Source organism: Oryctolagus cuniculus, chromosome 7, assembly GCF_051225735.1.
Source record: "Oryctolagus cuniculus isolate XC-2025 breed Fujian yellow rabbit chromosome 7, ASM5122573v1, whole genome shotgun sequence".
In the NCBI taxonomy this organism is placed as follows: Eukaryota; Metazoa; Chordata; class Mammalia; order Lagomorpha; family Leporidae; genus Oryctolagus; species Oryctolagus cuniculus.
In genome coordinates, this window is record NC_142873.1 from 149,055,249 (window position 1) to 149,197,882 (window position 142,634).

Below are 142,634 nucleotides of genomic sequence, written 5' to 3' on the forward strand. Positions count from 1 at the left end.
CTGCCTGGGGTGCCCGCAGTCTTCACCTGCTGCAGGCCCCGTCCCTTGCCTGGCCCTGGTCATTTGGAGCACCTGCTGCCCGCTTCCTCTCCCGGCTGTGGGCTTCTCCAAGACAGTGGCTCTGGGCTTGGTCGCCGCGGGTCCCAGTGCTAGAACCGCCCTCGCTTACTGCGTGCTCCCGGCTACCTCCCCCGTCCCGCGAGGGCGGGCAGGCTACCCCTGCTCTCCTCCCTAGGCCGAGGTGGCGGTGGGTCTCTGGGGAGCCCTGGTGACTCGGCAGACAACACTGAGCTCCGAGCAGGGTGGTCTTTCACACGGTGACGCCACATGCCCCAGGGGTCCTCCTCTGTGGCGAGCTCCCCATCACAGCACGCAGCCACTCTGTGCTTCACTTTTTTTTTTTAATTAATTAATTTATTTGAAAGTCAGAATTACACACAGAGAGAAGGACAGGTAGAGAGAGGTAGAGAGAGAGAGAGAGAGAGGGAGAGAGAGAGGTCTTCCATCTGCTGGTTCACTCCCCAGTTGGCTGCAACGGCTGGAACTGCTCCAATCCGGAACCAGGAGCCAGGAGCTTTTTCCGCATCTCCCATGCAGGTGCAGGGAGAGCTGCATCTTCCACTGCTTTCCCAGGCCATAGCAGAGAGCTGGATCGGAAGAGGAGCAGCCGGGACTAGAACCGGTGCCCATATGGGATGCCGGCGCTGCAGGCCAGGGCGTTAACCCGCTGTGCCACAGCGCCGGCCCCCTGTGCTTCCACTTTCACAGCCACAGTCCCGGGAGCCTCCCTGAATCCTTCTTCTTAAATCCCTGCCCGATCCATCAGCAAATCCTGTTGGCGCGACACGACGACGCCTCACCACCGCCAGCGTTTTCCCTCTTGGCTAACAAGTGAGCCGATCAGAAATGTCTTCGGTTGCAGGCTCATTTTCCTTTCCATGAGCTTCTGCTGACACAGCCCCTGAATAACCTCTTTATCCTCAAAACGGTGACTGCAGCACCTCTTCTCCAATCCCCCCACCCCGCACCCCGCCCCAGCCACATCCTTAAGCAGCCTAGCAGGTCCTACAGGAGGTGGGCCCTACTGACCTCCCTAACTCTCTCCCACTCTCCTCTCCTTTGTCCACCACCCTGCAGCCACGCTGGCCACCTCAGGAGTCCCCAGCCAGGCCACGCCTCTTCCTGCCTCAGGGCCCTTGCACTGCTGTTCTCCCCTAGCCATCCACAAGGCCACTCCCTCCAGCCCTCAGGTCTTGGCACAAGTCCTTTCCCGGATACCCCACGCCGGCCCCGCCCGATGCTGTCCCTGCAGTGGCCATGAGGCGGCGCTCTGGATGCACTAGCGCCCGTCTCCCCAAAAAAGGAGAGCTCGCCCTTCGTGGCATCCCAGCGCCCAGAACACCGCCTAGCCACGGTAAGGGCTGGCATGAACGAACGTGTTCAGGGACATGCGAGGTGGGTGGTGGAAGCCTTGCACATGACCTTATTGACTATTTATTTGAAAGGCTAGAGAGAGAGAGAGAAAGGTATCTTTTCCATCGGCTGAGTCACTCTCCAAATGCCCACAACAGTCTCCTAGGTGGTGGCAGGGACCTGAGGACCTGGGCCGTCTCCTGTGACCTCCCAGGGTGCATGGGCCAGGGCAGGAATCGATGCCAGTGCCCCAAGTGGCAGAGCCATGGGCCTTGTGCCCCGTTCTCCTGGGCCAGGCGCTCCCCCAGCTCCGGAAAGTCCTCTGTCCCAGCCGGTTCCTCCCCAGGCATAGCCCCCAAGGCCCATGCCCCAGTGGGTAGGGCAGGGCTGCCGCAAGGGACTCTCTCTGGGGCTGCTGTCAGCACCTGCACCAGCCTCTGGGCCCCAAAGGCACCGGGTTCCCCTCCCACTGCAGGATGGGGGTTCTGCCGGTTCCTCGCACGGGGGGCCCTGGGGCATTGTGCGTGTAGCACAGAAGCCCACGGGCCTTCACATACACTGCTCCCCCACCCGCCAGCTCTCACCAGGGGGCGGCCCCCCGCCTAGCTCTCCCACTGCAAGTCCCCCCCAGTCCCACCCTGTGGGCGTGGCATGATGGGCGATGAAGCCACGGAGGCCGAGTAAGTGGCCTGGTCCAGGGCAGTCGCCTGCTTTCCCTGTGACCTGGTGCTCCGGCCAGGGACTATGGAAGCCCTCGAGTCCACTCGCTGGCGTGGGCTGAACACTCCGCCAGGGTCCCGCGGCTTAGCCCGGGGTGACAATGCACCGCGTCTGCCTACACACCGAGTCTGCCGGCATGTCACCACGAATCGTGTCCGCCTTGAGCACCACGTGGTTTTGCCAATGGTCGCTGGAAAGCCACGTGCACAGCGGCCCTGCCGCCCACTCGGTGGGCGGGACCCGCTGGCGCCGGTGAGTGGCTCAGTGTGGCGCTGCCGTCTCACCCGCAGCAGGAGGCACAGGGCGACGGGGCTGCCACCAGGGCACTTCTGGTTTTGGTTCAGCTCCTCTCCGGAGCTGGTGAGAAGAAACAGGAGCGAGAATGAGGCGTCCCCACTTGTGCCGGGGTGACCCTTTCTGCGAAAGCTGGGTGACCCCGGGCAAACGCCAGCACCATTCACTCCTCTGTGAACCAGGTGACCATGCCGTCGCCATCCCCGCAGTCAGTCCCGGGCTCAGTCACTCGGCCTGGGGCGATGGCTGTGTCCTCCGTCCTCAGGCCCGGGCGGCAGGCAAGGAGCAGGGACTGCACGAACCATGGGCGCAGAGCAAGGGGCGGAGACCTGGGTTTGAATTCGGACTCTTCCTAGATGGCCATCATCCCCCTGAGGCGCCATCTAGTTTTTACTTTTTAAAGATTTTTTTTTTTAAAACAAGAAGTGACAAAGAGGGAATGACAGATCTGCCTTTCACTGGTTTATCCCCAAACAGCTGGGGTTGGTCCAGGCTGGAGACAGGAGCCTGGCACTCCATCCAGGTCTCTGCCATGGACGCAGGAACCCAAGTCCTTGGGCCATCTGCCACCTCCCACGGTGCACGTCAGCAGGGAGCTGTACGCGAAGCGGCACAGCAGGACTCGAACGAGGGCTCCAACGTGGGATTCTGGCATCCCAGGCAGCACCGAACCCCGCTGGGCCACGCCATGCAGGTTCATGCTATATGTTAATGCGACTCTCTAAGTGAAAATCTTTGGTTCTTTCGTCATAGGAGCCACACTTCAAGTGCTCAGTGGCCATGTGTGGCCAGAGGCTCCCGTGCCGGCCCACACACGACAGCACACTTGCATCAGGGCAGGCATCCTAGGACAGCGTGGCGGCCCGGCCCAGGCAGCGGTCAGTGCGCGGCGCGCTCGTGCTACCCCTCCCAGGCTGCGCGAGCCCCTCCTCACTTGACCTAAGGTGCACTTGTCCTTGCAACCGGTGCAGCTGCTGGGACTATAGGCCAGCGACTGCCTCCCTCCCCGTGTGGGCAAGCAGCCGACTCCCTGGACCTCGCACTCTGCATGGGCGTGGCTCAAGCCCCCCCCCCCCCCCCCAGCGCTGCAGCCAGGACTGCACGGGCCTGAAACACGGGGCCATCACAGACACACGAGCACGGCGGGCCGGGGAGAGCTGCACGCGGCCTCAGCATAGCCGGCTCCAGTTCCGCTGCTCGCCAACGGGGGAACCTTGTGTAGAGAAGACAGAGGTCTTGTGTGGTCTGATTCTTCACTGCACAGGGCGTAAATTTCCACGTCGCTGGAAGATCAAAAGGAATCGTGTGTGCAAAAGCATCCGCGAGCTGAGGCGCGCTGCCCCCAAGGCAGGCACTATGGGACTGAGGTCCCCCATGAGGGCGGCCCCGGGCGGTCAAGCGTTTGCCACCTCTTTCTCTGCACTGCCCCTGCCTAGGAGCCCTTCTCCAACCAGGCAAGGCTCGCTCCTCCTAGAGGCCACTGTTGGGCACAGAAACGGGGTCACCACACGGGTGACACAACCTGTTCCGCTGAGGCCCCGTGGCGCAGGCGCCCGGGCGGCGTCACATGGACAGCACGCGGGAAGCCCTGCCCTGGTGCTGCAGGATCTGCAGAGCCGGCTCTCCTGTGCGCCAGACACATGATGCCTCCTGGACTCACTGTCCAGCTGAACACCAGAGGCATGCAGTGGGGTCTCTGCGCTGGGCAGGGCCATCCTGGAGCCGCAGTCCGCTCACACCATGAGCAGCATCGTGGCAAAGAGCATTCGCCACGCGCCAGGCGCTGGAGGAGAACCTCCCGTGCCTACCTTTTCATCTTTGCCATCCCCCTAAGAGTTCTACCGTCCCCAAGGTGAAGCAAAGGCAACATGCCTGAAGTGACACACCCGATAAAGGACAGGGCAGTGACCCCAACCCAGACCTGAACCATCCCGGAGCTGGCTCTGCACGAGGCCTTTTGCTGCCGTCTTGTGATCCTCCTCTCCAAGCAAATCTGCGGCTGTGGAAAACATTCCTGCTCTAGGAGCCCGGGGTCAAGGTGGAGCCCGGGAAGGCGAGGAGCGGAGACGCCTCCCAGAGCTGCCGAGGTGAGGGGCCCACCCTTGCACAGGAGCCCAGGCGGGACCTGCATCCCAAGGACAGCCCTGACTTGTGCCCCACGTGGCCTCCTGCTACTAGCGGAGCAGGGCAGGGGGCGTGACTTGCCACCGGTGACTCCTCCAGCGGCTCAGTTTTAGGCTAGGGTGGTCGTCTCAGGCAGGATGGGTGCGAGGGAGCAGGAGAGAAAACAGGTACAGACAAGGTTGTGTGAGGAACGGAAACACGTGGGAGTGACCTTTTTCTGGCCAGTGAGGTACTCAGAAGTGCTCTATGACAGCCTGGTGTTTGAACGGTTCTGGGTTCAAGTCCCAGCTGTGCTGCTCACTGGCTACGCAGTGGTTCTGGTAGTGATGTCCACACCACAGGGTAACAGAGCCAGCAGTAGGGCCCGGGTTGCCCTGATCTTAGGAAAGCAGAATTACATAAAGGTACTAGTGTCCACGTCGTGGAAGCTCTTAATAACAGCAATTATTGTGAGACTAATTTTCTCAACAAAGATTTATCTATTTGAAAGGTGGAGAGAGAGAGAGAGAGAGAGAACGAGAGCGTGAGCGAGCAAGCAAGCCGGGAGCCAGGAGCTTCTTCCAGGTCTCCCATGTGGGTGCAGAGGCCCGAGCACTTGGGCCGTCCTCCACTGCTTTCCCAGGTGCATTACCAGGGAGCTGGATTGGAAGTGGAGCAGCCGGGACTTGAACTGGTACTCAAACAGGATGCTGGCGTCGCAGGCAGGGGTTTAACTTCCTGTGCCACAATGCTGCCTCCTATGAAACTATTTCTAAAATTTATTAATCCTCCCCCTCAAAGAAAACCAACAAAAAACTGCACAGCATTTGCAGGTCCCATGAGCTGCTGGCCCCCGTCCAGCCCGGCACGCGTTTTCGGCACCTGCTCCTCATCTACAGCCAGCGCCCTACGAACCTCAGCCAGGCAGCGCTTCAGGCTGATCGGCCCCAGCCTCCTGTAGCCTAGGGAGCGGGCACATCCCAGGACTCCAGGGACCCAGGTCACTCAGCGTGCAGACCCCCGAGGCGCCAGCCAATGTGCACGCGTGTGCATGTCCGAGTGAGGATACTGCACAGGTTTTGCCCTCGAAGGGGTTGTGGGATAATGAGGGGGAGCTAAGTCACCCTGTGACAATCCAACAATCCACGGGCTCTTCCTTGCCATCTCCCACCCCCACTCGTTCACACACAGCGGCCCTTGCTCTAGGCCCCGTGTGGAGCACACGGACTTCACCCTGAAACGGAGCGAAGGTGTTCGGCCTCAGGCCAGCCCCATGGGCCCTCTTGCCCACCCCTGCCCATTTTTATCAGAGCCTCCTGACGGCAGGGCTGTGAAGTCTCCCCTGGAGGGGACTGTGGGTCCCTGGACTGACCTTGTCCTGATGTGTTTGATCAGCTGCTTCTGGCCTACGCTGGGGGACCCGGGGCAAGAGGAGGCGGCAGGAGTGCTGTTTGATCAGAGAAGCTGGGGAGCTGCAGGGCCGCCAGCCGCTCTCAGCCCTGTGCTAATCTCTTCTCAGAGGACAAAGAAAGGAGGATGCTCTGGTAGACCGGCCCAGGGTAACCTGGGGACAGCCTCCCTGCCACACGCCGGCCTTCACAAGCAGGGGTGTGCCCCGCGTGGGCCAGACTCAGCCTCTGCGCGCCCAGCACAGAGCCCCCTACTCGGAAACCAAACTGGCAGGGGCAGTCCCTGTCCTCCAGCTGTTTAGGATGCAACGCGAGATAAAGCAAGGTGCAACACGCCCCGGCCGTCCAGGGTAGGACACGGGCTGGGAATCTCAGAATGCAGATTCCCAGATGGGGGGAGCTGGACGAGCTCGTCCTCGACCGCGGAGCTCACCGAAGCCAGGCCGAGCGCCGCCCCTCTGCCTAGAGGCGGGCGGAGGAGGACACGGCAGGGTGGTGACTCCGAGGGGAGCGAGGACCCACAGCTGCGGGGCAGGAAGCAGCTCCCCTCTTCCCCACAACACCTGAGTCTGAGATCCGAGTCGTCCTCTGCTTGCGCGAGCAGGCCATGTCCAGGGCACGCCCACACCGCGGCACAGGACACCCTCCTAGCGCCTGCGTGCAGACTTGCAGGCGTTAGTAACAACATTTGAGTCGATTCACCAAAACCAGGCTTTGAATTCACACCACAATTCTGTAAGTGCAATGATTTCCCCTTTACAGCTGGGAGCTGGGAAGGAGCGTGGAGCGGCGAGCACCTTGCCAAGGTCATGGTTATTCAGGGCACAGCTGGGGAGGGCCGGGCCAGACACCACCGCTGCCCACACCTACTCCCGGGAAAGAGGGCTTAGCAAATGAGACTCATGTGACAGGGGAGCGTTTCAGTCCCCAGGCCACGTGGTCACGGTCGGAAGGCACCCAACAGCCCCGAGACCAGGCCCTGCAGCCCGAGCACCTGACACCGCCAGGCCAGAGAGAAAACAGGTCTGTGCACAAAGTGTGATTTTCTTCAAGAATGCATTTTATTTATACACACGAGTACATGTTGAACATCGATAATGGTTTGCAATGCAATGTATACAGCGGCACGTGGGGGGTTGTCTATGCAGCCCCGGGAAGGGCTCCTGTCAGTAATGTGGTCCCCAGGGGGCACCCAGCTTCTGTCTCCCTCGCACGCCCAGCTGCAGGTGCCCCGAGTTTTGGAGTTTCCACTGTGCCTCTGGTCTAAGTCCTACCACCTCCAATGTTTCCATGGCAACAAAACAATTAATAACTCGTCCCCAAAACTCCCTCTAGCCCTAAATCTGTTTTACTTCCCCCTTCCTGGGACACTGGGCCAAGCAGGCCAGGGCTGGGGCTGCTCAGCTCCTCCTCTGGTTATGCCAACTGAAGCCCCCACCACTCCTGAAGCAGCCACTCAGGTCCCACCCAATTCTGCGGCCCCCACTCCCCAGAACACCGCTCAGTCCTTGGAGCTGCCTGCCCGGCTCCCGCTCCTCAGCACAGGAGACCTGTGAAGGCACAGCCCCAGCCCGTCCACTGTGCTGGCCGCCAGGCAGCAGCGCGGGCTCGGAGGACCTCCCAGGACGCCCTCACCGCTCCTGATTCTGCGGTCCACCTGAGCCTGCGGGCAGAGGACAGACTTCGTGTCCCCAGGCACCGCCCACCTCTCAGCCCCTCACCACCAGCGCTCGCCCGGGGGACGAGGCTGGGGCGCCTCCGGAGGCAGTGCAAAGCGGAACGCCCCACACAGCCCGCCCCACTGCGGTCCTCTGGTTCCTGGCCCGGCTCAGGGACCAGGTCAGTAAGGGCCTCACATTCCTGCGGGGCCCCTGTGCTTGAGCCACCTGTTCGCACGTCACCGTGAGGACAGCTCCTGCTGCGCAGCTGACTCACTGCTCCCACAGCAGGGCTCCAGCTACGACGCTGACCACCGTTCCCTCCTCACAGTGGATCCCGGGCTCTGGGAGCCACGAAGGCTGGAGGCCGACGGAACCAATCCACGGGTCCCAAAACGTCGGCAGACTTCTCCACAGCCCTGCAATGCCTCAGCTGGGCTGCACGGGCAGCGCCTCCGGAATGAGGCAATCAGAAGGTCTCTTGGGCAGAAGCGCAAGAAATGAATAAAACGGCCAAGCAGAGTGGAACAAGCGCAATGGAACCCATGCCTGGGCTTCTCCAGGGGGCGACTGTGAACTCAGCCGGCAGAGGCAGAGGCAGGGGCGCAGTGGGGCCAGTAGCTGATTCAGGCGGGCCCTCCCTGCACTCCGACCAGACCCGCACTGGGCCCCGCCCCGCACTGAGGGCCCCTGAGGTCTCAGCAAGTCCCGCCTCTCCACTGGCCCCACCCCGCAAGCTGCCACTCCGGGGAGTCAGGGCCCGGCCCCGCCGTGGATCTCCAGCAGAGCCCTCCGTCCAGCAGCCCTTCAGCCAAGGTCACTGTCCCCTGCAGGCCCTCGGCAGCTGACTTTCTGCTTCCGTTCGTTTTCTGGCTGGAGTCTGAGCCACACTCGCGCCGTGCTGTGCGAGGAGCTGCAGCCTTGTGCGCTGGGCTTGGTGCCAAGGCCTGGACGCATGTGCTCCCCCTGCCTTTCAGCGGGCTTTACCTGCTGCCACTTGCCATGTGAGGGCTTCCGGTGGCTCCCAGGGCTAAGCCCTAAGGAGACGGGCAGCCCTAGTCGCAGCAGCAAGGTCTTTGCAGGGAGGCAAAGTCTTAAAGGCTTGAGCACCATCTTCTGGTCAGTCCCTGGCTTCTGAGGCCGACTCTCTTTAACACTTCACTTACTTCAGAATCGGGAGATTCTGAACTGATAGCCCAAGCGATTTGCCTATCAACACAGGGACAGGCCAGAGGCCAGCGGCTGCCTGGGGAGCGCTGGCTGAGCCCTCTGCGGAAGCTCTGTGGGGGCCAGCTGCCTGTGCACACGGTGGTCAGCGGGAAGGCTCTGCGGCCTGCCCTGGCACAGCGCAGCCCCGCCCACACTGAGCCCTGCCACGAGCCGGGCCTGTCTCTGCCAGTCTCAGGCTCCAGGGCTGGTGGCCAGATCAGAACACCCCTCCCGGGAGTCCAGCCACACTGTGTGGCAGGGAGGCCTGCCTGGTGTAAACACGCCTGCACATTGCAACCTTTGGCTTCGAGGAAAGAAGAAGGCTAGTGATTCTCTCTAAACGGGGAACCATCCATCCAATTGCACTTCGTAATGGCTTCCACGAACCATTAATTATCAGATTATATCTTAGGAACTAAAGATAAGAAAGCTTCATGAAATTCCGACTCCAAAGGCTCGGTGCCCTGTGGCAGCGGCGGCCCGCAGCCAGCACTAACCGCTCCTCACGGCAGGACGCACGGCCTGTGAGGACGCACGGCCTGCAAGGCAGGCGGAGGTGTCGGCCTCTGAGTGCAGGAAGAGGATGAGGCTGAGCATGCAGGGGAGACTGCGGGCGCCGCCTTCAGGAAGGGACACCACGATGGAAATACTGGAAAGGTGGGGACTGTCTCCGGCCCCAGATGGTCTCCATTACAGCCAGGCGGCAGGAACACCCCAAGGGCTCTGTCTGGAAGAGCTGTCCCTCCTGCCAGGGAAAGACCTCCCTGTACCACCACGCTGGGCACAGCTTCTGGGTGCAGGGGAAGCCCGACCCAGGTGGGGGGCAGGGGCACGTGAGCTCAAAGCCGGGGCCCAGGATGGGCTGGCTGGAGGCACTGGCAGCATTTCTAACTGCCATTCTGCCACCAAGCACTGCCGGCACACGGCACGCCCCACTGCTCGTGCCCTGGGTTTTGGAAGCTGTCCTTGGCAGGGGATCTGGCGGTGTCTCAGAGGCCAAAGGCACAGGCTGCCTGCTGTGGCAGATGGTGGTGTCAGACGTGTGGGCTCCACGGGAACAACGATGCTCCGCGTGCTTTCCAAGGGAGCCGCTCTGGTTGGCCGTAGGCTCAGGACAGCCGGGGACGCGGGGCAGATGGCAGCTACCGGGCTGTCTCTGGTGCACACGCAGGAGCCCCTCCCCTGGACGACAGCCACTCACTTGGCTTCTCCACAGATCAGGGTCACGGTGCCGTCCAGCAAGTCCTCCACAGTCACGGCCACGAGCTCAGAGCTGGTCTGAGGTGTCTGAGACTCCGGCAGCGTCACAAACACCTGCGACCCGGCCAGCTGGGCCTCCTCCAGCGTGATCACCTGCTCTGCCGAAGCCGCGGGCTCTGCGGTCTGGATCACCTGAAAGGGAAGGCCGGGAGGCTGCTCTGGCAGTGGCCGTGGCTAGCGCCCCAGAATGTACACGGTCCCATCCCAGGCTGTAATGATGATATTTATGTCTTCACCTGAGGAGAGCAATTACACATGCCTAATGGGAAGAGGCAAGCCCAACACACCAGCGATGCAAAAGAGAAGGCAGGCACACCATTTAAATAACTGCGCACGAAATTGCTGTAATTTTGCTCAGTACGCCGTCGCAGGGCGCCGGGACGCTATGATTACACGCCAGTGAACACAGGCTCCGTTTCTCGCCCTGGGTTTCCCTGTCTCGAGGATTCACTGCAGCCCCAAGTGCCGTGTGAGAGGAATGCTACTGAGGGTGGCTGGTCTCATGCTCGAAGCACGGACACGAGTGGCTACCAGAGGCCTTGGCTTGCCAAGGGTGGCGCCTCCGGGCCTCTGCTCGGCCGAGGCTGTCCGTGGAAGCCAGCAGACGGAGGGCCTGAGAAGGCAGAGAATGTGGACAAACTCTAGCCTCTGACCTGTGCACCCCAGAACAACGAGATGCGGTGAGGTTTACGAGGCAGGTGCCCCCGGAGGGCACGGTGAGGACAACTGCGCTGCTCCTCTGTGAACCGGAGCGGAGGGAGCAAGGGTGATGTCCAACTGATAATTCACCAGGAGGGGAGTTCGCGGACTGTTTTTTTGTTTTTATTTTTAAAGGAACGAAGCCTCCTCCCTTCCTTTTTCTCAGAGGGCATCTTACAAAAAAACAAAGCGGAATGGTGCTGGCTGATGAGCAGCCTGCAGCGCTGCCCCCCTGGCCACATCTCTGCCCCTCCAAGGGCCTGTGAGGACAGGGCTGAAAGCGACTGACCCAGGGCACTGGACAGTGGGACGGCCAGACTCAGACCTCCCTCAGTTTCCGGTTCCTCTCTAACCCACTGCAACCCACAGAACCCAGCCCGCTTCCTTTCCGCCCTGTCTTTGGAGTTGGGAAGAGTAAACGAGGACCTGGGGGCAGAGAGAGGCTGGATTACACGGGCTGCGGAGGCAGGTTTTTCATCAAGAAGAGGTGGGTTATTTTTGCCCAGGTAGAGGGGGCAGCCCAGGGGTGACAATGTGTGCTGTGTCCAGCGCAGGGGAGCTGCCCAAGGGTCTGTGCTGCAGGTGGTCCCTGACCAGCACAGGCTTGACCGCCCTTCCCCACGACTTCCTGCGACCCTCCCCACGACCACCCCCGACTGTCCCCTGCCGTGTTCCTCAGGAGGTGGGAAGGCTGTGGACGGTGAGAAAAAACCTCTACAAGTTCTCCCTGGTGGGGCAATCTCTCAAGGGACCCTGAAAGAGCCCCAGCGCTCCCGCCAGAGAAGCCCCGGGGCCCACGCCAGCTTTCTGTGCAGTTGAGGGCCTTACTCACCTGTACCACCTGGGAGGCAGCTGCCTGGGTTTCGGCGCCCATCACCTTTGGGTGCTCAGACTCCAAGTGACCGTCGCGCTGGGCCTGGGAGGTGAAGAGCTCCCCGCACAGCTCACAGGGGAAGGTGCTCTCCGACTGCTTGAAGTGCTCGGTGGTGACGTGGTGCTGCAGCGCCCCGGGGAAGCGGAAAGTCGCCGAGCAGTACAAGCACCTGAATGGCTGGGACCCTGCAGGGGGAGACGGAAGGGCAGGTCGCGGATGGGATCCTTGGAGAAACAGGAACGGGGAGAGGCGAGACGAAGGCGCAGAGACTGAGGCTACGCAGCAGACCCCGGCTTTGCGGCTCTGAAGCTTGGAATCCTGGAAGGGCCGACGCAGGGGAGCGGCCCCGGCACGGCGTTTCGTTAGCACTGGTCAGGCCGCACCCTCCGAGGCCCGGCACGGCTCCCACTGCCGACGGCGATGCCGACGGTGCTCTGCTTCACCACACCTGACAAGCACACTCCAGCGTCTCTGCAACAGGTGCCTCGCGAGTGCTCTGGGCAAGGTGGCACCTGGCGCAACTCTCAACGGCCACGCATGCCTGAACGCCGGAGCGGCAGACTGCGACCTGCAGGACAGGCGTCCACGGCCTGGGGCAGGCCTTTACCTCAGGGGACACGATGCTTTCGGAGGGAGGAGGTAAGCGATGAAGGCTCAGTTCATTGCCAAAGCAGGAATCCAAAGCCGATTCGTTCGACCTCTCATTCAAGAGACTAAAACCAGCGGCCTTCAGCCCTCACCAAATCTGCTCCCCGCGCTCCACCACCGGCAGTCAGAACTGCACCCACTCTGAGGAGCTGGTTTCTTTCCATAATCAATTTATTTCTTACGTTTTCCTTTAAAAAATTATTTTTATTTATTTGAAAGGCAGAGTTACAGAGGCCTTCCATCTGCTGGTTCACTCCCCAATTGGCCACAACGGCTAGAGCTGCATCAATCCAAAGCCAACAGCCAGGAGCTTCTTCCGAGTCTCCCACACGGGTGCAGGGGCCTAAGCATCTGGGCCATCTTCCACTGCTTTCCCAGGCCATAGCAGAGAGCTGGATCGGAAGCGGAGCAACCGGGACTAGAACTGGAGCCCATATGGGATGCCGGCACTGCAGACAGTGGCTTAACCCGCTGCACCACAGCGCGGGCCCCACGTTTTCCTTTTTATGTGCACACACGAGTAAGTGACATGATAAAAATCTATGTCAAGGGGCTCGTGCTGTGGTGCACCAGGTTAAGCCACTGTCTGCAGGGCCAGCATTCCATATGGGTGCTGGTTCAAGTCCTGGCTGCTCCACTTCTGACCCAGATCGCTGCTAATGCTCCTGGTAAAGCCAGAGGAAGATGGCCCACGTGCTTGGATCCTTGCACCCTTGTGGGAGACCAAGATGAAGCTCGTGGCTCCTGGCTTTGGTCTGGCCCAGCCCCGGTGGTTGCAGCCATTTGGGGATTGAACCAGTGGATGGAAGACCTCTCTCTCTCTGCCTTTGCTTCTCCTTCTCTGTAATGCCACCTTCCAAATAAACAAATAAATAAATACATCTGGAAAAAGAAATCAATATTAAATTAGTCCAAAACATTTAGATAACCTACATGTGCTAAGTGATAAGAAAACATAATTTAATTGACAGCAGTTGTGTTTTCTTCACGGTTCATTAAAAATGTGCACCTGGCCCTGTAGATCCGATGAAATAGGCAATGACAATGACATTCACGGACGAGCTCGGGTTTTCCTGTTACCTTATGAGGTGGGTATTAAAACCGTCCCCATTTTCTAGATGAGAAAACGAAGCATAGAAGTCAGGGGAGTGCCGCAGCCCGGGCCGCACAGCTGTGGGTAGTGGTGGTGATGCGACTCCCGCCCAGGCAGTCTAGTTCAGGAATATGGGAAAGGGGAACCAACCTGAATGCTGGCACTTGACGTGAACCTGCAGCAAAGCTGGCGTGGGGAAGAGCTCCTTACACTGGTCACATTCGTGGAACTTCATATCTGGGAGGTGGAGAAAGAGAAAGAAGTGATGGCAAAGAACAGAGGACGGCTCCGAAGGCTGGGGGTACAGGGCTGTATCCCTAGGGGAGACGCGTGCAGACAGAGCCTGGGGACAGCACTGGGCCTGCCCCGGACTGCCTGGACGTGAAGAGGGTTGTGAGGGGGACACGAGAACACACACCGGGAGTGTTCGGCTAGTGCCTGGCATGTAGGACACACTGAGAGCTTGGGATTATCCCCAGACTCACCTGCCAGGTAGGGATGAATAACGCTATCCTGAAGAGGAGCAAGCAGGTTCGGAAAAGCGAGTCCCTTGCCAAGGCCGAGCACCTAGACCCAGCCGGGCCGGACCGCTGCCAAGCCGACCCCCTTCCCGCGTGCAGGGGCTAGAGGAGCTCCCATGCGCGAGGTTTCCAGGGCTGCCTCCGTCAGCCCCAGCCCAGCACACCGGACCGCGCGAGGGCAGGGCTTCCAGAGAGCCCAGGACGCTACGCTACCTGGCCCTGCGCACTCGGTCGGTGGCACCACACCTCACCTGCGTGCTCTGCTTTGATGTGCTTCTTGTGCTCGATGGTGTTGGGAAAGGCTTTGTCACAGGAGCTGCACTGCAGGGACGAGAACTTGGAAGACCGGTGGTTCTGAGCGGCAAACACGTCAGGGTGGTGGGTCCGATTGTGGTACCACAGACCAGATAATTGCTGCAAGAGATTTGGCAAATGTTAGGTCTTAGAAAAGTTCCAGCAACCTGGAGAGCTCCCCTGGTCCTTGTGAGAGAGAAACGTTCTGAGGTGAGCTCACGCAACTAGAGTCGCACTCTCTTACCCAACATACTGAGTGCCCACGCTTGTGAAAACAAGGCAACCACCCGATCTCAAGAGGCCACCGCAGCGGCCTGGTCCTTCATTAAGCCTCACACCTGGCAGCAAGTCCACAAGGCAAGTGTCAGGGTCCTGCCAGTAGGCGGAAGCTGGGGCACTGTCTGATTAAATGATTCCCCAAGGTCACACGATCAGCGAGCAGCTCCAGGGTTAAACCCTGGCCTTCCAGGGGACACCTGTGTTCTTCACCACTGGGCTGCAGCTCTGACCGGGAGTGCGGCAGGGCAACCTGCAGAAGGAGCACGAGAGGGAGGGCCTCCCTTCCCAGGCTCCCGTGCAGCCCTGGAACAGCCGGCCCACACCCGCCCGGGTCTGATCCAGCTCTGAACAGCCGCCGCGCAGCACGAGGCGTGGCCCAGAGTTAGCGGCCGTTTCTGCTGAGCTGGAGTGAGCAGCAGTCTTATCTGCAGGCAGGTCTCACAGGTGCCAGCAGCGACCGCTCCTCTCTCTCTGACCGTTTCTGGGAGACGTGCTTCCTTTTTAGCCCTCTGGGGGTACTTCAAGAAGTTAGTAGGAAACTAAATGAAAAGATAAGTTTATTTTTCTGCCAAAAAAAAAAAATTGAGGAGGCTGGTGTTGGGGCACAGCAGGTTAAGCTGCAGCTCTGGGTCGAGTCTTGGCTTTTAGCTTTGACCCAGCTCACTGCTAATGCATTTGGAAAAGCAGCAGCAGATGGCCCTAGTGCTTAGGGCCCCCTTGCTATCCACGTGGGAGAACTTGAAGGCATTCTAGGTTCCTGGCTTCAGCCTGGCCCAGGCCTGGCTGTTTTGGCCATTTGGAAGAGCTGTCTGTCACTCTGCCTTCCAAATAAATAGAACAAAATCTTTAAGAAGCTTATGAAAATGTGCATTATGAAAAACTATGCGTGAATTTCAAAATTTCTTTGCACCATAATAAACTTTTTTCCCCAAGGTTTTTTTTTTTTTTTTTTTTTGAAGTATCCTTGTATATGGTTTCCTGTTAATAAGATACCAAATTCCAAGGTAAAAATGTAGACCCCTTCTCAGGAGTTTAAGAAAAAAACCAACCAACCAACCAAACAGAAGTGGTGCTAAACCCAAGGTAATTTCAGGAATCATCCTCTCCTGTACCATGACACAGGGGCCAGCACGTTCTGTGGAATGTGAGATAAACAGCACTCAGTTGACGACAAGGCTGAAACTCAGACCAAGGGGCGTGGAACGCTGTGCTGCTGTGACAGCCCCCACCCTGGCCTCACCTGGCCTCGATCTCCTCTAGACCCTCATGGAACCGGGGGCAGGGGTTGGGGGAGAGCTGCCAGTGGCCCCGGCGGTCACCTGGTAGGCCTTGTTGCAAATGCCACAGCTGAAGGGCTTCCCCCCGACGTGGGTCACCATGTGCCGCTCCAGCATGGAGGGTGCACTGAAGATCTTGCCGCACGTGGGGCAGGGGTGGTACTCCTTGGAGTGCACCTCGTGGATGTGCTTCCGGTGGTCCTGCAGCGTGGGGAAGCTCATCCGGCATTTCTTGCAGTCATAGGGGTCTTCTATGTCTGGTTCCGCGAGGGACATCCATGCAGGGAAGAGGCAGAAGGAAAAAGAACACCACAGATGGCAGTCAGTGCCATGCGACTGCTTTGCCTGGCAACAGGCCTGAGACTGCTTAGATGGCGCCCGGGACCACTGGCTCCCAGGACGAGAAGTCGGTGCAGCACAGTTCGACTCCCCCACCTTCATCCCGGGAGCTGGGCTTCCTCTAAGCACGGATAGGTCACCCCTGTTGCAGTGGGCACTGTTTTTCACCCACCGCCCAGAGCATCACTGTGCCCTTGGTCTGCAGAGTCTGACCAGAGAAACCTCTCCTTGCTCAAGTTAGGCTCCACCATCGAATCGTTTGCACAGATACGGTTTAATGAGTGGTTTGTGACAGGCGTTGTCTAAGTGCTCTGTCACATTACCGCACTGAATCCTTCCAAGGACCCTCTGGCTAGGGTCCATTCTCATCCCTACTTCACAGATTAGGAACCCGGGGTTTGGAGAGGCAAGCGAGTACCTTGCCCAAGGGCACAACTCGGAAATGACTGAACTTGGCAACAGTCCTGGCTTCGCCCTGCAAGTCCCTGCTCTGTGCCACAGCTCACCGGGACCAGCAAGTCCTCAGGGAGCCCTCCCAGAGAGACCTGGCCCAGCGAAAGAACACATTTGCCACCCTCATGACAACCAACTTCAGCCTTTGTTTTGTTTTGTTAAGCAACAGAAACAGAAAGCTAGATGTCCTACTAATAAAACCCTCCATCTACAAGGGCTCAGCCTATGGAGCCAGTCTTGCATATGCGCAGAGTAATTCCGCAATCCTGACACGAACCTCTGGTGTCGTGAGCTAGCTGCCCTGTGGATGCGAGCTCCTGGAATCTGTTTACACTGCTGTTCTCTTTTCAAGGACTTATTTATCTATTTGAAAGGCAGAGGGACAGAGAGGGTGAGACACAGAGAGATCTTCCATTCACTGGTTCCATTCACTGCCCACAGCCGCCAGGGTTAGGCCAAGCCCAAGACTCCCTTCAGGTCCCTCCTATGGGTGGCAGGAACCCAAGGACTTGAGTCCGCGCCCCCCCAGGCAGCCGAGCAGGGAGCTGCATCAGAAGCGCAGGGTACCCAGGACGGGAACAGGCGCTGCTGCATGGGATGCCGACCCCAGCACACGGCGCGGGCCCCTACACTGCCTGTTAAGACTCTGATACAGGTTTCACAAGCAGCGATCTGTCCTGAGGAATGGTGGGGGACCGGGGGGGGGGGCTAGATGCCGGGTCTGCTGCTGCTGATAGATTCTGGGCACAGCCAAGTACTCTGGGCCCTTCTCCATTCTGAAAATGAGTAGTGTCTTCCCCTCTCCTGACCCCACATAGTGGAAGCAGACGTCATTTACAGAGGCTGGAAGACATCAGAATGGCAGTGCTGGATCTCAGTCATCGCAAGTTTACTGTGCCTGGATTTTCTAGGTAGGCTTGCAACCTCCCTGGGGAATAGGGGCCGCACTTTATGTTCCCCCGCAGTGTCTAGCACCCAGCCACGTGCGGGGCACACAGAAGCTGCAGCCAAGTCCCCGCTGGCTGGCTGGTGACGGACTTGGACGGTTCACATAAGCACACGCTGTGAGACGCTGTATCTGCCAACAGCTAGAAAGTGGTGTGTGGGAAGCGGGGTGAGAGACGGGTGTGCGAAACACACAAACGGCACCCGACGGGGCTGCTCTTGTCATCAATAGGCCTGGTGTTTGGTGAGCATTTTCTGTCAGGCAGGGAACTCCATGTTCCACGTAAACTATCTCGTTTAATTCTTACAGCCATCCAAGGGGACAGCACTATTATTTGCTTCGGCTTACAGAAGGACTCTAAGAGGCTTATAAAGGAAAAGTTGTTTAAGGTCTCCAGGAAGTTAAGTAGCAGGGTCAAGATTCAAGCCCACGCCTGTGTGATTTCAGTCTGAGTTCCTAGCACCCTGCTGGGCTGTGCTGATTACACTCGGCTACAGAGAACGCCGCGTGGCCAGACACACAGCGCCCCCACAACGTCCTGAGCGTGAAATAGGAATCACAGAGCTTCTTTTTCCTCCCTGTGTGCTGTGTTTTGAATGAGAGTGTGTTCTTGTCTGTGTGAGTTCTAGCAGGAGGAGTGGAGGATAGGAGCAGGTCACACTATGAGCAAATTCACAAGGGAACACTGGGCAAGCGACCACCTGCGATGGTGGACGCGCCTTGCAGAGTGCCTGGGATTCTTCCGCACGGCAACGGGATGAGCCCAGGACGGAAGCGGGCGGGGGTGGGGAGGACACGGCAGTGTGGCGACTACCAGAGGCATTCCCGTGTCTGCAAGCCCCGCAGCTACAAAGGCAAGAAAGCCTTCACACGTGACTTGTCAGTCAAGGAGGCCCAAGAGGAAGACAAGGAGACCCGCTGCACAGAGCGCGATGCGTGGCGCACGGCGCTGAGGCAGAACAAGCCTCCTCAAAAACAGGATGAGGGACTCTGGGTTCTGCAGGGAAACACGGGAGGGGAAGGACTGAAAGGGACCCGGTGCTGGTGGTGACACCTCCGTCCCAGCTGCCGCTGAGCGCCCGCCAACGCACGATCTCGGGACATACTGTGGAAGGTGTGCAGGTGGATGGAGAGGCCATTGGCTTGCCGGAAGCCCTTGCCACAGTCCCTGCAGACATAGGGCTTGTCCCCGGTGTGCGTCCTCACGTGGCGGGACAGCTCAATGGACTGGGCGAACACGGCATCACAGTACTGGCAGGCGTACATCTTCCCTGCAAATACAAATGAGCGGTTAGAGCAGCATGCACCATTCCCGGCACTCCTACAGAAAAGCAGATTCTACGCCACGCCTCCTGGGAGGGGCCCTGAAACACCAGGTGGTCTGCAGCACACTGGATGAGCAGGCTGAGCTGTCGCACACTCCTCAGACACAGTTCTCACCACACAGGAGGACCCGTCTGGTTCTCAGGCCACTCCTCTCCCAGCCAAGAGATATCCTATGTTCAGAAACGCATGGGCTTGGATTCCCTTGACACACATACAGTGCAGCACCACAGCTGCACACACAGCTAAGGTGTGGATTCCGAGAAGAATGAAAGCTTCCTTCCAGCGACTGCCTGTGCAGTGTCACTCCATTTCTCACGCACGCGATGAGACTGTAACCCAGGCACCCAGTGAGTCTGGAGAAGAGCATCGCAAACAGCGCTGGGTCGAAGGGCGCCCCACTAAGGGTCCCCTTCTCCTGGAGCAGTCAGCCTCATTTTATTTTCGACCTACTAAGCACAGAGATAGGACTGTGTAGAAAAAAGGGGCTCTTGAGTGAAGAGCTGCAATTACTGAAAAGTCTGGGGCTCAGTCCGTGACCTTCCGGGTGGCATCATTTTCTGGGTGTGCTCATCTCACAGCCCCACTGGCCATCCACAACGACAGCTCCCACATTTCCCGACTCCAAACACACATATCCAATCCCTACTGCTTTACTGCTGTATGTGAGGGCTGGCAAGTCTCCCAGATTCATTATATCCCAAACATATTTCCTGATGCCGTATCCCCACCCTCCTATAAGCCTCCCCCCCTCCCCCCAGTTTCTCCCACCTCAGTAAACAGCAGCGTCATACACGTAGTTGCTTATGCCCCAAACTCCAAAGCCATCCTTAATTCCCACCTTCCCTGCGCATCTATTTCCGGAGTCCCGTCACTTCTACTTTCCCAGAGATCCTAAACTTCAATGTCTGGAAACTTCTCCTCACTGGACTTATGCAACAGCCTCTCATCTCCCTGCTGAGCCCATCCTCTTGCCCTAGCCTAACAGTTTACTGTCAGCCAGATTCAACCTGTGAGGAGGTAAATCACATCCCATCAGGACTGTGCTTAGGTTTTCCTATGGCTTCCCATGGAAGACAAAATACTGGCCCCCAAATGATCCCTGAAATCCATGACACACAGCCAAGGCCTTCATGGCGGGGACTGAGCTAGGCGCTCGTGAAGCAGCTGTAGCAGTGATGGGGCCTGCAGCCACGGCATGCAGGCAACCTCTAGAAGACAGAAAGGCAAGGAACCAATCTCTCTTCCGGCGTCCAGGAGGAACACAGCTTTGCTGACACTTTGATTTCAGCCTTGCAAGACCTCCAGAACAGCCAGAGACTGCACTTGCTACAGCAGCAGCAGTAACGGACACGCTTCACAGAAAAACCAAAGGTCCTCACACCTGGGCTTGCTGGGCCCTTCGGGGACCTGGCTCTGGTGATCTCTCTGGCCTAACTTCCACCACTCTGCCTCCCTGCCTCTGCTCTAGCTCCTCCTAGTTTTCCATGGCCTCTCAAGCAAGGCCAGCTCATTTCCTGCAAGGAGAGGGCTCTGCACTCATGATGTGCTTCTAGGTCTTCCCCTGGCTACCCCTCTCACCCCACTTGGGTTTCTGTTCCAAAGCCAGCCCTCTGAGGCCCCCAGAGAGTGCCAGCGCCTCCACCCTGCATCCCACTGGCTTACCCTGCTCTGTGTTCCCCCGCAGCAATGACTCCAGCTGAATTTATATCACACAGCTGTTTGTTTATGGCCAGTCTCATCCCCTGTGAGAGTATCTACATCAGCCCCATGCCTGCAACAGTGCTCAGGAAATGCACTCAGATGCAAGTATTTATCAAGGCCTACTATTACCAAATGTCATTCTAAGTTCACCCAACACAGCAGCAGGGAAAAAGAAAACTAATAGGCCTCCCTTCACAAAGCTTGCCTTTTAGTAGGGGAAGACTGGACCTGAAATAAATGGATACTATGTCACATGATAAGTACTATGGCAAAAATTTAATGCAAGGAAAGGGGCTGGGTGCCGAGATTCCCCTAGGGGTCGAGGAAGGCACGGACGGCGTGAATGCGGACTTGGAGGCAAGGAAGGAAGCACGCACGCAGGCGGCTGCAGGGAGCTGTCCCAGAGAGGGACTGGCAGGAGCAGAGGTCCTGGAGCCAGTGCCTGGCAGGTCTGAGGCCTCGCAAGGAGGTGCAAACGGGCAGCAGAGTGTGGGAACAGCGGTCAGCCCAAGAGAAGCGAGGAGGGAATCGAGGGACAATCAGGGAGGGCCTGGCAGGCAGCTGTAGGGGTTGTGACTTCCACACGGAGATGAGAAGCCAGGCAGGGTTCTGAGCAGAGGCAGCGGGTACTTTTTCAAGTCCTGAGCAAAGGAGACCGGTGAGAAGGCTGCTGTGTCCATCCCTGGACGACAGCACTGTCCCTTATGCTTCCACGCACCGCACCGCCCTTCCTCCAGCTGCACCAGAAATGCCCACTCCACTCTGCCCTGCTGCCCGGGCACCAATCCCATCACCACCTGCCCGTGACTGTCTCAGTACTCCCTGCCCGCTGAGACGCCAGCTGTGAGAGCAGATTCCAGCTGAGGGGCTCAGTACCTGGCATCACCTGATCCACAGCAGGAGCTCAATCAAGGTCTGTCCCATGCTCAAGTTCATCTCAAAGCTCCTAGAATTCCTGGCTGTATGTGAACCCTAGAACAGTAACACGGTAATACCAGGGGAGCCAGTCTTTGTTCAGAAACTCTCACAGTAAGCATTTCACACGCCTGTGCACACACGTGTTCCTAGTTGTCTGTGTGTCTGGAGGCTCAGTTCTGGTTTTGTTTTTAGCCCGATTCCAAATGGGTGCTCGGGCAGCTCAGGAGAGCCACTCCAGGAGCAGCGAGGGGCTCGCCCACGCCTCACCTTCTGAGTGTTTCTTCTTGGTGTGGTAGGCCAGGGCAGAGGCTTGGGTGAAGGTCATGAGGCAGTGTTTGCACATGAACGGGCGGTCCCCGGTGTGAAGGCGCAGGTGGTTCTTCAGGGTAGAATTGGCGGCAAACTTGGCGCCACACTCCTCGCACGAGAAAGGTTTCTCATCAAAGTGCTCCGTCAGCTTGTGGTACTGCATGCCTGGGGTGAGGGGAGGGGGAGGGTTGGGCCAGGGACCAGAAAACACACAGGAATCCACGTCACGGGGCCAGCATGGGGACGCCCAATTCTGTCACAGGCCAGGCCGCAGAAGGAAGCAAACATGAACCTGGGGGCCAGGCCGTGCCAGCTCCTCCCTCACATAGCCACGCTGCTGGTCTGCCTACCACCCAGCCTCCCTCCTAGTGAGATCAGGCAGACAGCGATGCTGGGCTTATCGTCCCCCACCCTGCTGTCCCTCTTAAACAGGACCTAGCCACCCGGAAAGAGGGAAACAAACCTCGTAAATTTCACTACGCTTATCCAACATCTGGGACGTGGCAAATAGTTCTGATGTACAGCCCGTGGTTTCTGTGACTCGTTTATCATGAAGGGACAAGTACATGGAAATGTGCAGGCCAGGCACTGAACAGCTGGTTACAAGCATGACTAATAACAGCCACCAGTTACTGCGGGCTAATCCTACTCTGAGTGCTGTACTGGTGTTCTACTCTAACTCCTGAGAAAGGAAGTGGTGTCAGGGTAGCCGCTTAACAGGCAGGGCGACCGAAGCGCAGGGCTGCTCCCACGGCCATGCTGTCGTGCCGACACTGCCCTGCCGCCAGACGAGCTGGGCGCCTGTGTCTGTGGGGCCCCTCCGTGTTCCTCACTGCACACATTGGAGGCAAGGCCTGGAACCCAAGTACGACATCCAGAGGATGTCAGCCCCGACTGTACCTGACGCGTGGGCGAACTCCCTCCCACAGAGGTCACAGGTCACCGGGAGCCTTTTCTTCTTCTTCTTGGGGACCTCAGCCTCGCCGCTGGCACCATGGACCTCGAGCTGGTGCCGCTCCAGGTCCTTCTTGGACTCCCTGGTCTCGCTGCACTCCTTGCACTGCACCTGCTTGCTCCTGGCCGCCCGGCAGCGCTTCTCATGCACCTTCAGGCGGCAGTAGAAGTGGAAGCTTTTGTCGCAGGCCTTACACACGAAGCTCTTCTTGGCAGCGTCCGGGGAGGCAGAGGTGTCTTTCCCCGCAGGTTCTGGCGAGGAGCCAGCCTCTCCCTGACCGTTCTGTCCCCCAGACCGCCGGGCGTCTGCTGCTGGCTCCGCCGCCCCTGCATCTTCTTTGTTGCTGGCTTCCAGGTGAACTTTGTTGCTCACCTCCCACGCTCCCTTCTCTCCGTCTTCCTTAGTAAGGAAACCTACACAGGAGAGAGATGTTGTGGCTCTGGAAATCTGTTTCTATTTTCCTCTAGAACTTTGCTAATACACTCTTAGAGGACACTGGGGACTGCAGAGTGCATCACTGTCACCTGTACTTTTCCAGTAAACACAAACAGCATCATCTTTCACCTGTGTCTCCGGCGGCTGGGACTGGGAGCACGTGAAACACCAAGTGACTTAAGGCAGTGAGGAGCCCTTACGTGAACCACTGCCTCTTTCCTCATTAAAGAGACAAACAGCCCGGGAGCCTCACAGGCCCCCAGCCCCACTCTGTTCCTTACCCAGCGACGCTAACTCCTGCATGACGGGCTGCAGGCCTGGAGAAGATTTATGGACAGTGCACAGGAGGTGACATATTTCAGTGACGGAGACTGACTTGTCCGTGGCTCTGCTCAGCACCGTTTTCAGGGAGGCTTCAGGGCTGGCTGTCTCAGAGGAAACACTCAGAGTCTAGACGAACACCAAAGACAAAGTGCTGGGTTAATATCAGCAGATTTCTCCATGGTTTTCAACTTAGGAAAAAAAAAAAAAAGCACTAATAGCAGGAAAGCAGGAAGGCACCACTAAATCTCTAAGGAGTTTATATTTCTTATGATAAATGTAGTAGAGAACCTGCTTTCACAAAAAACACCAGGGAAAGTAGCAAACCACAAATGGAGCACAGACCCAGACCAACGCGCGAGCACCTGCAGACACAAGCAGGGGAGCGTGGAGGTGTCCATGAAACACTTCTCAGAGACAGCGCTCCTCAGGGCTCTGCCGGAGCTCAATATGAAACCGGGGAAAATTATGGAACTGGGGTGCTTCCATTTTGAAGCTCAGGATAATTTGTTTTAAAAGATTTATTTATTTATTTGAAAGTCAGAATTACATAGAGAGAGGAGAGGCAGAGAGAGAAGTCTTCCATCTGCTGGTTCACTCCCCAATTGCGCACAACGGCCAGAGCTGCGATGATCCAAAGCCAGGAGCCAGGAGTTTTTCCGGGTCTCCCACACAGGTGCAGGGGCCCAAGGACTTGGGCCATCTTCTACTGCTTTCCCAGGCCACAGCAGAGAGCTGGATCGGATGTGGAGCAGCCAGGTCTCGAACCACCGCTTATATGGGATGCCGGTACTTCAGGCCAGGGTGTTAACCCACTGCACCACAGCACCGGCCCCAGGATAATTTTTCATAATAGACAATTGTCTTCATGTGTGGAAGTGATTCTGTACAATCACTAACTTCAAAATTTTAGATATGTAGAGGGACCTCTCCCCTTTTAAAAAATTTATTGACTGATTGATTAGAAAGGCAGAGTTAGAGAGAAGGAAAGATGATTAGAAAGGCAGAGTTAGAGAGAGGGAAAGAAAGAGAGTGAGAGTGAGAGTGAGAGTGAGAGAGAGACAGAGAAGTATCTTCCATTTGCTGGTTTACTCCCCAAATGGACAAGCAGCCAGAACTGGGCCAGGCTGAAGCTAGGAGCCAGAATTTCATCTGGGTATCCCACGTGGGTACAGACGCCCAAGTACTTGAGCCATCCTCTGCTGCTTTCCCAGGTGCATTAGCAGGGAGCTGGATCAGAAATAGAGCAGTCAGGCTATGAACCAGTGCCATATAGGATGCCAGTACCACAGGTGGTAGCTTAACCTGCTGTGCCATAGCACTGGCCCCAAATACGGACATTATTTTCTTTCATAATGAAACAGTGTTTCAAAGAAGGTTCAAATAGGGGCTTTAAAGAGAGCAAGAATATAATTTCAAAGCCATCCTCTTTCAGAAAGTTAGAGCTATCAGCAAATTCAGTACACTGAGAAAACAAAGCTAGTCCACCCACAGATGGCCAAATGGAATTTTCATTTTGGAAGATACTTTATTTCTGCTCTTTTCAAGTCTGTCTAAATAAACCCAATGTCCCCAAAGGCAGCCATGAAACTAATTAGTGAGGTTAAAACCCCTCAGCCGAGAAGCTCCATCTTCGACGTGTGTGGCATGGGGGAGTCTCGCAGATGACTCTTTCGTCTGATGTCCCGAAGAAACACAAGCCATCTTTGTCAGCTTCAAGAGTCAGACCAAGGTGTGGCTAGGCAAAGAGTCAGAAACCAGCCTTCGGCACTCCCATGCCTGCCTGGGCCAGAAGGGCACCACAGGCGAACTCGCAGTGTAATTCTGTGTTCCTTGCTTCTTCTCTCCTTGAGATGCATGTGATCCTGGTCTGGACATCCCTGGATTCCCCTCCAGCCCCACCTGGCTTTTCTGGTGCTGGCCACATTGTGAGAAGCCTTACAGAAAATGAGTTGGCATTATTTGCTACCCCATATGGGAAAAAGCTTTGTTCTGTGTTTATCTTGGCTCTTTTTAGGAGCCAGAATAGAAGGTGTAATACGATCAATTTCATTTCCCCTTATCTGAGAGAAGACGCTGCTTACAACACGCTGGAGAACACTGTCCTTGTGTACCTTGAGTTTACCTAGGTTTAGACGAACGAAACGAGTCCAGATTTGAGGCACATGGCCCTGGATGAGTCCTGGCTTCAGGTGCAGGCACCGTGACACAGTGGGCTCAGCGGAAGCTTGAACCTACACAGGAGTGCCGGAGACAGCCCTGCCTCCTCCGCTCCCTGCTATGCGCCTGTGGCATAGGTGATGCCCCAAGTACTGGGTCCCTGCACCCGAAGGGAGAGCTCCCGGCTCCAGGTTTTGGCCTTGCCCAGGCCTGCCTCTCTCAGGCATTTGGGAATCAAACCAGCAGACGGAAGATTTCTGTGTCTCCCATTTCATCACCCTGCCTTTCAAATAAATAAATAAATCTTTCTGGGGGACAAAAAGTCCCAGCTTCATCTCTTACCTGCTGGAGCATGCTAGACATGTGAATTACCCTCCTGGAGCCCAGGCTCCCTCGGCTCTTAGATTTGGTAGGTCTAAAGGAGTCAGGCGGTTCTGACACCGGCTGAGCACGAGGCTGAGCACAGAGCCGGGGCTGTGCAAGCACGGTCCCCAAGCAAGCAGGAACGAAGGCAGCCCCAGACACCCACTTGGCCAGCACCCTGGACCGTGACCTGCTTGTCCCCCCTCACACCTCGTTCACAGCCTCCGCCAGGCGCTGCTGCTCCAGGGTGAGGGACTTGAGCTCCAGCCTTTGCTGGATGGCCTCTCTGATCAATCCGCTGTGCCTCACGACTGCTTCTAAGGCAGCACTTTCTGGAGCGGTCACTGCAAGAAAGGGGATTGAGGGATCGTTAAGAGCTCAGCTCCTTCCCTCAGCTCTTCATAAGGAGAACACACTTCACCTGCCTCCCATATAGCAAGGCAATCAGAATACAATAGCGAATGTAAGTTTAGAGTTTACAACGGCTTTTTTGTTCCTTTAAATTTACAAACTACGGTGAGCTGGAACAAAACTGCCAGTCCCTGAATCAGGGCCGAGATGTGGACAACGACCGCGGGGGAGCAGGCGGATGATAATCTCTGGTGGAGGCAACACCACGCAGAGGTCAGGTAACTCACCTGCCCGGAAGAAGGCGTCTGCACCAGGCTCCCTTCGTACTTGTTCCATGAGCAGGTTCAACGGGCAGGACTTGGTTTCCTGAGCCACCAGCAGCAACTGCCAAATGGCTGTCGCAGAGAGGGTCTGCTTTTCTAGAACTGCTGACGTCAGGGAGCTGAATCCCCCTGAACCACGGTCACGTTTCACAAGCTCCTCCATGACCTTCAAGATGCAGCACACACGCACATGAGAGACGCAGTCACACCCGGCCCGCTGCAGGGCTGCCAGCCTGGAGACTGGCCGGCAGTGCAGGTGTTCTGGTGGTGGGGGAGGGCAGTTTCCAACTTCTTTCACCTCCCTCAACCTGAGACCTCCCATGCAGGACGGAGGTCTCCATTCCTGCTTCTCAGTGCCTCTCCTCATCACCACAGGCAAGACAACCACCCTAGTTGCTACCCTACCTTAGAAACTGAGTTAATTTCTATGATTCCTTCTCTACTCAGTATTTCTCAACACAGCTGTGCATGTACATTTATGGGAACAGAAGCATAAGGGTGAAAAGTTTATGGAAGATGGAATTAGAAGATGTTTGTTTTGGTGCAAAGTTTGAAATCCATGCAGTTTCAGGAAACGAACTGTCTGAAGCCCCCGTGTACATTCTTGTTTATTTTTGTTGTTTCCCTCTCATTCCACTTTACATCCCCTCTCCCCAGCCCCGCTCACCTCTCTTTCTCCAGGGGCTAAACCCCTCACATGTGAGATCATCTTTAGTAACATCTGGTTGTCTGTGAAAATCTCAGAGAGGTTTTCCTGATACCGTCTCAACAGCTCTGTCCCATAATCATCAGGGCTCGACTGGCCTGTGAAGATGTGACCAAAACAACGCGTGATGCGACAAAGCCTCCTCAGTGTCTCCTACAGAAGACTCCGGGATGTTACCGACGAGAGAGGAAGAGAAACCTGCCCGCGAGCTGTCTCCTCTGCAGAGCTGAGCCCAACTCCCAGCTGAGGCCTCACACAGCTGGAGCCAGATGCCTCTGCTCTAACTTAATCATAAAACCACTAACACTCTGAAAGTTGGTGCCTGGTGGGAGAAGCTGGGAACTGCCCACAGCGGGGTAGTTAGAAGGCTGCGTTACTGAGATCAGATGGGCGGATTCAAGGAGTGTCACTCACACGGGTGCGGCCCGAGGGAAAGCACCCGTGTGGCACTCCAAAATACAGCAGGCAGAGACGGGGCGTGAGGCTGACCCAAGTTCTGCTCAACGTCCTTGGAGCCAGTCTGGTAGGGATTCCCATTTAAGAGGTCATGTTTATTTCAAAGTGAAGAAAAGCCAAGTTTCCCTTAGGTTTGTAGATATTTTTTTTTTTTTTTGACAGGCAGAGTGGACAGTGAGAGAGAGAGACAGAGAGAAAGGTCTTCCTTTGCCGTTGGTTCACCCTCCAATGGCCGCCGCGGCCAGCGCGCTGCGGCCGGCGCACCGCGCTGATCCGATGGCAGGAGCCAGGAGCCAGGTGCTTTTCCTGGTCTCCCATGGGGTGCAGGGCCCAAGCACCTGGGCCATCCTCCACTGCACTCCCTGGCCACAGCAGAGGGCTGGCCTGGAAGAGGGGCAACCGGGACAGAATCCGGCGCCCCGACCGGGACTAGAACCCGGTGTGCCGGCGCCGCTAGGCGGAGGATTAGCCTAGTGAGCCGCGGCGCCGGCCCGGTTTGTAGATATTTAAAAAATTTTTTCACCTCTTTGTCCCAGCAACTCTACTAGAAACCAAATCTTAAGAAATTATCTGAAGGCATAAACAAAACAAACCACATACAATGACAACTGGAATTGCATATGTCTGTGGTGATGACCAGGATACTAACAGCTAACGCTCATCTCAGTGCCCACTCTGTGCCAGGCACTGGGCCAAATGTTTCCCAAGAACTATCTCATAGCAGGCACATATAGGATGAGTGCGATAGGCACCAACTTATCCCCATTTCACAGAGAAAATGAGGTCCAGAAAGGTTAAGTCACTTGCTCAGGGTCACACAGCTATAAAATGAACCCATATTTTGCATACACATTCTTATGTGTGTCTGCATACACATCCTTATGATGGGAAGTAAACAACTGCCAGAAAAACAGAATTGTATTGTTTAATGAGGGAAATCCTAAGAGTAAAAATATGGTAGAATTTCAATACTATAGAAATAATGCAATAGATCAAACATGTCAAAATGTTGATACTGACATACTTTAATAGGATTTAGGTCATTTGCTTCTTTACTTCTTGAGTTATTCCAATTTGAACGAGTGTAAGTTAGAAGAAAGTTCTTTCCCTTCCCGAATAGCCTTCTCCTGAAATCCACCTCGGTCCTAACTGTTCTAGGGTAGGACAGAATGGCTCAACCGGCAGTCTATCTAAGGGATGGGATGTGGGTTCCTTTCCCCCAGCTGAATGGACACAGACAGAAGTCAGTTCTGGGACTGCTGCAACCAGGCAGCTGTCAAGTGGGTATGGGGCAACCAAGCTTTTGAGTCTCTGCTGCTCACATCTGTCTACCCGGCTCCTCCAAACGCTCAGCCTGTGAGACTGCTCCTTTGCCTTTCACAGGTGATCCTGGAAGATCCTGGGGAAGCTGTATGTTAGTCAACAGAACCAGAGAAGCACCATGAGGGAGAAAAGTCATCCTCAATTTCAGCTCTTAATTTTGGCAATATTGAGAATTGCTGATTTTGATAGCTAGCTTCTGTTTTGCAATGACATTTCTGAATATTATCTTATCTCCCCCAGCACGGAGCCAAAAGGGTGCTGTGAGCCATAATTTTCTGCAGCAGTAGTTCCAGCCCAGAGAGTCAACAATTAACGAGTACCTGTGGCACTGGGCAGAGCAGCTAACCTCTGCAAATTCTCCAGCAGAAGGCCCAAGTTTGGGAACGTCATCCTCACGGCCTGGAGGAGTTTTACCACGCTCTCAGCAGTCAGGGTCTTCTCTTCAGACATTCTGTGCAACAAATTTTCTATCGTCTCCTTGGGTGTTCCGCCCTCACAGCAATTCAGAATCACCTGCAGTGGCAAGCAATCATCCAGACACCAGTGATGGCAATTGGAAATGTATCTGACACTCCACTGGAAACCCCAGCAAGCTGGCATTATGGGACACTCTGTCTCCACCATCCTCCCCCCATGGCCTATAGCATTATTTTTTTCCAGTCTCTTCCTTATTCCATTTCAACAACAATCGAAAAAATTCTCCAAATCGCACTACGGAAACCTTTCTCAATGGCAGATCAGTGCAGATGCTTTTTTACTTGCTTGCGTTTTGTGGAAATATTCTTACACGCAGCCTGCAGGACCCTGCAGGGAGCTTTACATCCAACCTGGTTCTTCAGAAGAAACAGAGACTGGCAATTAATTAATATACTTACAACGCTTTTCAGTCTCTGCTCAGTAAAGTTCAAGATACTGGTGTAGGGCCGGCGCCGTGGCTCAATAGGCTAATCCTCCGCCTTGCGGTGCCGGCACACGGGGTTCTAGTCCCGGTTGCCCCTCTTCCAGGCCAGCTCTCTGCTGTGGCCAGGGAGTGCAGTGGAGGATGGCCCAAGTGCTTGGGCCCTGCACCCGCATGGGAGACCAGCAAAAGCACCTGGCTCCTGCCATCAGATCAGCGTGGTGCGCCAGACGCAGCGCGCCGGCCGCGGCGGCCATTGGAGGGTGAACCAACGGCAAAAGGAAGACCTCTCTCTCTGTCTCTCTCTCACTGTCCACCTCTCACTGTCCACTCTGCCTGTCAAAAAATCTAAAACAAAACAAAACAAAACAAAAAAAAACAAAAAAGATACTGGTGTAGGTTATAATCACAGCAATTCTATTATTTTATTTCCTTTTACCGTATCAGAGTGGTAATTTGAATTCCCAGATAATCTGCGTACTGCATTAACAGACGGCCTTTCTGGATTATTTTCCTTGTGAGCTGTTTATTGCCCACTCCTTGCGTTCTCAATGGCCACATGCATCAGTCTTAATTCAACAATGCTACCCCCTGCTCTCCTCTGGTATGCAAGGGGATTTTCTCAGTCCAAAGGGCATAGGGCTCTAGCAAAAGGTAAAAAATAACACATACACACACACACACAAACCCACGAGATATTTCACAGATGTTTTCCTATTATAAGAGGACTATTTCTTATCAGACTACAATGGGCTATGTATGGCTTGGCTCTCTCTAACTCTCATGGATTCGATAAAGCAGGGGACTATTTTCATACTTATACTCCACAGATCCAAAGCAACTGAACTATGAGCTTGCCCTTGGGATGTGAGCTCTCAGGAGAACAAGTCAAGCCAATCAGTCATGGCAGCATGCTAGAGGCTGCCATTATCAAATTAACTCTCACTATAAGATAATGCATTTACCTCTTAAAACTAAATTGGTTTTCCATACATACGCGTGTGCACACACACAATATATCTAGTTGTTATATTCCTTGTCAGTACAGAAAATCATGCTCTTTAAGGTCTAAATATACAGTAGATTAACTAAATGAATCATAATTTAACAGCTTATATCTAAAAATTATACCAATTTCAGTGCGAAATCTTAGTTCCTAAGCCATAACCTGATATACATGAGGCAGCCAGTAAGCATTTATGGGCCTTACAGTCAGATCCAGTTGAAACCCTAGTTCTATTATTTATTGTTTGTGTGACCTTGGGCAAGTTATTTAATTCTTTGAGCCTTACTTTCCTCATTTGCAAAAGAAGTAGCAATACCAACTCTTGCACAGCTGTTATGGGGGTTCCGTAACACGAAGCTGCTGTGGCACAGGCTAGAGCAACGCCATGGACATGTGTGATCTTCAAGAGGTAACAGCAGCGTTGATACCACTGGGAGTCGAAACGCAGGGGTTAAGAAGCTGTGCTCTGATGAGAAGCCCAGGTCCCTGCTGAACTCGGGTGAGTTCCTTAACCTCCCTACGCTTCTGTCTCCTCATATTTCAGGTGAAAATAAAATCCATGACTTAATGTGCATGGGAAGCAGCAGAAGATGGACCAAGTACTTGGGTCCCTGCCACCCACAAGGGAGACCTGGATGGAGTTCCTGGCTCCTGGCTTCAAACTAGCCCTTCTCAGATTTGCAGCCATTTGGAGAGTGAATCAGTAGATGAAGATACTTCTCTCTCTCTCTCTGAAACTTTGCTTTCCAAATAAATAAATAAATTCTAAGAAAAAAAATAATAACAACAAAAGGTCCTCAATAGGGGCTGGCATTTGGCACGGAATGAAGTTACCTGAATTGAGTTCAAGGTGCCTGCTTTGGCCAGGCCTAGTCCCTGGCTTACGTAGGCACTTGGGGAGTGAAGCCGAAGATGGAAGATTTCTTTCAGGTAAAATTAAAAGAAATACGAATTTTTAAATGTCCTCAATATATTGCTTGGCACACAGTCAGCAATAAACAGAAACTATAGTAATTCCTATTTTTTTTATGTCTGTTTCCAGTCCTGACATAAAAACATTTCTATTTACTGTTTCTTACAAAAAGAAACCAAAGCATTTAAGGATAAGAGACAGGGCACCCATAAGCAGCATAATTTCATCATGGAATTAAGTTCTAGAAAGCCCAGTTATACTTTCAGATGATGTAAAGTACTCTGGCTATTCAATCAACATTCACCTCTACACTCCCATTTTATCAGTTTGCTTCAATTTTCACGAGAAGGAATAGCTTAATGAAGATCTGGTGGAACCCCAATCTTAAGAAGTGTTTTTGTGATTTATAACTAAATCAAGTTCTTCTCTTTCAGCTTTTTGTGTCAAGTAAACTGAAAGTGACAGAGAAAATGACAGTGTGGTCTCTCTCGCTCAGACAACAAGGCTAAGTTTGGGCTCTATCTATGAATGCCATTTCACCAAGATAATGAAACAGTTCAAAGGACACATTCAATCTAGCTAATAAGGAAAGGGTTTGAATGAGTAATTGAATGAACTCACTAAACAGGGAATCAGGTACCACGACAGCTATAAGCAACTTACATAAACTGAGTGCCTGAAAGGGCAATCTGAAGCAAAGGAGAAAAGAGGAGTGCAATCTCTTCTCTGTATCATTTTTCTCTAAGACATTCAAATAACATAGAGAGTTCAAAACATAATTTGAAAAACAGTTTTGAGATTAAATGTTTCCATTTACACACACACACACACGCAATAGAAGATCAGAGAAAAATAAAATCTGGGATCCAGTCCTATGAATCCAGCACTCAGCTATATTAGTGTTTTCTCAACTTCTTCGCTGCTAAATATTTAAGTCACCCCCCTCCCCAGTTTTAAGAATTGATGCCACAACAGTCCTCTATCCCTATTCTTCCCTTCCAGATATAAAAATATTTTTAGCACAAAGTTGAAATCAATAGCACCAACAACTACAGTTATCTAGTTGCACTGTGCAGTCCCGCCAGCAGTTTTATGAGGATTTCAGATGCTAGCTGGGGGGAGAGCAAATCGGTCCAACCTTCCTGAAGGGCAGTCTGGCAGCAGGCACCCAGCAGCGGGAAATGTTATCCTCTCTTTCCAAAATGCTACTTCTGGGAAATTATTCTAAGGAACTAAGTTGAGAAGCTTGCACACAAAGATATGTTTGCAATGATGTTTTGTGGAGTACCAAGTATAATGGCAAAGAAATTAAAAAACAAAAGCCCAACGATAAGGAATTAGTGAATTACGGTATACCCATTAGAATATGACACAGCTACAAAAATCCACATTGTACATATTGAAATAGAAACGTACTAACATACTAAATTCAAAACCCAGTTAGGAAGCCCTGTGTTCTGTATAAACTCGTCCCAAGATGACTCAAACAAGGAAGAGTGGGGACACTCGCTCCAAATGGTGGCAGTGATTATCTCTGAGTAGTGAAATTTGAATTTTTCTTATTTGCTTGTTTCCCAATTTTCTACATAGGGTCATTTCTGTAAAGAGGAAGCGTGTCATCATAATGACAAATGTGCCTCACACTTTAACTCTTGTGTGCCTGTTTATAACAAAACTTCCCCGAGTGTGAGCAGGAGAATCGCGTACTGGTCTGCCTGCATCCAGCGAAGTGTTAACCACTGCTGCAACGTGCACAGCTCTCGAGGCTGCTGCAAGGGACACGAAGGGTCTGGATTCCGAGGTATTGACTATATACCAGGCACAAAATACCAAGGTCAAAAGTGCTATGTGCGGCAGACCTGGTGTTCACTTGTTTATTTTTTGAAGTGCTGTATGAGTGAGGAAGGGGGAGGAGCTACTTGACAGTTACCCTTTTCTCAGTGCAGGGCAGGAATCCCTCCTTGGCTGTTTCCAGGAACTCCATAATGGGCCTCAGCTGTGTCACACACTGTATCAGGCCCTCTTTGTGTTCTAGTAATAGGACAGACAAGGTCTTTCCCTGCTCCGTGCTCCCTGGGGGAGAAAGAATTAGAGACACACAAGAGAAGCTAGTCAATTTGAAGAAAATGACAGCATGGTTTGTCAAGAGATCTAACAGAATAGTAAAGTGATTCTCAGCCTATTCTGAGCACCTGAATGCAGAATTGCTTTTAGAGAGGAAAACACTTTATTATTCTGTTTAAACTCTATGAAAGGAAAAATGTTTCATTTATCTGTCGAAGCACAAAGCTGGAGAGGCAGCCAGAGGTTAACTTTTGGTTGGCAAGGCCACTGCTTTGTACCTAACCCAAATGAGAGAAGCACCCGCCGTTAAGTGCTGTCAGTGAACCAGCTCACCCTGGACACTCAAGCCACGGATTTGGCTATGTGGCTTCTGAAAGGCAGAACACGGCTGGTATTCTCCAATGTTAAGGTAAGAGACTAGTTAACCAGGGGCTATAAATGGAGACTCAAATTTAGTTTGTAGATATTTAACATGCAGCTTCTAGAACTGGGCCCAGAATGCATATGGAAGCCACTTAGTGACTAAGCCACTGGAGGCAGGCACCTTTGGAAGGAATGAACATTACAGCACCCACCTGTGGGAAGCCCTGTTTCTGCATCTTTGGGTGTTCTGTGTAACAGAGCTGTCTTGACTGCAGGATTAGAATCCTGGCACAGCCTCAACAGGGCCACAACAGTCGAAGCATCCAGGCTCTCCTCTCTTACTTTATTCAGGATTCTCTGAAATGCTGAATGTCCTTCACCCCTAAGACATTCCACTAGGGTCTGTGGAACAAAGGAGAGAGACATTAGCCAGGAATAAGAACCCCACAGGCACTTTCTCCCCCACTCCTGCTGTCTCAGGCTCCCACTCTGTCCTCAGGGAGACCCTGACTCGCGGCATGGACCTTGCTCAGGGTCACCTCGGCCGGGGAGCCTTTCCCACACACAGGCTTCCCCTCTTTGTCGCTGCTCCTGATTCCGATTTGTCATGCGCTAGGACAGTAACTTGCCTATTGTTCCCTCCTCCTAGAGTTCTTCATGACAGGGCTTGTATATTCCAGAGCTCTGTATGCTCAGCCACTAGCACAGCCTGCCGCCTAATAGAAGTTTGGTGAATTTTTAACAAACTTCATGCATGTCTTTCCTAATTATACCTCTGTGGATCTTATGACATTTTGAGTATTTCTTGGACAAAGATATCTGAATTTCAAATTTGATAAGCTGTCATTTTATTATTTGAGAATGCAATTAAAATCTCACAATTTATGAAAAAAGCACACTTAAATCATTTATAATATGAATGACAATTTAGAAAGACATGGGTCTTACTACTTTCAGATAAATTCTGTAATAATTAAGGCTAACAACATGTGGGCTTGTAGCTGTCAGTTCTAAGCACATACAACTCACATATTAAGTACCCCATGTTAATCACTTCCAATCTGAAGGGGCTTCAGAATTTCTTAAGCAACAGTCTACACAGCAGGCCTTGCCTCTGGCCTGGACCGCTTGATCTTTCTGCGGCACGTGGCATTCCTATTGCCTCTAGCACCGTTCTGCTCTGCCCTCGTGGGCGTCCTGGGTAAGCCCGCTCACTCCTCTGCAGCCATCCTCGCTGGTTCTTCCAAACGCATAACCACAGGCAGCTCCTGTGATTCATCTGGATCCTTCATTGTTTCTCCCTTTGTACTTCTCTCTTAAAAATCTCTAACATGTACAGCTTTTTTTTTTTTTTAAAGATTTACTTATTTATTTGAAAGTCAGAATTACACAGAGAAAGGAGAGGCAGAGAGAGAAAGAGGTCTTCCATCTGCTGGTTCACTCCCCAATTGGCCGCAACAGCCGGAGCTGCGCCGATCCGAAGCCAGGAGCCAGGAGCTTCTTCTGGGTCCCCCACACAGGTGCAGGGCCCAAGGACTTGGGCCATCCTCCACTGTTTCCCAGGCCACAGCAGAGAGTTGGATCGGAAAAGGAGCAGCCGGATCTCAAACCGGCACCCATATGGTATGCCGGCGCTTCAGGCCAGGGCGTTAACCCACTGCGCCACAGCGCCAGCCCCACAGGCACAGCTGTAACTTTTACCTTCTGCAGGTGACCTTCAAAACAGGCTCCAACACCCACCCCCATTTCAATCTGCACAAACTGGTTCCTGCAGGCCATGCCTCGTGCTCCAGAGGTCTCAGGGCCACATGTAAAACCCAGCTCCCCGTCTGGATGCTTCTGCCTGGTACTACAATATCAACTAGCCTAGTGGCAAAAACATTCCAGTCAGCATTCCTCTCTTTGGTCTGACAGACTCTCTCTCACACAAATGGGAAGGAGGCCACCCCACCCGGAAGGGAGATGCTGATGGAGCTCCTGGTTCTTGGACTTGGCCTGGCCCAGCCCTGGCTGTCCAGGGCATTTGGGGAGTGAACCAGCAAATGAAGATGGATCTCTCTTTTTCTCTCTCTACTTTCTGGATAAACACATAAATAATAAAGTTTTTTATGTTTGTGGTCATCTCCAAAAGTTAGCTTAGATAAAATATAGTTTAATGGTCCACATTAAGATTTCATTGGGGTAACTTACATGAACCTAAGTTAACTCATTTTTCTCTATCAAAAAGAAAAAAAAAAAAAGAAACGAGGATATCATTAAAAAATGTATTTATTTGTTTGAAAGTCAGAGAGAGGGGAAAGACAGAAATCTTCATCTGCTGATCACTTCCCAGATGGCCACAACGGCCAGGACTGGGCCAGGCCAAAGCTAGAGGTCAGGAGCTTCATCCCAGTCTCCCACATGAGTGGCAGGAGCCCAGATACTTGGGTCATCATCTGCTGCTTTCCCAGGCCATCAGCAGGGATCTGAATCGGAAGTGGAACATCTGGGACTCGAACCTACGTCCACATGGGATGCAGGTGTCACGGGTGTTGGCTATACCTGCTATGCCACAAAGTCAGGGTCTCCCACATTTGGTAGCAGGGGCCCAAACTTTTGCACCACCTTCCACTGCTTTTCCCAGGCCATTAGCAGGGAGCTGGATCAGAAGTGGAGCAGCTGGGACACAAATCAAACCAGTGCCCATATGGGATGCCAGTATTGCAGGAGGTGGCTTACTCGCTGTGCCATAACACCAGCCCCACGAATATCATTTAAATGGTTAATCCCCTTTAGTCAAATTAATTCAATGTTCATGCTTTTATCAGCTGATCTATTGTCTCCTTAGAGCACCTTTTTGTTGCTCATGTGGTGCGGCCCTGAGATAGCAGACTCCAAAATGGCTCTGGGGGACTTCCACCTCCGTATTCATCCATGCCTACGGGCTGACTGGCAAGACTGCACGAGTAATGGGATACTATTTTTTTTTTAAAGATTTATTTGAAAGAGTTACAGAGAGAGAGAAGGACAGTCAAGGGGAGAAAGAGAGATCTTCTATCCATTGGTTCATTCCCCAAATGATCACAATGGCAGGGGCTGGGTCAGGCTGCAGCCAGGAGCCTGGAACCCTATTCTGGTCTCTCACATGGGTGACAGGGGCTCAAAGACTTGGGCCATCTTCTGCTGCTTTCCCAGGTGCATCAGCAGGGAGCGAGATCAGAAGTGGAGCAGCCGGGACTTGAACCAGTGCCATATGGGATGCCAGTGTCACGGGTGGTACCTTAGCCTGCTGTATCGCTATGCCAACCCCAGGATGCCACTTGTGAGGTCAGGCCATCATGACTTCCATCTTGCACATCTCCATGCACGTGCTTCTCTGCCCATGCTCTTGGAGAAGCCAAGCGGCCATACTGTGAGCTGACTGAGGTAGAGGCCCACATGGCAGGGGACTGTGTGTTCAGCCAACAGCCTTGAGAATGGAAAAGGAAGAGATACTCCCCAGCTGAGCCTTGGCAGGCAAGCTGCCATCCTGGAAGGCAGCCCTACAGGGGCTGAGTCAGAGCACTCAGCCAGGCTTCACCCGTATCCCGACCCTCAGGAACTGTGAGGTACGAAACGCGCTGTTTTCGGAGTAATTGATGAATTACAGTTACAGATCGTAAGGCGGACCCACCCCGTGTAACAGCCCTAGTACACACGCTTCCTCCTCTGTTTCCCCCTCACTTCCTGCGTCTGCTTGTGCACCTGAACAGGTCCAGCACATGGCTTTCTCAGCCTGCCCTAGGCTGCTTTCTTTTTACTTGAAGTTCTCTGAGTAATCCAAGCCCAGCTCTCTCCTTATCCAATTTGTCTGGCGTTATTATTCGAGCTAGTGGGGAAGAGCCGCCTTCATCAATGGTGGCATCTGATGTGCTTCTTATTATCCCTTCTGCAGAACTACTCAGCAGTGAAATTAAAACATTTGTTAACTTCACTGCACAGCAGTGATGCGAGGGTGACCATCTGGGAAGAGAAGCAGGAGTGGGCCGATGAAAGGGCCAGGAGGGAGCAGTCAGCTGCTGGCACAGTTCTGCTCTCCAGTCTTTGTTCCAGAACCTTCTGGGCACCCACACCAGACCCAGCATTACCGTTATTACTCCACTGGCCGCCCATGCTGACTGGGGCTCCACGATGGAGTAAGCCCTTTTCAGAAAGAGTATCTCTGCCTAAACAGAAGGGCGTCACACACTGTGACAGGCTGAATCATGTTAACGAACTCCAGGAGCGGAACCAAAATGGAGTCTGCCAAAGTGGCTCAGTTCTTTCCCCACACATTTGGAACTCCTCTGACTCTCTGGACTTACAGGGACTTTCATAAATTCAAGTTAATGTATGGTCACACAAATAAAATACTCATGTATAAATACAGGGGTAAATCTGGGAGGAACCACTTGGTGTCCCCTCAACTCGAGGCTTCTGGGTGATGTACCTGCTTCCCCCAAACGTGCGCTTCCTGCCCTGGCAGCTGCGTGAGTTCCAGTCTCTGCCTGCTGACCCAGGCTCCCAGAATGCGGAGGGTCAGGCAATGGCGAGAAGCACCTGAGCACGGTCACTCAGCACCGTCCGACACTGCAGTGGTGTCACTCCACTTCAGACACACAGAGAGCTTGAGTCACTTGCCGAAGGTTTCAAGGACAGTGTAGAGCAGTCTGGATGAAACTGCACACTCCCTAGACCTGAACCCCCTTTCACTCAGTCCTAGCTCCCAGATGTGGAGTGGAATCAAATCCTTTTAGACTGCATTCTTTTGGACTTATAGATTCAGCATTGACTTTGAACACTGGGAAATATCTAGATAATCTGTACCACTGCTCAATGATTAGTTATGGAGACTGGGACACAGTAGGTATCCAATGAATGTTTAATTGAATGGAATCCCTTGGCCATAAAACCATTAGCTCTTCTATCTATGGCTGCATATCTCCAGACTTAATAACTGACAGAGAGGAGGTTGAGAAAAACCACAACTTATTTTCACCTCTCATAGACTTGCATAACCAATCCCATTAGCTCACTCTTAAGAGGGTTACCCAACTCTGCCAGTGAATACAGTCCTCAAAAGAGAGGCCTATAACACTGGACAAACCTCCCAAGCAGTGAAATGGTTGAAAACACCAGATTTACCTAGAAGACACTTGTTTGCTTTTGAAATAAAGTTGAAGGAGAAAAAAATATCACTAGGTCTTCAGCCCTGGGAGTTTTTCTAGAACTTTAGGTAAAAAGTGAGTTAAACAGCACAGAAACCAATAGTAGGAAAAGTTACCCCCTTATTCTAGTCCAAGATCCACTTTGCTTTATATGCAATTCATTACAAGCAAGGATACGGTTAGGAGGAAAGAAGGACGACAATGCAAAGTCCCAGCACAAAGACGGAAGGAGATCTGAGCTTGGCTTCACATCAGCTTCACTCGGCTTAGTCAGAGCCTCCCAGTTCACTCCTCGCTTTTTCTAATGGGCAGGGGATGTTATGCCAAGATGGACAAGGCAGAGGCATTTCCCATGAGCCCTTTCCTTCATCAGTTCTGGCTTTGCTTTCACATGATCCACACAGCTCAGCCTCTTCTCGTGCTGCTGCAGTCACTGCTCAGGGAGTGGCTTTGCCACCTTTCATCACTTATCTCAGGACATAAAGTAATCACGACACTGGTTCACATCTCCCTAAACTCAATCCAGGCCACCAGCCCCTGCCCATCTACTGTTCAGAAAAGAAACTGGCTATTTGACCCACCTCAGCCACAGCCCCCGTCACTCCGAGCCTTCACAAGCTCCAAAATGCTGTATCCCTTGGGAGGCTCCTTTACTGACTCTCAAGTTACGTTCTCATGACGACCCTGACAACCGCCACCAACTGCTGCCAACCACCAACAAATCATTCAAAGCCATTTGGGAGCTAAAACTGTATAATTAGAAAAACAAACAAAAATCTTCAAACAACCTTTAAAATTGTACTGACTCAAAATTAGGCTGCTCCCAGTGCACAGTCCTTACTACTGTCGTCACCGAGGTCTCCTACGACTGCTGCACACGCATCCCCACAAAGAATCGCAGGACTTCCTTGCCATCAAGACACCGTAAGGACAGGGATTGAGTCTTACATTTACTTTCCTGGTACAGAGCAATTGCTCAGTAAACATCAGCAGGGTCAAGGGGAAGCAACACTTGTGAAAACATGAGTATTCCATGGCCTCCCACAACACCAGGAAGTACCAGAAGATGCACACTAAGAGCTCTGTTAAGCTGTTAACCTCTCCAGCACTGCTTCTCAAAGAGTGGTCTGCAGATGACACCACAACCAGCAACCCAGGGAAATTTGTTAAAGATTTGTTAGATTCCCGGGCAGGCGCTGTGGTGTAGCGGGTAAAGCTGCTGCCTGCAGTGCTGGCATCCCACATGGGTACCGGTTTGTGTCCCGGCTGCTCCACTTCCGATCCAGCTCTCTGCTATGGCCTGGAAAAGCAGTACAAGATGGCCCAGGTCCTTGGGCCCCTGCACCCACATGGGAGACCTGGAAGAAGCTCCCGGCTTCGGATCGGCGCAGCTCTGGGTGTTGTGGCCATCTGGGGAGTGAACCAGCGGATGGAAGTCCTCTCTCTGCTTCTGCCTCTCTAGCTCTGCCTTTCAAATAAATCAATAAATCTCAAATTTTTAGATTCCCAAACTCCACCACAAGGTAAAGACTGGGTTCTGGAAATCAGGCCATGGAGACTCACATTTTAACAAGCACACCAGGCAATACTGAACATCACTGCACCACTGTGCTACAGACTCACAGCTTCACCTCATACCAGACAATGTCCCTGCAGCACAGAGAGCTGCTTCCGAGTGCGTGGTGGCGCCTATTTGAAGTACGCCTTACAAATTAAGCTTGAAGTAGCAGCAGATCATCTCCTGTGTCAGAAAAGATGACCATGGAATAAGATATTAAAAGGCATTGGGGAAAATGGGCATTTTGAGGTCTATTAGGTCCAAAAGTACAGAGCTACTAAATCAACAACAGTTGCTACTTAGCTGCTACTGTGTGCCTGGAATTTTACTGTGAGTGTTGTATAAATAATCTTTTTTTTTTTTTTTAAGATTTATTTATTTAAAAGACAGAATGACAGAGAAAGAGGGAGAGATGTAGAGATCTTCCATTTGCTGGTTCACTCCCAAAATGGCCGCAATGGCTGGTGCTGGTTCAGATTGAAGCCAGGAGCCAGAACTCCATTTGGGTCTCCCACGTGAGTGGCAGGTGTCCGAACACCTGCATCATCTTCCTCTACTATCCCAGGCACGTTAGCAAGAGTCAGATTGGCAGCAGAGCGCTCTGGTATGGGATGCCAGCATTGCAAGCTGTGGCTTTACCTGCTGCGCCACCATGCTGACCCATTAAGTAATCTTGATTAATTTACTGTGATCCTCTATGCAGGATTTTTATAAATTAGGAAGTAAGGCCTATAAAGACTCAGTTGTTCAAGGTCACAATGCCAGTAATTGGTAGAGCCGGGTAAGAATGCTATGTCCTCACAATGGAACACTGCCCAGCAATAAGAAGGAATGAACACACAACAGCTTGGATGGATCTCAAAGTAACTATGCTGCATTAGAGAAGTCAATGAAGACATATTCCATGATCCCATCTATGTAACACCCCAGAAAACACAAACTAGTCTAGTCTACAGTGACAGAAAGATCAGTGGTTACTGGGAAGATGGCTAACTGAAAGGCGGCAGGAGGGGCATGACGAAGAAACTCTTCGCGGTGCTGCTTCATTGTGGAGATGGTTCCAGGGCATATATCACAACTTCTCAGGCTACGTACTTCACGGAGGCCCCGACTCCTGCATGGCAAGCAAGCTGCTATGAAGCTAAAAGTGCCAGAGAAGTGGAGTGCCTAAGTGCAAAGTGGCACCTCCCCAACTCCATACTTAATGTAATCTGATGTTCTTAAAGCATCTTTTCCCTTTTTTCTTTCTGGAGTTGAAAGATTTATTATGGACTCTAACAGAATCAATTTTAAACACAGCAGCCAAGTAGTCTGTAGAGCTCTTACTCTGACCTCTAAAACCGGAGAAGAAACAGCATAAGCCTATAATGATCACCAACAGAGAATCTCTGCTCTTTCAAAGTACTATTAATGTCATTGCCATCAAAAGATTAGAACAAGAACTGGGAAAAAAGAAAGAAATGTTGAATGAGTCCATCCATGTATAACAGACATTTCTTGAGCGCCTATTATATGTCAGGCACTTTTAGGTACTAGTGTTAGGAAAAAATTTCCAAGACACAGTTCAAGTAAGTATAGAGGTGATGTTAATAATTCGATCCTGCTAATCTAGGGAATAATGTTGCTTCTCTGTAGCCAAAGGAAAGCGAGAGGAAACCTTAAGAGAGAAAATGAGGAGATAAGGCTGTAACCTATCAAGGAAAACAACAATAATAACAAAGCAACAAAAATGATGAACAGTTAGGAGGACAAGCAAGTGCAAAATATAAAAAAAACTTAATGTCCTTCAGCATAACAGGTACAGTGTCTCAACTGAGTCACTAAAAACCGAAAGGTCAGCTAAGAAACACAGCCTGATAACCAGCGGGCAGTTCTGTCAGGCAATTCTGAAACCTTCTTGCCACATGTACCATCTCTGCCCTGCTGGGATGCAGTACAACTCAGAAGGGAACAGCTCTGAAGGCAGACGCTTAGGTCTGAATTCTGGCTCAGAGTCTCAGGAGCTCTGCCTGTGATATCTGCCAAGTTACATCACTGCTTTTTTTTTGTTTTTGTTTTTTTGTTTTTAATTTTAAATTTTATTTGAGAAGCAGGGAGACAGAGAGAACTCCCATCTGCTGGTTCACTTGCCTAAATGCCCACAACACCAAAGGCTAAGCCAGGGCCAAAGCTGGGAATGTAATCTAGGTCTCCCATATGGCTGTCAGGAACTCAACTACTTGAACCATCACCACTGCCTCCCAGGGTGCACTGTAACAGGAAGCTGGAGTCAGGAGCTGGGAATTAAACCCAGGGACTCCAACGTGGCACAAGAGTGTCTTAACCACTAGGATAAATGTCTGTTCCTGTGTCAACTCTTTGAGAAAGTTTTCTCATCCATAAAACAGAACTAAAAAATAGTGCCCACTTAATTATGAAAGAATGGTATCATCAAAGAAGAATTCCGGAACAAAACTAACTGCCAGCTGGGGTTTGCATGGTGAGCAAAACGGGTAGAATACCCCTTATCCAGAATGCTCAGGAACAGCATCATTTCAAATTTTGGACTTTGGAATATCTGTACAAGCTTTACTCCTTCAGTAACTCTGTCTGAAAATCCAAACCCAGGGGCTGGCACTGTGGCTCTGCCCGTGGCACCATGTGGGCGCTGGTTCGTGTCTCGGCTGCTCTCTTCCAATCCAGCTCTCGGCTGTGGCTTGGGAAAGCAGTGGAAGATGGCCTAAGTTCTCGGGCCCCTGCATCCGCTGGGAGGCCTGGAAGAAGATCCTGGCTCCTGGTGTCGGATTGGCTCAGCTCCAGCTGTTGTGGCCATTTGGGAAGTGAACCAGCAGATGGAAGACCTCTCTCTCCCTGTCTCTCTAATTCTGCCTCTCAAATAAAAAAAGAAATAAATCTTAAAAAAAAAAAAAAAAACAACCAAACCCAAACCCTCTGCAAGGCGCCCACAGGACACTCAGCAAGTTTCCGGCTTTAGAGCTTTCCAGACTGCGGGTCTCTGGATTAGAGATGTTCATGCCCTGCACTTCACTGGGCGAGTATTCTGCCTTGTACTTTGCAAGACTGCCCTTGAAGGAGGTCAGAAAATTTAAAGCTTACAACACCTGCAGCCCCACAGTAGTGTGCATTTCCTCCAATAGCAAACTAAAATAATATCCTGAGAACATGAAACCAGCAAACAAATAAAGCTCAGAGATGCCTACCTCCTTCTGCGGGCCTTTAATTTCTGAACATTCTTCTAGTCTTTTTAAAACATCCTGAGTAACCAAGACTGCGTCTGAGAAGACACTTTCATTTTCCAGAAGGAAATCCAGGTGGCAGCGCTGCCTCTCACATTCTGAGGTAGAACACAATAAAATAAGTCAGTCACTAATCCCGTGAAGCAGCTGAAAAGCTGAAGCTGTCTGAGGACGCTCAGGTCGCAGCTGTGTCCCAGCCCCTCTCCCAGCTCCCTCCTCTGTCCTCTCCTCAGCCTGGTAGCAGCACGGATCATCAGCAGAAATTTCAATCCTGCTTTTGCGTGCTGTAGTTCACCTCCAGCCTCTCAACCGTGGAAAACACAGGCACTTTTAAAAGAACGCCCCAGTAAGGCACTGTACTCCATCTTGGTTTCCTGCCTCAAAGAAGTATTGGGTAAATTTATCAATGAAACAAACAAAAGCTAATAAAGATCATGGAACCTCATAACTGACAGAAAACAAAGCAATAAGTAAGCGAGTGTTACCTGGCTCGGTGCTTGCCTCCTCTGCCTCACTAAAGGTCTGGACAACAGGGGACGGGCAACGACTTTCAGCGGTCGGAGAAGGCTCCACTGGAGCTCCTGCGCCACCCACCGTCTCCTGACCACTGGCAGGGTCCACCCCGGTGTCCTGTGGAGCTGCAGGGGCTGCTTCCTCTGCCTCAGCTTTCACAGGGCCCCCAGCCGTGGCAGACACCTCGGCGGGAGGAGGTTCTGTAGAGGAAAGAACTTCTACTTCAGACTTCTCCGATTCCTTCCTGGGCGGTTCGGAGGCTGGCGGAGACACATCCCTCACCACCTGGCCCTGGACAGAGCAGCTCACGAGGCTGGTCAGAAGGTTTTTACAACTCACGGCCACATCGAACATCTGGAGGCTGTCGGCTAAGGAGATGATTTTGGAGAAGTTGTGCTTGCCCACAGGCAGTCTGCCAGTATACATCATCTCCAACAAGAGGGCAAACTCCTCAGGGCTCACCACACTCGCATCAATGGAGATGGTGTCTGTGTTGTCCAGCAGGGTTTTGAACAGGAGGCTGGCTGCAGCCAGGACGAGCTTGTGGGCCCTGAAGTAAATGGTCCCGATGGAAATGGTGCAGTCACAGAACTGCTGCTCCTTGCACAGGGTGTAGAGCTGCTGCAGCAGCTGCCGGCTGTAGTTGGGGAGCTCCATGGCGTCAGCCCGGCCCCTAGGCCCTCTCTTCCTCTCTCCTGCCAGAGTTTGCGGTGAGGATCAGTCCTGGGGAAAGCCACAACACCGTGTTACAAGTTCACAGAGAACACCTTGAATGAAATGCTCAACAGACAAAAGCTAATTTCACTCCTTCATTCAACAAACGTTGCTCCACAGGGAGGGGCAGTGCGCCAGGTTTGCTGAAGTAACGGCTATTAGCAGGTGTCTACGTGGGAGGGGCTCGTTTGTGCTTTACACGTGTGATCTGCACGACTCAACAGCAAAGGTCCTGTTTCCTCCCCATTTTACAGATGTGACTAAAGTGCACAGGGACAGAACGAAGCGCATAAGAGAAAGCAGACAGTAAAACTGAGTGCCGGCCGGCGCTGCGGCTCACTAGGCTAATCCTCCACCTGCGGCACCAGCACCCGGGTTCTAGTCCCGGTTGGGGCGCCAGATTCTGTCCCTGTTGCTCCTCTTTCAGTCCAGCTCTCTGCTGTGGCCCGGGAGTGCAGTGGAGGATGGCCCAAGTGCTTGGGCCCTGCACCCCATGGGAGACCAGGAAAAGCACCTGGCTCCTGCCTTCGGATCAGCGCGGTGCGCCGGCCGCAGTGGCCATTAGAGGATGAACCAACGGTAAAGGAAGACTGTTCTCTCTGTCTCTCTCTCACTGTCCACTCTGCTTGTCAAAACAAAACAAAACAAAAACAAAAACAAAAAACCTGAGTGCCACACTTCAGTGACTTCAAAGCTGCAGCCACACTCCAGATGCCAATCCTGGCCCCTAGGAGCTCTCAGCCCAATGGAGGTGACAAACATGTAGGCACAAACTTATGATGACGTCCTCCGCTTCCTCGATCTGTCCACAGCATTGGCCGGATGTCACCATTCCCGCCCTGGAAAACACACTGTGCGCGGATTCGACTCCACTCACTAGCCACACCTTCTCAAGTTTCCCTTGGTGTCAACTTGGCCTCCAAACTCACTCATCCACCTTTCAGCTTCTCTCTCATCTGATTCTATCACTTAGAAATATCACGCAATGCTCACAGCTGTTGGGCTTCTGTCTGCTCCTCAGTCCTCCCCGCTGAACCCCAGATGATACTTCCATCTACCTACTCAACCCAAGAGGTTTCTGAAACCTAAGACGCCCAAAACTCTCCTACCATCTTCCTCAGTTCACAATTATGTCCTAGTTGTTCAGACTAAAAATCTAGAAGTCATCTGTAGTCCCAGAATTTTTTTTTAATTCTAATAGCCTATATCCAATCCTTTTTATTTTCTACTGGCTCTACCTTCAAAAAAAATGTAAAAAAAATTCAATCACTAATCACTACCCACTGCTGGCTAGTCTCCTCACCAGTCTCCTGCTCCGTACCTTGCCCTAACTTCCATCCTGCAGTCATGGCCAAATCTGTCACGCTGCACAAAAGACAGTCTTAGGGGAAAATTCAAGGTTCTCATAACGATCTACCAACTCCTTCATGCTCTGGCTGTCTTCAGCTTTCTATCCTCATCTACCACCTAGCCTGCTCCCAGGCATGCTTCAGTCTCCAAGTTGCTTCTTAAATGAGGGTAATTATAAAAGTTCATGGAAAAAGGAAGTTTATTTTGGCATAAAATTTTTTTTGAGATTGATATAGTTTTTACATATACATATTCCATGAACTTTAAAAAGTATTTACTTATTTGAGATGGGGGTGGGGAGGGAGAAAGAATGCAAGCTCCCATCCACTGGCTTATGCCCCAAAATGCCCACAACAGCCCTGGGCTAGGAGCCAGGAACTCAATTCAGGTCTCCCAATGAGTGGCAGAAGTCCAATTACCTGAGCCATTACCATGGCCTCCTAGGATTTGCATTAGTAGGAAGGAAGTCAGAAACCAGAGTCAAGTTTCTACCCCAGGCACTCTGAGAGGGGACCCAGGGGTCTTAGCTGGTATCTTAATTACTGGGCCAAATGCCCACACGCCTCCCTCCCCCAGTGTGCATGGTTTGCTCTCTCACTATCATTAGGTCTCTGCCCAAAAGCCAAACTATGGGGCAAAAACCCCGAAAGCACTGGTCACTGTGTAGGGACATAGGCTCACCAAAAGACTGAGACCTGGGGCCTGCATTGTGATGCAGAGGGCTAGGGCACCACTCAACACTGGCACCCCGAATTGGAGTGCTGGTTCCAGTCCCAGCTGCTCTGCTTCTGATCCAGCTCCCCACTAATGTGCATGGGAAGGTAGCAGAAAATGGCCCAAGTACTTGGACCTCTGCCTCCCATGTGGGAGACCTGGATGGGGCTCCTTGCTCTTGGCTTATGGGGAGTGAGCCATCAGATGGAGGATTGACTTACTTTCTTTCTCCCTTCTCTCCCCCCACCGCCCTGTCAGTCTGCCTTTCAAATAAAAAAAATTAAAAAGAATAAAAAAGGCGAGACCTAATCATCCTAATTGTGGACTACAGGATATTCTCCCCAACCCCTGGCTGCTACATTCCTACAGCCATCTGCAGCAGCTCCGTGCATGCAGTACAGCACGTCAGCTTTCAACAAAAAAGTTACAAGGCATACTAAAAGGCAGACAGTGTGGTTTGAAGAGGTGAGCATCAGAACCAGACTCTGACATAGCAGGAATGTTAGAATTATCAGACTGGATTTTTTTTTAGAGACTTATTTATTTGTTTGAAAGCCAGTTAGAGAGAGAGGAAGGAGAGGCAGAGAAACATCTTCTTCCATCTGCTGGTGCACTTTGCAAATGGCCACAGTGGCCAGGGCCGGGCCAGGCTGACGCCGCGAGACGGGAGTTCACCCAGGTTTCCCATGCGGGTGCAGGGACCCAAGTTTCTGGGTCCTCTTCCCCTGCTTTCACAGGTGCATTAACAGGGCGCTGGATCCAAAGTGCAGCAGTTTAACCTGCTACACCCCAAAACTAACCTCTAGACTAGGAATTTCTTAACAGTATGATTAATATACTAAGTAAGGGGTTTAATGGAAAAAGTGGAAAACCCCAAGAAGAGACGGATAATGCAAATGGAAATACGGAAATTCTAAGAATAAGAAATTCTAGCAGTCAAGAACATCATATCAGAAATGAAGCACCTGATATCACCCCATGCCCATCCATGATAAAGACTTTCTGCAAATTAGAAAATAGAGGGGAACTTGATAAAGAGTATCTATAGGAAACCTACAGTTGACACTTACTTAATGGCAAGAAACTAAAAGTTTTCCTGCTAAGATCAACAACACAGCAAAGATATTCCTTCACATAACTGCTTTTCAATATTGTCTGGGAAGTCCCAGCTAATGCAACAAGTACAGGAAATAAAAGGTATAAAAATTCAGAAGAAAGATATCTCTCTTTGTTTGCAGATGAGATGGTGGTCTACACAGGAAATCTAAGAGAATATTTCCTCCTGGAATTAATAAGAAATTACAGTAAGGCTGCAGGATACAAAGTTAATATAAAAAAGTCAACTGCTTTCCAACAACCTAGAGGTGAACAAAAAGTCTGAAATTTAAAAGCATCACCAAAGTAAAACTACTTAGGTAAAACCTAACAAAATATGCCCAAAAACTACATGAGGAAAACTACAAAACTCTGATGAAAGAACTCAAAGAACTAACTAAAACAGATACATTCCATGTTCTTGGATAGAAAGACACAGTTCTGTTAAGATGTCAGTTCCTCACAATTTGATGTACAGATTCAACACAATCCCAGCAATTTACTTTGTGGCTCTCAACAAACTGATTTTACAGTTCATATGGTAAGGCAAAAGACATACTAACCAACAGGATACCGCAGGACAAAGTTGGAGGACTGATGCAACCTGACTTACTGCAAGGCCTGGCGCTGTGGCATAGTGGGTTAAGCCTCTGCCTGCAACACCAGCCTCCCCAAAGGGCGCCGGGTCACTTCCCGGTTGCTCCTCTTCCACTCCAGCTCTCTGCTTATGGCCCAGGGAAAGCAGTGGTAGATGGCCAGAGTGCTTGGGGCCTTGCACTCATGTCGCAGACCTGGAAGAACATCCTGGCTCCTGGCTTCAGATCGGCCCAGCTCCAGCAGTTGCAGCCATTTGGGGAGTAGAGTAAACCAACAGACGGAAGACCTTTCTCTCTGTCTTTCCCTATCTCTAACTTTACCTCTCAGATAAATAAAATCTTAAAAAAAAAAAAAAAATCATACTACAGGGAGCAGAGACTGGGTCAGGCAGATGCCAGAAGCCAGGAACTCCATCCATGTCTTTTCACATGGGTGGCAGGGGCCCAAACACTTGGACCATCTTCGGCTGCCTTCCCAAATACACTAGCATATAGGTAGATCAAGAAGTGCAGCAGCCAGGACTTGAAACGGCACTCCTATTGATAAGAGATGTTGGTGTAACAGGCAGCAGCTTAAACCGCTGTACCACAATGCTGCCTTAAGTCAAATGATCTTTGACAAAGAAGCAAAAATGGTCTTTTTCCACAAATGGTATTGGAACAACTAGACATTCACATAGGAAAATACGAAACTAGACACAGACCTATTCCCTTCTCAAAAATTAACTCAAAATGTATCCGTGACCTAAATGTAAAATTATAAAACTGTAAACTCCTAGAATATAACACAGGGGAAAACCAAGCTGACTTTAGGTGTGGGGACAATTCTTTAGGTATAGCAGCAAAGGCATAATCCATGAAAGAAACAATTGATAAGCTGAACTTCATTATAATAAAATAAAAACTTCTGTAACAAGCAAAGTCAAGAAAATAAGAAGATAAGCCACAGATGGGGAAAAATATTTACAAAAGATTCATCTGATAAAAGACTGTTACCGAAATATACAGAGAACTCTTAAAAATCAACAAGAAAATGAACAACCTGATTTTAAGAATCTGTAAAAAATGTGAACAGAAGAAAGATTCTTCACCAAAGAAGACACACAGATGGCAGGTGAGCACACGAAAAGCTGTCCCACACTGTGTATCAACAGGAAACTGAAAGTCAAACCAGCGAAGATTCCACTGCACCCCTACTGGACTGGCCAGAACTGCAAACACAGCAACACCAAGTGACGACTACGCCGTGGGCACACAGACCATCAGTCGTGACACCGAAAGCTGCTGAGACGGCAAAGCAACACACCTACACTTAGGAAGGCAGCTTGGCAGCTTCCTACAAAACTGAACATACTTCTCCCACACAACGCGGCAATCTCACTGCGTGGTATTTACTCAAAGGAGCTGGAGACTTACTTTACACAAAAGCCTGCACGTGATGTTTACAGTAGCTTTCTTCATAGTTTCCAAAATTTGGAAGCAACTAAGAAGGAGGTAAACAGGTAAATGAACTGTGGTATAACCAGACAATGGAATATTAGTCAGCACTAAACAGAAATGTGCTGTGAAGCCAAGACAAGACACAGAAGAAGCATAAATGCGCGTTACTAAGTGAAAAGCCAGTCTGAAAAGACTACACATTGTGTGATTCCCACCACGTGATGTTCTGGAAAAGGCAGAACTACGCGGACAGTGAAAAGATCAGTGTTTGGGCTGCTCAGCGAGGGAGGAACGATGAAGTAAAAAAGAGATTTCCAGGGCATGAAATTATTCTGCATGAATATAATGGTACATACAGGCCACGAGACATTTGTCAAAACCCAGAGAATTCACAACACTAACAGGGAACCCTCATGTAAACTGTGGACTTTGGGTAATAACGATGTGTCAATATGTGGGTAATAAAGATGCTGACAGTGGTGGAGGCTGTACATGGCGTACAGAATGCGGACTAAACAGGAACCCTTTGTGCTTTCCATTCAGATTTTCTGTGTACCTAAAACTGCTCTAAAAAAAAAAGAAAGTAAGCCATTACAATAAAAATTCCCTAAAATGCATATAAACTTTTCCATCCTGACAACCTCAAACTTCATCTATACCACTGTACCTGAACACTGTTGGTACTCATGAATTTATGTAGTTTTTTAAGCTTGCCCGAAGAGGAGCTTTGAGAACATCCTGCCCTCTGTTTAGTAGTTTGTTTTAATATCTGTATTATCAGACTGTGTGTGTGTATGTATATATACATATATATAGATAGATAGATAGATAGATTTAAACAGATGAAAAACATAGTCCTAATAGCTAAATGACTTGCCAGAACAGTAGGCAGACTCAGGAACAGTAGGCAGACTCAGGAACAGGTGCTGGCGCTGTGGCATTGCAGGTAAAGCTGCTTCCTGCAGTGCCGGCATCTCATATGGGCGCAGGTTCAAGTCCCAGCTGCTCTACTTCCCATCCAGCTCTCTGCTATGGCCTGGGAAGGCAGCAGAGGATGGTCCAAGTGCTTGGGCCCCTGAAATCGCATGGGAGACTCAGAAGAAGCTCCTGGCTCCTGGCTTCAGATCAGCGCAGCTCCAACTGTTGGGGCCATCTGGCTCACTCTCTGCCTCTAACTCTTCGTAACTCTTTCAAATTAATAAATAAATCTTAAAAAAAAAAAAAAAGTCAACCAGCAAAATGTTTGGGAAAAAAAAAGCAAGAACAGGACTGAAATTTCTATCTTTTTTTTTTTTTTTTTTTTTTTTTGACAGGCAGAGTGGACAGTGAGAGAGAGAGAGACAGAGAGAAAGGTCTTCCTTTGCCATTGGTTCACCCTCCAATGGCTGCCACGGCCGGCGCGCTGCGGCCGGCGTACCGCGCTGATCCGATGGCAGGAGCCAAGTACTTCTCCTGGTCTCCCGTGGGTGCAGGGCCCAAGTACTTGGGCCATCCTCCACTGCCTTCCCGGGCCACAGCAGAGAGCTGGCCTGGAAGAGGGGCAACTGGGAAAGAATCTGGCACCCCGACAGGGACTAGAATCCCGTGTGCCAGCGCCACTAGGTGGAGGATTAGCCTAGTGAGCCGCGGCGCCGGCCGAAATTTCTATCTCTTGGTACTTATGGAGAGAGAAAAAAATTTCCATAAAACTTAAAATAAGCAAAGGTAGTACCTATCTAAGTAAAGGAGTAACCAAAATTTTTAAAATAAGCTTATTTAAACATTTAATATTTTAACAAAAAATTAGAGCATGAATTTAGTTTGCAACTAATAGAAAGCATAAACTACTAGAAAGGCACTGATGTGAATAAGTAAGACCAATGTACCTCCTCCTCCATCCCCCTAAACCCCTGACAACCACTGATCACTTTACTCACAAATCCTATCAACATAGTGTGAATTTCCTTTCACAAGAATCAGGCCTTATGGATTATAGTAAACCAACAGACTTTCCTGGACATCTGTCTGAACATTCTTATTAATAAGAAACAAGAGACGGGATTATATTTTCATGGCACACTAAATTCTGCTTTATGGTCATTTTTCCAGGGAGGGTATCCACATCTTCCATCAGGTTAAAAAGTAAGACACACCAGGGAGCTGTTTTAAGCATTAACTACAGGTACTTGCAGTCAGAGCTATTTAACATTTTCAACAACTACATTAGGAGAGCTGTGGCGCAGTGGGTACAGCTGAAGCTTGCAGTGCCGGCATCCCACATGGGTGCCGGTTCAAGCTGCAGCTGTACCACTTTGGATCCAGCTCTCTGCTCTGGCCTAGGAAAGCAGCAGAAGATGGTTTAAGTCCTTGGGCCCTTGCACCCACATGGGAGACCCAGAAGAAGCTGCTGGCTCCTGGCTTTGGGTCAGCCCAACTCTGGCCAATGTGGCCATTTGGGAGTGAAGCAGTGGACGGAAGACCTCTCTCTCTCTGTAACTCTGCCTTTCAAGTAAATAGATAAATCTTTAAGGGGGGAAAAAAAAAGAGAAAATGGAATAACTTTATAGCAGAATGTATAGCTGGAAAGGGTTAAAAAATACTGAACCACTTTTGGCTTACCAATACGTAAGATATTAAAAACACAGATATAAACTTGAGCAACAGAAGGAAACAGGGTAGCAAAGGCTGAAAACATTCAAGGGCGGTCAAGGGCTACACGATGAATGTAAACTGGCAAGGCTGGAAGTTGAAATTTTATTGTGATTAATAGGAATACTAATTAAAGAGCAGACTTTTAGCAAAACGGCATGCTGAGCTGATGCAAACATTCTTTCCTCCCACCTCAAACACATAGAAATGCTGGATAAAGCATTAAAAAATGCTTTTAAAATACATAGCCAAGATTTTTTAAAAATGAAATCCCCAGGCACCTGAAATGAAAGAGACACCAATATCAAAGTTACAACAGTAAGTGGCAGCTGAGACCATGGTGGTCCACAGAGGCTTTAAATTCCTATACAGACTCTGAGCTTGAAGGAGGAAACAGTCATGCTCACAAGGAAACTGGAGACGTAGCTCCAAGCAGGTAGAAGGTGGGCAAGTTAGAACTGAGATCTTGCAAAAAGCCCAGGGCCTCACACACCTATTCCTCCACTGTGTGCAGTCTGACAAATCCCTGCTCCCTGGTGCAGGGAAACAGACACAGATGTTGCTAACTGTCTAGGGCTTGAAGAAGAAAAAACATTTCCACAAAAAAATCTAAAATGTAGGCCCACACCATACAGAGGTATTCATGCTAAAATTTTTCTTTTCTTTTTTTTTTTTTTTAAGATTTATTTATGGGGCTGGCACTGTGGGATAGCGGGTAAAGCCACCGCCTTCAATACCAGCGTCCCATACAGGTACTGGTTCAAGTCTGGACTGCTCCACTTCTGATCCAGCTCTCTGCTATGGCCTGGGAAAGCAGTAGAAGATGGCCCAAGTCCTTGGTTCCCAGCACCCACATATGAGACCTGGAAGAAGCTCCTGGTTTCTGGCTTCAGAATGGCCCAGCTCTGGCCGCTGCAGCCATTTGAGGATTGAACTAGCAGATGAAAGACTTCTCTCTCTCTCTCTCTGCAACTCCACCTTCCAAATAAATAAATAAATCCTAAACAAAACAAAACAAAACAAAAAAAAAAAAAAAAAAGGAATTGTCCTCCTGCTGACACATCCTAGAAAAATTCTCCTAAAGGTCCATAAAAAAATATGGTCAGGAAGTTCACCAAAAGAATGAATAATCAATGTGTACGATGTATGCTATGGAACACAGGGTATCACCAGAGAGGAGGACAGCTTGCTATTCACTCAGGAACATGGAAAGATCTTAAAGACCCAGCACAAGTGAAAAAAATAAGAAATGAGATGAAGCCTAGAGCATAACATATCAAAAATAATACTATGTACTGGATAAGGCTACACATACTATCAAAGACAAATGTGTTATCAAATACATTAGACTGAGTGCCCGTAAAGGGGGCAAGGGACAGGAACAGGACGTAGGGATGAGAGGAAGATACGATGTGAGAGGTTCTAATCAGATAGACGAATGCTAAAGTCACAAGAGGTTCCCCAAGCCTTCTCCTTTATTTTTTTTTTAAACAGGCAGAGTGGACAGTGAGGAGAGAGAGAGAGAGAAAGGTCTTCCTTTTGCCACTGGTTCACCCTCCAATGGCCGGTGCGCTGCGACCGGCGCACCGCGCCTATCCAAAGGCAGGAGCCAGGAGCCAGGTGCTTCTCCTGGTCTCCCATGGGGTGCAGGGCCCAAGTACTTGGGCCATCCTCCACTGCACTCCCGGGCCACAGCAGAGAGCTGGCCTGGAAGAGGGGCAGCCGGGACAGAATCGGGTGCCCCGACTGGGACTAGAACCCGGTGTGCCGGCGCCGCAAGGCGGAGGATTAGCCTATTGAGCCCCGGCGCCGGCAAAGCCTTCTCCTTTAAAGGACATAAAAAGTCACATGATGAAGTAAGATTTGCAAATTCACCAAGAAAAGTCATTCCATGCAGAAAACAGGGGAAACAGCATCTCCAAGAACTGAGAATGGTAAAAACTATAGAATACTATAAAATACTACAAATTATTCATGTTTTATTTTAATAAACAGATAAAATGAAGGGAAGTCATAATAAAGGAAAAAACAGGAGGAGAAAAGAATAGACAGATGTGAAAAAGAACCAAAGGGCCAGCGCCGTGGCGCGGTAGGTTAATCCTCTGCCTACGGCGCTGGCATCCCACATGGGTGATGGTTTGGGTCCCAGCTGCCCCTCTTCCAATCCAGCTCTCTGCTATGGCCTGGGAAAGCAGTGGAAGATGGCCCAGGTGCTTGGGCCCCTGCACCCACATGGGAGACCAGGAGGAGGTACCCAGCTCCTGGCTTTGGATTGGTGCAGCTCTGGCTGTTGTGGCCATCTGGGGAGTAAACCAGCAGAAGGAAGATTTTTTTCTGTCTCTCCCTCTCACTGTCTGTAACTCTGCCTCTCAAATAAATATATAAATAAATATTAAAAAAAAAACCTTCCAGGACTAAAAAAACAAGTCAAGGAAATGCATCTACTGATGCATAAAATAGATTAAAAACACCTAATGAAAAAAATCAGTGATTAGGAGAAAGTCTGAGGAAACTGCTCAGAAGGTAGCAGAAGGTAGAACAGTTAGAAGCACGGAAAATCCGAGAGGCATGAGGACAGGGAAGACAGAATGAGTAGGTTAAACATGCACTGAACAGACAGACGTTCCAGACAGAGACAAGGGAGAACACATAGGAGAAGTAAATTGAAGACATAATGTCTGAGAACTTTCTAGAACTAAAAACAGACACAAGTCTTTAGAATGAAAACTTCAGAGCATCAACGGAAAAAAATGCAAGCAAACAAAGAGAAAAGATAACACAGGAAAATGACAACTAGACTGATACAAACTTTCCATTAATAACAATAGATGTCAGAAGAAAATAGTTTTCAAACATTATGGGAAATACTAATCAGCCACCTATCTATATGATAAGAAACTATCTTTTGAAACTGAGTTTCAAAAAGACTCAGTGTCACTCAATGACACCGGAAGAAGAAAACTGAACCAGAACAAATAGTGTGTAAGGAAAAACTTGGAAGCAGCAAGCAAAGAAACTGCTAAATACCAAACTCACTAAAATGGTTAAAATCAGAAAGACTGACAGCACCAGATGTTGATGAGAAGGCTGAGTATCAAACTCTGAAATATCCTTGGTAGAATGAAAAATGGTCTAACTCCTTGAATAACTGTTCAGTCATTTCTATAACAAAGAATGAACTACTAAATATGCAACAACATGGATGACTATCATAAATGTCATTCTCAAAGAAGGAAAATACACAAAAGAGGAAATACCATATGATCCAACTTAACAGGAAATACACAATAAACTAAGAAATACAGATAAAAATAATCTATTGTAATAAAAATCTGACAGCAACTGTGGAAGTGTTAGGGATGGTTTGGGAAGAGATTTGAAAGGAGTTGAGAGAATGGAAATGTTCAATTCCTTATTTTGGTGTGGCAGTTACAAGCTCTCCAAATAGAACACTTAAGATCACTGTACTGGGGCTGGTGCTGTGATATGCTAGGTTAAGCATCTGCCTGCAGTGTCAGCACCCCATATGGGTGCCAATTTGAGTCCCGGATGTTCCACTTCTGATCCAGCTCCCTGTTAATGGCCTGAGAAAGCAGTAGAAGATGGCCCAAATGCTTGGGCCCCTGCACACCCATGGGAGAGCTGGAAGAAGCTCCTGGCTCCTGGTTTCGGATCGGTCCACCTCCAGCCATTGCGGCCATTTAGGGAGCGAACTAGCAAATGGAAGACTGACCTCTCTGTCCCTCCCTCTGTCTGTAACTGCCTCTCAAGTAAAAAAATAAATCTTAAATAAAAAAAGATCGCTGTACTGCTAATTATATCTTAATAAAAATTACTTTATCTAGATGCCCAGACTGTTTAAAACTGATAGGGGAAGGGGAGGGTTAGAAACAAGGAATAATAATGGCCACCAGAGCTGCTACCACGTGTTGACTGCTTCCTATTGCCAGGTACTGTTCTAAGTGCTCGCATACATTCGTTTGTTTAATCCTTTCAAAAACCCTACAAAATTGGTGCTCTTATTTATCATCCTCATTTTCAGATAAGATCGTAACACAGAGAGGTTACATAACTTACCCAACTCACCCAGGATCACACAATTTGTGTGTCACAATGGGATTCAAAATCAGGCAGTCTGGCACTGTAGTCTATACTATTTATCAAACCTTGTAAGCCACTGCTTCTCTGGAACTAAAAATCAACAAAATGGAGGAGAGAAGCAGACTAGAGTCAGAGCAGTCTAAAAGTCAAGAGGATGACAAAAATAATTAGTTTTAGTCTTTTAAGTGATGTGTTTATTAACATGTAAGCGTATACGGGAAAATAAGATAAATAAATAAATACAAATAAGAGGTATAAAACTAAAAAATGAATAACCCGGTAGTAAGTGGGAAAAGGAAAAAAGGCAGGCAAGAAAAGTGCAGCAAATAGAAAGCAAGATAGCAGAGATAAACCCAAATGTACTAGTGCTCACAACAGAGACAGTTAACCCTGGTTAGAACCCAAATGTACTAGTGCTCACAACAGAGACAGTTAACCCTGGTTAGAACCCAAATGTACTAGTGCTCACAATAGAGACAGTTAACCCTTGTTAACAGGCAGACTCCCTGGGTTTTTCAAGACAGCTGCACATTACTCAGCAGTATGGGTGTGTTTACACTTAAGAGTGCCACACATGTATTAAGCACTGTGTTAGCACTACCACTGTCGCAAAGAGAGGCTATGAAATCAACTGCATTGAACAGTTTTGAAACAGCCATCTGACTGAAATGTGTGTGTGTGTGTGTGTGTGTGTAAATCAATAGTTAAACTATACAATCTTTATAGACCACAGTCAGGTACAAACTTCCATCATTAAATAAACATGCGGGATCCACTAGTGGTTTGGGAGCTGGTGAAATATACCACAGAGACTGTATCTTGCTGATCGTACAGCTGAAATGTAAAAGCCTCTAACATATCTTACTGTGCTTCTCCCTCTGCAAGGAAGCGAAATGGAGAAGATAAAATTCAGCACCAGATGTGATGCAGTCAGTGTGCTTTCCAGAGGCAAGAAACTATAGTAGGCTCTGCAGGTTGCACTAAGTCCTACAGCTTCACGTACAGACAGAGACAACCTAAATTATGTTATTAAGCACTTATGAAAATTGCTAGGCCTGGAAAATTGTCAAAGGTCCCATGGGAAGAATGTTTAAGCAACAAAAGAGAACCAGAACGATGGATATTCCTCAAAGGAACAATATTAAAGCCTCAAGAAAAGACTATACTGATACAGAATAAAGACACTTAGAAAGAAGAAACTTAATTGGCTGAACCAAGTGCTGCATAATGACCCAAAACACAAATGGGAATTCAACACAAAGTAGAAACTAGGCCAGCTTTCTAAAAGGAGCACAAAGAATATTTATTTAAATTTTTATTCTGTCCACTTCCAAAAAGAATTCCAAAAAGTTTGAGTGTTCTCTGAGTTACCAAAAATCGAAACCGGAGACGAAAGCTATGAAAAGCCCAAGTGAAAACTAAGTCATAGGTTGTAGGAAACATGGAATCCCTTTAGTGAACAGGAAAGAAGACAACACTCAAGATTCAGCCTCGATGTACATCGCCTAATTAAATAAGCAGATGTTCTGCGATCCACACTGCTGACAAGTCCCCAAGCAAGGCACTCAAGCAAGGCCTCTGCAGCCACTACTGGAGGTACGGGGCTCTTAGTGCTTTTCTCCAATTTACTGTCTCCAGCCAGCAACACACAGAGGTCAACCAGTAACCATTTATGAGTCAACTGCCCTTCATTTACTCAGCACATTCTAGGTGCTGTGTGAGAGCAAGTGAAACACAAAACAAGACCGGGAGCTGCTAATAAAACTGACTTCACACCAGAATGACCAAAAACAAACTCTTCAAGAGATGAGAAGAGGGAAAGGAAGAGGAGAGAAAAATCAGAATGACAGCAGTGAGTGGCAGGGAAAGGGAAAGAGCGGGAACTGCTAATTCCAAATTAGGGACAATTTCAACAGGCAAAGGCAAAAAGGTAAAGCGCCACGCACACAAGGAGAAGCACACACCTGGTTCCAGAAGAGGCATCCTTGGCATGTGTGCAGCAAACAGCACATTTGCATGGGCAGGTGGCACCGCACCTGGCATCTCAGAGGCACCAATGAGTAGCTGCCACCCCTCTCCTGGAAACTGGGCTGACTACAGCCCATTTCCTAAAGCACCCACGCAAGAGGAAGTGCGCAGTACAAGGCCAGATAATGAGCAGAGAAACTTCATGCCTGCTTTGTGAGGCAGGAGCTGCAGACACCCAGCAACAGCACTGTCAGTGACGGGGGCATGCCCCGAGAAGGAAAGAGATGAGCTCCAGGAAGAACAGGCATAGACAGACCGGCTACCAGTGAACGACGACGGAAGGTCCATGGAGCAAAAGCTGCGGATTTCTGAATTTCAATCTCCAAAGGACAAAAGCCATTCTTATTCTTGATCAAGGGTCCTCAATTCCAGGTCCCCCAATGACTCTGCTCTCTCCTTGGGTACATCTATCCCATGGTCTGAGACATCGTCGGTCTTCTGGCCTCACTTGATGCATACCTGTTTAAAGGTTGTTTTGTTTTGTTTTGTTTTGTTTTTTTAATTGTGGCTAGCGATAATCCCTGCCATCTGAACAAAATCTTTACTTCTACCTGACGCCTGGGCTCTGAGAACCAGAGAGCTAGAAGGGACCTTTGAGAGCCCTATTCATCGCTTTCACTGAACAGGAGTCATTACTTTATCAATCACGTACTCTCATTGCATGACCACATGACCTCAGTGCAATCCCCTTCCTTTTTAAGGGAGGAAACTGAGGTCCTGAGAGGCCGAGCTGCTCTGAGCTGCTCTCTGATCCTCGTCTGCTTTAACCCCATGGCTGTTTAGCATCTCACAAACAACCAGAGTCAGGTGAAATAACAGGCACTCTCAACATAATTAGAGCAAAGATCACACATTCAGAGACAAGAAATGGGGGATTTGCTGCACACAAAAAGATGATTTAAAATGTAAGGTATCTGAGGAATATCAGCCAAGTTAAAAGAGAACCCCTAGCAATTATTTCTGAGAACGCAAGGAGGATTGGAGAGGTTAGAAAAGGGTGACTGGAGCTTTTAGCAGGCCCAGATTTCTCAAGTTCAAAAGCAGCTGTCATTTGGTCTTCTCTTATGCTGAAGGTCTGACAGGCAGAACGGTACCGTGTAAAAGGGAAACAGACGTGTGTGTTTTACACTCCTGGGTTCCTGGCAGTGCCTTCCACATGTACTGTTGTGTCTGTTTCTAGGTTGCCATCATTTGTCACCATCACTTCATCCTAAATGCAAGGCTATTCTGGTCCAGGCCCAAGGTTTAGAGCAGTGTCTAAATGGCCTGCACACTTTCCTGAGGCGCATTCTGGCCGCTGCAAGTCCAGGCAGTCAGAAAAGCTCCGAAGATTCTAAGGGGCTCAGTCAGACATGAAATTCACCTGCAGGGATCTGGAAACTCTTATGCAGACACCAAGTAAGGGATTTTATATACATTATATATGTGTGTGTGTGTGCGCGCGTGCGTGTGTACCCGTATATGTATATATACATACGTACACACACAGTACACACATCCATACACACATAGTATAAAAATGTGTGGATATATTATTTGCTATTTATTTATAAATGTTATCCTCACTGAATTACACCCCTTATAGTAACATACCCTTCTTTCCTCACTTTATCATCTTTGTCATGAATCACACGTTGAATGATATTAATATTCCTTTCAAGAAAAAGTATGCATATGTACATATAATATTAACATATGAAGTGAAGTGGCAACATGTTAAAAACTGTTAAATGTCTGTGTACTCATTGAACTCTTCTTTATACTTTTCTGTATTATTTGTAAATATTTTAAAACAAAAAGGGGGGCCAGCACTGTGGTGTAATGAGTAAAGCCACTGCCTGAAGTGCCAACATCCTATATGGGCACCGGTTCAAATCCCAGCTGCTCCACTTCCAATCCAGCTGTCTGTTGTGGCCTGGGAAAGCAGAAGATGGCCTAAGTACTTGGGCCCCTGCACCCGCATGGGAGACCTGAAAAAAAAGCTCCTAGATCCTGGCTTCAGATTGGCCCAGCTCCAGCTATTGCAGCCATTTGGGGAGTGAGTCAATGGATGGAAGACCTCTCTCTCTCTCTCTCTCTGCAACCCCGCCTTTCAAATAAATAAATAAATCTTAAAAAAAAAAAAAAAAAAAAAGGCAAAGGAGTCAGCATAGCAGGTAAAGCCACTGCCTGTGATGCAGGCATCCCATATGGCTGCAAGTTCGTATTCTGGCTGCTCCACTTCCAATCCAGCTCCCTGCTAACGGCCTGGGAAAAGCAGTGCTTGAGCCCTTGCTATCCAAGTGGGAGACCTGGATGAACCTGGTTCCTGGCTTTGGTCTGACCCTGTCCCAACCATTGCAGCCATTTGGGGAGTGAACCAGCAGACGGAAGAACAGAACTCTGCCTTTCAAATAAATAAATAAATAACCAGTTCTAGTCCTGGCTCCTCCTCTTCCGATCCAGCGCCCTGCTGTGGCCTGGGGAAGCAGCAGAAGATGATCCAGGTGCCTGGGCCCCTGCACCTGCGTGGAGACCTGGAATAAGTCCTGGCTCCTGGCTTCAGCTCAGCACAGCTCCAGCTGTTGCAGTCATTTGGGGAGTGAACCAACAGATGGAAGACCTTTCTCTCTGTCTCTCCCTCTCACTGTCTGTAATTCTACCTCTCAAATAAATAAATAAAATCTTAAAAAAAAAAAAAAGGAAAAATGCCTTTTCAAGTCCTTTGCCTATTTCTAAAAAAAAAAAAAAAAAAGGCAAAAATAAAATTTAAATGAAACAGATAAACTATCTTTTAACAAACTATTGCATGGACACAGGAGGGACCATCACTGTGGTGCAGGTCAAGCTGCAGCCTGTGAGGCTGCCATGCCATGAAGGTGCTGATTCCAGTCCTGGTACTCCACTTCCAATCCAGCTCCCTGCTAATGCACCTGGGAAGGCAGCAGAAGACGGTCCAAGTATTTGGGACTCTGCACCCATGTGTAAGATCTTCCTCTCTCTCTCTCTCTCTCTGTAACTCTGCCTTTCAAATAATAAATCTTTATAAAAAAAAATAATAAAATGGACACAAGAAAAAAACAGAAAATTTCAATATTCCTTTATATCTATATATCCATTGTTCTGTATATATGAAATTGAGTAGTTCTATATATACTAAAGACATTGAAAGAACTGAAACATCTTTTTATAAAGCAAAAAAATGCTAAGATAATACCCTCTTTGCACACTGGGATTTAGAACTCCATTTAGAACCCCATTTTACAGATAAGGGCTAAGGCCCAGAGATGGTAAATGCCTTGGTGAAGGCCACAGAGCTAATGAAAGGCAGAATCTGTGGTCAGCACAAGTCTCAGTTCCTAAGCCACGGCTTTTCCAAGTACGACACACAGGTCTCCCTGGCTGCGAAGACTTAATTACTCCCCTTCTGCAGGTAATTCTCCCGTCCAGGAGCTCAGCAGCTATGAAGAGGTGCAGCTGTCGCCTCTTGCTAACTGAATATAAGCACTCACAGTCTCACCCCGAGGGCACTGGCCAGGGAACCAGCCACATCCACTCCCCGCCCACTCAGGAGACGACATTTCTCAATTACCAGTCCATACCTACAGCAGAGTGGGCCCTAAGGATCTGCTCGCTTTCATATTCTGCCACATCATACGAAGATATTATTTACCAAATAGCCACTAATAGCTACTGATAAAAACTTACTATGTTCTAAGTGCTTTTTACATATTACTTCCTTTAATACTGACAACCTAGCAAGAGGGTTAAACCCAATTACTTCCCTGATAGTGGAGAGATCGAGTAAGATTCAAGGACACACAGCAGAGCAATAGAGGAACTAATATTTTCATCTGGTTCAACCTGAAAGCTCATGCTCTTTTATCTGCTGGAATAATTTCTCAAACTCTAATGTGCATAAGAATCACCTGGGGTGGGACTCGAGTTACTGCTTGTCCACGGCGTATTGCCTAGCTGTTAAGGTGTCCATATTCCACACTGGAGTACTTGGATCCAATGCCAGTCCCAGCTCCTGACTCAACCAACACAGGCAGTGGAGATGGCTCAAGCAATTGGGTTCCTGCCACCCACATAGAGAAACGGACTGAGTTTCCTCTCTTGGTTTTGGTTCTGGCTGATGCAGGCATTTGGGGAATGAACTAATGGACAGAAATTCTCTCAAAAACAAAAACCAAAAATAACCCCACAAACAATAATAAGCTCCAGGTGACAAAAATGCTGTTGGTCCAAGGAACCCTGTGAGTAGCCAAATACTGTGTGACATTGCATTTTTAAAAAAAATTTATTTAGGGGCTGGCGCCATGGCTCACTTGGTTGATCCTCCGCCTGCGGCGCTGGCAAACCATATGGGCGCCGGGTTCTGGTTCCAGCAGCTCCTCTTCCAGTCCAGCTCTCTGCTGTGGCCCGGGAGGGCAGTGGAGGATGACCCAAGTGCTTGGTCCCTCCACCCACATGGGAGACCAGGAGGAAGCACCTGGCTGCTGGCTTCGGATCATCGCAGCGCCGGCTGTTGTGGCCATTTGGGGAGTGAACCAACAGAAGGGAGACCTTTCTGTCTCTCTTTCTCTCTCACTGTCTATAACTCTAGCTGTCAAATAAATTTAAAAAAAATTTATTTATTTGAAAGGCTGACTTAAGAGGAGGACAAACAGATCGATCTTCCATCTGCTGGCTCACTCTCCAGATGGTGGCAATGGCCAGAGCTGGGCCAAGCTGAAGCCAGGAGCTTTATCCATGTCTCCCAGTGGGTAGCAGGGGCCCAAGCACTTGGGCCATCTTCCATTGCTTTTCCCAGGCCATTAGCAGGGAGCTGGAGCAGAAGTGAAGCGGCTAGTACAGGAACCAGTGCAGCTATGGGATGCCAGTGTTGCAGGCAACACCACAACACCAGACCAACACTGCATGTTCTTTTCTTTTCTTTTCTTTTTTTTTTTAAAGATTTTATTTATTTATTTGGGAGGTAGAGTTACAAAGAGGGAGAGACAGACAGAAAGGTCTTCCATCCATTGGTTCACTCCCCAAATGGCCACAAGGGCTGGAGCTGGGCTGCTCCAAAGCCAGGAGCTAGGAGCTTCTTCTGGGTCTCCCACGCAGGTGCAGGGACCCAAGGACTTGGGTCATCTTTTACTGCTTTCCCAGGCCATAGCAGAGAGCTGGATTGGAAGAGGAGCAGCCAGGACACCAACTGGTGCCCATATGGAATGCCGGCACTGCAGGTGGAGGCTTAGCCTACTTCGCCACAGTGCCAGTCCCCATTGCATATTCTTAAATCACATATAATTATCAAGCAAGTCTTAAGCAACCCCTCACTTCTAAAAGGTCCTCATTTTTAAATCCCTTCCTTTTGCACCTGCCCTTGGCTCCAGTAAGAAAAACTCCACAGTAACTCTTGAGACCACATCTATGAGACGTGGAGGAGTCTAATAACCAGGCCCTAGGCAAACAGCTCCATGGCCTCATAGTACCAATCCAAATGCCTTTGGAATACATTCCAAAAACCTGTTCTTCCAAGGTCAGACCAGCTTCCTTGGCTCCTGTCCAAGTTACTAGACCCAACAAGCCCCTATCCCGGGTCAAACTGCTTCTGATTAGAGTGAACTGGTCACCTGGACCTGGTTAAGGCTTAGAAAACTAGGATGGCAAAGCCAATCAATAAATGTATGCAGTGAAGAGATCTTGGCTCACGAAACTATGTATGACCTACTGTGACATTTTCTTTCTGGCCACTGTGCCATCTGTCTTCCCCTACAGAATCAGACAACTCTACTTCTATTCCACAGCCTCCTACCCAGATCCTCTGAAAGCCACACGACACAGCCCTACATGGCCAGTATTCTCCTTTGCGGTGTAAAGTCTACAATTAAAACTCTATTATTGTGTGCTGCCTTGACATCTGCCTTGAAATTGGGCAGCAAACAGCATAGCCAAAGTACTCCTTCCCCTCTTTGTTCCTGCGGGTGAGGCAGCCTGGTCAAACAATCTTCCTATCAAAAGAAGCAGGTGAGCCGGCGCCGCGGCTCACTAGGCTAATCCTCCGCCTAGCGGCGCCAGCACACCAGGTTCTAGTCCCGGTTGGGGCGCCGGATTCTGTCCCGGTTGCCCCTCTTCCAGGCCAGCTCTCTGCTGTGGCCAGAGAGTGCAGTGGAGGATGGCCCAGGTGCTTGGGCCCTGCACCCCATGGGAGACCAGGAGAAGTACCTGGCTCCTGCCATTGGATCAGCGCAGTGCGCCGGCCAAGGCGGCCATTGGAGAGTGAACCAACGGCAAAGGAAGACCTTTCTCTCTCTCTCTCTCTCTCCTCACTGTCCACTCTGCCTGTCAAAAAAAAAAAAAAAAAAAAAAAAAAAAAAAGAAGCAGGTGCAATTCATGCCCACCCTGACAGCTCCCTGCCAGCCCCTAAAATTTTTCAAACAAGCCAATCAAATCCTCTGGCAGGAACCAGGGGCACTTCACCCTCTAGGTACTACCCCTGGCTGTTTAGTCTGCTCTTAAGGGCATCACCTCATGTGGCCCTGTGTGGTGGGTAGTACCTTCCTCCCCCAGGCAGTGGGCAGATGTGATGATAAACTGCTGTCCACCTCATCTATTACGAGTGTCATGTCTTCAGATATCCCCACACCAACACGGTGACTAGGAGGCAACACCTTCTGTGCCCAGTCCACTGCTCTCAGCTCTTTTTCATGTTCTTGAACCTCTCAGATGCCATTGGCAAGGTCATCCCTGCTCTACACAGTCGCAATGTCTGCATGGGTTAAGCACTTTCCATCGACTTTCTCATTTAACTCCCCCAACAACCCTGTGAGGTAGATACCATTATTACCCCTATTTTACAGGTGAGAAACGAATGGCCAGCAAGGTTATGCAATTTGCCAAAGACCACACGGCTGGCAAGTTGCAGCAGAGCCCAAAGGCTCCCTGCTCTTAACTAAGACCTTATCCTCACTGCCATCATTCCACAGCCCCCTCACCATCAGAGACGTCCTGCCGACGGCCGACAGAGCTGCACTCGAGGCTCCTTGTAGCTTCTGCTGCTGGGTTCTGCTAAAGACGGATGGAGGAGGTGGGCACCTCGAAGGAGCACTGCTGGAACAGGCCAGCTGGCTGGCTGGCTGCCAAGAGACTTCTTAGGACAGCTCCAACTTACTTGCCAGAAGGTCTAGCTTGGTTGCCAACCTTGCAGATACAGACACCCTCCTGTTAGTTTCACAGTTAATTAGGCCTGCGGAGGTAGGATTATACTCTATCTAAACTCTGAAGAATACAATTCAAAAATTAATTCATTAATTCAAAAGGTGAAATATGCCTATTCTTTGCAGTGTCTGTTCAATAATTCAAGTGGCAAGATCAAATATCATCAGAAAGCTTTCCAGAAATCATAGGAGAGAGCACGGAGAGTTGGCTGGATGGAAGCAACATTTAGTAGAAGCCTGGAGCATCGGTCTTTGCCATTAAATGCTTGGCCCCCTAACTGGCAGGGAGAGTCTAAGGGTTAGCACATACTGCCAAGTGACATCCTGTCTTGTACCTTCCCTTGCCAAGTTCCTGGACTGGGCTGTGGCTCCAGCCTCTAATTTAGGCACATTGCTGGACTCTGCTTTGTCTATGAGAAAACCTTTGGCAGGTATCTGATAGCACTGACCTATTTTTTTAGTCTCTCTCAGAATGCAAGGAGTACCTCCTGTTGACCTGACCACAGGTGTTCTCTTTTCGTGCTCTGGGCTTCTCTCTATAGCAGATCAGAATGACTTGTTCCTTTAAGAAGCCTAAGTCCAATGAAGCCCCTTCAAACTTATCCCCCTCCAGTCGCCTTCAGGGTCATCTCCCATGCGCAGGAGGTGGCAGACTTAGTCTTTATTCCCTCCTGTCTGTTCCCTCCCCTCCTTTCTCCCACCCACTTCTTTCACGTGTTACTCTGCCTTCCCTCAGCCCACTCACCACCTATTAAAACTTCTAAAAAATGTACGTACCAATGCCAAAAATATATGAAATGATTCCTTATGAGAATAAAAATCAGAATTAGAAAAGTTTTCAGTCATAATAGTGAACTGCAAAGCAGTGGTTTGGATCACAGACTGATTTGGCATTCAGGAACCTGAACGCTACTCAGCGACCCTGGGCAGGGCACTTTAATCACCGCGAGCCCTGGTCTTCAGAGGTTTGCTGTGACAGTGAAATGAGGGAAGACATCTGAACTGCTTCAGTGCAGTGACTGTCAACAGTAAACACTCAGTGTGCCATGAGGAGAAGAAATACTACCTGCATTAATACTGCAGAAGAGGAAGGAATGAGACAGGTGTGCACACAACACTCACGGCAGTAGAAGCTGGCAAGATCTTTCAGGGAAGTAATCTGCTCATCTGTAGCTATGAAAATGCCCTGGGAGAGAGACATGAGAATTTGGGAGTGGGGAGGGGTATGGTCGACTTGCACTGTTTGACCATTTTATCACAGTGACTGTTTTGTACCTGTTGTATAATTACTGATAGACAATGAGAAATCCAGGCTGGTGTTGTGGCACAGTGGGTTAAGTTGCCGCCTAGGGTGCTGCCATCCCTATGGGTGCCAGTTCATGTCCTGGCTGCTTGATGTCTGACCCAGATCCTGTTAAAGTGCCAAGGAAAGCAGTGGACGCTGCATTCATGTGGGAGACCTGGATGGAGTTCCAGGCTCCTGGCTTCAGCCTGGTCCAGCCCTGGACGCCGTGGCCATTTGGGGAGCAAACCATTGGATGAATAATCTCACTTTTTCCTGTCTCTCCCTCTTTTCTGTCACTCTGCCTTTCAAAGAAATTATCTTTAAAAAAAATGAGAAATCCATAATAGGGCAGAGAATTTTTTCTTTTAATGTTTATCTCTTTAAGAGCCATTTTTAAGGATCTATCAAGATGGAAATAGAGATGCAATGAAACACTTATGCATACTTAGGCTGGATTCGGGGCAACAGCACTAATGGTAAGCAAAACAAACTGGAAGCTGAAATCTGTGCCAGGTCTTTAAATAAACATGGTATACAGCCATGTTATAGAACATTACACAGCCATTAAAAATGGGTCTCTCTATATGCTATCTAAAGGATAATTAACCAAAGAATAAATTAATTGGACTTGATCAAATTTAAAAACTTTGTGTATTGAAGACACTATCATTAAAGGAGAAAAGACAATCACAAAATGGAGACAAATATTTTCATTATATATCTAATAAGAATGTACTATCTAGAATTATTTATAAGCCAGAAGCTAGTATTCAGAATTCATTATATATCTAATTTTCATTATCTATCTAATATATATCTAATATCATATATTTAATATAATTTTCATTATATATCTAATAAGAATGTACTATCTAGAATTACCTATAAGCCAGAAGCTATAATTCAACAATAAAAGAATAAGCCAATTTTAAAATGGACAAAGGAGCTAAATAGACATCTCCCAAAGAAGACTGACAAAAGAACCAAGAAGCTCATGAAAAGGTGTCCAATAGCATTTGTCATTAGGAAAATGCAAATCAGAATCATGAGGAGCAGACATCTGGCACAGCGCTAAGACACTGTCTGGGACACTGCTTCTGATTCCAGCTTCCTAGTAACATATCCTCTGGGAGACAGGTGAGGATGGCTTAAGTACTTGGGCACCTGCCTCCCATGGGACAGAGCAAACTGAGTTCCAGGCTCCTGGCTTCCGCCTGGCTGAGTCCATTGTGGGCATTTGGGGAATGAACCAGAGGATGGAAGACCTCTGTCTCTGTCTCTCAACCTTTCAAATAAATTTTTAAAAATCTTACTGAGCTATTACTTCATACCTACTGGGACAGGCATAATAAACAAAAACAGAAAATACAAGCACTGCTAAGGACGTCGAGAAAATGAAACTTTTTTTTTTTTTTTTTTTTTGACAGGCAGAGTGGACAGTGAGAGAGACAGACAGAGAGAAAGGTCTTCCTTTGCCGTTGGTTCACCCTCCAATGGCTGCTGCGGCTGGCGTGCTGCGGCCGGTGCACCGCGCTGATCCGATGGCAGGAGCCAGGTGCTTCTCCTGGTCTCCCATGGGGTGCAGGGCCCAAGGACTTGGGCCATCCTCCACTGCACTCCCTGGCCACAGCAGAGAGCTGGCCTGGAAGAGGGGCAACCGGGACAGAATCCGGCGCCCCGACCGGGACTAGAACCTGGTGTGCTGGCGCCGCAAGGTGGAGGATTAGCCTAGTGAGCCGCGGCACCAGCAAGAAAGTGGAACTCTCACAGAACTGCTGGCAGGAATGCAGAGAGGTGCAGACACGGTGGCCAACAACCTGGCAGTTCCTCCAAGTTACCAGGGGCCGACAATCCCACTCCTGGGTATCAGGTGCAATGGAAGCACTTGTCCATGCAGAACTTGTACATTAATATTCAGTGGAGCATCAAGCATCAACAGCCAGAAAGTGAAAACAATTTAAACGTTCATCTGATGAATGCACAAAATGTTGTCTATCCATACAAAGAAATATTATTCAGCCACAAAAAGGAGTATTGTATTGACACATGCTCTAACATGAATAAAACTGAAAGGCAAAGACATACAGAGATTTTCCACCCACTAGTTCAGTCCCCAAACACCCTCAAGAGCTGGGGGTGGGCCAGGCCAAAGCCAGGAGGCTGAAACTCAATGTAGGTCTCTCACGTGGGTAGCAGAGATCCAAGTGCTGGAACCATCACTCGCTGCCTCCCAGGGTATCACTGGCAGGCAGCTAGAATCGAAGCAGAGCTGGACCTCAAACCCAGGGTACAGATGTCCCAGCAGCATCTTAACCACTAGGCCAGAACTCCATCCTCGTGAATGCATCTTGAAAACATTATGCTATGTATTAACAGATACAAAAGGCTACATAGTATTCCGTTTCCTTCATATGAAATGTACAGAACAGGCAAAGCCATAGAGACAGAAAGTAGATCAGTGGTTGCCACCGGCTGTGGGGTGAAGGAAATGAGCAGCTGCTAACAGGTAAGGGCTTTTTGAAGGAATCGAAGATATTTGGGAATTAGAAAGTGGTGATTGTACTTAGCCTTTCATTTATTTCTCAAAAATTAGTTTTTACTTGAAACGGAGGAAAAGAGGGAGAGCAGGCATAGCGTCCATCCTCTGGTTCACTCCCCAGATGCCTGCGACAGCCAGGGCTGGGCCAGGAGCCTGGAGCTCAACCTGGGCTTCCATGGTCTGCAGGGACCCTATCGCAATCTGGGCTTCCCTGGTTATGCAGGGACCCCACCTCCTAGGGTAGGCGTTAGCAGGAAGTTGGACTGGAAGCTGAGCTAGGACTCAATTCAGGCATTTTGATATGGGATGTCGTTATCCCAAGTGGTGTCTTAACTCCTGAGCCAAACGCTCCTCCCACCCCAATACTGACTTTTAAACTGTACACTTAAAAACATACCTAAATATAGCTTTTTAAAAATGGGCACTTGATGATTTTTTAATTTATTTATTTGACAGGCAGAGTTAGAGAGAGAGAGAGATCTTCTGTCTGCTGGTTTACTTTCCAAATGGCTGCAACAGCCAGAGCTGGGCTACTGAAGCCAGGAGCCCCTTCCAGGTCTCCCACAAAGGTGCAGGGGCCCAAGGACTTGACCATCTTCTGCTGCTTCTGGGACTTGAACTGGCGCCCATATGGGATGCTGGCATCACAGGGGAGGCTTAACCCATTGAGCCACAATGCAGGGCCCTAGAAGATTTTAATACTCATAATGTGAAGAAATGCTCTCCATATACTACAGGAAAACAACTAGCATGCAAATGAATTTATGTGTAATACCAACTTGGTTTAAAAATATGTGTGAACACATATACACAGTTATATAACAGATACAGAAAGCATACCAAAATGCTAACAGCAGTTATCCCTATGCAGTGTCATTATGGAGACTTATTTTCTTCCTCATAGGATTCAAATTTGCTTTTGTAAACATGCAATAACTAGGACATTTAACAAAAACCTAAGCAGGTCTGGTTTAAAAGCTAGTGCCATTTCCAACATACTATCACCCATTAAACATTTATTTAGCTCCTACTATGGACCAAGCACAGTAAGATAAGTCTAGGGTGGGGTTCAAATCCAAGTCCATGAACTGAGTAGGGGTAGAGGAATCCACATGCTATTTACTTAATTGTTTTTATCAGTGTAAAGCAACCATTTATTAACTGACAGACCTGTGGTTCAGAAGTCCAGGTGGGCACAGCCTGGGATTCTGGTCTCAAAGGCAAAGTCAAGCTGTTGGCAGGGCTGCATTCTTACTGGGGGTTCTGGGGAAGAGTCCACTTCCACATTTATTCAGGTTAAAGGCAGAATTTGGTCTCTTATGGCTGTAGTGCTGAAACCCTCCATCGCCTCCACCTTGAAGCCAGCAACAACATGCTGAACTCTGCTTCAAACCTCTTCACTGTTCTCTTCCCCTGCATCTGATGCAGCCAGGAGAAAGTTCTCACTTTCAAAGGCTCATGTGATTAGGCAATTCAAGATAATCTCCCTATTTTAAGGTTGATAACCTTTCTTTCACCTGCAAAGACTCCTCTACTATAACTCTAAGTAACATATTCACAGGTTCTGGGGACTAGGGCATAGACACTCTGCACAGAGTTGGGGGTTGGTATTCCGCCAACAACACTCACAAAGTTATATCCGTGTGTTTGGCTCCTCCCTCCTTCTTAAAACACCAAAGTTCTTTTCCAAAATAACCACAGACTTTTCAGGGGATTGCCTCCCTTTCCATTCTCAGTAAATGCCATTCGGGGGCTCACGATCAGGACTAGCACCCCATCAACCAGGCATCTGAAGGCGGTGGGCCACGGCGAAGCGCGTGTGGAGGAGGGAGCATGTGGTAAGCTAGGAGACTAGTTTTTTTCTTTTCTTTTTTTTTTTTTGGACAGGCAGAGCGGACAGTGAGAGAGAGAGACAGAGAGAAAGGTCTTCCTTTGCCGTTGGTTTACCCTCCAATGGCCACCGCAGCCAGCGCACTGCAGCCGGCGCACCGTGCTGATCCGATGGCAGGGGCCAGGTACTTCTCCTGGTCTCCCATGGGGTGCAGGGCCCAAGCACTTGGGCCATCCTCCACTGCACTCCCTGGCCACAGCAGAGAGCTGGCCTGGAAGAGGGGCAACCAGGACAGAATCCGGTGTGCCAGCGCCGCAAGGCGGAGGATTAGCCTAGTGAGTTGTGGCGCTGGCCAGAGGCTAGTTTTTAAATTACATTCAATGTTGTCTCACTGCACACTTCCTGGAGAAGAAAGTCCATGGCTATCTAGAGCACAGGACAGCCTAGGGGTTAAAGATTGAACTGGAACCAGACTAACTGGGCGGGAACTTTCAGTGTCCAGTTACAAACTGTATGCTATCAGACAAATTACCTAACCTATATGGGGCTCAGTTTCCTCATCTATAAAATAGGGTGCTAATGGCCGGCGCCGCGGCTCACTAGACTAATCCTCCGCCTGTGGCGCCGGCACACCGGGTTCTAGTCCCGGTCGGGGTGCCGGATTCTGTCCCGGTTGCCCCTCTTCCAGGCCAGCTCTCTGCTGTGGCCAGGGAGTGCAGTGGAGGATGGCCCAAGTCCTTGGGCCCTGCACCCCATGGGAGACCAGGAGAAGCACCTGGCTCCTGCCTTCAGATCAGCACGGTGCACCGGCCGCAGCACGCCAGCCGCAGCGGCCATTGGAGGGTGAACCAACGGCAAAGGAAGACCTTTCTCTCTGTCTGTCTCTCTCACTGTCCACTCTGCCTGTCAAAAAAAAAAAAAAAAAAAAAGGTGCTAATGGTCCCTGTCTCACGTGGGCTGTTCAAAGACTGAACAGGTTAACACACCTACAGCATGGGACATAATAAGTGCTCAGTAAATTAATAAGCTGCTTCCATCCATCACCAACCCCACCGCCGCCTCGCAACCAGACTCTCAAGGAAGAAGAGACATGGAGAAGATGGTGGTAGCCAGCATTTGTCTTTTGAGGAACCTGTAAAAACCATTCTAGTCAACTCACTTCTTTTTCCAGATTCTCTCAATTTCTAATGAAACTCTTCCTTTGAAACATTCCATAAAATACAATGAGGCAAAACATCAAAATGTCCATCATGACAAACTGTTTATGCTCTCTTATCTTTGACTAATTCAGAGGAACAGTGATTTCTGAAGGCTATTACAACAGAAGGAGGCTTTGAGAGATTTAGGTACCGTCCCGAACTCTGCTGCCCTGAGCCACTAGCTCATCCACGATTACTCTTCAGACAAGGCTGCAAAGTCTCCTGAGCAAGACATCCATCTAATGAGCGACTGGGGATTGGGACTGCTTTATACTTAATGCCAACTTTCCTTCCTGCAGTCCAGAGTCTCAACAAGCAATCATCACTTCAATGCTTTCAAATCCAACCTCTTAGGTGATAAAAAAAGACCCATGGCTTTGTCATTGGTGCTGACAGGCATTTTGCTTTGACCTGAAAGCATGGTTGGGTTCTGGGTTTTCATCACCCTAATGACCAGAATTCACTTTTCTTTAGTGGAGAATAAGGCCAGACCACACATTAACGCAGCACCAAACTTCACAGATCCTCATTCACTGTAAGAATTAGAGGGCGCTGGCAACTGAACACTCTCCCAGGCCCTGCAACAGCACAGGCTGTGTGCTCCATGGTAACAGGCCGGAGCACAGGTTCCAGAGATAGGCAGCCCAGCTATGAGGCCCAGCCCCGGCCCCCTGACTACTCCACGATTCCAGGCAAGCTGCTTCACTCCCCAGGCCTTAGTTTCATATATATGTGAAACAGGAATAATATCAGGGCCTATCTCACAAGGTAGTTGCAAGAATTAATAAGCTGAGGCTGGCGCTATGGTGCAGCGGGTTAAAACCCTGGCCTGCAGCGCCAGCATTCCACATGGGCACCGGTTCCAGTCCCAGCTGCTCCTCCTCTGATCCAGCTCCCTGCTAATGCACCTGGGAAAGCAGCAGAGAATGGCTCAAGTGCCTGGGCCCCTGCACCCACATGGGAGACCCGGAGGAAGCTCCTGGCTCCTGGCTTCGGATCAGCCCAGCTCCGGCTGTCACAGCCATTTGGGGAGTGAACCAGTGAATGAAGACCTCTCTATCTGTCTCTACCTCTCTCTCTAACTCTGCCTTTCAAATAAATAAAAATAAATCTTTTTAAAAAAAGAATTAATGTGACTATATAAATGAGTCAATACGCATAAATAGTTCATTTAACACTGTAAATATTGATTAAATGTCAACTATTATTACCAGCAGTAACATCCTGCTTTTGAGAAAGAAAACACAATTACACCTGCCAGGGGCAGCCACTGTGGCTCTGCGGGTTAGTAGTATTTGAGATATAGGCATCCCATATCAGAGGGGTGGCTCAAGTTCCAGGGGCTCTGCTTCTGTTCCAGCTTCCTACTAATGTGCCTTGAAGGCAGTGCAAGATGGCACAAGTGTTTGGGCCTCTACCACCCCTCTGGAGACCAGAATGGAGTTCATGCTTCCTGGCTTTAGCCTGATACAAACCAGGCCATTGCAGCCATTTGGGAAGTGACCCAGTAGATGGAAAATCTCTCTGACACTTTGTCTCTCAAATTTTTTTTTTTTTTTTTTGAAAGTCAGAGTTACACAGAGAAGGAGAGGTGGAGAGAGAGGTCTTCCATCCTCTGGTTCACTCCCCAGTTGGCTACAATGGCCAGAGCTGCGCCGATCCGAAGCCAGGAGCCTCTTCTGGGTATCCCATGTGGGTGCAGGGGTCCAAGGACTTGGGCTACCTTCTCCTGCTTTCCCAGGCCACAGCAGAGAGCTGGATCGGAAGTGGAGCAGCCAGGATTTGAACCAGCGCCCATATAGGATGCTGGCATTGCAGGTGGCAGCTTTACCTGCTACGCCACAGCACTGACCCCAATAAACAATCTTAAAACAAGAAGAAAAGTATTACACCTATCAAATATCTGTTTTTATCACTCTGCTTCATCACTTTTAGTTATATACATTTTCTATGCAGGTCAAATATGATGCGCTTTTTATAAAAATAATTGAAAGAACCCATAGACAACTGCATTTCATACAGTTAGCTTCATACCACTAATCTAGGACAGGAGTTAGCTAGGAGAGGGAAAGTGGGGGAGTTAGGCCTTTCACGACAGTGCTGGTGTACAATCAAAGGGATTTCAAACACAAACTTGAGTTCACTGAAAATTCAGAACACTGGGGCTAGCACTGAAGTTAAGCATCTGTCTATGATGTCAGCATTCCCTATCAGAGTCTAGGTTCAAGCACCGATTACTCTGCTTTCAACCCCACTCCCTGCTAATTCACTTGGCAAGGCAGTGGAAGATGATCCAAGTACTTGGGTCCCTGCCACCAGGTAGCAGACCCAGATGGAGATCTATTTTCCTGGCTTCAACCTGGCCCCGCCCATGATGTGGTTGGAGGATCTGTCTTTCCCTCTGTCACTCTGCATTTCAAATAAATAAAGTAAATCTTTTTCAAAAAAATTAAGAAATAGTGTTTTTCTTTGAGATTTATTTGAGAAGCAGAGAGATGGACAGCGAGTCCCATTCACCAGTTCATCTCCTAATTGCCCCCTGGTGGAGACTGAAGCTAGGAAACAGGAACTCCATTCAGTTCTCCCACAAGTGTAATAGGAACCTAATTACTTCAGCCATTAGAGTTACCTCTCAAGATTTACATTAACAGGAAGCTGAAGTGAGGAGCTGGAGCCATGTATGAAACTCGGGCACTCGGGGCCGGTGTTGTGGTGTAGCATGTGGAGCCGCCGCCTGCAGTGCCAGCATCCCATATGGGTGCCAGTTTTAGTCCCAGCTGCTCTACTTCCGATCCAGCTCTCTGCTACGGCCTGGAAAGCAGTAGAAGATGGCCCAAGTCCTTGGGACCCTGCACCCGTGTGGGAGACCTGGAAGAGGCTCCTGGCTCCTGGCTTTGGGTCAGCTCAGCTCTGGCCCTGTAGACAGTTGGGGAGTGAACCAGAGGATGGAAGACCTCTCTCTGCCTCTCCTTCTCTCAGTGTAACTCTGACTTTCAAATAAATAAATAATCTTTAAAAGGAAGGGAGGGAGGGAGGGAGGGAGGGAGGGAGGGAGGGAGGGAGGGAGGGAGAGAAGGAAGGAAGGAAGGAAGGAAGGAAGGAAGGAAGGAAGGAAGGAAGGAAGGAAACGAAACTCAGGCACTAGGATGGGACACAGGCATCTTAACTGCTAGGCCAAACACTTGTCCCCAAAGAACTTCTGAAATCACCTGACCCAATCCTCGCATTTCACAGATGAGAAAACCAAGGCCTTGAGAAGTAAACTATTTTATGATCTTCTAGTTCATTATTGACAGAAAAGAGACTCTTCCTGTTACCTAGGCCTTTGATATGAGAACACAGTCATCCCTCAGACCAGGGGACTGGTTCCAGCAGCCAGCAGATATCAAAATCCAGGGATGCTCAAATCCCTCACAAAATGGCACAGTATTTACATATAACCCATGCACACCCTCTCGTATACTTTCAATCATCTTCAGACGACTTATAACACCTCATACAATGCAAATGCTATGTAAATAGTTGTATACTGCATTGCTCAGGGAATAATGACAACGGGACCAAGTCTGTAAGTGTTCAGTGCAGATGTGATTTGTTTGCAAGCGTTTTTGTCTGCAGTCGGTTGGCTCTGTAGATGCAGACTCACAGACTTTTCTGAGGAGGTCATGTTGTACAGGGGAAGGTTAAGGCAGTCACCTCCCCACAGCAGCCAGCATTCATCCAGCATTCATTATAGCCAAGGCACTATGCCAGCTACTTTACATGGGTGGCCTTAGATAATTCTTTGCAAAACCAGCAAGGCAGTTACTATTATAAACCCTGCTTTCAAGTGAGGAAGCGGAGGCCTAGAGAGATGAAATGACTTGCCCAAAGCACAAAGCCAGCGAGTGGCAGAGTCTGTAAATGAACCCACACTGTCTGACTCCACGGCCACAACGTTCACCTCTAAGTCACACGACCACGCTTGAGAATTTAAGAAACAGTGAAGCTCTTCATCCTACAGTCTATCTCCTACTTTGGGGACAACTCCTCTGTTCAGAGGGACAGTAAAAAAGTATTTTTAGGGCTGGCGCCGTGGCTCACTTGGTTAATCCTCCGCCTGCGGCGCTGGCATCCCATATGGGCGCCGGGTTCTAGTCCTGGTTGCTCCTGTTCCAGTCCAGCTCTCTGCTGTGTCCTGGGAGGGCAGTGGAGGATGGCCCAAGTGCTTGGGCCCTGCACCCGCGTGGGAGACCAGGAAGAAGCACCTGGCTCCTGGCTTCAGATCGGCGCAGCGCTGGTCGTGGCGGCCATTTGGGGAGTGAACCAATGGAAGGAAGACCTTTCTTTCTGTCTCTCTCTGTCTCTAACTCTACTTGTCAAATAAATTAAAAAAAAAAAAAAAAGGTATTTTTAAACAAGAGTAGGTAGAATGGTGCTGTGGCACAGCATGTAAAGCCACCACCGCCTATGGTGTTGGCATCCCATATGGGCACCGGTTAGAGTTCTGATCCAGCTCTCTGTTATGGCCTGGAAAAGCAGTGGAAGATGGCCCTGGTCCTTGGGCCCCTGCATCCCCCCGTGGGAGACCCAGAAGAAGCTCCTGGCTCCTGATCGGCCCAGCTCCAGCCATCGTGACCATTTGGGGAGTGAATCAGCGGATGGAAGATCTCTTTCTCTCTCTGCCTCTGCCTCTCTGTAACCCTGCCTTCCAAATAAATAAATCTTTAAAAAGAAAACAAATAAAAAAAAACAAGAGCAGGTAACATCATTCTGTGCCATGTGTGTTTGTGCGGCACCATGCACCCAATCCTCAAGCCCCCAATGCCAACTTGTCCATGGCCACGCAGCCGGTACCAACACAAAAGAGGGACATGTGAGCCTGTGCATCCCCGCAGGGTCCCTAAGCTCAGTTCCCCATCCTGGCCAGAGGTCAGGGTGTGCTTGTCCACCCAGCAGATCTGCTCTTGAGCGCAGCCAAATGCCCTTCGCTGCGGCTTGGCAACACATACAGCAGAAAGTCAGCCTAATCCCTGCTCTCGCAGCGCGCACAGCACGGCTGGGAAGAAGAGCCCGCTGTCAGCTCCAATCCCCCGTTCCTCCGCCTTTGTAGTTAAGCAGCAGAGGCACCGAGCAGAGGCAGACCCCACTTCCTGCAGTTCTGTCCTATTACACCCGCCAGATCACTCGGCCTTCCGTAGCCCTCTGTGTACATCCGCGTGAACTCCCTTCTCCTCTCCTCCTAATGCTGTAAGCTTTCTCTTTTGTCTTTGAAGAAGTAGGAATTACTTTCATCTCTATCTTTCCCTCGTCCATCACCAGGGAGTATGACAAGAGGGTTATCTTAAGGAGCTAAGGAAAAAAAATGCAGAAGAGAATAACTTCTCTATGCCTTTAACTTTGGAAAAGAGCCTGTGGGATTCCACAGTATTTGCTCAAAAATGTTCAAAGGAAGACATGGAAAATTTTATCTTCAACATCTTGCTGCCCAGGAAAAACCCCCAGAACTCTAGGGGCCAATTATTCAGCTCTCTTGGACTTTGACCTTTGAAAGTCTCCCTCTGGTTTTAACCTGACTGGAACTGAGGGCAGCTGACAGCAGAGTGCCAGCTGAGTGAGCAGCTGTGTCTGCAGTGGTCGGATTTAATGACTGCCAGGCCTTCAGAGGAGCACTCAAAGTTTCAGGACAGGGCCAAACCTAAGGCTAAGTGAGCAGCTAGTGTCGCCGACTTTTAATTTAAATGTATTAGATCCTACTGGGCACTCAAAACGGTGGCAATCCTTTGAAAATCAGGGAATATCAGACTATCCTAATAAACCGGAGATAGGAAAGACAGAGAGCAGAGCACATCAGAGAAGCAGGCGAGCTTACTGACTGCAAACTGGAGAGAGGGCTTGGGGAGTAAACAGGAGAGACACGACTAACATACTTGACTCCTGCCTACCTCCGTGGCCAGCTGGAACTTAGAATCTGAAAATAACCTTACACGGAGCTAAAACGAACTGGCTTAAAAAAAAAAAAAAGATTTATTTATGTATCTGAGCAGCAGTGGCAGAAAGAGGTCTTCCATCTGCTGGTTCACTCCCCAAATGACCACAACAACTGGTGCTAGGCCAGGCCAAAGCCAGAAGCCAGGAGCCAAGAGCTTCATCTGTATTTCCCACGTGGGTGCAGAGGCCCAAGATTTGGGCCATCATCCACTGCCCTCCCAGGCACATGAGCAGGGAGTTGGATTGGAAGTAGAGCCGCCGGGACTTGAACCAGCACCCATATGGGATGCTGGCTTTGCAGGTGGCAACTTAACCCATTATGCCAGAATGCTGGCCTCATACAAGAAAGTTTTGAGTATGTGTGTACGCCTTTTCTGAGAAGTTCTGGAGAGAGTCTAAAAGAAATTACTTTTTTAAAAGCTAAGAATAAAAGCCTAACAAATAGTACAACAAACATTCAGAATCTATGTAAGTAAGCACATAAAACATTCCTGAAAAATCACGAAAGTAGCCAAAAGCAAATGAAAAGACAGACCATCATCTAGGACAGAAAAACTCCACATCATAAAGATATCAGCTCTCCTTAAACTCGGCCTCTCACATCAGAGTGCAGGTTTACGTCCCAGCTACTCTGGGTGAGACCTGACTTCCTGCTGACGTGCCTAGGAAGGCAGGTGACGGCACCTGCCACCCACAATGGAGACCCAGCTGGAGTTCCTGGCTCCTAGCTTTGGCCTGGCCTAGACCAGGCCATTGTGGCCATTTGAGGAGTGAACCAGCAGATGGAAAACACCTCTCTGCCTCTCTCTCTCTGTTGCTCTGCCTTTCAAATAAATGAATGAATAAATCTTTGAGAAAAAATAAATCAGACATGGAGAACACGAATGGGTTCCTTATAAACTGAGAGCAGGACAAACTTCCTGACTATGATTCATGACCCAAAGCAGCACAGGGTAACTCTGACAGGTAAAACTGTAAAACTTTCACATAGTCAAGCATATGACAGACTGGAAAAGCAGTTCTGAAACACACCACACACACAGGCAGACCTCCTTCCTCACACAATGAGAGCACACTGAAACTCTACTGAAATATCACATCTGACACACTGGTAAAACTCCAAATTTTGGGGCCTATGCTGTGGTGCAGCGGGTTAACGCCCTGGCCTGAAGCACCAGCATCCCACATGGGTACCAGTTCAAGACCTGGCGGCTCCACATCCAATCCAGCTCTCTGCTATGGCCTGGGAAAGCAGTAGAGGATGGCCCAAGTCTTTGGGCCCCTGAACCTGTGTGGGAGACCTGGAAGAAGCTCCTGGCTTCGGATCAGCACAGCTCTGGCCATTGCGGCCAACTGGGGAGTGAATCACTGGATGGAAGACCCCTCTCTCTCTGTGTAACTTTGACTTTCAAATAAATACATAAATAAATATTTTTTAAAAGGAAAGAGTTAGAGAGAGACAAAGAGAAAGGTCTTCCTTCCGTTGGTTCAGCCCCCAAATGGCTGCTACGGCCGGCATGCTGCGCCGATCCAAAGCCAGGAGCCAGGTGCTTCCTCCTGGTCTCCCATGTTGGTGCAGGGCCCAAGCACTTGGGCCATCCTCCACTGCCTTCCCGGGCCACAGCAGAGAGCTGGACTGGAAGAGGAGCAACCGGAACAGAATCCAGCGCCCTAACCGGGATTAGAACCCGGGGTACCAGCGCTGCAGGTGGAGGATTAGCCAAGTGAGCTGCGGTGCCGGCCAATAAATAAATCTTAAAAAAAAAATTTTTTTTTTTACAACATTCTTTGTTAGCAAGACTTAGGAGGAAGGAGTCAGACATGAAACAAGAAAGTTCCATGAATGTATCATTTTTATTTGGAATCATAAAAATGGCTTACATAGGAAAAAACCAAAATCAGATACTTGCAATTCTTAAACTGTGAAATAAGTGAGCCTAGCTGTCAAGCTTATTAAGTTGGTAGCTTAGCTAAAGAGAAAATGATGACATCAAGGACTTCAAAACAATTTTTCATGCTTTTACATCTCACACAGCACATATTCTAAGGACAAAAGGAAGCACAGAGAACTCTGAAAAGACATTCAGCAACTAAACAGCGCAGGTAACAGCATCGTTACTGGGTGTTCAGTGTGCCGAGGGACTCCTGGGAAGGCAGCAGCACCAAAGCCCTGGAATGTGGTGCCCTGGTCCAGGAAGTGGCGAAGTTCTGAGGCCCAGAGGCCCCAGCAGAAGGCTGAGAGGGGAGGAGAGGGTGCCAAGAGAGAGGCAGGCATGGTCGGAGTGGGAGGGTGGCACACACCAAGCCAAGGAACTGCAAGGAGGCCAGGGGCAGGCCAGCCAGCCAGCCAGGCAACTGTGCGAGGGACGGCCCGTGCAGACTTGGGCTTTATAAAGATCACTGGCCCCAGCACCCCAAGGAGCTCGCTGGAGGACTGTTTGAGTAATCCGGGATGAGAGATTAGAGTAGCTACCCACCAGCGAGGAGCAACCGAGGGACCTGCAGGCTACGTAAATGCGTGCTATTTCTGGGTGGGGTGTGAAAGAAAGGGAAGAACATAGGGTCACTCCCAGGTTTTTACCTTTGGCAACTCCAAGGTGCCATGCACTGGGACCAGGAACCCAGAAGTATCAGATGGAAGAAAGACGATGGCTCCCTGACGCTGAAGCCCCAACGCCATCTCCCGGGGCCAGCAGGTCGGAGAGCTAAAGGAGTTAAGCTGAGAAACGCAAAGCTAGCGGGTTACAGCACCCGTTGCGGTATTTTCTAAGTCAGAAATAGAATCACACACTGTTCGCTTTTGGTTTTACATTTAAAAAAAAAAAGTCTGTCCAAGCACCCTGTATTCAGAGCCTTCTTTACACTGGAAGGTCTTGGTTTTAAGTTCCCTGATCTTTCCCGGGCGCTTTCCTTCGCGAAGCATTCCGATTGTTTGATCTGGTGCCAGACCAGACTCCAGCACCCAAGGCAGAGGTCACTCATACAGATGTCTCCAGGGCTCAGAGAGATTAAGATCTCCAATGCTTAAATGTAAGCAACTAACTTTCGAACACTGTGGGGTCCAAACTCTGGCCTAGAGCAGTTTTCTATTGAGGTCTACCTTTACAAAAAAAAATCCCAAAATAAAGACATCTCATTCTTTCTCTTCCTTTGGGTACTAAGAAAGCCAGAAATCACATCTGCAGATTGTCTTTTTTTTTTTTTTTTTTAAGGTCCCAGTATTAGTCAAGAGCTGAGACAAGTTTATCTCAAAATAGATACAGGGGGCAGATACATAGGGGTTTCTGCTGGACACAGGCTGCTCCCGGGTGGGTAGCTACCCTAATCTCTCATGGGGATTACTCGAACAGCCCTCCAGCTGGCTGGTCAATGGCTTCCAGCTTTGTTCCCCTCTCATCTCCTTGGGGCGCTGGGGCCAGTGATCTTACAAAGCCCAAGTCTGCATGGTCGTCCCTCTCGTAGTCACCCGGCAGGCTGCAGGTCCTTAGCGTGGTGTGTGCCCCTGACAGGGAACACGTCCTGTCTTGATTTCGCTTCTTCCTCACATCATCCTTTCTCCTTCTCTTCTTTCCCTTTTCACCCAGCTTTCCTGAGGAACTGACTCCACCTGCAAGTGGATGCCTAGAAACAAAGTCCTACCTTCTACCACCTCCTCCTTGCCCCTGTCAGAAGGAGAAACCGGCCGGCACACCCACCCCACCCCACCCAACTCATCTCCAAGGCACTTCTGGCACTCCACCCGGTGGCTATCTTTATTATGCAAATACCCAGCTGGACCACTTTCCACAGGAAACAAAGCCTAAAGGCAGAGGAGAACTGGGAAGTCAGGGTCACAGAACAGTGGACAGTGACTGGTGGCACTGGTGGCGGGACCTGCATCACCTGCGATGCTTCCCTGTTGGCTCTGCACCTTCGGGGGGTCGAGGACCCCTCTGAGATCCGATTAAGGTTAACAGGGTCTCTCGCACATAAAAACACCATTCACACAAATCTGCCGCATCGTCAAAGGATTCGTGGGTCCTTGCATTCAAGCATTTACCCCAAGCTCAACAAGCTCTGATTGAGGCGGACAGCCTCTAATGGATTACTTTATGCAAGGAAATGAAACTCCTGGCAACGTGGTTCTGAGCATTTGGAGTTCAGGAGCAACACTGGGGCAATATAAGGGAAGCCGGCTTTCTTTCCCTTCTCTTTTCTCCCCGGAGGGACGCCAGTCTCAAAGCTGCGCACAGTCTGCAAATGAAACACCCAACCCTCTGCCAGACTTCAAGAAAGTGACAATCTCATCTCTGCATTTAAATGCCCTTAATATTTAATTCTTTCGTCTATGAGGTTAGTAGCCTGCCTTCTCCACATTATCAAGATGACGGCTTTAGAAGGCAGGCTACTGGACAGAAAACCACATATCCCAATTCCATTTTCTTGGGAAAATCAAAGAGCTAGCTCTGTTGAAGAGCTCAAAGAGGCTGAGGGGCCACTGCCCTCCCCCAGGGCGCCGGCATGGGCTGTACTCGGGCAGACTAATGTAAATACTCCATATGAGGCAACAGGGCACACCAATTTGTTTTTCAATCTATTTTATTTCAGCTCAAAGCATCCTTGCAGACAGACAGCCCAGGAAAGCAAGCCACACCTTGCTTATATGCAGTCTTCCTCAATCTCCAAAGGCAGCTGAGTGTTGCCAAAGTGTGGCTTGTTTTCCTGGGCTGCCTGTCTGTGAGGATGCTTTGAACTGAAATAAAATAGATTGAAAAACAAATTGGTATGCCCTGGCTCTCCCTGCAGCTTCATATTATCCTTCAAAGCTCGTGCTACCACCTACTCCTTGTTGGAACCCAACAGACCCAAATCACAGAGTAAGACTGCAATGCTTCAGATGTGAAGGACCCACCCAAACCTGAAATAGCAATTTAATTTGGGGCTTGTTGTTTAACATTGCATTAACATGCCACTCTGACCGGCTCCCTGCTCCATCTGCTGCGCTGGACTGTATCTTCGGATGACATGTGCAGAATGGTTACTGGTTACAGTTTAAAGCAAAATTTGACACTGCTGATCTTTCTGTATAGCACCCTCGATTTACTGCTGCCTCTTCACGTTCAGGAGCCCACACATCATCCTATTTTTACCTGTTCAAAAAGTCTGCTCCTATTGTCAAAGCATTCAACACTGCTTTAAAGTATGCGACGTTATTTTGCGAACCTTTAAAGGAAACCTGAAATCACTAGCCAACAAATTGTAAAATGACCACCAAGGAGACGCCTCACACTTTCTTTCCTGTTTGCTATGCGAAAGGCCAGCTGGTAGCAGAAGGGGCGGATCCAACAGCTGGTTTATTCTCCAAGATCCGACCAGCGGGCCAAAGCCAGGCAGTGCATCAGCAGAGAGCCAGAGTGGCAGTGGAGGTGCTGGGACAGGAACCAGTGCTCCAGCATGGAAACCAGCGCCCCAGGCAGCAGCCTGACCCCTGTGCCACGGCACCCACCCCACCCAGCACTTTCTTGGACTGCCCTAAGAAAACACCTCTACCTTTGGAGAAGCAAAGAAATAGTTTCAAGCTTAAAACACTAAAATACGGAAAAATGCTCTGTACACAGTTGAATAATTTGGTTTAAAAAATAAAGCCCATTTGGAAGAGTTCCTCTCTAAATAAAGGCACTAAGAAAAGAATAAGATTTCCTCTCCCCAATAATAGAAAAACCATCCCTCCTTCAAATTTTGTCTGTAATACACTTCTGGATTTTTCCTATTATTTAATACTGGAAGTAAATTTCTATTGGGGCTAGATTTGGAATTCAGCAACGTATTCAGCAACAAGAAACAAACACTGAACCTATTAATCAGCACGACTCTGAGGAGGGCCTGCTGTCCACGCTGTCCACACAGAGAGGATGAGCTCTGAAGATCAGAAGGACATACAGCCGCCCGGAAGGAAAGCCGGGACAGGGACTGGGCTCGGGACAATCAACCACAGCCCAGCCACTGCTTCTCCCCTCTCCCACTCCCCAGGACGCAGAGTTCTTCCCAGCTTCGCTCCCTTTCCCTTCCTCACTACACTTTTTGTCACTCATCAAGTTTCAGCCTCAACTCCCTTCTCAAGAGCCGTCTTCCCCGGGGATCCAGGTAAAAAGTGCCTCTCCCAACCAGTCTCTCTGCCAGCACTGTTCTACCAGCTGGGAATAACGTGTCATTTCGTTGCCGTCTGGACACAGGGTGCCTCAGGGCCATCCCGCTCACCCCGCACAGAGGGCCCCGCACAGCGGCAGCTAGTGCACAGCAGGCAGTCACATTCCGCTCAGTGGTGACTGGATTTGCTTCTGTACTGCCCACCTGGAAGCCTCAGGTAAGGTGTGGGCCTGCCCTTGAGGACCTGCCGAGCTGGCAGGAGACAGTCAGCAGATAGAAGGGTTCAGCGCCATGTGTCAGTGTGAGGGGCCGGTGCTATGTCGGAGCAGGTAAAGCCACCACCTGACACCAGCACCCGTATGGGCGCTGGTTCAAGTCTCAGCTGCTCCACTTCCCTTCCAGTTCCCTGCCAATGCGCCTGGGGAAGCAGTGGAAGATGGCCCAAGTGCTTGGGCCCCTGCACCCACGTGGGAGATCCAGAAGCAGCTCCTGGCTCCTGGCTTCAGCCTGGCCCAGCCCCGGCCATCACTGTCATTTGGGAAGTGAACCAGCAGATAGAAACTCTCTCTGTAATTCTGCCTTTCAAATAAACAAATAAATCTTTTTTTTTTTTAAGATCTATTTATTTACTTGAAAGCCAGTGTTACACAAAAAGACAGGTCTTCCATCCGCTGGTTCACTCCCCAGATGGCCACAACAGCCAGAGCTGCGCCGATCTGAAGCCAGGAGCCAGGAGCTTCCTCTGGGTCTCCCACGTGGGTGCAGGGGCCCAAGCACTTGGGCCATCCCCTACTGCTTTCCCAGGCCATAGCAGAGAGCTGGATTGGAAGAGGAGCAACTGGGACTAGAACCAGCGCCTGTTTGGGATGCCGGCGCTTCAGGCCAGGGCGTTAACCCGCTGTGCCACAGCGCTGGCCCCACAAAAAATCTTAAAAGCAAAAAACTCCTGAAAGACGAATAACTAGGTTTGGGACCAATGCCAGATTAGAAACATTTCTACAGCAGAAAGGAGGTGAAGGGCAAACGCGTGCTATTCGGCCAAGGAGTTTCGCGATTGAGCCTGCACCAGCATCCTAAGATCCGGATACAGCTGTAGGGGGAGAAAACCAGAACCAAGCCCGCAGCACGGCCGTCTGGCCCCGGCCCCGGGCACCTGCCGCACCCGCTCTCCGGCCCTGCACCCGGCTGCTTTTCTAAAGCGAAACGCCGTGTACCCGCGAAGCGCTACCAAAACCGCGGCAAAGCTACGGACGAGCAGACAGAAGCAGCCGGCCCGCGGCGGGCTCCGTGTGGACGGTGTGACTGCTACACAAGGCGGCAGAAACAGGCACCCCCCCAAACAGTCACCAAGACCAGAGGGCCGCGAGGGGCGGGCGGGACGGCCAGGCCCCCGCCGAGCCCATCGACTCCCCCGGGGCGGGGTGCGCAGGCTTCGCTCCGGGCGCTGTCACTGTCGCACTGTCGGCCGGGCGGCCACGCAGCACCCCCGGACCGCAAGCGCACAACAAGCGTGGCCGTGCTCCAACCAAACTTCACTGACGGACACTGCGATCTGACAAGTGACATCGGATACTCTTCCCCCCGCCCCCAACCGTTTCAAACGTGAAGACCGTTTTCAGTCCCGGCTTGCAGAAACCGAGACCCGGGGCGACAGGGGGCGGATGTGGCTGGGCCCGGGGGGAGGCCGAGGGTCGGGCCCAGCTGGCCTCCCTCGGGACCCGGCCCGGCCCAGCGCCCCGACCGGGTCCCCGCGGCCGATCCCCCCGCCCGAGCCTGCGCTCGCCGTGGGGGAAGCCCCGGGGGAGCCACGTCCCGGGGCGGACTGGGGGCGGACAGGACTTAGGAGGGCCCCGCGAAGTGCGCCACGCAGAGGGGTCTCCGCGAGCCTCTTATGTCGGACGCCTCTCGGGCCTCAGTTGCAAAAGGGGTCTCCACGTTGAGTCCCAGCCCGTTTCTATGGTTACCTGTTCAGCACCGATTCAAACTGCCGTTCTTTATTGATAGCGCCATAGAGGACACGAACACTCCTACCCAAAGGGAACAATAAAGCTTTCGCCATTCAACAGCCGCGCAGACTCCAGAGGGCGGCCATCTTGAGGCCGGCGCGGAGGGGGGGGGATGAGACCGAGGGGAAGGCCCGACAGTCCGTGCGCCAAGTCACGTGCCGGAGGCGGTCTCGCGAGAGGGCGGGGCCTGCTCTCCACCAATCCTAGGACTCGGGTGAGCCGGCTGTTTGCCTTGTCTCCAACCTCGTTTCTTGGCCACGCCCCCTCCCCGGCATATCTTGGGAATGTGCTAATATTGTTCCACCTCTTCTCGCAGGGGTATCTCTAGGGTTAGGGCATTATTTCAAAGAATAGCAGAGAAGTAGGCGTAAAAAAAGCTTTTTACTTTCTCCCAAACAACCCGTAACACGTGCAAGGCGGAGGTGGGACGGGATCCGCCGCCTCAGGCGCACTCTCATTGGTGGGGCGGTTTGGCGCCGCTCGGAGGTAATAGGCTGCCAGGCGGAGTATCGGCGAATCACGGTCCTGGAGGGCATTCTGGTCCCGCCCCCTCCGCCGCACTTGAGGCTGCCGCGTTGTGAGGGAAGGCGCTGGGTGTCCGTCGCCCCGCGTCCCCCACTGCGTGTCCTACGTCAGAGGCCCCTCCCCTACACAAGCGGGTGTAGACCGAGCCCGACAGGCCTGCGGCCTCCGGGTCGAGCTCCCGCTGTGGTCACGGCCGTTCCATCCGCGTGTCCGTGTTGGGCCTGGGTCCCTCGCTGTCGCGCGGACTCGCTCCCTCAGCGTCATTTTCATCCCAACGTGAGCCTGCGGCTCGAACTGGCAGTCCCCCGTTGCCGTCAGGGGTCCGACGCGCAGCTGTCGCTGTTGGCCGCGGACCGTCACTGCGTGGTCACTTGGTCAGGCCAGCCTTCCGCGGTGGTGCACGGTTGCCATGGTTACCCTCGCGCCGCCTCACGTCAGGGTCCTGACCCCTCGCCCCCACATTCTCTTTCAGCGGGAGCCCCCCGACCTAGGGTTGTCGGGTGGATCAGACGCCTGAAGCAGCGCTTGGCACACAGTAGGTGCTCCAGGGATACTGATGGCATTCACGGAGTTTTTTTAAAAGGCATTTTTGCCAATGTGCTGTGTGTCCCATGCGCTTGACTTGAGACTTAGGACCCTCAAAAAACTGGAAGTCAGTGTCCAGGCACAATCTGTCCCCCCAGTACCACTCATCAAGACTCTGTCTTCCAGGGAGAGAGGTTGAAACCCTGACTGGATCTCAGACCCGTCTCCCAGTGCCTGGTTGGAGTCCAGCTCTGTGCCGGTGTGCACCCGGGGAGGAGCAGTGGATGGCTGAGTGACAGGGCCTCCGCCACTCCTGGGGGCACCCAGGCTCATGGCTTCCCTCTGGGCCAACCCCAGCTGTTGTTGCAGACAGTTGGGGAGTGAACCAGCATATGGAAGATCTCTACCTATCTCTCTATTCCTTTGCTTTTCAAGTGGACAAGAAAAAAATTTAATTAAAAAACAATTTTAATGAAAATTTAAGATGTTCAAAAAGAGCAAGAAAAGTGGCTATCACCTAGACAAAAGTCCTGGGACCATAGTTACAAAAATTTGGACTTTTTAGTTCAAATTTATTTCTAAAGGAATGCATTAGATAGTAATACTGGAAGGATTGTTTTAGACATAAAGAATGCCTGCGTTGGGGTACAGCAGGTTAAGCTGCCACCTGCAATGCTTGCATCCCATATCGAAGGGCTGGTTTGAGTCTCAGCTGCTCTGCTTCCAATCCAGTTCCCTGCTAATGCACCTGGGAAAGCAGCTGAGGATGGCCTGAGTACTTGGACCCCTACCACCCACTGGGAGAACGCGATGGAGTTCTAGGCTCCTGGTTTCAGCTTGGCCCACACCTGGCTGTTGCAGCCATTTGGGGATTTAAACCAGTAGATGAAAGACATCTCTCTCTCTCTCTCTCTCTCTCTCTTTCTCTCTCTCTCTTTCTCTCCGCTTGTCTGTCGCTTTGCCTGTCAACTAAATAAATATTTTTAAAAACCGTTGCACGCAGAATCAATGGTTACTGCCTAGATCGTCTAAGGGCCCCACCTACCTGGAGAGCCTCCAGAGCTTTGGAGAAATAATTTGTGCTTCTCACTGCCACAAGGGCCCAAACTTTGACCTTGAAGGAGAAGGTACCGAAGTCTCCTTCAGCCTACAGGGCTAATTTCCAAGCCCCGCAGCAGATGCTTGAAACCGTGGGCAGTATCGAATCCTTGGGTTTTTTCCATTGGTACATACATAATACCTATGACACAGCTGAGTTATCAGTTAGGTACAGTCAGAGCTAAGCAACAACAGCTAGTAATAAAATAGCACCTCGGGACTAATGTAACGTAAGGGTCACTCGCACACGAGCACTGTGGTACTGCAGCCGTGCGTCTCATAAACCAAGACATCAAGTACCAGACGCAGGGGCCAGCGGCGCATGCTTCAGGAGCGGCCGGGCTAAGTGGTGATTCCTGTCCTCGGTGTGACGGGGAGGGCTGGCGCGAGATTTCATCCCGCTACTCAGAATGGCGCACGGTCCAAAACCTCGGCACTGCCTCCTCCCTGGCCAAACGGGGACTACGGAACTGGATGACTTCTCAGGGTGTTTTCTGCCTTGACAGAGAACGCTGTGAGTCCACTGTCCCACATAAGATGCCCAAGCTGGTGCCACTGGTGCTGAGACCGCCCGGGTGAAGGAAGCCATATTCCCTGCAAAACAGCCACCCCCCACCCTCTGTTGGGAAAGCAGCCACCGCTGACCTCCCTCTTCCTCCCCACCTAGATCACCTTCTGTAGTTCTCACCACCGCTGAACGAAGCGGGTGACACCTGTACGCTGGTTTATACAGGAGAAAACACTGCAGGAAGGTTAATCTTGGCTCGAAGAAACACAGCCGCTAACCAGTGCAGCTTGGGCTCAGACGTCACTAGGAGGCCTGAGTCCACAGCCTGCACTTTCGTCAACACACAGCGATCGCTGGGTTTTCACAAGATAAATGTGCTCATTATAAGGAATTCAAGGGATTACAGCAAGATACAAAGAAGCGAGTAAAAGCAGAATTGCTATAAATCCTGCCACTGCGCAGGAACCTATCATTATAGATGAGCGTTTTGCCATCTCTGGGCACATTTAGATAAATAGGTAGATGGGGAGATAATGGTAGTAATGACAGCTTCCATCCAGTGAGCCCTCTGCGCCGGACACTATTCTAAGCACTCTCCATGAATTAACACATTTAATTTACTCAAAGAGAGATGGAGAGACCTCATTTTATTAAAATGAGCTCATTTAGCACAGTCCGGGTGCGCATCAGCCTCCAGCCACCTGCTGATGCTTCCCCCCAAATCCGGTTTCTTCCTTGGTTTTGCTGTCTTCTCTCCGCCTTCCAATCAAGGCCTAAGCCCAGAGCTCTGGGGCTGCGAAAGCCGAGGCTTTAAATAGCACCGTCTGCACAGCTGCGCTGGGCCAATGTCCCTGCCCTTCCCCAAGGCGCTGGCGATACTTGTGCAGGTGAAGTTTGCTGGGGCCACCACTCGTGCCTCCGACCTGCTGGAGCAGGTGTCTGGGCCTTGGTCTCCTGAGCTTTCTAAGCGCTGGGATTTCACTGCCCTTCCCTCCGGTCCAAATGGAGCTCTGTCTTCAGATCTTGCCCGGTGGACGCCAGAGAGTGTCCGATGAGGATGCCGGTGGAATTTGCTGGAAAAGCCAGCTGCCTGCTCTTCTAACCAGGATAGATAAGGAAGAGAGAGCCTGCCTTGACCAGTGGGACTGCCCAGCTGCTGGGAACCTGCAGCACTTCCGCGGGCTTGGCCTGCCCATGGCTTACGAGTCCATGCCTCAGTTGCCCCCAAGGGGAAAGACACTCTCACGGTTGGAAAGTCGGGTGGGGCCCCTGCTGTGGCATAGTGGGTTATGCTACTGCCTGTGATTCATTATGGGTGCTGGTTTGTCCAGCTGCTCCCCTTCCGATCCAGCACCCTGCTAATGGCCTGGGAAAGCAGTGGAAGATGGCCTAAGTGCTTGGGCCCCTGCACCTGCGTGGGAGATCCGGATGGAGCTCCTGGTTCCAGACTTTGCCCTGCTCAGCCCTGGCTGTTGTGGCCATTTGGGGAGTGAACCAGTGGATGGAAGATATATATATATATATACGCATATATATATATATCCCACTCTATTTCCCCATAACTCTGCCTTTCAGTGAATAAATACATAAGTTTTCAGGAAAAAAAGAAAGATGGGCTCAACACCCCTGAAAGACAGTCACAGGCCCCTCGTATCCACCTGATGTGAAGCAGAAGCAGAGATCCCAGTGGGCCCGTTTCTCCTCTGGTGCTCTTCGGCTCGGAGAGGATGCCTGTCCACTGTCCTCCGCCCTTTTGCTCAAGTCCGACGCCTGGGAATTGTCCTCGACACGGCTCTCTCCAGCCCTCAGTCACCACAACTCGCTGGTTTTCCCTCTGATGTGTTCTGTCCACTTCCATGCCAGAGTCTGGATGTCCGTCCCCTGTGGTCGCGGTGACCTCCCCCTCCTCCTGAGGTCCCTTTCAGTAGCGCTTCCTCTGTCTGCAGACAGCAAGGCTGCGCGGTCTTTCATTGCCTCTAGAATCAACTTCACGGAGGGGCAGAGTCCACACTCAAAAATGCCCTCAGGAGAAACAGGAGTTCTGGCAAATATATGCACCTGTGTGACCACTACCATATCAAGATATAAAACATTTTATTGTGATTTCAATTTGTTAGTTGAAAAGCAGAGAGCCAGAGACAGAGATCTTTCCTCTGCTGGTCCACTCCCCAAATACTCACAACAGCTCGGTCTGGACCAGGCCAAGCCAAGAGCCAAGGACTCCATCTGGGAGGTGGCAGGGACCCAAGCACTAGGCCAGCATCTGCTGCGCCCCAGGATGCCCAAGAGCAGGAGGCTGGATCAGAAGTGGAACAGCTGGGACTGGAGCCACGCATTCTGATACTGGGTGTGGGTGTCCCAGCACTAACCTAAGCTACTGTGCCAAGTGTCCCCCCGGAATGATTTTTAAAGTAGCCTGTTTTTTAGAGCAGCTGTGGGCTCACAGCAATATTGAGTGAGAAACATGCAGATATATTCCCTATAACCCCGCCCACACACATGCACACCCCACCACCATCAGCTCCCCACACCAGAGTGGTACGCTTCTTAGAATCAGTGAACCTACAGTGACACAGCATTAGCACTGAGAGTTCATGGTTTTCTTTAGGGTTCACTTGAGGTGTTGTACATTCTCTGGGTTTTGTTAATTAAAAATTACAAGAAACCATTCTTTTTTTTTTTTTTTTTAAGATATTTCTGCAACGGCCAGGCTGACCTGATCCAAAGCCAGGAGCCAGGAGCTAGGAGCTTCTTCCAGGTCTCCCATGTGGGTACAGGGGCCCAAGGACTTGGGCCATCTTCTGCTGCTTTCCCAGGCCACAGCAGAGAGCTGGATTGGAAGTGGAGCAGCTGGGACACGAACCGGTGCCCATATGGGATGCCGGCACTGCAGGCTGCAGCTTCACCCGCTATGCCACAGCGCCAGCCCCTAGCTGTGAATTTTTCATGAATGAGCTTTATTATGTTGGGAACCTTCCTTCTATATCTAAACTGTTTAGAGTCTTTATCAAGAAATGAGGTTGTCCCTTGTCTAAGACTTTTTCTGCATCAGTTGAGATGATCATGCATTTTCTGTCCTTCAACCTGTGAATAACGTAAACCACACTGATTGGTTTGCATGTGTTTAGCCAGCCTTGCATGGCCAGGATAAATCCCAGCTGGTCCTGGGTTATAATCTGTTTTATGTGCTGCTGATATTTTATTGAGGATTTTCGCGTTAATGTTCATCAGAGAAACTGGCCTGTGGTTTCCTTTTCTAGGATGCCTGTCTGGCTTAGGTATGAGGTGATCCTGGTTTCATAGCACGCTGGGAAATATTCCCTCAGCTCTATTTTTCAGAAGAGTTTAAGAGGTACTGGTATTAATTCTTCTTGGGATGTTTGGCAGGATTTAGCTGGGAAGCTGGGTGGTCCCGCGGCTTCCTGTGCGGGCAGGTTTCGGATCACGTCCATCTCTTTATTTGTTATTGATCTGCTCAGACTTTCTCTTTCCTGACTCAGTCTTGGTAGATTGTATTTTTCCAGGGACTTACCCATTTTTAGAGGTTATCCAATCTGTTCCCTAGAATAGTCCCTTATAATCCTTTCTGTTATTGAGGCATTTGTTGTAATTTCTTCATTCTCATTTTAAAATAGACTTGAATTATTTCTGTTTATCTTAGATTAGCTAGGGGTTTGACAGCTTTGTTTTTTTTTAATAGTGCTTAGCTTTGTTGATTTTTCTATGGTTTTTCTGTTCTCGATTTATTTCTGTTCTGATATTTATTATTTCTTTTCTTCTGCTAATTTTGTGTTTAGTTTGTTATTCTTTTTCTTTAGTTCTTTAGGTTTTCTTTAGTTACTTGAGGTATAGTGTTAGGCTATTTATTTGGGATCTTTACTCTTTTAAAAAATATTTATTTTTCACTTTTCTTTTCTTTTTTTTTTTTTTTTTTTTTTTTTTTTTTTTTTTTTTTTTTGACAGGCAGAGTGGACAGTGAGAGAGAGAGACAGAGAGAAAGGTCTTCCTTTGCCGTTGGTTCACCCTCCAATGGCCGCGGCGGCCGGCGCGCTGCGGCCAGCACACCGCGCTGATCCGATGGCAGGAGCCAGGAGCCAGGTGCTTTTCCTGGTCTCCCATGGGGTGCAGAGCCCAAGCACTTGGGCCATCCTCCACTGCACTCCCTGGCCACAGCAGAGAGCTGGCCTGGAAGAGGGGCAACCGGGACAGAATCCGGCGCCCCAACCGGGACTAGAACCCGGTGTGCCGGCGCCGCTAGGCGGAGGATTAGCCTAGTGAGCCACGGCGCCGGCCTATTTTTCACTTTTCTAAGACAGAGAGAGAGAGAGAGAGAGAGAGAGAGAGATAGCAAACTTCCACCTGCTCGTTCACTCCCCAAATGGCCGTAACAGCCAGGAGGGGCCAGCCTGAAGCCAAGAGCCAGGAACTCCACCCTGATTTTCCACATGGGTGGCGGGGGCCCAGGTGCTTGGACCATGCTCTGCTGCCTTTCCAGGCGCGGTAGCAGCAAGCTGGGTCAACCCGAGCAGCCAGGACACCAGCACTCCAGTGCGGGCTGGCGCCATAACGTGTGGCAGCAGAGCCCACTGCCCCCGGCCCTCCTTGTTCTTGATGTAGGCATTCACTACTACAACTTTCCCTCCTAGAACTTGTTTCATTGCACCCTGTAGGTCTGGGTATGTTGTATTCTTGCTGTTGTTCGTCTCAAGGTATTTTCAACCTTCTTTTTCATTTCTTCCTTGACACATTTGTTGTTCAGGAGCTTGTTGTTTGATGCCACACGTTAGCGAATTTTCTGGATTCTTCTTGTTACTGATGTCTTGGTTTATATCGCGGTGGTCTTAAATAGCATGAGATGTTTTTGATCTTCTTAAATGTGTTAGGACTTGTTTTGTGGCCTAACATATGGTCTACTCTGGAGAATATTCCACAGGTGCTGGAGAAAAATGGGTATCCTGCTATTTTTGGGAAATTCTGCCTATGTCTGTTAGGTCCATTTGGTCAAAAGTGCAGTTCAAGTCCAACATTTCCTTATTGATTTTCCGTCTGGCTGATCTATCCATCGCTGACAGTGTGGTATGAAGTCTCCTACTGTTACTGCATTGCTATCTGTTTCTCCTTTCATGTCCATTAATATTTTTCATTTATGTATTTAGGTGCCCCAGTGTTGGGAGTATAGGTAGTTTCAGTCGCTACAGCCCATTGATGGATTGACCCCCTCCTCATTAAATAATGACCTTATTTATCTCTTGTGACAGTTTTGGACTCGAAATCTCTTTCATGAGACATAAATGTAGCCACCCTGCACTCTTTCGCTTGGTGTGGATGTGAAATATCTTTGTACAGCCTTTCGCCTTCAACCTCTGTGTGTCCTTACAGCTTAGCCAGGTCTCCTGGACGCAGAAGATGATGCATCTTGTGTGTGTGTGTTTTTTTAATCCATTCAGCCACTCCATGTATTTTCTTTGGAGAATTTAATCCACCTACATTCAAGGTTATTACTGATAGGTGAGGACTTACTCCTGCCATTGAACTTGTTTGGTTTTGTAGCTCTATTGGTCCTTTATCCCTTTGTTGGTGCACACCTTTGTGATCTGATAATTTCCTGTACGGTAAGCTTTCTTTTCTTTCCCTTTATCAAGTGTATATCTGATGTAGGTTTTTTTCTTTTTGGTCTCCTTGTGGCTACTACAAGGCTTACCTAAAACATATTATGCTTATAGTTTACCATTATAAGCTAACAACTTCCATCATATACAAAAACTCCAGAGTTTTATTTTATTTTATTTAAAGACTTATTTATTTATTATTTGAAAGGCAGAATTACCAAGAGGTAGAGGTAAAGAGAGAGGAAGAGAGATCCAACCGGTGATTCACTCCTCAAATGGTCGCCACAGCTGGAGATGGGCTGATTCGAAGCCAGGAGCCAGGAGCTTCTTCCAAGTCTCCCATGTGGGTGCAGAGGCCCCAGGACTTGGCCCATCTTCTACTGCTTTCCCAGGCCATAGTAGAGAGCTGGATCGGAAGTGGAGCAGCCGGGACTTGAACCAGTGCTCATATGGAAAGCTGGCGCTGCAGGTGGTAACTTTGTGCCACAGTGCCAGCCTCTATTTTATTTATTTATTTTTTAAAGAGTTTATTTATATATTTGAGGGATAGAGTTACAGACAGTGAGAGGGAGAGACAGAGACAAAGTTCTTCCTTCTGCTGGTTCACTCTCCAGATGGCCACAATGGCCGGAGCTGTGCCGATCCGAAGCCAGAAGCCAGGAGCTTCTTCCTGGTCTCCCACGTGGGTGCAGGGGCCCAAGGATTTGAGCTGTCTTCTGCTGCTTTCCCAGGCCACAGAATAGAGCTGGATTGGAAGTAGAGCAGCCAGGACTAGAACCGGCGCCCAAATGGGATGTCGACACTGCAAGCAGAGGATTAACCTACTGTGCCATGGCACGGCCCCCCTATTTTATTTTTTAAAGATTTAGTTATTTGTGGAGCAGTGTTGTGGTGTAGCAGGTTAAGCTGCTGCCTGCAACACCAGCCTCCCCTGTGGGCACCAGTTCAAGTCCCAGCTGTTCTACTTCTGACCCAGCTTCCTGCTACCGGTCTGGGTAAAGTGGCAGAAGATGGCCCAGGCGTGATATCCAGATGAAACTCCTGGCTCCTGGCTTCAGCCTGGCTCAGCCCTGGCTGTTGTGGCCATCTGGGGAGTAAATCAGTGGATGGGAGATTCTCTCTCTCTCTCTGTCTCTTCCTTCCTATTTGTCACTCTGCCTTTCAAAAGATTTATTTATTTATCTGAAAGGCAGAGTGATGCAGAGAGACCTCTTCCATTCACTGGTTTATTCCCCAAATGCCTGCAACAGCCAGGGCTGAACCAGGACAGGGCAGGAGCCGAGAACTTCATTTGGGTCTCCTACGTGGGCGGCAGGAGCCCAGGCACCCCAGCCATCATCCGGCAGCCGGCTGGGAAGCAGAGGTAGCACGTGATCCCAGGCACTCTAATACGGGATGTGGGTGTCCCGCTCTTCGGCTTCACCCATTGGGCCACAACCCACCCCCATTTATGTTTCAGGTGTTAACATTTAATGTTTACTTGGAATTCCTTAACACATTGTTTTGCAGTTTGAGTTGTTTCTGACTGTTTTGAATTTTAGCCCTCCTACCAGAGATGTGTCTGATTGATTTCGCACTAAATCACAGTCTTGGCGGATTGTGGGGTCGACTCTGTTTACCCGTGAGTGAGTCTCGCACGTTCACGTGCAGGCTTTCTAGTGTCTGTGTCCCTTTATTTCTTCTCGAAGAATTCAAGTCTACTGGTAATGATTCTTTTAGCTCTTTCTTATTGTTGAGCTTCGAGAGTTCTTTGTATGTTTTGGATAACAGTCCTCTATCAAATATCTTTTGCAAATGTTTTCTCCCAGCCGTATCTTGTCTTCTCCTTCTTGATGTTGCCTTCTGTGGTGCAAACATTTTTCATTCTAATCAAGTCCAGCTTATCAATTATTTCTTTCATAGATTGTGTCTTTGATGTTGTATCTAAAAACGCATCATCATAACCAAAATCAGCTAAGTTTTTTTTTTTCTCCTATGTTATTTTCCAGGAGTTTCATAGTTTTGCATTTTACATTTGGGTCTTTGACCCATTTAAAAATTGTTTCCTTATTTATTTTTAAATTTTCTTTAAAAGGCAGAGAGAGTCAGAGACAGATTTTTCCATCTACTGGTTCATAACCCAAATGCCTGCAACAGCTGGGACTTGGCTAGGTCCGAGCCAGGAGCCTAGAGTTCAATATGAGTTTCTCACGCGGGTGGCAGAGACTTGAGAGTACTTGAGTCATCACCTGCCGCCTCCCAGGAGGCACATTAGCAGGAAGCTGGACTGGAAGTCAAGTAGTTGGGACTAGAGTCACACACTGGGATATGCAATGTGGGTGTCTGAATTGTTATCCCAAACATTCACCCTTTTTGAACCATTTTGAGTTAATTTTTGTAAAAGGTTCAAGGTCTGTGTCCAGAGTTTTGTTGTTGTTGTTTTTGCTTGTTAATGTCCAGCACCATTTGTAAAGACTGGCTTGGCTCCACTGTGTTGGTTTTTTGCCAAAGTGACTCAATTTCTAGGGGTGTGTTTCTGGGTGCTTTTGTCCCTTCGATCTGTTTGTCTATTCTTTTGCCAGGACCACACTGTCTTGACTGTCGCAGCTTTATATTAAATCTTGAAGTCAAGCAGTGTCCTCCAGCCTTGGTCTCCTTCAATGTTGAGTTGACTGTTCTGGGTCTTTTACTTTTCCATATAAACTTTAGGATCAATTTGTCAATATCCACAAAACAGTTTGCTGGAATTAAAATAAATTTTTTTCTTTTTTTTTTTTTTCTTTTTTGACAGGCAGAGTGGACAGCGAGAGAGAGAGACAGAGAGAAAGGTCTTCCTTTTGCCATTGGTTCACCCTCCAATGGCCGCCGTGGCCAGCGCGCTGCGGCCGGCGCACCTCGCTGATCCGATGGCAGGAGCCAGGTGCTTCTCCGGGTCTCCCATGGGGTGCAGGGCCCAAGCATTTGGGCCATCCTCCACTGCACTCCCTGGCCACAGCAGAGAGCTGGCCTGGAAGAGGAGCAACCGGGACAGAATCCGGCGCCCCGACCGGGACTAGAACCCGGTGTGCCGGCGCCGCAAGGCGGAGGATTAGCCTAGTGAGCCGCGGTGCCGGCCTAAAATAAATTTACTTATTCATTTATTTGAAAGGCAGAGTAATGGAGGGGGGAGACACACACACACACACACACACAGAGAAAGAGATCTTAAATTCCCTGCTCACTCTCCAAATGCCTGAAGCAGCCAGGGCTGGGCCAGGCTGCAGCCAGGAGCCAGGAGCCAGGAGCCAGGAGCCAGGAACTCTGTGTGGGTCTGCAGGATTGGAAGCACAGGGATGGGACTCTAACCAACATTCCATATGGGATTAGAGTATCCCAAGTGGCAGTTTAACCTGTGGTGCCACAAGGCCCACCTGACTTGCTGGATTTTTGTTGGGATTGCATTGAGTCTACAGATCAGATTGGAAGAACTGACATCTCGCTAAGTTTCAATATAGAAGAACATGGAATACCTCTCCATTTATTTAGTTCTTTGATTTCTTTCATCAGAGTTTTCTAGTTTTCCTCAAAGAGATTTTGTGCAGATTTTGTTAGATTTATACCTATTTCACTTTTGGGCTGCTAATGTAAATGATCACTTATGTTATTGTTTTTATTTTTCATTTTAAGTTGAAATGGAGGCAGAGAAGGAGAGAGAGAGAGAGAGAGAGAGAGAGAGAGAGATCCATCTGCTAGTTAAGTCCCCAAATACAAGAGCCAGGGCGCTGGGCCAGTCCAAAGTCAGGAACTCAATTTGAGTAACCCACATGGGTGGCAGGAACCCAGGAACTTGAGCCATCGCCTGCTGCCACCCACTGTGTGCATTAGCAGGAAGCTGGATCAGAAGCAGAGGAGGGGCCAGCGCTGTGGTGCAGCGGGTTAACGCCCTGGACTGAGGCGTCGGCATCCCACAGGGGCTCTAGTTTGAGTCCAGGCTGCTCCACTTCCCGTCCAGCTCTGTGCTGTGGCCTGGGAAAGCAGTAGAAGATGGCCCAAGTCCTTGGGCCCCTGCACCCACGTGAGAGACCCGGAAGAAGCTCCTGGCTCCTGGCTTCGGATTGACATGGCTCCAGCTGTTGAGCCAACTGAGGGGGTGAACCAGTGGATGGAAGATGCACTCTTTCTCTCTGCCTCTCCTTCTCTCTCTGTGTAACTCTAACTTTCAAATAAATAAGTCTTACAAAGAAGAAGAAGCAGAAGCAGAGTAGCTTCTCTGTTCCGACCAGGACCAGGCACTCTGCTATGGAATGGGATGCGAGTGTCCCAGGTGGCCACTTAATCACTGCCCCAAATATCCACCCCAGTAATGTAGTTTTTTTTTAAGATTTTTTTATTTATTTGTTTGACAGGTAGAGTTATAGACAGTGTGAGAGAGAGACAGAGAGAAAGGTCTTCCATCTGATGGTTCACCCCCCAAATGGCCACTACGGCCGGTGCTGCACCAATCTGAAGCCAGGAGCCAGGTGCCTCCTCCTGGTCTCCCATGTGGGTGCAGGGCCCAAGCACCTGCGCCATCCTCCACTGCCTTCCCGGGCCACAGCAGAGAGCTGGCCTGGAAGAGGAGCAACTGGGACAGAATCCGGCGCCCCGGGACTAGAACCCGGTGTGCCAGCGCCACAGGCGGAGGATTAGCCTAGTGAGCCGTGGCGCCAGCCATTAATGTAGTTTTTTTTTTTTTTTTTTTTTTTTTTTTTTGACAAGCAGAATGGACAGTGAGAGAGACAGACAGAGAGAAAGGTCTTCCTTTTGCCGTTGGTTCACCCTCCAATGGCCACCACGGCTGGTGTGCTGCGGCCGGCCCACCGCACTGATCTGAAGGCAGGAGCCAGGTGCTTCTCCTGGTCTCCCATGGGGTGCAGGGCCCAAGCACTTGGGCCATCCTCCACTGCACTCCCTGGCCACAGCAGAGAGCTGGCCTGGAAGAGGGGCAACCGGGACAGAATCCGGCGCCCCGACTGGGACTAGAACCTGGTGTGCTGGCGCTGCAAGGCGGAGGATTAGCCTATTGAGCCGTGGCGCCGGCCTCATAATGTAGTTTTAATTTCAAATTCTCCTTGTTCATTGTTGGTATATAATAAAGTAATTGATTTTTGTATATTAGCCTTGTATTCAGCAATCTTGCTACAATTGCCCTATGAAGTCCAGAAGTTTCTTTGTCTACTCTTTGAGATTTTCTGTGTAAACAATCACAAGATCTGAGAACTAAGACCATTTTACATCTTGCTTTGCACACTGTATACTGTTTATTTCCTCTTCTTGTCTGGTTGCACTAGCTAGGACTCCCAGTACGATATTGCAAACCAGGGGCGAGAGGGACATCTTTGCTCTTCCTGATCGCAGTGAAAAACTTCAAGTTTCTTGCAGGTAAGTATGATGCTAGTTGTAGCTCTTGGTGTAGACGTTGTTTATCAAATGAAGGAAGTTCTTTACTTTCTAGTTCACTGAGAGTATCTTTTACAATCATGAATTGCATCAGGTTTCTGTCAAATGATTTTTGTACCATTGGTATAATCACATGATCACTATGTCTCCTGACGTGATGGGCTTCGTTTCTTTCTTCTTCTTCTTCCTCCTCTTCTTCTTCTTCTTCTTCTTTTTTTTTTTTTTTTTTTTTTTTTTTTTTTTTTGACAGGCAGAGTGGACAGTGAGAGAGAGACAGAGAGAGAGAAAGGTCTTCCTTTGCCATTGGTTCACCCCCCAATGGCCACTGCAGCCAGTGTGCTGCAGCCGGCACACTGCGCTGATCGGATGGCAGGAGCCAGGTGCTTCTCCTGGTCTCCCATGGGGTGCAGGGCCCAAGTACTAGGGCCATCCTCCACTGCCTTCCCGGGCCACAGCAGAGAGCTGGCCTGGAAGAGGGGCAACCGGGACAGGATCCGGTGCCCCGACTGGTACTAGAACCCGGTGTGCTGGCTCTGCTAGGTGGAGGATTAGCTTATTGAGCCGCGGCGCCGGCCGTGATGGGTTTCACTAACTGGTCTTTCAGTGTCCAACAGCCTTGGCTGCTTGGAATAAGGCCCCCTTGTGTAGATTTTGCTCCTTGTCTTATTTTCATATTTTTCCAAGGGAATATGTTACTTGTGTCATCAGGGAGTAATAGATGCTAAACTAAATCTATTTTACGAACTTAAAAATAATGTTCGGTAGAATTCACCAGTGAACTCTTCTGGGCCCGTTGCTTCTACTTCAGGATGTTACTGGTTCCATGTCTTTGAGTCAGACCCAGGGACATGGCTTACTGCTGCCTGTGTGAGTCCTGGCAGATCGTGTCTTGCAAGCAATCACTCCCCTTCATCAGATGAGCCATCTGTGGGCATGGGGTTGTTTTATTAGCCTGCCTGTGACCATGGGGCTTCCTTCATTTCTGGTCTTGGCACCTTATGTCCTCTCTTTTCTTAGTTAGCCTGGACAGGTGTGTGTTCTCTTTACTCTCCTTTTCAAAGAGCCAGCTTTTGGTTTGTTGATTTTTTTCCTACTGATTTCATGTTTTCACTTTCATTGACTTCTGATCTAATTTTTAAAAAAACCTTTGTTCAATTTGCTTTTGATTTTATTTGCTCTTCTTCATTTTCCAGGTTCTTAAGGTAGAAGTTTAGATGATTGATTTTAGGTCATTTTTTCTTTTCTAATATATGCATTCAGTCCTATGCATTTCTCTCCAAGCGCTGCTTTTGTTGTATCCCATAGGGTCTGATAACTGGTGCTTTTATTTTAATTTAGATAAAGACACTTAAAAGGTTTTCTTGCGACTTCTTCTTTGAATCAGGAATTGTTTAGAAGTAGGTTGTTTAATAATATCCCAAGTACTTTGAGATGTTCTGGCTAACTTTTTATCATTGATTTCTAGGTTAACTCCACTGTAGTCTGAGAGCAGACATGGTGTGGTTTCTAGTCTTTGTGTGTATGTGTGTGTGTGTGGCTCCAGAGTGTGGTCTACCTTGGTGACTGTTCTACATGAACTTGAGAAAAACGTGTCACCTGCTGTCGCTGCGAGACGCCCATTGATTGATGGCATGGCAGTGTTCAGTGGGTCCCAGCTCGCTGTGTGTCTGCTGGACCTCTCTGTTCTCATGGTGGGTAGCCGTCTCTGCCTGTGATGGTGGATCCTTCTCGCAGTTCTACCAGTGTTTGCTTCACATCTTTTGAGGCTCTGCTATGAAGCAAACGCACATGTAGCAGTGTTCTATCTTACTGGAATGTTGACCACCTTATCATTATGTAGTATTTTATAACTTACAACTTTCCTTGCTTGAAGCCTGCTCTGTCTGAATTAATAAGGTTTAGACTTTCTTTTGAAGATTGTTAGCATCGTACATCTTTTTCTAGCCCTTATTTTACTTTGTGAATTAAATTTAATATTTTTTTAATTTGAGAGGCAGAGAGACAGAGAGATCCTCCATCACTGGTTCACTCCCTAAATGGCCACAATGACCAGGACTGGGCCAAGCTGAAGCCAGGAGCCAGGAACTCCATCCACGTCTCCCACTTGGGCCATCTTCCACTGCTTTTCCCAGGCACGTTAGCAGGGAGCTGGGGCGGAAGTGGAGCAGCCAGGACACCAACTGACACTCCCAAGGACACAGGGCTGTGCCACAGTGCTGGCCTTCTAAACAGCTTCTTACAACCTTTGCTGCAAATAATGCCAGTCAGGCTTCCTGGCTACAAATTCTAGCTTCCGATTGTCTGGGAGAGCCTTGTGTGTCCTCCTCTGGGGGGCAGGTTTGCAGCGTTAGTGGGTTTTCCTCTCAACAGTTTAAGTGTTCCTTCCCACTCTCTTCATTCCACATGGTTTCTAAAGACCTTTCATGGAAAACTTGGAATTCTTTTTTTTTTTTTAGAGGATTGATTGATTTTAAGGCAGAGTGATACAGAGACAGAGACAGAGAGAGATGGAGAGAGAGGTCTTCCGTCTGCTGGTTTACTCCCCACATGGCTGCAATGGCTGGGCCTGGGCCAGGCCAAAGTCAGGAGCCCAGGAGCTGGATCAGAAGTGGAGCAGCCAGGACTTGAACCGGCGATTATGCGGGATGCTGGCATCATCGCAGGCAGTGGCTTAACCCACTGTGCCACAACCTTGGCCCCTTTTGTTTGCTTCTCTGTGGGTGAGGTGTGAGTTTCATGTTTGACTTTTCTGATTTTTGTAAGTGACACGCTAAGGTGTAGGGTTTTTTTTTGGGTGACAGGGAGGGAGATTTATCCTGTTTGATGTTCTCTGAGTTTCCGTGATCTGTGGTTTAGTGTCTGACATTGGTTTTGGGAAGTTCTCAGTCATCTTGCTTCAAATATTTCTTCTGTTCTTCTCCGATCATGTAAATACATGACAAGTAGTTACATCTCTTATAGTTGTCCTATAGTTCTAGAATATTCTGTTCTGTTTTCCTTGTTTGTTTGTTTGTTTTTTTCACCATTGCTTTTCAGTTTTGGAGGATTCTATTTTTTTAAAAAAAATATTTATTTATTTGAGAGGTAGAGTTACAGACAGAGAGAGGGAGAGAGAGAGAGGTCTTCCATCTGCTGGTTCACTCCCCAGATGGCCTCAACACCTGGAGCTGCACTAATCTGAAGCCAGGAGCCAGGAGCTTCTTCCAGGTCTCCCACATGGGTGCAGGGGCCCAAGGGCTTGGGCCATCCTCCACTGCTTTCCCAGACCACAGCAGAGAGCTGGATCGGAAGTGGAGCAGCCGTGACTTGAACCAGTGCCCATATGGGATGCCGGCACTGCAGGCGGTGGCTTTACCTGCTACGCCACAGTGCCAGGCCTGGAGATTTCTACTGATATATCCTTAACCTCAGAGATTCTTTCCTTGGCTGTCCCATCTAATAAGTCAATCATAGACCTTCTTCATGCCTTTTACCATGTTTCTGATATCTTTTTTTTTATTATTATTATTTGAGAGACAGAGTTACAGACAGAGAAGAAGAGTCAGAGAGAGGTGTTCCGTCTGCTGGTTCACTCCACAAATGGCTGATCAGAAGCCAGGAGTCAGGAACTCGTCCAGGTCTCCCAAGTGCTTGGTCCATCTTCCATGCTTTCCCAGGTGGGTTAGCAGGGAGCTAGATTGGAAGTGGAGCAGCCAAGACTCGAACTGGTGCCCATATGGGATGCCAGTGCTGTAGGTGGTAGTTTAACCTACTATGCCGCAGTGCCATTCCAGGTTCTAGCATCTCTTTTTGGTTCTTTTTTAGAATTTCCATCTCTCTCTCTATGTTGTCTCTCTGGCCTGGCATGCTGTATACTTTATCCATTACAGCTGTTAGCAATCATGGTTGTCTTTAATTTCCTGTCTGATGATTCTAACACCCCTGTCCCAAGGGTTTGTTCCTGATGACTGCTCTGTCTTTCCAAAACATGGATTTTTTTTTCTTTTAGTCTGCTTTGTCATTTTTTCTTGGCAGCCATACTGGTAAATGGGAACTTCGGCAAAGAGGCCTTTGGTGACGTGATGGTAAGGGGCGGGGCGGGGAGAGGGCTGTGGTGTAGCAGGTAGAGCCTCCGCCTGCAGTGCCAGCATCTCATTTGGGTGCTGGTTCGAGTCCTGGCTGCTCCAGTTCTGATCCAGCTCTGCCATGGCCTGGGAAAGCAGTGGAGGATGGCCCAAGCCCTTGGGCCCCTGCACCCATGTGGGAGACCCGGAAGAAGCTTCTGGCTCCTGGCTTCATATCATCCAGCTCCAGGTGTCGAGGCCATCTGGGGAGTGAACCAGCAGATGGAAGACCTCTCTCTGCCTCTCTGTAACTCTGCCTTTCAAATAAATTAATTGATTAAGAAAAAAGATTAGGCCTTGTTCAGAAACACGGAATGCCCTGAGGTATTTAAATTGTCCCCACCACCCAAAACAAAGATTTTGTTTTTATCTTTGTTTTTCCCTCAGATAATCCTTCTGTGAACTTGGTTAGTGCTCCGGGAGGCAAAACTCAAAAAATGCGTGAGCTCCCCGGTTGACTACGATGGGAAGTAAAGCAATTCCACATATTTGTGCCCCTAATAACGGCCCTTCAAATACATGAAGCAAGAACTAGCAGAATGGAAGGCAGAAATACGCCGTCTATATTAGCAGCCGAGACATTACCATTCCACTCTCAATAATGGGTAGAACGACCAGGCAGAAGCGAAGTAAGGAAAATAAATAATAATGCAACTAAACCTGACAAAGTGTCTTTCCTGCCAGTGGAACAAAGTTAGAAATCAGTAACAGAAGTGAACTTGAAAATTCACAAACTTGTGGAAATTAAACACTGCCGTCTTGAACAACCAGGGGTTCAAAGAAGAAACCAAAGAGACATTGGAAAATACGGAGAGATGAACAAAAATGAAAATACAGCCTACGAAAACTTGAGGAACCTGGAAAAAGAGTGGGAAGAGGGCAATGTGCAGCAACCAATGCTCAGAATAAAAAAGCAAAGATCCCAAATCAACAACCTAAATTTATAACTTAAGGAACTAGAGATAGAACAAGCTACACCCAGAGCTACTGGAAGGAAATAAATAGTGAAACTTAGAGCAGAGGTAAGTGAAATGGAGAATAGAAAAACAGGAAAATTAAAAGTTGGTTCTTCGAAAAGATCAGCAAAACTGACAAAGATTTAGCTGGAGGAACTAAGGAGAAATAAGTGGATATTCAAACTACTAAATCGGAAATGAAAGCTGGGACATTACTGTCAATTATAGAGAAATAAAAATAAGTATAAGAGTAGCATGAATAATTGTATATCCACAGGTAGGACGACGTAGAAATGGATAAGTTCCTAGAAATACAATCCTGTGAAGACTAACGCAAAGAAATCGAAAATCGGAACAGCTCCGTGACTAACAAGGGGATCGAATCAATAACAAGACTCACACAAGAAAGACCCTGGACTTTCACAGGTGAATTCTACCACACATTAAAGGAGAAACGGGCCGGTGCTGTGGCGTAGTGGGTAAAGCCACCAGCCGCAGTGCAGGCATCCCATATGGGCGCCAGTTCTAGTCCTGGCTGCTCCACTTCCGATCCAGCTCTCTGCTATGGCCTGAGAAAGCAGTGGAAGATGGCCCAAGTCCTTGGGCCCCTGCACCCACATGGGAGACCCGGATGACGCTCCTGGCTCCTGGCTTCAGATTGATGCATCTCCAGCCGTTTGGCCATTTGAGGAGTGAACCAGCGGATGGAAGATCTCTTTCTCTCTTTGTGTCTCCCTCTCTCTGTCTGTAGCTCTACCTCTCAAATGAGTAAATAAAACCCTAAAAAAAAAAAAAAAAAAAGACTCAGATAAAAACATAGAGGGAAAGCTTCACAATGTTGGATTTGGCGATGATTCTTAGATCTGACTCCAAAAGGCACAGGCAACAAAAGAAAAAACAGAAAGATTGGATTTCACAAAAATTTAAAAATTTTGCTCATGAAAAGACAATTTACAAAGTCAAAAGTGCACGAAATTGGAGAAAGTATTTGCAAATCATGGAACAGATAAGGCACTGCTATCCAGAATATAGAAAGAACCCTAAAACTCACCAAAAGACAAAAGGTTCTGAAATAAAAATGACTCGAACAGGCGTTTCTCTAAGGAAGATTTTCAAATGCACAAAAAGCACCTGAAAAGATGCTCAACATGGCTAACCATGAGGACAACGCCAGTCGGATGCCCTTCAGATCTGTAGGATCGCTATTATGAAAAGCCAGAAAGCAGTAAGTGGTGGTCAGATGTGTGGGTGGGAATCTAGGATGGTAAGGAAAAGCTAAGGGAGAATTGCGCGTGACTCCGCTGTTGCACTCTGGGTATATAGCCCAGCGAAGTGAAGGCAGGGTCTTGAAGAGGTGTTTGGACACCCGTGTTCCTAGCACAGTAGGTAAAGTGGGGACGCAACCCAGTGACCCTCGATGGGAAAATAGGTAAACCAAAGGTGATCAACAGAGTGTTACTCAGCATTAAAAAGGAAGAACGTGTGCAATGGGTTGCAATACGGATGAGACTTGGGCCATTATGCTAAGCGAAGAAGCTCAAATTCTCACGCGGCGTGATTCCACTTGAGCCAAAGACTTGCAGCAGTCAGGATCCGAGACAGAAAGCAGAGCAGCGGCTGTCGCGTGCCAGGGCTGGGAAGAAGGGGAGTTACTGTTTGTGGACGTAGACTTGTGGTTTTACAAGACACAAAGAGTTATGGGTATGGTTGCACCACGCCACGAAGCATTCAGTAGCGCTGAAGAATACACTCACAGGTGCTGAAGGTGATACATCAGGTGTGCTGTGTACTTTACCACAGGAAAAAAAATTGGAAAAAAAGAAGTGTGGCTTCTCTGTGATGAGGTTCCCTGGAGTTTTTTTTTTAAAAGATTTATTTTATTTATTTGAAAGAGCTACAGAGAGATGCAGAGAGAGAGAGAGAGAGAGAGAGAGAGAGGTCTTCCATCTGCTTGTTCACTCTCCAGATGGCTGCAACAGCTGGAGCTGAGCTGATCTGAAGCCAGGAGCTTCTTCCGGGTCTCCCATGCGGGTGCAGGGGCCCAAGGGCTTGGGCCATCCTCTACTGCTTTCCCAGGCCACAACAGAGAGGTGGGTCAGAAGTGGAGCAGCCAGGACTTGAACTGGCGCCCATATGGGATGCTGGCACTGCATGCCAGGGCTTTAACCTGCTGCACCATAGCACTGGCCCCAAGGTAAATGTAGTCTTTATCTCAGCTAAATGTCAATTTGTCTGTTACAACCAAGAAAGAAAGGGAGAGCAATTGTTGGAGATAGCTAAGAACTGTACAATGAAGAACACCCCAGATGGGTTTAACTGGCAATTAGACTGGGAGAGCAGATTTTCAGTATATATGACTGAAATTGAATTCTGAAATGCACAGTGAATCAGAGAAAAAGGGGGAAGTCTGTATAGAAATGTGCAAGCGTTATGAGTCGGCAGTTCATGGAGAAGACGGGACGGCTGATACTGACCTGCCTAACCTTGATGATAACCAGGGAAATGCAAAATAAAGTGAGAGCTGGATACTACTGCACCCAAAGGCAACCTATGCAGTAACATCAGGGAAAACGAGAGCCTCACCCACTGCTGGGGCGGGGAAAACCGGTGCAGCCAGCTGCGAGGACCCCTGGAGGGCTCTGGTGACACGGGCCCAGGGCATTCCCGGCTTCAAACCGCAAGTCCCATTCTGTGAGCCTCAGAGAATTCTCAGTTCAGACACAAAGAAACTGTGTTCAAGGGTGCTTATTGCTACACTGTTTGTGATACCAGAGATGGCAATAACTTGAATGGTCTTCAACAGGGAATTATATAAAATTCAATGCGTGTTTGTATAAAAACCATATAACAATATATAAAATACAATGCGTGTAAATGAAGATAGCATAGCAGTCAGAAGACAAGGAGGGATCTACATTGTGAGCATCAATAAATCTCAAAGAAACAGAATCAGATCCGTGGTCGTGTATCACCATGTACGTGAAATATGCACACGTCATACACACGTTGCTTATATGAATGTATAGACACACACTTAAATTGTAAATACATATACTAATGTAAATCAAATGGACAGAGAACTGGAAAACCATGCCTATTGGGCAGGAAGACTAGAAATGGAAGATGCACAGGAAAAAATTCAATGAAAGAATAAGATAATAGGGGCCAGTGCCATGGTGCAGCGGGTTCAACCCCCAGCCTGCAGTGCCGGCATCCTATATGGGCAGTGGTTCGAGTCCCGGCAGCTCCACTTCCGATCCAGCTCTCTGCTATGGCCTGGGAAAGCAGTAGAAGACGGTCCAAGCCCTTGGGCCCCTGCACCCGCGTGGGAGACCCAGCAGAAGTTCCTGGCTCTTGGCTTCAGATCAGCTCAGCTCTAGCCATTGCAGTCATTTGGGGAGTAAATCAGTGGAATGGATGACTCTCTCTGGCTCTACCTCTCTCTGTAACTCTTTCAAGTAAGTAAAATAAATCTTTAAAAAAAAGGATAAAATAATAAATAATGAACCTGGGACCAGATCAGAGTGCCTTAAGGGTAGATCCGGCCTCAGTTCCTCTTTCATGCCACAAACAGCTCAGCTTTACAAATAATTGGGTGCCCCACATACTTCTCAAGTAAATAGACGACTGTTCCCCTAACTGAATATCGGCGCGTCTGACGTGCTACAACCTGGGATTTGTGTAATGGTTTATATGAATATTTTCCTCTTCGGGGCTGGCATCATTTGCCTCCAACTGTTTAATCTCATCAAGCTGCGCACTCACAATTTCAAGTTCTTTCTTTTGAGGCCATTATCATCGCTGGGTTTTTCTAGTTTTGTTTTTCATTTGGAATTGCATTTCTAAAACGGCTCTTTCTCTGCAGGTTTTGAGCTCTTGGATAAAGGAGGTACTTAAGATTTCAATAACAACAAAAACAGATTAACTAAAGGTTTGCCTTTCATGTTGAGCACATTCCTGCTCCACTCTTAGGTGCCGGACTACAAAGAGGATTTTGTTTCAGTCGATTGAAAATGCGCCTAAGTGCTGGCTGAAACTCATTCGTTCCCTTTTCAACTGTTTCCAAGTGTGGCGATCTCTTCCCTGGATCCCCGCATGGCCGCCTTCACGCCTCTGCCCCGTGTCATCTTTTGGCAGGCTTCTCACCACGTCTAATCGCGTCTCTGCGACTCCGTGGTCCCGGATTCCTGGTCCCTTCACCACGCCTGCCTTTCCTTCTGGGCCTTCCTCCATCACACTGCGTGTTTGTCCATGGCCCATCGGCCCCCTGCCCCCATCCCCGGGGACGTGAGCACCCGGAAGACTGAGACCTCCACCTGGTTCCACTGTGCGAGCCCCACCTTGACAGCGGCACCTGCAGCCCAGAAGGCGCTCACGAAAAATCTGCAAGCTGCGCAGGATTTGTTGAGAACCTGCAGATTCTATGAACGTCCATCAGAAATTCGTGGAAATTGGGGTGAAAAGATGAGTTGGTTTTGGTGCACAAGATTTTGGAGTCCACGAAGCTTTTGTGGAATATGCATTTTTATGAACTTTTCGAGGATCCTTTTATGTGTGAATTTCAAATTTTTTTACACCAAGTGAACTTATTTTTTAACTCCATTTCCATGAAATTTCGAAGGACGTTTGTATTTTTAAAAATATTTATTTATTTGAAATGCAGAGTAACACACACACAAACAAGAGAGAGAGAGATCTTCCATCCACTGGTTCACTCCCCAAAGGGCTACAATGGCTGGCGCTGGGCCAAGCTGAAGCCAGGAGCCTAGAACTCCATCCAGGTCTCCCACATGGATGGCAGGGGCCCGAGTGCTTGGGTCATCCGCTGTATTCCCAGGCTGAGCAGCAGGGACTGGAACCTAAGATAAAGGGATGTCTGTCGTAGACGGTGGCTTAACCCACTGCACGTGTCGCCAGCCCCGACCCTCGTGTTTTGTATCATAACCTGATAAGCGTTTCTCCTTCTTGCTGCTCATCTTTCCATCCTGACTGTATACTTATTCGTTCAATATTTGAAGCAGTGCATTCTGGGAGAGTCCGTGGCGAATGAGACGGAACGTGGCCGGTACGATTTCCTCTCGCTCTCCTCAGCACCCACGCCCCCACCTTTTTCATGTTGCATACGCGCACTGGACGCTGGCTCCATGCTGAACACAGTCTTCTTACGTCTAGTACTTTTCTTTCTTTTTTTTTTTTTTTTTTTTTTTTTTGACAGGCAGAGTGGATAGTGAGAGAGAGACAGAGAGAAAGGTCTTCCTTTGCCGTTGGTTCACCCCCTCCAATGGCCGCCGCGGCCGGCGCACCGCGCTGATCCGATGGCAGGAGCCAGGTGCTTTTCCTGGTCTCCCATGGGGTGCAGGGCCCAAGCACTTGGGCCATCCTCCACTGCACCCCCTGGCCACAGCAGAGAGCTGGCCTGGAAGAGGGGCAACCAGGACAGAATCTGGTGCCCCGACCGGGACTAGAACCCGGTGTGCCGGCGCCGCAAGGCGGAGGATTGGCCTAGTGAGCCGCGGCGCCGGCCACGTCTAGTACTTTTCACACAACTCACAGCAGTCATATACAGTTGGTATATTATAGCGGCTCAAGATTTCTTTCCCATATATGCAGCTTATTGGTAGTAAATAAAACAACGGGATTGTCTGGTGAGACTCAGCCAATGGTTTGTCATAGAGGCTTCCGGAGGGGTCCCCAGGGAGCGGCCACGTGGAGCAGGAGCCGAGTCCCTGCGGACTCTGTTCACCCCACCACCTGCTCCCCTCCAGCCCCACGGAGTCCCTTCTCACCCGGCAGCAGCGCTGTAAGACGTGTCTGAGCGTGACACCAAACACTCTTGCCTGAGACCAGCCTGTTCCACGGCACACGCAGCCCAGCCCGCCACGAGAAAGGACTTGGAGACACCTTAGTATTTTCAACATCATTTTAGAGACCAGAGCCTGGACGGTGGCGAGATCAAGAAACGCACAGGAGACAAAGAAGCGGCAGGTTCAGGATGTGTTTCTGAGCCCGCCTTCCAGCTCATCCACTGAGCTGTGCCCACCGCAGGGGGACCTGTGCCCATCCCTGCCTCTCTCTGGGGGGAGACAGGATGTGGATTGTTGCCCTGACTCTGACCCTAACTCACTGAGTGGCCTCGGGCTGGGTGTCTTTCCCTGTCTGCCTTGCAGTTTTCTTGTCTGCAAAACAAAGAGAAAATAGGAGTATTTTCCACATTGCAGACAATAGCCGCTTTCTTCCAAGGAAACCGCGTGCTACAGCACAGCTGCGAGTATGTCCCGTGGGTGCACGTGGGCTTCTCTCGCTGCGTCTGGATGTGGGGTAGTTTCAGGGCTGAGACCCCGTGGCTCCCCCACCCCCACCCCACTGGGGAGAAGGGCAGCCAGGCTTCAGAAGTGGGCGTTTTGAAGCCGTGTGCTGAAGTGTCTGCGCGCACCCGTGCCCTTTCTGTCCGTCTCAGCAGGGTACAAGTGGCGGCGGCGGCGGCAGCGGTGGTGGTGGTGGTGGTGGCGGTGGTGATATAGACGATAAGGGCTGGCGCTGTGGTGCAGCAGATCAAGTTGCAGCCCGTGACACCGGCATCCCACAGGGGTGCTGGTTCAAGTCCCGGCTGCTCCACTTCCGATCCAGCTCTCTGCTATGGCCTGGGAAAGCAGTGGAAGTTGGCCCAAGTGCTTGGGCCCCTGCCACCCACATGGGAGACCTGGATGGAGTTTCTGACTCCTGGCATTCTCTTGGCCCAGCCCCAGCTGTTGTGGGGCTCTCTCTCTGTCACTCTTTCAAATAAATAAATATGCTTTTTAAAATTAATTTATTTATTTGAAAGGCAGAGTTATCGAGAGGGAGAGGCACAGAGAGAGAGAGAGGTCTTCCATCTGCTGGTTCACTCCCTAGATGGCCATAGCTGGAGCTGCGTCGATCCGAAGCCAGGAGCCAGGAGCTTCTTCCAGGTCTCCCACATGGGTGCAGGACCCAAGGACTTGGGACATCTTCTGCTGCTTTCCCAGGCCATAGCAGAGAGCTGGAAGGGATGTGGAGCAGCCGGAACTTGAACGGCGCCCATACGGGATGCCGACACTGCAGGCAGCGGCTTTGCCCGCTATGCCACAGCGCCGGCCACCCTGGTAATGGTTCTCCCACACGTGTGCCGAGCTGCACGCTCTCTGGCAAGGGTTAACACCACTGCTCTGTTCAGCAAGCAAGCCGAGGCGGTTACGTAGAAGCGATGGTCGGGCCGGCGCCGCGGCTCACTTGGCTAATCCTCTGCCTGCGGCGCCGGCACCCGGGGTTCTAGTCCCAGTTGGGGTGCTGGATTCTGTCCCGGTTGCTCCTCTTCCAGTCCAGAGGCCTGGAAAGGCAGTGGAGGATGGCCCAAGTGCTTGGGCCCCTGCACCTGCATGGGAGACCAGGAGGAGGCACCTGGCTCCTAGCTTTGGACCGGTGAGCACACCAGCCATAGCGGCCATTTGGGGGGTGAACCAACGGAAGGAAGACCTTTCTCTCTCTGTCTCTCTCTCACTGTCTAACTCTGCCTGGCAAAATAAATAAATAAATAAATACGCAGACGGTCACCACAGCTGAAGCGTTCATAGGCAAGCTGATAAGGACCACGTCCCATTTCCAGAGTTTCTTTTCTTCTTTGACCTTGGGGAGGCCTCTACCACATTCCATCTGCTGGTGCATTCCACAGATGCCCGCACAGCCAGGGCTGGGCCAGGCTGAAGCCAGGAAGAGCCGGGAGCTCCGTCCCGGTCTCCCGCGTGGGCAGCAGGGACCAAGTCCTTGAGCCCTCGGCGGCTGCCTCCCCGGGGACCCCTGAGCAGGAAGCCGGCCTGGAGGCAGAGGCAGGGCTGGATCCAGGCTCCCCCGCAGGGGGTGTGGGCGTCCCTGCCCCACCCAGCAGCTGCACCTCCTCACCAGGCCCGCCCAGGGCACGCTTCCCACAGCCCATTTCCCTAGCGCTGTCCGCTTCAGCCTCGCCTGAGCGCTCACGCCTTCTCCTCAGGCCAGTGTTTTTCTAAAAGGGGTCTGGGACCTCCCTGGGGTCCACGGGGAGTGCCGGTCACCTCTGCTCTGGTCAGCGTCTCTGGCATAGTGGGGTGAGCATGTGTGTGGTGGGGGGGTGCAGGGTGGGAGATTCAGATGCTGAGATCCTGCTCTTGCTTCCCTTGAACCAGGCCAGTCTGGCAGCGGGGGCGGGGGCGGGGGTGCAGGGGAGACGCTGAGAACAGGAAGGGATAGGGGAGGGAGCTGAGGGCACCCAGCCCTCTGCCACGCTCTGCACTCAACCCTTTAACCTTCGTGATCCCAGAGCTGGCAGTGCTGCCCCATTAATCAGAGGCTCGGACAAGCTTGTCCCCAAATGAACGCGGCCGGTGGGGTGGGGCTGGGGCTCGGATGGGGAAAGCAGAAGAGTCCCCTACCTTTCCCTCTAGGAGATGTCCCGTCTTCCCTTCTGTGCTAAGACCCACGGCCCACTGGGCTTTTCCATCTGTGTTGGAGGAAATGGTCGGAGACGCACGCGTTTCCCCTGGGATGTGTGTTACTCCATAAGCGTTGGTCACAACACCCTGGTTCTCATGGTGTGTCTCTGGGCTCCCGCCTAGAGCTCCCTTTCCCTGCCGGTGTCCCCCTTTGTCTGCGCTGGCCCCACACTCACTGCCCCGGTGTCCCCCTTTGTCTGCGCTGGCCCCACACTCACTGCCCCGGTGTCCCCCTTTGTCTGCGCTGGCCCCACACTCACTGCCCCGGTGTCCCCCTTTGTCTGCGCTGGCCCCACACTCACTGCCCCGGTGTCTGGAGCTCCATGGCTCCCCTTGATGGGCAGAGGGTACGTGCTTCCGCCCGGCTCTTCTCCAAGCTTCTGCATGTTTGCTGGGCCTCAGGGCAGGGCTCCCTGGCCACACAGAGAAAGGCCGCTGTCCCCAGCGCCATCTCCTCGGCTGCTCTGTTTTCACCCAGCACTTGCCAGGACCAGACACCGCGCTGTGTGTTTTTCTGGATTTCTGGACGGACAAGCACCGGAGGTGAATGCCACGAGCAAGGGCAGGGACTTGGCCTCCGTCTGTGTTCCTGGTGCTGCGACAGCGCTCGGCACGTGGTGGGGGCCTCAGGACGTCATTGTTTGAAGACGTGAAGGACTGAATGGCTGAGCGGGTGGGAGGCTTTTGGGCAGTGGGATCGGATCCGCCAGTGGAGTGATACCCCAGGTGTAGGAGGGCAGATGGGTGACGGTGGGGTATGCAGGCTGCCTGCTGGCAGCTAGGGTCCAGCACATTCCCGAGCTCCGGAGGACTGGCGTGGGCACCGTACAGCATGAGAGGGCAGGAGCTGATGGCCAAGGGGCTGAGGACAGGTAGGGGTCACAGATGGTCGCCACGGAGCGGACCTGGGTGAGTGGCTGGTGTGGCACTGTTGGCAGATGTGGCTGTAACCTGCTCGAAGTTGGGGCCTGCAAGAAGCGTGGTCCAGGGTGGCTCCAGGAGACACTAACTAGAGGCTCATCTCCGTCCACACCCATCTCCCCCGCCCCGGGGGGGAGGCAGGGGGGAATGCCTGCCAATCAAAGTGGGGGCAGGGCGTGCACCTGCTGCGCAGGGGGCTGCTGGGGACACAGCCATTCAGGCTTCCTGGCGTTCGCACATCAGAGGCTCCCTCAGGGCACCAGAAGAAATATCATCCAATAACTGGCAAATGCCCCCAGCCTCCCGCACACGCCGTGTTGCCAGTGACCTTCGTGGTAATGACCTTCAGGGGAAAACCCAAGCAAGCGCAGAGCTGGTTGGAGAAAACGCCCCCACCCAGGAGCTGCAGCTCCACCAACCTTAGAGGGCGCGCCACTTGCCCCTCCGGGGGGCCGAGGTGACACAGTGTGGGGGGGTTGGCCGAAGATCCCCCTGGGCTGGCGACTCTCAGGACGCAGTAGGACACCTGGCTTTCATGCCGGGCTCGGCTCCCCAGTGCCACGGGAATTCGTACCCAGAGGAGAAAAGCCAGAGGCAGCCAGGCTGCACGGCAGTCTCTCCTACAGGCCGCTGGGGTGAGCACTGACTGTCTATGAGACTCGGACTTTTTTGGCTCCGTTGTTTCTTAACCAGGGGCAGCCATCCTGCAGCGGGGTGCTCGCTGCCCAGTGAAGGCTGGGGAGTGCGTGGTTCACCCAGATGTGACCTGTGTGGTCCCGGCATGGGACACTCTGTGCTTCCTTGGGGCTCCCGGCTTTGGCACACGTGGTTCCTTCTGCCGGAAAAGCCTTTCCTGCCTCCTCTTCCCTCGCCATCCCTCTCCGTCCTGAGGAGCTCAGATCGGCCAGCCCTTCCTGCGACAATGTCCCGCTGAGCCTCCCACCCGCCCACCTAGTGTCCCTCCAGGGGCGCCCGACCAGGGGTGCTGCCTGCGTTTGTCCTAATGACCGGGGGGCCCACTCAGTGTCTGGCCCGAGGCAGCTTTGGGGAGGAGTGGGATAGGTTTACAATACGGTGGTGGTCAGAAAGACTTGGAAGGTGCAAATTCCGTCAACGACAGAGGTGGTGCGATTCCTTTGCACCAAGTGGCGTGGGGCAGATTGGGACGGGGAGACCAGGAGTCAGGCCCCTGCCACCAGGGGAGGCCAGCTCTGTCTTCTTTTGGGCCAGATGTCATGAACTTCTGCCTGGAGACCTGGGACTGAGGCTCTGCCCAGCCACCCATTTGCTGGGGGCACTCGAGCAGGGACAGCTCCGTCTCTGGGCTCTGGCTTTCTAATACGTGCGAAGACTGTGGGTGCTTACGGGTGTCCGACGCTGTCCCAAACGCCTTACTTGTATTATCTCATTTAATCCTTGCAACAATGGCACAGCAAGGGTGGTGTTATTGTCTGCATATCCTTAACGGGGATACCGAGGCACAGAGCGGTTGAATAACTCCCTCCGAGTCACACAGCGCATCGCTAATGGTGCTGATTCAGTGTCCAGAGCCCTCCTGTCGCCCCCAAAGCTGAGCTGCCTGTCGGCGGGGTGATTTGGGGGCCTACTTCTGTTCGACCGGCACAGTTCCCGCACTGAGGCTGCTTCTGCTGGTGCCGTCAGAGCCCAGGGCTTGCTGGCCGCTGCCATCAGAGGCCGGAGGAATTTCGCCTTTTTCTCTGCCTCTGTGGTGATGAGGGGGGGACCAGTGAGGGTGGAGCGAGCCTGCAGTTCCTTCAGCCGCTGGAGCTCTGGCTACGGTGCTTGCAAAGGGGAGATGGCCACTGTCCGGGGGAGGCTGGGCGCCGGGTTCAGCAAACGGAACGCAGGGCGCTCAGGTACTCCGGATTCCCATCAACAAGGGCCGGTTTTGGGTGCATGTGTGGCCCGTGCCACGGTTGGGACAGACGTATGCTCACGAACTATTCTCATTGGTCTGGGGTCTCCATGCAGAGGGAGCTCCTGACACCGGGCCTGTGCCATCAGCAGCCATCGGCAAACCCAGAGGGAGCGGCTGGAACTGTGCTGTGCACTCCCTGGGATCCGCTTGAGGGGCCTGGCCTGCAGTTAACACCTGCATTGGAGGGCGCTGCATGGTCTGGGGACCCGACAGGACGACCCAGGATCTCAGCAGAGGAGCCCTGAAAGTGTCTTTGAGAACCACAAGGCGCCCCGCGGAGCCAGGTTCACTGCAGCCGGTTCCTCGGCCAAGGGCGCCCCCTTGTGGCAGCACTGGGCTCGCCGGCTGGGCGGACGGCTCTGGTGGAGTTTGTGTAACTGTGCCACAGCTCCTGTGAAGTTGTCCTAATCCCTGCCTTGCACCCCTCCCCCCCTTTTGCATTTTATTTGAAAGGCAGGGTTGGAGGAGCGGGGAGAGCCTCTATCCACGGATTCATTCTCCAAATGCCTGCAACAGCCAGGGCCAGGCCAGACCAAAGCCAGGAGCCCAGCCCACGTGGGTGGCAGGGACCCAAGTACTTGGGCCATCACCTGCTGCCTCCCAGGGTGTGCATTACAGGAAGCCAGATGGGAAGCAGAGTAGCCAGGCCTCAAGCCAGGCACTGGGGCGGGGTGGGGGCGCCCTCACTGCTGCCCCGTGCCCACGCATCTTCAAGGACGTGTGCAAACGTGGTCTGAACACTGCAGCGACACGGGACATTGTCACACAGCCATCTGTATAACTCAATACATGAGTATTATCAACCGTGGAACAGCACCCGAGCGCGGCAGCTGTGACTACTAACACCTGGCGACTCCCCCCACCTCCCCGCGCCCCGCCTCTGCCCTTTGCTCTAGCCCCAGCCCACGCCCTCCAGGGTGGCCACTCACTGGCTCCCTTGGGGCTGCCCTGGGGACTTCCACCAGCCAGGAAGCAGAGGGGCCCCCAAGGTGGTCTGGGTGCTGCATCCGCCTGCCTTTCCCAGGCTTACCTATTCAGGGAGGCTCATGGGCAGCGGCCTCCCTTCTCGAGGCGCTGGGTGCGGAGGGTGGGCGGTGCCGGCTCTGGCATTCCAGTTTGGATTCCTTTTGGATGCTGGCTGTGCACCCACCGCTCCTCTTTCGGAAGCAGAGAGGGAAAATGGGAAGTGGGACTGGCAGCCAGACAGAAGCCACCATGGACATCAGCCCTGTCGCCAGTGTGGCCCCACGGTGCCGTAGCAGGTGTCTGTTTCCTCGCAGGACAGGGCTAAGGACAGAACTCATCTCTGCGGCTGGGGTGGACGACAGCACTCCGTAAAGTGCACTCCATGTGCCCGGAGCTGCCCTGTGACTATTTTTTTAAAAGGTTGATTTATTTGAAAGTGAGAGTATATATATAGAGAGAGACAGAGACAGAGAGAGGTCTTCTATCTGCTGGTTCACTCTCCAAATGGCCACATCAGCCAGGCTGAAGCCAGGGGCCTGGAACTCCATCTGGGTCTCCCGCGTGGGTGCAGGGGCTCAAGCCCTTGGGCCGCCCTCTGCTGCTCTCCCAGGAGCATCCGCAGAGAGCTGGAGCAGCCGGGATTGGAACCAGTGCCTGTACGGGACGCTGGCATCGCACGAGGGAGCTTAGCTCACTCGCCAGCCCCAACTGCCCCATTGCTAGATACTTGGAAGCTCCCCCTCTGCCAGCCACAGCATCCACCCTTGGGTTCCTCTGTCCACCCACCCACCCACTCCCCCATCCATTCTTTCCTCCTCTTCTTCTTCCCTCCCTCCCTCCATCTAGCCACCCAGCCACCCAGCCACCCAGCCACCCAGCCACCCAGCCACCCAGCCACCCAGCCGTGTATTTAAAAACCTCCACTAAACTTCTACCGTGGTTCAGTTCCCAGCTGTGCTGCTGGGGATACAGGGACAAATGCGACGCGAGTCTTATTCCAGGGCCGTGCAGGGGAATGGTGATGACAAAAGTCACTCCATTCCCTGACCCAGGGCGCTGGCCCCTCGCTCTCGGCCTGTCTCCCAGGTGCGCTGATGGGGCAGCATGAGGACCACGGAAGCTGAAAGGCATTCCTGGGGGTGGGGCAGAGGAGACAGCACTCAGCTCCAGGCGGGGAGAGTTGGGGACGACGACGGGCAGTCACGGAGGGCTTACAGAGGAGGTGTCGGAGAGGGACCTGATGGGTGGCTGGGGCCGTAGCAGAGGCTTGGAGGTGCAGAGCAGCTGGGAGTCTTGTCTCTGGGGACACTGCATGCTTTGGGGCGTTTGGCGAGGGAGGGAGGTGAGAGCGGATGATGCCGAGGCGATCATGGGGACTTTGGTGTGTGAGGTGTGGACGGAGACGAGGTACCCACCCCGCAGCCGCCGGCAGCAGGAAACCCTAAGGATGTTCTTGCCAAAACTCATCCTGGGAGAGGCACAATGGCCGAGGCAGGTGGAAGGGCAGTGGGTAGCACTGAGCTGAAGGAAGCCGAGGGCAGGGCCGCCCTGGCTGGCTCCGCGGGTGGCCTCCACCTGCAGGGACGGGGAATCCCGAGGGCGACCAGGATGGGGGTTTGATGCTCAGTGGGCCAGACAAAGAGCCACGTCCCCGGCACAGGGCTGGACACGTTATCCCGAACCCAGCGGTTCTGGACAGTTGCGGTGTCACCCGCATCTCACAGGTGAGGAGGCTGGGGCTCAGAGAGGTCGAGGCTCTGCCCAGGGTCACACAGCTCAAGAGCGCAGGCCAGGACTTGAACGCACACCCGCCTGGCTCCAAGTTGGCTGGGGAGGGGACATTGCAGAGGGATTGACAACGTTCCTGCCGTCGTCAGCTTGAGCTGGCTGGTGTCCACCTGCGGGTGTCAGGAAGCCCAGGAAGGCCCTGACCAAGCCTCCCAACGCGTCTGCTCTGGGCTCCCGAGAAGTCCTCCCGGGTTTCAGCCGGGCCACGCTGAAGCCAGGGCGGGCGCCCGGGGCCCTGGGGGCAGAGGTCCGCACAGGGATGGCTCCTCGTGCAGAGCCCACGTGGCACACGCAAGAGCCACGCCTGCCCGCAGGCTTGGTGAGAAGACATGTATGTATGTATGTATGTGGGGGGGTGGGAAGCTTGGGAGACTCGTGGCTGCTCAGAGGTGGGCCAGTGAGGGGTGGGCGTTTGGCACACAGCGGGGACACCTGTGTCCCCTGTTGCAGTGCCTGGTTCCGCGCCAGCCTCCCGATCCTCACTCTGGCTTCACCCAGGCCATTGTGGGTATCAGCAGCAAACTGGAAGCTAGGGGATCTCTCTCTCTCTCTCCCTCTCACATGAGTAAATAAAAATTTAAAAGAAGCTTGGGCATCCCCTCCGTTTGTCCCCCAGGTACACACTCGTGCCGACACACTTCCCTAAGAACAAACCGCTGTTAATTTATTGGTGAAAAAAATCCATCGGAAAAGGAGCGATCTAACCAATCCTAGTAACAGACTGATTAATTTTAAAAAACTGTGGCAGGCGTTATCATGGCTACAGACTGCTACCACCTCCCGGGCATTGTGCTCTGGGTCTCTCTTCCCTCACCCGCAACTGGTCCTCACAGCGAGCCCCTGACACACGAGGGCACCGCAAAGGGCCTGGAGGGTGGTAATTTTAGGGGTGAGTGTTTGGCGCAGCATTAAGGCACCACGTGGTGGGTCAGGGCTCTGGTGTAGCCAGCTAAGCCGCTGCCTGTGACACTGGCATCCGTGTGGGCGCCAGTTCGTGTCCCAACTGCTCCACTTCTGATCCAGCTCTCTGCTATGGCCTGGGAAAGCAGAAGAAGATGGCCCAAGTCCTTGGGCCCCTGCACCCATGTGGGAGGCCTGGAAGAAGCTCCTGGCTCCTGGTTTTGGATTGGCATAGTTCCGGCCATTGCAGCCAATTGGGGAGTGAACCAGCAGATGGAAGACCTCCCTCTCTGTATTTCTGTAACTCTGTCTTTCAAAAAAATAAATAAATCTTAAAAAAATAGGTACCACTTGGGACACGTACCTCCCGCAGGCATCAGAGTGCCTGGGCTTGAATCCCAGCCCCGCGTCCGGTCCCAGCTCCCTGCTGACGCGCCCTGGGAGACAGCAGGTGCCAGCGCCGGTGGGCGATCTCCCACGTGGAAGGCCCCGCCTGAGTTCCAGGCTTCTGGCTTTGGCCTGGCCCAGTCCCGCCTCTTGTGGGCATTGGGCTCTGGAGTGAACCAGTGGGTGCAAGGTCTCTCTTCTGTCTTCCTCCCTCTGCCTTTGGACTAAAATGTTGCGACATTCATGTTTATTTGGATGCAAAGTTTTTGAAATCCATGCAAATGAGGAAATTAAAAAAAAAAAAAAACAAAATGCATATTGTGAAAAAGAACTGCATAGATTCCAAAACCATTTTGCACCAAAATCAGTTTATTTAAAAAGAAATCCCTTACGTTCATGCACTTTCTGAAGTATCCGGTGGGTTTTCCTCATTTCATGGAGGAAACCGGCACAGAGAGCCGTCAAGTAACCCTCACGAGGCCACACAGCCATCGAGTGTGGGTGTCCTCACTGTCCCTCCTCCTCCTCGGCCCCGTAACGGTGCAGCCCCGAGGGCAGCGGAGAGCACCGGGCAGGGGAATGGGGGGGACTGGGCTGGTGACCGCAGTCCGCCTGGACTTCCTGCTGGAGCTGAAGGCGGAGCGCCGATGCGGGCTCCGACGCCGCCACTCTGGCAGAGGACCTGTTGGCCCCCAGGCTGGGACGTGGCTACTCGGGCCATCCAAGCGGCCGCGACCCTGGCCCGGAGCTCTGGGCGCAGAAGCTTCCCTCGCTGCTCTGCGCAGAAACCACGAGAGGGCGCTGTCTCCTCACAGTTCTGGCTGAGCTCACGTCCACGGTCCGCACTTCCCGCTGGAGGCAGGGGACACCTTGGGGCGGGGGAGGGGGCGACTCTGGACACAGCCCGAACCTCTCAGGCCAGCTGGTCCGGTAGGATGGGATCCAGTGAAGGGATTGGCCAGGGCACTGCCTGGGAGTCAGCCCCGGGCTTCAGCCCACGAACTCATGGTGAGCTCGGGGCAAATATCTCCTCTTTTGAACCTCGGTTTCGGCATCTGTAAAGTGGGCACGGGGAGGCCTCCCTCCTGGGATTGGTGTGTGAATGCCAGAAGAGGCGCGTGCCATCGCTGTTGCTGGCACCTACGGACAGTGTGGAGGGTGGAGAACCGCGTTCGGGACAGTGTGGAGGGTGGAGAACCGCGTTCGGGACAGTGTGGAGGGTGGAGAACCGCGTTCGGCTGGGGCTGCCTCCGACCTGCCGCTGGCTTGGGTGTAGGCACTCTCCTTACAGTCTCACCACGGCCATGACCATCACGTCCAGAGCTGTGGCGTGGCGTGGCCTGCCCGGGTCCCCCGGCCGCTAGCTGACTGCCCGTGAACCAGTGCACCCTGGGGAGTGAGGCCAGGGATGCCTGGAAGAGATTCTGCCCGTGGAGCTGGGAGGCAGAGCTGGCCCTGCCATTCGGGGGGCCCTGCCGTGTCTTTGCCCGTGCGAGTGTCAGGTGTGTGGGCACAGCTTGTGTCGCCGGCCACCCTTGGGCCCGCTGGGACGGCCGGAGGCAGGACGTGGGCTGGCAGAGGGCTGGGCGGAGGGGAGGGTCCTTCTCCATCCCTGGTGTCTGTGTGGACGAAGGCTCGTGCCCCGTGCGTGGGTGTGGCTGGGACACGTGGGGCTTGTGCCTCGCAGTCTGTTTTTTCCCTTCCTGCCGCAGCATGAGGAGGGGGTGGGGATGGGGGCGCAGGCAGGGGACGCTGGGGCCCTGAGGGTGTGGGAGGGGGTGCCGGGAGGGGCCTTAGAGCTCCAGTTAGCTGGGCCTCTCAGCCGAGGCCAGGGAGTGGTCAGTCCTGTCCGAGGCCGCCCAGCCCGCCAGCACCGGGCTGGGAGCAGGGTCGCTTTTCTCTTGGTCGCACGTCAACATGTCTTGCCAAGAACGAGTCCCCCGCAGCCGCCTGGCTGCAGCCAGTTTAGGAAGTCAGAGGGGGACGGAGAGGCGGTGCTGACCTTGCCTGCGGAAGTCCTCGTGTGACGTCGGCCCCTGGGCACATACAGGCCATGGAAAGCAAACATCACACGCTCGAAGGCGGGCACACGGCTGGGCTCGGCATCAGCCCAGCCCCGGGGGCAGGATGCAGGGAGAGGGTGACCGGCAGGGCCCCCACCCACCACCCCGAGGGGCTGCCCGAGGGTCCTGGAAGAACTGAGGAGACACAGCACGCCCCGGGGTCTAGCGGGAAGGTGCAGGGGTACGGGGGTGGGGCGCGGGCGGCCACCTGTAGCTGTGCACCTGCCCCGCGCCGGGCCCACCTGGGCACAAGCTGGGCTTCACGTCCTGGAATCTGCCCAGTAGCTCAGAGGAAAGGAATTGTTCTTCCCATTTTGCCGATGAGGTCACTGAGGCTCAGAGAGGCTAAGCAGCTTCCCCAGAGTCACACAGCACAGGGACGGAGCCCAGGTCCGTGCAGTTCCGCTACCCACGTGTGTTTCACAGCCTGGCTGTGGGCCTTCCTGGAGCCCTGGGCGGCACGGACACACCCTGGCCTCACCCAGACCTGTCGCAGGAGGTGCCTGGGGGGCGTGGCTTCCAGGGAAGAGGCGGGAGGAGGCTGCTGGGGCCTGGGAGTTATTGCTCAATAACAGGCGCCAGCCAAATTTTTCCGTCAGGGGCTGGGTGGTAAACATTTTAGACTTTGCAGGCCTCTGTTGCAAGTGCTCCAGCGGGAGCGGGCCGCGGGCCGCGCACAGGGGCCGAGTGTGGCTGATAAAGCTTTATTTGCGAAGCAGCAGGCTGGGCCAGGGCAGCTTGCATGGCGTTGCTTAGTCTACAGCACGCCTGGCCCTCTTGCCGTCTTCCTAGCAGTCCCACGAGGGTCCCTGTTACAGATGGGGAGACTGAGGCCCGGGGGGGGGGTGTGTGCTGGCCGTGCAGGGTCACCCAGGGAGTGTAGGCTCCCAGCTGGGATTGGGACCAGACCTCCTGGCTCCCAGGCCAGGGGCGCTGGGAAGCGTGAAACGTCGTACAAATCCCCGGGCCCGGGCAATCAAAGCGGCCGCCACTCCCACCCGGAGCGCTTGTTACCACGCGCCGGGCGCTGGGTCGTTGCCGCCCGTGTGCGGCAGCCCAGATGTGGGATGTCATTGTCTCTGTCACATGGGGCCGCCCCGAGCTCCCTGGGAGGTAGAGGCAGGCATCTGCAGAGTGTCAAAGCGGCTTATCTTGGTGCCCACGCACCTGACATGCTGCAGCTGGACGCGGCGAGGTGCGCGTGCTGACAAGACGGATCGGCTTCTCCGTTCTTGAGTGTGTAGCTCAGACTCTCTCTCTCTCTCTCTCTCTCTTCTCAAACAAACATCCAGCCGACGTGTGGTCCGTCCGGTGACCTCCTCCTCCCAGGCGGGAGATCACGGAATGCGAGGCCTGGCAGCGCCCAGTCTGGCTGCCGCAAGACCAGGAAGCAGGCGCGGGTGGTGGTGGGGGAGGGAAGAATGCCGGCCTTCCGGTCGGCCTGGATTCCTCGTCACCGGTGCCCCAGTGCCTTCGGGTGTCACCTCCCTCCTTTACGGAGTGGGTGTCGCTTTCCTAATTCCTGTGTTGGGTGCGAGAACTGTGCTCGTCAGCGCGGGCGTTCCTTTGTTCTCTCGCAGGTCCTGCGCGTGGAGCGCTGCTCGGCTCGGTCACTTTGGTGTTAGGTGTGGACGATTGAAGACCCAGCCCTTCCCACGCCTGTTTATGGCTAAAGCACACATTACAGGTCCTTTGGCTCAGGGAAGTTTTGTCCTAGGATTTCTCTCGGGCTGGAAAGTTTGCTTTTAACATGGACTTCTGCAAGGGTGAAGCAACAGCTCCGTCACCAACCCGTTCACCAATGCAGTGGTGAAGCATGGATGCTTCATCCCTCCCTCCACCCCTCCCTCCACCCCCACATCAATTTATCCATCCATCCTCCATCCTCCATCCTCCATCCATCATCCATCCATCATCCATCATCCATCCTCCATCCTCCATCATCCATCATCCATCCATCATCCATCCATCCTCCATCATCCATCATCCATCCATCATCCATCAATCATCCATCATCCATCCTCCATCCATCATCCATCCATCATCCATCAATCATCCATCATCCATCCTCCATCCTCCATCATCCATCAATCATCCATCCATCCATCCTCCATCATCCATCCATCATCCATCCACCATCCATCCATCCATCATTGTATCCCTTCTTCCCTCCCTCCCTCCATCCATCCATCAATCATCCTTCCATCCATCAACCCATCCATCCATCCATCCATCCATCCATCCATCATCCATCAATCATCCATCCATCCACCATCCATCCATCCACACATCCCTCCCTCCCTTACTCCTTCCCTCCCTCCCCGTCTATCCATCGACTCGTCCATAAACTCATCCGCTCGAGTCCTACATGCAATTATCCACCCAAGTATTCGCCGGAGCTGCACTGCCCCTGGCCCGACATGGGGCCACTGAGCTGCCTCTCCCCATGGCCCACAGCAGCCTGGGATCCGGGGCAAAGGGGATGCGAAACCTGACGTGTCCACAGCAATAATTCTCAATGGCTGGAGTCCAGGGAATTCCTGGAATCCCTTCAGGGCGAACAGGGCCAGAGACTGGTCTGCACAGGCTGCACACACTTCCCCTGTGTGGACGTGGCCCCTCTTCTGCTTCTGCCCTGGCCTCTCTTTTTCCGAAAACACCTGAGGCTCCTGCTCTGGGCTGTGTGAACCAAAAAGAACCCTGCAGGCATGGGCACACGAGCTGATGGGGCCACACAACAAAGCATTATTTAGCCACCAAACAGATGGGCTGACTGGACCTTGGCCACGCTATGCTCAGCGGAAGACGCCAGGCACGAAAGGCCATTCTGCCTGATTCCAGGATGCGAAATGTCCAGAACAGGCGAACCCACGGAGACAGAGGGTAGATGGGTGGTTGCCAGGGCCTGGGGGCGGGAGGGAGGGAAGCGATTGCTAAAGGGTGCGGAGTTCTTCAGGGAGTGCCGAAATATCCCGGAATGAGATAGTCGCGATGGTTGCACAACCTTGTGGTATAATAAAAACCGCTGGATTGTGCTCTGTAGCGGGGCATTTGATGGGATGTGAACGATTAAAAAGCGATTTTAGAGAACACATGAAGAGTGGAAAGCGAATTCCAGGCTCCTCCCCCTCTTTCTGGTTTTCTGGTGGCAGAGTATGGGGGGAGGGTCAGTCCGGGGGTGGGGCCAGGGGTGGGGCCAGAGGCGGAGTTAGACTCCTTCGGCAGTGCTCCCCCCTCCAGCAGCTGGGGCTATGTGAGCCAATCCCCAGCTCTGTCTGTGCCAGCCGCCTTTAGTCCAGCGGTCTCCACAGCAGGGTCCCCGCAAGGCGAGGCTGCCGTGACAGCTAGTGGCTTGGTGCGGGGCTCCGGGGGGTTGATGGATGTTGTCTTATTTCATTCTCCAGGACCCCTCTTATGTCTCTTGTTGATAACCCCAAGCCCTGTCCGCGTGAGCACCCTGCTCTTTCTTGGGGACCCCCAGTGAATGCAGGCTGGTGGGTGGCCATGCTACCCCATTTTGGAAACCGACGAGATGGCTAGCAGACAGGAAGGGGACTGAGGCTGGTCTCGGGCATCGAGCAGGTGAAGCGAAGGCTCAGGGACATGGAGTCCTGGACGCTGACCGCGCGGCCCGCAGGCGAAAGCTGCCCCACCCGCTCTGTGTTCCGCTGCCCTATTCTCCGTCAGTCCCTGCGTTCTGTTCTATTGCCTCCATGCGTTTTTTTTTTTTTAAAGATTTATTTATTTAAAAGGCAGAGAGAGGAGAGAGAGAGAGAGAGAGAGAGAGAGAGAGAGATGTTCCATCTGCTGGTTCACTCCCCGAATGGCTGCAATGACCGGGGCTGGGTCAGGCTGGAGCCAGGAGCTCCATCTGGGTCCCCCACATAGGTGGCAGGGGCCCAGGGACTTGGGCCATCATCTGCAGCTTTCCCAGGTGCATTACCAGGGAGCTGGATTGGAAGTGGAGCAGCCGGGGCTCAAACCAGCTCTCATATGCGATGCTGGTGTCCCAGGCGGCGGCTTAACCTGCTGAGGCACGGCACGGCCCCTCTTCTCTCCATCCTGGTCTTCCGTTCCCTGCAGGTCGTGCTAGCTCCCAGTCTCCTTCCCACAACCCCCCTGCGCACCCTGAGAGACAGAGTCAGGTTCTGTTGCTGGCCATCATCACCAGCCTCTCTCATAAGCACCGCGTGAGATCGGAGGCAGCCTCATTTTGTCCATTTTATAGATGGGGACAGTGAGGCTCACAGAGGTGAAGTGAGTGGCAAAGCCGAGATTTAAATGGAGGCCTGCTGGCCGCCAGAGTGCACGCTGTCCACCTGCGCTGAGAAAGAGGGGCTGAACCACTTTCCTGGCCGCTGCCTGCCGCCTGGCCCCGTGTGGGTATTTCCTTTCAACCTCTCTGTTAGGGAGGGGTTATTCCCATTCTAGAGATATGAAAACTGGGGCTCAGGGAAACAGCGTAGCTGGTTTACAGGCTGCAGAGCTGACGTTAAACCTGAGGCTCACCTGCTCCAAATCCCTGCCTGCTTGTGCTGAGGTGGGGACCGAGGCCTGGGTCGGGGCCAGAAGTTCTGGTCTCTGCTCTCGGTTCCATCAGTGCCTCCCTTCCAAGTCTCCAGGGGTAGAAACCTGACTCGAGCCATTAATACCCTTGGGCAGCTCCCGGGGGGACCCTGCCCCTGGCCCAGGTCTCCTATAAATCAGAGGCCCAGGAAGCCACATCACTGATAAATATTTATACTGCCTCCAACAAGAAACGTCTCCCTTGATCTATCTCGGTCGGGAGAGGCAGTACGTGGCGGAGGCCCTTGCTTTTGGCCAGTCCAGCAGAGCTGAAAGGTTCCAGCCACGTGTCGGCGTCTGGGGCCACAGCACCGGGCCACAGTGGGGCGTTGTGCCTGGGACCCAGTGGCTGGCGGGTGGGGATCCGGGAGGGCCCCTCAGTGGGCTCCGTGCAAGATTGTTTTCCGGAAGGGCCTGGGGCCCGGGGCGGCGGGAGGAGAGAGAGCCTAGATTCTGTTCTTCCAACAGCTCCCACACCCACCTCCGCCCACATCCCAGGGCTGTTTCCCAAAGCAGCTGCCATGCAGGGTGCACAGTGTGGGGCCTGCTGGGACCCCTGCTCTGGCCCCAGCCCCAGCCCCAGGTCTGAACCCCGCCCCATGCATGGTTGCAACCAGCCCGCAGCTTGATCCCAACCTCAACCAGGCCAGGCCCACCTCAAAGGCACTGCAGCTATGGGGCCCAGTCGGACAACTCAGCGTCTACCCTGGCCTGAGTCCTGCTCCACACCCTGCCCAGCTCCCCTCAAGAGCCCCAAAGCCAAACATTGGTCCACTTGGGTCAAGGGCAGGGGGGTCACCAGGGGTCCAGAAAGCTTCCTTAGCACAGATTTGTCAGGTGCCACCTCCATGCCAGGCCGCCCCCTCGGTGCTGCGGGGAGGGTCTCCCGGCTGCGACGCCGCCTCTCCCCACTCCGCGCCTCCCCTGCAGGCAGGAGGCTGGCCGGGCTCGCACAGCCTCGGTCTCACTCCGTCTCTTGGGTGGTCTCCCTCCCTCCGAGCCTTGGATGCTCTCCCTAATGGACGAGCTGGCCTTTGGGGTTCCGGCAGCTGGCCACCTTCTGGACAGCAGCGGCCGGCGGACAGAGCTGCGTGTCTGAGACGGGCGGTGGGCTTCCTGGGTGGGATCTCAGAGCTGGAGAGAAGGCTCTGGCATCGGGGTGCACGCAGGTGCAGACGCCGCTGTCACCCCGGCCCAGAGCCACGTGGCCAAGGAGGTCACGGGGCTCGGGCGCCACCGCAGCTCTCTCCCCCTCCAGCTCTTCCTGTCTTGGCCAGGCCTCGGTGTAAGCGCTTGAGCCCTGGGCCCTGGCCAGGTCCCGAGCACTGCCATCTGCCTCCAGTGGCCCCCCTTGCCACGCCATGCTTCCCCCTCCCCCACCACCCCTCCCCTCTCCCATTCCTCACTTCCACTCCTGGCATCGTCTGCTCCTTCACGAGTGACTTTGTTCATGTCCTGTAGTCTGTTCTGCCTTCTCCCAGGTCTGGCCCCACCGTCCATTCTGGCTGGCTGGTCTGTCTGTCTCCGTCTCTTTCCTTTCTCCGTGTCTGCAACATGTGACCAGGAGAGAGCGGTGGGAATGGCGCGTGGGACCCATGGCGCTCCGGGACGTAGCGGGAAGGTTGCCCGCAGTGTTCAAGACAGTCTTCTGACCTCCTCCCCACAGTGCCCCGTCCAGGGGGGCTCTAGTGACGGCTGGTGACCCCTGGCCCGTTGCCCCTTGAGATTCCTAACAAGTCCCGTGACCCCAGCGCAGCCACCCAGCCACCCCTGGGCAGGCAGGGCCTGGGGGCGGGAGGGAAGAGCCCGTTGCGTGCCCAGTGCTTCCCTTTGGCCCCTGCAGGATGCTCCGTTTTGTCCAAAATTTATACTCATGCATTTCTAATTGTCTTGTAAGAAATCGTTGACTGGCACGGTGATGGTACATGCCCGCGGGCCCCGTGTGCTAACCTGGGGCACGCATGCGCCATGCAGCGATCAAACAGGGATGAGACTGCCCGTCAGCCCAAGCCTTGACCGTTTCCTTGTGATGTAAACATTAAAAATCCTCTCTTTGAGTTCTTTTTTTTTTTTTTTTAAGATTTTACTTACTTATTTGAGAGGTAGAGTTATAGATAGAGGGAAAGACAGAGAGAGAGAGGTCTTCCATCCACTGGCTGCAATGGCCAGAGCTGGGCCGATCTGAGGCCAGGAGCCAGGAGCTTCTGGGTCTCCCACGTGGGTGCAGGGGCCCGAGGACTTAGGCCATCCTCCACTGCTCTCCCAGGCCATAGCAGAGAGCTGGATTAGAAGTGGAGCAGCTGGGACTCGAACTGGCGCCCATAGGGGATGCCAGTGCCGTAGGCGGGGACTTAGCCCACTATGCCACAGCGCCGGCCCCATCTTTGAGTTATCTTAAGATATACAGTAGGCTGTTGTGAGCCATAGTTACCCGCTGTGCTAGGGAACCCCAGATGTGTTGGTGTGCCTGTGTGGTAGCATCCTCTGTCCAGCCCCTCCCCGCCAGCCTCTGGCTAGTGCTGATCCACCGTCGACTTCTAGGAGGGCAAACGCCTTTGCTCCCAGCCGTGGGCGAGAACGTGCAGTGTTTGTCTCTTGGCGCCTGGCTTCCTTCACTTCACAGGGGGTCCCCCAGGTGCATCCACGGTGCAGCGAATGACACGGTTTCATTCTTTTTCTAGTGGAATAATATGCAGTGGAGTATACGTAATTTTTTAAAACACTAGTTATCTGAAAGGCAGGGACAGAAAGAGAGGGAAATAGAGAGACAGAGAAAGAGCTTCCATTACTGGTTCGCGCCCCAAATGCCTGCAAGAGCTGGGTCCGGGCCAGGTCAAAGCCAAGAGCTGGGAAGCTTCCCACCAGCTGTCCCCGCAGGAGCAACGGGGAAAAGGTGCCCAGGAACCCCACAGGCAGCTCTCTGGGGGATTTGGAGCAGAGGCTGCCGCTCTGCCGAGGCCGGAGGATCGTCCACTTCCCCAGGAAGGAGAGGAGGGCCGGTGAGGGAGGCTCTGAGCCAGCGTCTCCTGCCCAAGGCTGTGGCTCTCAGGAGCACACAGAGCCTGCTCAGGGCGCAGGCTTTGGGTCGAGGGCTGACTGCTGTGTGATCGCCCCTTCAGGAGGGTCTCCGTGTCCTCAGTGCAAAACAGGGAGGCTGCCCCTCAAAGTGCGTTGGATCCGGAAGCCCCATGCACATGGCAGGTGCTCGCTGCTCACAGCGCTGGCCGTCTGTGTTTGACGGCCAGGGCCCAGCACCAAGCAGAGGCTCTGCTCACTGCTGTCTCCCCGGCGGTCTTCCGTGCTGTGTGGTTCTCAGCCTGCATGGACAAACAGCCGAGTCTGAATCTTCTTTGTCCCATCCTGAAAACAAACAGCTGCCAGCTGATAAACCATTCCTTCAAGTAGGCTTGTGAACAATTGGGATGGAATCGCAGGCGATCCAAAGACAGCAAGCATCGGGGAGCATGTGGACAAAGGGCGATCCTTGCACGCTGCTGGGGGCGGGGGGTGCAAATTAGCATAGCTGCTATGGAAGACAGTCCAGAATTCTTCAAAATTCGGGAATAGCTCCTGCTTCTGGGGATGTAGCCCAAGGACAGGGATGGAATGTCGGAGACGTCAGCTCCCGTGTTCACGGCGGATGTGACCCGATAGCCAGGATGTGGAACTCCTTAATCAGTGTGGACGGATAATGAAACGTGGCGTAAAGGCACAGCTGAGCAGGATTCAGCTGGTACAGAGAGGTGATCCCGTCACTCGTCGTGATGGACCCGGGGGACATCATGCTAAGGGAAATAAGCCAGGCACAGACAGACAAATGTCACACGATGTCACCTCCACGTGGGTGTGGAACCCAAAGAAGTCAAGGTCACAGAAGCAGCGAGAAGGATGGCGGTCACCAGGTGGTTGACGGGTGCAGGTTGCCCTTCTCCGGGAGGCGTCAGCTCTGGAGCTCCACGGCCCCGTGCGCGAACTGTGGCTGGCGACGTGGTGCACACTTGCGCGTTGCTGAGAGTAGACTTTCAATGTGCTCACAAAAAGAGCGATGTCGATTAGCATGACCCGGTCACCCCGCCTCCCGTGCCTTTCAGCCTGCTGGGCTGTGCACCATTCGTCCGTTCAAAACAATCACTTTATTGTATTTATTTTTTTTAAAGATTGTATTCGTTTACTTGAAAGAGTTACAGAGAGGCAGAGAGAGAGAGACAGAGAGAGAGAGACAGAGAGAAAGAGAGAGAGGTCTTCCATCTACTGGTTCACTCCCCAGTTGACCGCAACAGTCGGAACTGTGCCGATCCGAAGCCAGGAGCCAGGAGATTCTTCCATGTCTCCCACGTGGGTGCAGGGGCCCAAGGACTTGGGCCATCCTCCACTGCTTTCCCAGGCCACAGCAGAGAGCTGGATCAGAAGTGGAGCCACTGGGACTCAAACCAGCGCCCGTATGGGATGTCGGCGCCGCTACGCCACAGGACTGTCCCCCAAAACAATCATTTTAAACATTTAAATCATTTAAACATTGGATGTGAAGAGGGAGGCCGCGAAGTTACTGCTTGTGCTACTATTTACTGACTCTGCTCTGTTATCGAGCACCCGTCACCCACCCGCAGCGGCCAGCCCCTTCCCGTGCATTCTCTGCCCTCACACCACGGGCTCACCGTCCACCCCACAGACCGGGAGGCTGAGGCTCTGGCAGGGGAGGTGGCTTCCCCAGGACCTGCACCCAGGCAGTCTGGCTCCGAAACACAGACGCTTAACGACCGCACACTCCCGTGCTTGCTGGAACCTCGCCTGCGCGAGCGGAACTGGTCTCACGGGAATTCTGCTACAGAGCAGTCACCATGCTGCCCGGTCCCCTGCATGCCCGGCTTCCCAGAGCGCCCTGGCACTGTGTGCCCCGGGGCCTTTGCAAACTCTGTCCCGCTTGCCTGGGATGCCCAGGCCCTCTGCTGTTGGTCAAGCCTTAACCAGCCTATTATTAGGTCACATTCCAGCAAAATACCCAAGGCAACTCACTGTGCACAGTGACGAGGCTTACTGAGCTCCCAGTTCTGGAGGTTCAAGTCCAGGACTGGTGGCCCCGTGGGTCTGGCCTCTGGTGAGGGTGGTGGCACCACGGCCGGGTGCTTTAGGAGTGGAGGGCACGTCTTGAACCTGGGCCGGGAGAGAGCGGGTGGGTCCGACTCTGATTTTGCAGCAACCCTTTTGTGCGAGGCCAGGAGGCCTCATGAGAACCACCTCGTGCCCTCAGTGACCGAAGGAGCTCCCCTGAGGCCCGCCACCTCCCAACAGCACTGCCCTGGGCCTTTGGGCAGCATTAAGCTTCCAGCTGGGATGCCACCTCTTCCAGAAAGCCTTCTCTGATTGATTGTGACCAACCGCTGCCCTAGCTTTGCTCCTGCATGGACCTCTGGCCCCTGAGCTGCTCATCAGCACCTCTGTTCGGTCAGTTTTCTCCTCTGCACTGGAGCCCCGAGAAGACAAAACCTCGTCTAAGATGTTTGCTGTTGCCTTCTTGGCTCCCTGCATAGCCGCTGACCCCAGTAAATTCTCATTTAATCCTTGAGTAGATAGTAAATAAAACACTTCAAAGCAGACAAGGCTGCTACGCTCCTTGAGTGCTTGCCCAGTGCCCAGTGTTGGACACGTGTCATCTTGGTCAATGCTGGCAGCAACCTGGGGAGATAGAACCTACCAGAACCTCCGCTTTAAAGGTGGGAGGCTGAGGCACAGAGAGGTGGACCCTGGGCTCGGGATCACACAGCTGCTGCTGGTGAGGCTGAGCTGCAGACCCAGATCGCTGGATTCCAGCATCCCTACGCTGGCCTGCTTCTAGGATACCTAAAGGGAAGTAGAAATACTTGGAGGGGCTGGCGCTGCGGTATAATGGGTAAAGCTGCCGCATGCAGTGCCGGCATCCCATAGGGGTGCTGGTTCAAGTCCCGGAGGCTCCACTTCTGATCCAGCTCCCTGCTCATGTGCCTGGGAAAGCAGTGGAATATGGTCCAGTGCTTGGGCTCCTGCACCCACGTGGGAGACCTGGAGGAAGCTCCTGGCTCCTGGCTTCAGATGGGCACAGCTCCGGCCAGTGCAGCCATCTGGAGAGTGAACCAGCAGATGGAAGACCTCTCTTTCTCTCTCTGCCTCTGCCTCTCTCTCTGCCTCTCTGTAACTCTGCCTTTCAAATAAATAAATAAAATTTTTTTTAAAGAAATACTTGGAAAGAGGTAAGCTCATAGCATAATGATAAGAATACAATTCCAGGTGACAATTTAAACGCGCAAGCACATTCAGAAACAAGGCACTAAAGTCAAAATCTTTGAAGTGCTGGAGGGCAGGCAAGAGAAGTGGGGAGCCCCCTCCAAGGTTAGCAGGTTCACACCCCCACCACGAAATGCTGCTCACGCACCTCTGCTGGAAATGGGGGTCTGGCAGAGGCCGGGGCCGTGCTCCCCTCGGCCCTGGCGGGATGCAGCCAGGCTGCTGGAAGATGGGCGGGCGGCAGCTGAGGTCCCGCGGGCCGGGGCCCTGGGCCTCCCACGCCCAGCCGGGCTCGGAGGGTGCGCTCGCAGTGCCGGGCCGGCGTGCGTGTGACTGTTATCTGTCTGGTTTGAATTAGATGCTGGGCTCCGCACAGCCTTGGGCTCATTAGCGGTTTCATCAACCAGCCCGGCGCCTGCAGGATGGTAACATTTTATTGTGTCCTTGCTTTTGCTGGCTTTCTTATTTCAGTCTCATTCCCCCCTCTTTTTTATTATTTCAAATTTCCGCCTCATGCCACAAAAATGCGAAGGCTGCCATGGTCCCCCTGGGACACACAGTCACTGTCACCTCTCAAGACCCAGGGCAGGGGTGGGGACAGCTGCGTGCCTCCCCGCCCCCAGTCAGCACACACATCTGGAGCCTCGGGGTGGCAGGAGCGTGACTGGGCACTTCGGAGACTCTGCCTCCGCGCTCTTCCTGGACCCGGGTGTGAACTCTGATCTACATTTACGGTTTTGGTGAATAACTCAGCCTTTTCTGACCGAGGCTGTCCGAGGTATGTTGGTCTCTCCCCTTTGATGGCAGGCTGAAAGGTCAGGTGTGAGAGGGGGCTCATTCCAAAGTGGGCATGCAGCAAGCACTCAGGAAACGGTAGGTGTGATTATGGCTTGCTCAGGTCAAGCACATCCAGTGCCACTGGGAGAGCACCCGGCTCAGTGGCTGCCAGCGAGGACATTATCATCATCACCGTTATCACCATCGCCACCACCACTACCATCACCATCATCGCTGTAATCATTATCTCCTTCAACATCAACATTGCCATCACCACCATCACCATTATCACTATTACCATCATCACCACCGACAGCCTTATTACCATTATCATCACTGTAATCACCATCATTATCACCACCACCACCACCATCATCATTACCACCATCATCACCATCACCATCATTACCATCACCACCACCATCCTCATCACCATCATCACCATCCTCATTAACATCCTCATCACCATCATCATTAACATCCTCATCACCATCCTCATCACCATCATCCCCACCACCGCCATCACCATCATCCCCACTGCCATCACCATCATTACCATCGTCATCTCCAACATTATCACCATCACCACCATCAACTTCACCATGGCCATCATAATCATCATCGCCATCATAATCATTCTCACCATCACCACCACTACCACCATTCCCATCACCACATAACCATTACCATCATCCCATCGCCACCATCACCATCATCCCATCGCCACCATCACCATCATCCCATCACCACCATCACCATCATCACCATCACCGCCATCACCATCATCCCCATCACTGCCATCACCATCATCCCATCACCACCATCACCATCATCCCCACCACCGCCATCCCCGTCTGCACCTCTCACTGCAGCTCCTGTTATTCACGCCCTGCTTGTTCCTCTGCAAGGGGTGGGAGTCGGCAGGCTGAGAAGAGAGGGAGGAAGGCTGTGAATGAGATGACCACAGAGACCCTGGGACGCAGAGATGGGCTGAGGGAGGTGGCGCGGGCTGGGGGGGGGGGGCTGAGGAGAGGGAAGGAGATGGAGGCCATGGAGGGAGCAGGTTCTGGCGGTGTGGCTGACGTCTATGATGCCGGAGGGTTGCTTTCAGGTTCTGCAGCCCTCGCAGCAGTCTCCCTGGGGAGGCGTCGCTACCACCTTGTCCGGGTGTGGCCTCAGGCCTCGGTGGTGCTGGGAGTAGAAGGTGGAGACCTACAGGGCGGGGTCTCTGGAGAATTGCCCCCTGCCCTCTGCACACCCACACTGGTCCAGGCCAAGGGGTGTGTGCCTCTGGGGGTCGCAGAAGGTTCTGCCCAGACACTGGCTGCCGATTCCTGGGCCCTGCGTGCTGGTGGTGCGGAGGTCTGTGGGTGGAGCTGGGCATTAGATTGGGGGAGGGGAAGGGGCCTCGCCCCCCGCCCCCTGCCGGCAGGGCCCGTGCTGCCTGGAGCCATTGGTTTGTCCCGGCACCACACAGCCTTGGTCTTGCCCCTTCCTCCCTGCAACTCCTGCTCAGGCTCGCTTCTGGAGTCTGTCCTCTTCCAGGTCCAGCCAAGGGAGGACACCCCGAGGCCCCGTCTCCACTCCCTCCCTTGACGCTGTCATCCAGCCGAGGGTGTAGGCAGAGTCTGTCTCCACCGCTGTCTCCCACATGCCTGGCCTGGGGCCAGACCCTTCCCTCCGCTCGGGACTCCTCATACCCAGCTCTGCACCTCCGCTGCCGCCTCTCGGAGCAGCCCGCCTCCCGAAACCGCTCCTCCTCCTCACTCGCCGGCTTCTGGGGCAAGTGCCCCCTGGCTGCTCAGGCCCCGGCCCCCGGAGCTGTTCTGCGGCGTCGCTTTCCCTCGCATCCTGCATCCGGCTCACCTGCCCATCGGGCCGGCGCCACTTCAGTCGCGGGTCCTGACTCCTGGGCACTTGCTGGCCACCAGGTCTCATCCCGTCAGCTGTGCCTCTGTCGCTGGCCTGGCCTCACACCAGCTCCCGGCTTCCCCATCACCTGCTGCCCTCAGGTCCAGCGACCTTGCGAAAGCAGGACAGCCGATCGGGCCGCCGTCCTGCTAGAGGCTTTCGACTGCTCCCTAGTGCGCAGCCGTCACCTTACCTGGAAGCCGCATCCCTGGGGTGTGCTCCTGACCCCTGCCTGCCTCCCCTAGGGTTCTCCCCAACTCTGACCCAGACCCACGAGCCTCCACGGAGACTGTTGGCCTTTCCAAGCCTCAGGGCCTTGGCACGTGCTGTTCGTCAAACCTGGGTGACGCCGCCCCGCAAGCTGGCAGACTCGCGCCCTCTCTGCCCAGATGACGCCTCGCAAGCCACGTGACCTGACAAGCCTTCCCTGAAGGCTGCTCTAAGGGACCCCCATTGCAGCTCCCCAGGGGACCTCCAGCCAGCCTGCTCCAACCGCGCACTGCTGTAGGGGCCCCACATTGAATCAGACCCTCACCTGCCTCCCTGCCAGGGTGCACCTGTCTCCCGCTTGCAGAGAAGCTGAGCTGCGGGGCCTTGGTGGTTTACCCCTGTCTCCCCAGTGCCAGCACCATGCCTAACACATAGTTGGTGCTCACAAAATAGTGGTTGGCTGGCCAAATTCATATGAACAGCCACGGAGGCTGGGTTGAGAGGCTGTATTCATGGGAACCTCACGCAGTGTTTGTTGAATGAATTAAGGTGAAGTTGTTATAGTTGCCCGCTTTGAATGTTGGTTTCTGGAGGGTGTACTCATAGCTTGCTCCTCTTAGAATATCTCACGAGGCTTTAGTAAGCTGTGTGACCTTGGACAAGGCACTTAACCTCTCTGGACTTGAGTTTGTCTATCTGTAAAATGAGGCTGGCAATGGCATCCTTGTCAGAGAGGTGTTGTTGGGCGGCTTAAACGGGCTCATTTAGGGAGCAGTCTCAGAACATGGCCTGGCCCAGGCTCAGTTCTCATGAACATCGGCTGCTGGGATCAGCCTGGCTTCCCGCACAGTAGGCGCTTTGCGGCCTGGAAGGCAGGGGCCCGGGCAGCCGGGGGCTTGGGCCGAGCTGAGCCCAGAGAAGCCGGCTGGGACTGCACACGCCTCTTCCCATTGTGCGAGCTGGGGAGCCGGGCGATCCTGGGAACCGGATTGGAACGCGAAACCCTATCTCGCCGTGGCCTCAAGCTGAGGCTGCGGTCAGCCAAGCCTCAGAACTTTTCTTCAGAGCCTCCCGGCTCGGCCAGGGAGCTCTCAGCCTGTATTTGTGGCTTTCACTTTATTTTTTGTGGTCTTTGGCCTTTTTTATGTTCCGGATTATAAAAGTAATATATGCCCACTGCGGAAAGTTTACAATGAGCATAAAATTACAAAGGGCAGGACCAAAGCAGGTTACAAATCAGCAGGGATGGTTTGAATCCACTTGCGTAAAATGTTTTGATGTATTTAGAGAGAGAGACGGGGACAGACTGGAATAGAGAGCAAGAGGGACGCTTGGACGAGGCCCGACCGACACGCCCACCGCAGCTGCTCCGGCCGTGGCTGTGTGCCACGGGGTTTTATGCTTCCCTGGTCTGTCTTCCTTTCGGCTGCCTGCGTTTTTACAACAAACACATATTATCTTTTCAAAATTGCGTATTTTGAGGAATATCAGTAAGTGGGAATCAGAGAATTTAGCCCCAGACTTAAAATGCTCAGCCGCTTTTCCCTTCGTTGGAGAAATCGCCATCGCGTGGGAACGTGGGGCCAAGCCCACTCCCTCTTCCCCCCTCCCCCTCCCTCCCCCCTCCCTCCCCATCCTCACTCCTCCCTCCTTCGGGTCCTCGTGGCTCTCGTGGGTGTCTCAGAGTGCTGTTCCTCCCGGGCCCTGGGTTCGATGCCAGTGCCTGAGCTGAAGGTGCGCTCTGTACCAGCGCCTCCACCCGCCAGACCACCTGTCTGGTGTGCGGCCTCTCCCTGGGTCCTGAATCCATGGCCGGCAGGTGATAGGTGCCCAAAAAATAGCTGCTGAGTGATGAATGGATGGGCTGTAAAAAGGAAAATGTGCCCTACCTCCAACCCCAGAGTGGGGTTCATGGGATCTTGCTGTATTTCCTTGTATACTTGTCCCTGTGTTATATATGAAGATAGTTGAAAACACATTTTATATCGCTTTTCCTTTTTAAAGATTTATTCATTTGAGAGAGAGAGACAGAGAGAGAGTGAGTGAGAGAGAGAGAGACAGAGAGAGACAGAGGTCTTCCATCTGTTGGTTCACTTCCCAGATGGCCATGATGGTTGGGGCTGGGCCAAGCTGAAGCCAGGAGCCTGGAGCTCCACCGGGGCCTCCCACGTGGGTGCAGGGGCCCAGGCATTGGGGCCATGCTCTGCTGCTTTCCCAGGAACATTAGCAGAGAGCCGGATGGGAAGCAGAGCGGCTGGGACTTGAACCGGCCCTGACGTGGCATCTGGCGTGGCAGCTGTGCCCCCGCGCTGGTCCTTGCATTGCGTTTTCTTCTCCCGGCGCGACAGCAGAAGAAGGTCTTGGCAGGGAGAAGGGGTTTCTCCTGAATGAACAGGAGTGGCTGTGGGCTGGGGGAGATTCTGCCCCCTGCCCTCCGAGAGCCTGTCTGGCTTGTTAGAACTGGGTGCGGCTTGGGGCTGCTGGACACCCCTGTCCCACTACAAAGATGTCCCCAGCTGTAGCTGTCCACGGGGCCTCGGCAGAGGCTCTGCCGGCTGATCGGTCCACACAATTTCACTGAGCACGCTTCCTCCTGCTGGAGGCGGGTGGCTTCCCCTTCTCGGTGTCACAGAGAGGCCTGTGACAGCCTCAGACCATGGCCATGGCATTGCCCCCGGGTGAACCGCAACGCCCAATCTCGCAGGAGGATAAAGGAAGGACCACGCTGACCTTGCTTGAACTTGGCTGTGTCCATTTCAGCCGGCCAGTCCAGCTCCTCTGGGCGTGCTCTCCTCCGCCACACTGCGGTTCCTCCCAGCTGCGAGCATGCCAGGGAGGACACCCCGACCTCCGCGGCCAGGGCGCTTTCTGGGGTGGAGGCGGCCCAGCAGCACCTGACCTGCCCGAGATTTCGGGCCCTCACTGGGGACAAGCTCGGCGAGCGGTGACCTCTAGATGGCAGAGAGCGGGATGAGGATGAGGGAGCAGGAGCGGGGAGCAGGTGCAGGGTAGGGGGGGCCTGCACTTGGTACTTTCCGCCCCTGCCTTGCGCCAGGAAAACTGCTGCTGTGTGAGGCAGTGTGGACCCCTGTAGGAATTGCTTAAGGGTTGCAGGTGCAATTAGAGCTTCGTGGAAGTGGGGAGCGTTGCTATGGGGACAAATACATCCCATGCACAACCAAGTATTCGGCCAACACAGATTTCCCGAACCCCTGACATAGGCCAGGTGCTCTTCACTCCACAGGTGCGGAGGTGACACAGGACAGAGCCAGCCCCTGTCCCCACACAACTTGTTCCTGAAAGGGGCAGAGTCACACAGTGAAAGGGGGCGAAGTGTCGCGACACCCACGTCCCACTTTAAAGTGCCCGGAGTTTTGGGGCCGGCGCCGTGGCTCACTTGGTTGATCCTCCGCCTGCGGCGCCAGCATCCCATATCGGCACCGGGCTCTAGTCCCCGTTGCTCCTCTTCCAGGCCAGCTCTCTGCTGTGGCCGGGGAGTGCAGTGGAGGATGGCCCAAGTGCTTGGGCCCTGCACCCCATGGGAGACCAGGATAAGTACCTGGCTCCTGGCTTCAGATTGGTGCAGCGTGCTGACTGTAGCAGCCATTTGGGGGGTGAGCCAAGGGGAGGAAGGCCTTCCTCTCTCTCTCTCTCTCTCTCTCTCTCTCACTGTCTGTAACTCTACCTGTCAAGTAAAAAAAAAAAAAAAGAGCTCGGGTTCCCGGGTTCAAGTCCTGGCTCTGGCTCCTGACCCCAGCTTCCTGCTGCTGCAGACCCTGGGAGGCAGCGATGATGCCACCCATGTGGGAGACCCGGATGCAGTTCCTGGCTTTTGGCTTCAGCTCCAGCCCAGCCCTGGTCGCTGTCGGCATTTGAGGAGCAAACCAGCAGATGGGAGCTTTCTCTGTCTTTGTCTACCTGGCTCTGAAATAAAGTTTTTTTTTTTTTTAATAGAGAAAAGGAGGAGTTGAGAACGAGCAGCAGTCGGGAGTCAGCTGGGAGCTCGTGGGCCCAGGGGACCTCTGTGCTGGAGCCCCCATTTCCATGGTGAGCCCACAAGGGATGGAACTCAAGACCTATAGCCACTCCCCTGCACATTTCCAAATTCCCAAAGCTCCGCTCCTGGGCGTCGCATTGTGTGGACCTTTGTACCCACAATGTGCAAGGTGTGCCATACTGCCCAGGCCCCAGGTCGATCCCACGGCCATGCACCTGGAGGCATGGCGTTCCCTAGCGTCTCGGGGGTGTCTCAGATTCTCTGAGTGTGATGAAATGTCTTCCATCGGAAGGCGACTTTTAAACGGCAGCGCTGTGAGTGCGACACGGCAGAGGACAGTGTAGTGAGGCCCGGCCTCAAGGTCAAGGTGAGAGCGGCAGCAAGGACTTGGGGAAACCGATATTGCCCACCCATCCTTGGGGCCGCTGAGTGCTGGCCTTTCCCATGGGTGGGGTGGACTGAGAGAAAAGTGGACAGGAGTTTGGTTAAAACAGACCTTGATTCAAATCCGGGTTCTGTTCTCACTAGTTACAGAATTCCACCTCTCTGAGGCTCGAGTTTCTCATCTGTAAAATGAGATAACTAGTTCCAGTGGTACAGAATTATTGCCAGGGGCTGGTGCTGTGGTGCAGCTGGTTAAACCACCACCTGCAGTGCTGGCATCCCATATGGGCGCCGGTTCAAGTCCCGGTTGCTCCACTTCCCATCCAGCTCTCTGCTATGGCCTGGGGAAGCAGTGGAAGATGGCCCAAGTTCTTGGGCCCCTGCACCCACGTGGGACACCTGGAGGAAGTTCCTGGCTCCTGGCTTCGGATTGGTACAGCTCCAGCTGTTGTCGCCATCTGGGGAGTGAACCAGTGGATGGAAGACCTCTCTCTCTCTTTCTCCCAGTCTCCCCTTCTCTTCCTCACACCCTGTAATGCTGCCTTTCAAATAAATAAATAAAAATAAATCTTTAAAACCAAAATGATTGGACAGAGCCAGGTGCCTCTTCCGAGGACCCCTGGGTCAAAGCAAGCCCCGCTGGTGTGCACATTGGTGAGGGGAGGGCTGGTCAGGCTTGCACACATAGGGGGTCCGGAAGA

The 142,634-nt window shown here is 51.7% G+C and overlaps 1 protein-coding gene across 2 annotated transcripts; it reads right to left on the reverse strand.

The window, feature by feature from the left end:
• Positions 1 to 6,981: 6,981 nt before the first annotated feature.
• Positions 6,982 to 87,798, reverse strand: ZBTB40 (zinc finger and BTB domain containing 40). Of its 2 annotated transcripts, XM_002715990.6 has the most exons (18): positions 87,624 to 87,798; positions 44,825 to 45,575; positions 44,304 to 44,437; positions 34,593 to 34,782; positions 33,884 to 34,026; positions 29,457 to 29,649; positions 27,319 to 27,455; positions 26,616 to 26,817; positions 26,188 to 26,321; positions 23,415 to 23,583; positions 22,644 to 23,111; positions 21,702 to 21,908; positions 18,596 to 18,760; positions 15,794 to 16,008; positions 14,153 to 14,315; positions 13,531 to 13,617; positions 11,598 to 11,824; positions 6,982 to 10,198 (listed from the first exon to the last, which is right to left on the reverse strand). In XM_002715990.6, the coding sequence occupies exons 2-18, from the start codon at positions 45,507 to 45,509 to the stop codon at positions 10,004 to 10,006; spliced, it is 3,714 nt and encodes a 1,237-aa protein (XP_002716036.2). In that variant the 5' UTR covers positions 45,510 to 45,575; positions 87,624 to 87,798; the 3' UTR covers positions 6,982 to 10,003. The 2 variants fall into 2 exon arrangements, with proteins under 2 accessions (XP_002716036.2, XP_051712673.2); XM_051856713.3 differs by lacking the exons at positions 33,884 to 34,026; positions 34,593 to 34,782.
• Positions 87,799 to 142,634: the final 54,836 nt, after the last annotated feature.

Coding starts and splice junctions, on each gene's coding strand:
- ZBTB40 (XM_002715990.6), bottom strand. CDS start 45,509: ATGGAGCTCCCCAACTACAGCCGGCAGCTGCTGCAGCAGCTCTACACC. Junction 23,112..23,414: donor GCAGGAGTTAGCGTCGCTGG/GTAAGGAACAGA, acceptor TCTCCTGTGTAG/GTTTCCTTACTAAGGAAGAC. Junction 10,199..11,597: donor CTGCCTCCCAGGTGGTACAG/GTGAGTAAGGCC, acceptor CTTCCCTTTCAG/GTGATCCAGACCGCAGAGCC.